Source organism: Mixophyes fleayi, chromosome 2, assembly GCF_038048845.1.
Source record: "Mixophyes fleayi isolate aMixFle1 chromosome 2, aMixFle1.hap1, whole genome shotgun sequence".
NCBI lineage: Eukaryota > Metazoa > Chordata > Amphibia > Anura > Limnodynastidae > Mixophyes > Mixophyes fleayi.
This window is the reverse complement of record NC_134403.1, coordinates 207,161,170-207,305,348: the sequence shown is the minus strand read 5'-3', so window position 1 is coordinate 207,305,348 and position 144,179 is coordinate 207,161,170. Positions and strand designations below refer to the sequence as shown.

The 144,179-nt window shown below is 41.3% G+C and overlaps 1 protein-coding gene across 1 annotated transcript; it reads left to right on the top strand.

The window, feature by feature from the left end:
- The first annotated feature begins 82,719 nt into the window (after positions 1 to 82,719).
- Positions 82,720 to 132,041, top strand: FHL3 (four and a half LIM domains 3). Its single transcript, XM_075195413.1, has 6 exons — positions 82,720 to 82,917; positions 118,666 to 118,834; positions 121,611 to 121,785; positions 127,068 to 127,237; positions 128,217 to 128,403; positions 129,300 to 132,041. Exons 2-6 carry the CDS (start codon positions 118,679 to 118,681, stop codon positions 129,449 to 129,451), a joined length of 840 nt encoding a protein of 279 aa, XP_075051514.1. The 5' UTR covers positions 82,720 to 82,917; positions 118,666 to 118,678; the 3' UTR covers positions 129,452 to 132,041.
- Positions 132,042 to 144,179: the final 12,138 nt, after the last annotated feature.

Genomic DNA, 144,179 nt, shown 5'->3' with positions numbered 1-144,179 from the left:
AGAACGGGTAAGGAGACAGGAAGGAAGAGGGCCCTGCTCATTCGAGCTTACATCCTTAGGGAGGGTTGACAGACCAGGCACAAAAGGAGCCGGTTGAGGCCATGGGAGAGAGGGGAGAATGAGCGGAGGAGATAAGGGTTAAGTGGATGGGTGGTAGGCTTTGAGAAAGAGGTGAGTTTTGAGTGCACGTTTGAAGGAGCACAGAGTGGGAGAGAGGCGGATTGAGCGAGGGAGGTCATTCCAGTGAAGGGGGGCTGCACGGGAAAAGTCCTGGATTCTGGAATGGGAAGAGGTGATCAGAGTGGAGGAGAGGCAACGGTCATTGGCCGAGCGCAGGGAGCGGGCAGGAGTGTGAATGGAGAGGAGGTTGGAGATATAAGGGGTAGTAGAGTGGGAGAGAGCCTTGTAAGTGGTGGTGAGGAGTTTAAAAAGAATTCTGTAGGGGAAGGGGAGCCAGTGAAGGGCAAGGCAGAGAGGGGCTGCAGAGGAGGAGCGGCGTGAGAGGTAGATGAGTCTTGCGGCCGCGTTGTGTATAGAGCGGAGGGTGGAGAGATGAGAGTGGGGGAGGCCGGTGAGGAGGAGGTTGCAGTAATCCAGGCGGGAGATGATGAGTGTGTGTATGATGGTTTTGGTGGCCTCCTGAGAGAGAAAGGGACAGATGCGGGCGATGTTGTGATATAATGCCACCTTATCCTCTCTGTGCTCTGATCTAAGTCCCACAATTTCTCTATCATGCCGGATCTTACAGGCCAGCGGCTCTATTGCTAATGCAAACAGGGCCGGAGACAACGGGCATCCCTGTCTAGTACCCGCTCTAATTGAAATTGTTGAGAAAGATGCCCATTGACACAGACCCGTGCCACTGGATGTGAATACAAAAGTTTAACCCATTTTATAAATTCCGGGCCCACTCCAAATCGGGACAGTACCTCCCACAGGTATGGCCACTCCACCGAGTCAAACGCCTTGGCTGCGTCCAAGGACACCACAACTTCGCTCTCAGAAGAAGGTGACCGCACCTGCAGGAGAGTATACAGCCTTCTAAGATTGATAGACGTGGACTTCCCGGTATAAATCCCGTCTGATCCGGATGAATTAATTGCAGCACCACTCTACTTAACCTTAAAGCCAGTAATTTTGCCAGAATCTTAACATCATTTGACAAAAGTGAAATCGAGCGGTAGGACTCAGGGTACAACAAATCTTTCCCTGACTTAGGCAGCACCACCACTATTTCCTCTGCCATTGAAGGGGAAAGAGCGCCAGTCTCACCCAGCTCGCTGAATGTATCCAACAACCTAGACACAAAAGAGGGCCGGTGTTTTTTATATAATTCAATTGGGATTCCATCTACTCCAGGGGCTTTACCATTAGGGAATGACATAATAGCTATATCAATCTCTTCAAGAGTAAAGGGTGAGTCCAAAAACTCCCTACTATCATCGGAGAGGACAGGAAGGGAGATACCATTCAAATACCGCTGTAACGTATCCATGTCATATCTGACCTGTGACTTATATGTATTAGTATAATATTTATGAAATACCTCAACAATATCAGGCATCAGATACCTCTTAACCCCACTGTCATCACAGATAACCGGTACTGCCGCATCCGCCCTCTCCGCCCTTGTCAGATAAGCCAGGAAGCTACCATTTCTATTGCCCTCTGCATATCGTACATGCTTAGAAAACAGAAATTTACATTTGGATTTCTCAAATACATACTCTACCCACTCTCTCTGGGCCAACTGCCATGTTCCCCTTGCAACCTCAGTTTTGACCGCAATGTATTGTGCTTCTAAGGATTTACACTTTTTCTCTAATATCTGTTCTTTTTGTCTGGACGACTTTTTAATTTCAGCAATGCCAGCAATTAATGTCCCCCTTAGGAAAGCCTTAAAAGCGTCCAAAACTATAGGAGGCCGTGGCAGTGGAGGAGCGAGCAAAGCGGTCCAATTTTCCCACTGCGGTGGACTGGTTATGTTTGCCCATAATTTCACAGGAAAGATGGGATGATATTTATCCTATAAGCTTGTATGCAACCCTGTAGCCTGTATAGCTTTAATTACATATAGGTGTACAGCTCAGATTGTATTGCCAGTAGTGCAGTGCAGCCAGTTATCTTCACAGAGAAAGGTATATCTCCTCCAACAACACTGATAATGATAATCAAATAAGTCCAGAGCCCAATTCAGTTACTCCTCACTTGTACAAGGATATAAATGTACCTGTATCAGATGGCTATCACAGGCTGTGTTCACCTGTACACAGGCCAGTATGTGGTATATACTTTTGTATGTGGTATTTGTACTTTTACATAGGAGAGCTTTACCACATGACGTACTGGGAACACTACCATCAGGACTGGTGCCAGCACCTGCTTGCTGATTCTGCTCATATGTGGACTGCTTTGAATCCATTTTAATGAGCCCAAAACACTAGTAGTGCAAAATATTGTATAGATAGATACTGCTAAATATGACTTTTGGCAGCCAGAAAAATTCTTGTATCACACTGGGGAATATGGGACACCCCAAAGCACTTGTAGTGCAAAATATTGAGAAAAAGCCTCCTCTATCCTCCCCTCTTCCTGCTCTAACAATTGCTAATAGAATTGGTAATAATAATAGAATTGAATAGATTAGAATTTAAATAATAATACAAAGATTAGGGTGTACAATTATAGCTCTGTCCCTGCTCTAATACAGCCTGTGACCTAACCCTGCTCTCTCCCTCTGTCAAATGGCGATGGATTGCTGTGTAGGCGGGTATTTATGCTTTTCAAATATCGTGAGAACCGAGCTCTGAGATCCAAGTACGTCATGACGACGTTTTGCCTCGATTTCGATTACAAACGGGCGGAAGAGTACCGAGGCTGCTCTGCTCGGTACTCGGATAGGTGAAGTTCGGGTAGGTTCGGTTCTTGGGGAACCGAGCCCGCCCATCTCTACTTTCTATAGGTATGATTGGCAAACACATCACTCTTACACTGCAGGGCAATGTTAATGTGACAGGAGGCATAATGCAACTTTCAAAAGCCCATCTTTTTTGTTGAAGAGGAGCAAAAATGATTTGCAATTCTTTTACGGTGGACAATGTATTTTAGAAATAAATTAGTGAGCCAAAATTAAAACATAAAATATATATATGTTTTTTTTTATTAATTGTTTTTTTTTACTATTTCATCACCAGTGGCCCAAAAATTATATTTGTATGATGTGCCAACCCTTATACACTTTTATTAATATTTCCAGATGAGGCTTACCATTTCATTACATTTTTGATGAACTTCAAGACGCTTCATTTTAATGGTGTATGCAGGCTAATAAGGACTATAAAAAGGGACCCAAATGTCTATTACTCTGAGGGTTCTTGGAAAAAAAAAATTGTTTGTTTTGTAGCAACATAATATTTTGGAGTCAGCACCGACAGGGAGAGAGGAACAACCACAACACCAAGCTCCTCCTAGGCTTCTTTTTTGGTGTTTTTTATGCGGTGCTGCAATTATCTACATGTATTTATGTTTAATTGTAAGTGATTTTGGATATAGGTGTCAACCCTGGTTTACGACACCTCTGTCATAGAGGAGTGATAGAACGTATCTTTGGCTTTTAGGAGTCCACATTCATGTGCCTTGGTACTTCTGGCAGTGTGCTTCTCTATGCCCCAGGTAAGGTGGCTGATATGGTGTTGCACTGTGTGCTGCATAATTTGGCTGTAAACCAAAGTAACATCTAACCTAACACTAGCATTACACAGTAACGAATCAGATGAGTTCATTCCAGCAGCTGATGTTCATAATACAGAGCGGGTGGAGCCAGGTAATAAAGGATCATCCATACTTATTCTTCAGGTGGTTTTAAAGTCAGTGTAATTATTGTGTAGTTACCAGTAACCTTGTTTTTAATTAGTACCTGTTATTGTCATACTAGCATCATTATGAACATCATACGCAACCACCATTAACCTTATTTTATGTGCATATGTGTAGGGATCTGCCCCAGAGCTCCGGATCCGGTGCCCGTGAAGAGGGCGATGATGGAAGCTGCTGCTGTGTCCCTGAAAGGACAGAAGATGGCCCTGGCTGCTGTGCCGATGAAGAGGGCGAAGAAAGAAGAGGGCATTTACTTACCGTTCCAGCGATCCAGCGTTGATATGTATTTTCTTCTTCCTGCAGGGATTGACAGCGGAGGGAGGATGAGCCAATCAGGGCTCGCCTTCCTCCGCTGGCCAATCAGCAGCCGGATAGGTGAGCCAATCACGGCTCAACTCCTGCCATTCAAAAGATTGGCGCCGCTGCGAGCCAATGAATGCTCGCGGCACCCAGTAAATGACATCGCGCCGGCGGTTATATAAGCCGGCAGGTGTCGCCAGAAGTTTGTCGGCGCAGTGAAGAGAGGATGTCGTGGGACGTCCGGAACGGCGGATCAAGAAAAAGAAAATGCCGGAAGTGGCAGGGTGCCCTTGTCAGGGCAAGGAGCTACCCTGCCACTGCTAATCACTGCCGGAGAAGTCGGCGGGGAGCCCTTGAGAGCTGCTGGAAGACCCGCGCCGAAGCAGAGAAGAGGCACCGCCGGCTGGAGGGTCTGGAAGACCCAGAAAAGAAGGCTGTGAGGCCAAGCTGAGTATCCTGTGCAGAGCAGGTAAGTATATTCAGTGTTAAGTTGAGCACAAGGCCCGTGGCCACAGTCGGGCGCTAGGCCCGTGGGCACTTTGTAGGGGCACAAGGCCCAGGGAATTGGGCACAAGTCCCTATAACTGAAGTTAGTGGGCTTAGAGCCCAAAGGTGCTTAAAGGGCACAAGGCCCTAGTTAGTTACTCAGGGGGCTATAAGCCCATTACAGTAAAAGGGCACAAGGCCCTTGTAGTTAGACAGTGGGCTAGTGCCCATAGTGAGGAAGGCCAGAAGGACTAATTAGACAGGGGCTAGTGCCCCTAGGTGACAGGGCATAAGTAGGAGGGCACAAGGCCCTAGTGAGTGGGCTCAGAGTCCAAGGTAGAGAGGGGGCTAAGGCCCATAATCACAGCACAAGGCTCTGTAGTCAGCTGGGCAGAGAGGCCCATGGTGTAGTCAGTGGCTTGCGAGCCCTGAGCAGAGTAGGGCGCGGTCCAGTGTGTGTGAGGTGAGTACACTAGGTGGAAGACAACAGTAGAGCAGAAGGCTCCTGTTAGTGCTGTAGTAACCGGGTGGTTAGCTAGCAGCTGTGTACTCATGTGGTTAGCGTGCCATATACTGTAACAGAGTTTTATTCCGTCTGTGCGGCGAATATTGCCTTGTATATTGTATTTTGGTGTGCTGTATATTTCTTTCCAGGTGCAAGACGTCAGGCCCCCATTACAGGTAGGCTCTTGTTTCCTGTTGTTTTCCTGCATTGACCTGTACTGTAGGGGCAAGGTTTAGTTACAAGCTTACACATAGCCAGGGAAGAACACACCGTAGTTTTCCCATCCCGTAGGTCCCTGTGGTTATGCTGGTTTCCAGAGGTGGTGATCGAGTACCTCACTGGCAGTGCGGCACTGCTCAATTGAGTTCCAGGGGAGGCGCGTGGTTCTAGTTGAGTGTACCAGTCCTCAGTTCTGTGCAGGTTCTCTGGAGGTTCCGGAGTGGGGTACCTGTTCCGCCTGAGTGGAGGCAGTCGCCGAGGTTCCGATGTTGAAGATCAGTGGTTCCGTGCGGCAGTCGACACTCCGGTAGGTGTGTTGTTCCAGTGAGCCTCTTTCGCCTTGTGCAGCTGTTCCTTAAGATTCCGTGGGTGACCTCATAGCAAGAAGACAATCTTCTTGGTACGACCTGGGTGAGGGTGTTAGGGAACAGCCCTCCGGAATAGACCGTGAACACCGGCTGGTGTTCCCCATAGAGTACAGTGAGTAGGTCCCGATAGTACACCACACCCAGTTAGAGTTCTTGTTACAAAGTTGAGTTGCATTACCGGCCATTAGTAGTTGTTAGGGTCGGGTTGCATGTTGTAGTTAAGTAGTTTTGTGGGTGTACATCTTAGCCTCACTGGTAGAGTAGAGGGAGGCTGTGTGTTATCTGCCTCCCACAGGTGTCAGGGAGGAGCAGGAGAACAGGACCGGAAGTGGGAGTGTCCCGGTGAGTATAGTGCTTGATTCCCCCTTTTGGTTAGGCCCTCACCGGGGGGGTACTTGAGGCGGGACTGTTCCTGGTCTCAAGTGCTCGTTGTCCCCCGTGCCTTGGCAAGAGAAAAACGAGGTGGCGGCAAGCGAGCTTGACTAGAGTGTCTTTGCTCATTGCCGTGGTCTCGGACAGCCCTTCCCTGGTAAGCACAGCCTTAATTCTTGTTTCTTCCGTAGAGGGAAGTGGTTGGTGGAGACAGAGGTTTTGGTTGCTGGTCTACTGGGATAGGACAGCGGCTGGGGTGCATCGGAAGCGGACGGGAGGTGACCATCGTTTGTAAGGTAAGTTTATCTGTGTGCATCTGTCCTGTTCCCCGTAGGCGTTACATATGTATGTATGTTGAAATAACTATTTAGGCATTATTGCATGATAAAAACGATATAATAAGTGTTTTCAGATTACCCAAGTAAACAACAACAATAGTGTGCATAAATGAAAAATGTATTAACTACCTAAATGTCAATCAACTTAAATAAGACAGCCTGTGTTTTTAAATAAAAAAAGGCACTTTGCCATAAACGCAAAACTATATTTTTTCTTATTGGATGCGGGCTCTTCAGCGGTGTGCTGGCTGGTGGAGGCCGCCCCTAATGATGGGCTTGGGGTACTGGTTTCAATGCTGGCAAGGAAAGATGATGGCACTGGTAGCCGTGTCAATAATTGCCCACACATTGAAACAAAATTGCCCGACAGTTCATTTATAGCCCCTGTAAAATTATTAAGTCCAGTGGATCAAAGTATTATTAATCCTTTCTAAGGACGTGCACATCCTTAGCTGATTGTCCTGCATATTTGTTAGACACCAAAAACTTTTAGTCAGCTGTCGCTAAATGCCTCTCAGTGAGTCCTGAAAAATTCCCCCAACTTCTGCTGTACCCTGCTAAATTGCAGAATAAAAAGCCGAATTGGGCACAAGAGCAGGTTCAGGTTGGCTGGGTGCCGAAGTCCAGGGACTTTTTGCAGTCCGCACAGGCTCTGCAACCACTGCTAATGTGTCGACGGGATCAAAGAATATGAATTCCTCTGACTCCACGTCTGCACTGTGTCTTTCTGTTGCTGGCTCCCTGGCACCTTGTGATGTTCCTTAGAAATTGTAAAAAAAAATAAAAATTAACCGCTGGCACTGGTGATGGTGCTGCTACTTGCGCTGGTGGTGTCTGCTTTTGGGCAGACTCTGTGTGTACAAAAATGTACAATGTTTGATTTTAATATTTTTTCTGGTTCAAAAAACATTCAGTATGAAAAAAAAACATATTTAAAAGTGTTTCGACTTTTGTTTACAATGTGTAGAAAAATCAAACATTTAATGCTGCAGGATAACTGTTTTAACATAAAAGATAAATATTTGTACCTTTATACAGTGCTCACCAATCTTTGGTTGAGACACTGGTCTGTCTGTGTCCTGAATGTTGATGCACTCGAGGAGCTCAATAGGAATTAACTGTTTGAATTCCTCCTCATAAGATGTGTAAGACATGACAAGAGTAGGCCCACCTCCAGTCCCTGCAGCTGCTCGCCTTTCCTAGGTCATCTTCTCCTTCACTCTTCTTTTAATATCACTAATACGCTTTCGGCAGTTGACAACACTTCTCTTAATGGGGCCCACCACACTCACAGTATCACAAAAAGGTGACCATAGCTGCTTCTTTGTTGTAAATGTGGTCTTTGCAATTGCAACAAGGCTCAACAAAATGCGCTGATACATTGGGACTAGACTGTGTATGAGGGCGCAATCCTCAGCAAAACTAAAGCGCACATTGCGCGCAGATTTTTTTTGCCCACTGAAGGGTCTGTCTCTTCCTCCTGCTTCTCCTCGCCTCCTAGCACCTCTCTCTCCACTCTCCCTAGCATCCTCACCTCTCTTGCCTCTCACCATGCTGACAGACAAAGAGCACACAGGGGAAATACAAAACAACAAATAGACTCAGAAACCAAGGACAAGGGAAAAACAGTAAACACCAAAAAAAACCACCAAAAAAGTAAATATTAATAAACACACAGACAATAAGACTAACAAGTGCAACTAAACAAAATGATATTGAAAAAAAACACAAACTTCTCTTTCCACACTCCTTAACATAAACTAATCTCCCTCCTAAACTTTCACCTGCTCTCTCTAGGCTCCTTAAACCGCTTTCAACTCAAATAAGGAAGTGGCTTTCTTTTTCTAATGTTAGTGAGGTCAAAATTGTGCGCGTTTTGCATGTTAAACTTTCAACCAATCAGAAATGAGTTTTGGTTTGAAACTGGCGATTTTGAGCTAAACACGCAGATCGCAAGAGATGAACAGCGATTTTGAAGATCAGACTAAAAATCGCTACTTAATACACATGGCAATTTTGAACTTCCAATCGCCAGTTATCTCCAGTGATTTGAGGGGATATTAAATCTGTGAAAAAAATGCAGCTTGATACATTTACACCCTGGTGTCACAAATTCACTTGGGAGCGTAGACATGTACCTGCTAGCAATTGACGCAACTGGACCAAGAGGTGCAGCATCTAACAGGCCCCCGGTACCCCCGCAAGGAGATTTGGTCTTAGTTGCATGGGACGCGCAGGTCGTAGCCCCCAATGACAGTCACTAGCGAGGTAGCTGGATTCACAAGTAGAGAGTAGTGGACAACCCAGGTCCGAAACCAGAATGGATAATGAAGTACAGAGGAGAAATCAGAAGAGTATTTTGGGTAGCCGAGGTCAGAACCAGAAGATCCAAGCAGAACAATCATGTGAAGCAGAAGATTCATCTGGAACAGGCCCAAGCCAGAACCAGTAGATCCAAAACAGAATCAATTCATCAAGCAGAACAATAGTCAAGAACATGCCAAAATCCGAACCAAGATACCAAAGCTGAATCAGAACTAAGGAGTAAGGAGCACAGGAACCAACAGCAGGTCACAGGGGATCTAATAGTCAAAACTATACACAGGAGGTCAAAAAGTGCTATAAAAGACGCTGATGATACTGCAGGTATTAAAGTGTTACCTGTGTGGGTGTGTCATAAGTCCATACATGGTGTATTGACTCCAGAGCCATATGACATAAATCTTCATCTCTCACCTTCACAAAAGTAGGAGTTACCATATCTAATGGATAGTAGAAGAAATAGGGGAAGGTTACCGTCATTGCTAAGTAAACTACTATATGTTACTAGTCTTGAAACCATCCTGTTTTCTGTGAAGTAACTCACAAAGCAAGGCAATGTTGTGACATATTAGGATGACAGCCTCATAATCACAAACAAGAGACACACTCTTACAAACGGAAATATGATTGCTGAATTGTAACACCTGAAGTACAAAGATGCAATGGACATTGCCAAGTAGACCAACATATACACTACATCCATATATGCGACACTGATGTCAAGAACATAGGAAACCTGAGCAACAAGAAAGCCAGAAAAAATAAGAAAAAAAACAGCTTGCTAATGGTATCAAGAGTAATCAATTACTAAACTTGATACATATAAGTGTGTGTGCACCAATGAGCATTGAGACTTCATTGAGATCCCAGGAAGGAAGAAAGGTTTTCTCATGTTCAGTGAGGATCATAAAGATACATACTAGTCTACCTGCTTAACTGCAAGAATAAAGTACTGGAATAATTGGAAGAGTATCTTGTTCAAGTAATCAAGAGGTTTGGCAGAAAGATACTACATGCAAAATATTAGATTGAACACATAAGTGATAAGACACAAGCCTCTGGATATCTGGTTGCATAGTCAAGCACCACTAGTATATATTGGTGCCCACGTGCAGATTTTTCCAGTGGCCCCACAAGGTCCATAGCTATCCGTTCAAAGGGAACTTGTACTATTGGTATCGGAATGAGAGGTGCCCTGTACATGGGTTTGGGACAGGTTCTCTGACAAATGGGACAGGACCGGCAATACTTTTTCACTGACATGTGTACACCGGGCCAGTAAAACCTAAGCAGAACTCGTTCCCATGTTTTATCCTCCCCTAGGTGTCCCCCACAGACATGTGCTGCTTTTAACACTAGGGTTACATGGACCTGAGGAACCATTAATTGTTCTACTTTATCCCCCTGTACAGTAGCAACTCTATACAGGAAATTATTTTTAACAATAAAATATGTTATACCTTCTGCAGGCTGGGCAGCTTTCGCTACCCCATTTACCTCAGTCACACTTTTAAAGGCATCTTCCAAAGTGGCATCATTAAGTTGGTCTCGAGCAAAGTCCTGCAGAGGAAACAAAATTGGTATTGCGGACCAGTCCGTATCCTCACTGACAGGCGGGGTGGGCTCATCTGCAACATCACCGACCAATGCTAGTTTGGACTGTCCATGTTTCCCCGCAGGTGGATGTTTTTGTGGAACTCCTGCTATGACTCCCAGGATGGCATTCCGGTTTGGCGGTTCCCAAAGATCGATGTCCAGATGCTGTGGATTCTTAGGCGGTTCCTTTAAGACCGGGCTTCCGACCGTTGCATCAGTTGCCGGCATGTCTGGCTGGATCCGCTCACCGAGGACATCATTAAACAGTGGGAAGTCTCGCCCCAAAATGAGTGGATATGGGAGTTTAGGTGCTATGGCAGCTACCACCATAACAGTTTTGTCTTTGAGTGTGACTGGTAGTATTGTTCTTTCATACTCCTCTGTCGTGCCATGTACGCAAAATTCTTCACTTTGGGCAACCGAGAAGTTATGGTTTCGGGTAAGGCAGAGCTGGAAACCAATGAGAGTTCACTCCCCGAGTCAACCAAGGCCAGAACAAGGTTTTGGTTGATTAGCACAGTCACCCGGAACAAACAAGGACTTCCTGATGTGGGACTCATCGTAAAACAGCTTGGAAACGCAGGCCCAATATGTGCGACGGAACAGTCCATGGGTTCCTGTAGTTTAGGACACTCTGCCTTAAAGTGGCCTGGCTCACCACATTCAAAACACTTCAGATTAGACAGCTTTACACCTGGCCCTCTGTCCATAGCAGTTTTGCCATTGGGCCCTGTGGCAAGGATTGTCAAACCTGGCTTTTGGCATGGCAGCGGCTTTGGCACAAATGCAGGTTCTTTAGTCATTTGCTGTAGCGCACAAAACATTTCTACCACGGTGGTAAGCTCTTCATAAGTTTGTGGGTCTGATTGCAGCACCCACCTTTGCAAATCGCGGTTCAGCCCCCGGATGCAGTGATCTATCGCCAGAACTTCAATAATCCGAAAAGGCGAATTTTCCTCAGGCTGCAGCCATTTCTTAAAAATTTTAGAAAGCTCAGCCACTTGCACTCTGACCGGTTTTTCTTTATTATAGCGCCATTGGTGATAGCGCTGGGCTCGGCCTGGCCCGGAAACTCCAATGCGAGCCAATATCTCAGACTTTAGGCAAAAAAAATCAGAGGCCCGTTCCTCATCTAGATCCATATAAGCTCGCTGAGCTTCACCAGTCAGATATGGCGCCAGTCTCTCAGCCCAATCTTTAGGAGGCCATTTTGCCCTTTTTGCAAGTCTCTCAAAGGAAATCAGATATGCTTCTATGTCATCACCTGGCGACATTTTCAGGAGAACAGGACCAGGTGGTTCATTTCTGTCATGCCTCACCTGGCTTAACTCTTCCCTTAAGAGCCTTGTGTTTTCCACCTGTGCCTCGGCAACTCGTAGCATCTGAGCTTGCTGCTGTTGCTGCGCAGCGGCCACATTCACGAGGGTTTTCAGTACTTCCTCCATGTTGACGTCTGCGCGGGTTGGGTAGCGGAAACTTGCTTCCCGTAGCATCCCACTCCTGACACCACTTGTGGCAAGAACCAGCTACTGCAAAAGCACACGCGAACAACAACTTTCTTTTTATGGTGCTTTATTGTCAGGATGGTAAATGTTTGACACCGTATACTTGTACAGCAATCATGGAGACCCTAAACACTAGCTATACATAGTCCAGCTCTCTCTCAGGACCAGCCAGCTCACCCAACATTGGTCTCTCTGAACAAATTAAACAAACAAGCTTTTATACATGATGCTCCTCCCCCAGCCTTAGCTTGATGGACAGATGACACACCCACCTTCTCTTTAAAAGAAAACACCCATCACTGCCTCTGTTTGCACAACCATACAAGCCCTGTCTGTTTGCTGAGAGGAAGGATTTCAGATCATGTAAGTTTAACCAAGTTTAAACTATTGCTTTTCATACATAAGTCTTCACTCTAGGTGCATTACTGCACAAATGTTTTACTCTTCTTTCCTGCTTTCTCTGTATATTGCCAGCTAAATGCCTCCTTTTGTTACAATATATATATATATATATATATATATATATATATATATATATATATATATATTGTAACAAATGGAGGCATTTAGCTGGCTTTATGCAGAGAAAGCAGGGAAGTAGAGTAAAACATTGGCACAGTTATGTACCTAGGTGGAGATTAAACCAGGTAAAAACATATGTGTAGTTTAAAATTGGTTTACTTACATGATTTAAAAGCTGCTTCCTCTCAGCAAACAGACAGGGTGGGTCTGATAGTCTAAACAGAGCCAGGGATGGGCGTTTCCTTTTAAAGAGAAGGTGGGTGTGTCACCTGTCCATCAAGCTAGGCCTGTGGGAGGAGTATCAGGTATTAAACCCTGCTTGTTTCATTGTTCAGTGAGATCAACGCTGGGCTAGCTGGCTGATCTGGACAGAGAGCTGGACTATGTATAGTAAGCGTTGAGGGTCTCCATAATTGCTGTGCAAGTATACGGTGCCAAAACATTATTACCATCCTGACAATAAAGAACCATAAAAAGGAAGAAGTTGTACGCGTGTGCTTCTGCAGTAGCGGGCTCTTGCCACAATATATATATATATATATATATATACATACATATATAAAATAACTATTCTAATGCAAGATGACCAATTATCAAGGTGTTCACACTTAAATCATTCATAAAACATAGGAGGAGAAGGGGAAGTTACAATCTTGGCAGCAAATGACAATATTACACATTTGTCCACTAGATGGAGACAACAGATCTCTCTTGGATATAAAGACTAAAGGAAACTTAAATGGTTCTATTTTTCCTTCACCCATTCCTACTTGATCAGAGAGGAAGCCTCTGAGCACGAAATGTGGTACTCCTTGCTGGGCCCTGTGCAGAGCAAGGTGGGACACCAATGAAATGGCATTGCCAGAGGTTCACAACAGAGTCTAATAAAAAGAAAAATTGTTAGCAGAAGGGCTCAACATCCCATATTCACATCCGATAAATAGAAACAAAGGGCCCGATTCATGAAGGCACGCACACTGAGCGCAATGTGCGTTTGTTTTAAAAACAAGTAAATAAGCTCCACCAAATTCAACAAGGAACAGAACAGAAGGTATGTGCGCTGATGAATTCGGGTGTGGGACTGCTCTACTCTATTACACAAGAAACTGCAGGATATGTCCATTATCTATGTGGAATATGCATTCTCAAAAAAAACGCACAGAAAAAAAAATCTATTCAATTAATGTCACCGGTTATTAATATAAGCATTAATGACAAAACAGTTTTAAAAAAAATATTTATTTTTCCAAGAAATACATTGATTGTGATGTTCTTAATGTCTACTAAACATAAAATACATTGTACACATACAAGACTGTCATTATTAGTACTCAAGAGTTAGACTAGCCCTGTAGCTGGAGCAAGATACGACAGAAAAACAAGTAATTTTGAGATGCCCAGAGCTTGATTTGACGTGGCAGGGTGGTTAGCATTATAATGTCCCTTTAAAGTCCTGCCTACAACAACTTTAAGATCCTCTCCTTAGTACATTTAATTTTTCTTCTAAAAAACTGCTCATTCAAGCAAAATTTATATGTTAAATTAATCGTGAAACTGAAGGGACATCAGTACAAGGGCTGAATACTTGATAATGCGAGTTATGACACCCTATTGCGCATTTAGGATTACTCATAGTAAGAGGTTTAAAATTGTATCAAATTTGGCCAGTTCGAAGGCCTTGAATTTGTTTGTAGCTGGTAGTTAAAACAAAATACATTATTATTATAATTATCACTTTATTATAAGGCATCACAATGGGTCCACAGCACTGTACAATGGAGGTAGAGAAAAATGACTACAAATGGCACAATGAACAAACAGCAACAAGTTGCATAGTATAGATGGCAGTTCAGAGGAGCGATGGGGAGAAAACAGGGAGCATACCAGCATGATGCAAGTCTGTGGCCAGGAGCATGGCTGCAACAATCATGACCAAAGACTTTGTAGGCAGAGACCAAGAGACCTGGCACCATGTGCGTGACTGGGTGGGCAGGTGGAGTGGACAGTGTAGGTAGGGAAACACAAGGAAAGAGATAAACACAAGAAATGAGTGCCCATGAGATCTTACAATCTAGACAGGAGGGACAGGCACAAGAGAGTGACAATTACTGGATGAGCAGGTGTGGGGGACAATAGGGGATAAGTTAGGAGGAGGACTGATAGACTTTGCTTAAAAGATGAGTTTTTAGGGTTAATTTGAAGCCTTGAAGACTAGTGGATAGGCTGATTGGGCTTGAGGAGTTTGAACTGGATACTCAAGGAGCCAGGGAGCCAGGATAGGGACTGGCAGAGCGGGGGGGCAGAAGCAGTGCAACAAGAGAAGAAAATAAGTTGAGCAGCGGCATTGAGGATAGATTGAAGTGGGGAAATGCAGGTGAGAGGGAGGCCAGAGAGGAAGAAGTTGCATTAGTCGAGAGGAAAGATAACAAGAGAGAGGATGAGAGTTTTGGATGTGTATAAGGTAAGAAAGGGTTATGGGCAGCACAGTCGCCTAGTGGTTAGCACTTCTGCCTCGCAGCACTGGGGTCATGAGTTCGATTCCCGACCATGGCCTTATCTGTGTGGAGTTTGTATGTTCTCCCTGTGTTTGCGTGGGTTTCCTCCGGGTGCTCCGGTTTCCTCCCACACTCCAAAAACATACTGGTAGGTTAATTGGCTGCTATCAAAATTGACCCTAGTCTGTCTATGTCTATGTGTGAGTGTGTGTCTATATTAGGGAATTTAGACTGTAAGCTCCAATGGGGCAGGGACTGATGTGAATGAGTTCTCTGTACAGCGCTGCGGAATTAGTGGCGCTATATAAATAAATGGTGATGATGATGGAGATGTGTTGCAAAAGTGGAAGCAGTAGAATTGGGAGAGGGATTGAATGTTGGGAATGTTGGACAGGGAGGAGTGGAGGATGACACCCAGGCAACTGACTTGAGAAACAGAGGAGACAATAGTGTTGTCAATGGAAAGGGACAGGAGGGGAGGTGCTTTGATCCTGGAGGAAGAGAAAATAATGAGTTCCATTTTAGACATGTTAAGCTTGAAAAAAAGCTGGGAGATCCAAGAGGAGATAGAAGATAGAGAACTGGAGACTTGAGAGGAAGTAAGAGTAAAGGACAGGGAAATAGATATATATTTGAAGGCAAATGGAGCTGGGAAGTTCACCAAGGAAGGAAGTGTACAAAGAGCAGAGAAGGGGGCTGAGAATAAATCTTGGGAGATGCCAACAGGTAGAGGAGGTTGAGAAGAGTTCATGTTGGATAGACCTGATTTTGGATGTAAAGTGGATGGTGGAGTCAAGAGTGGAGAGGAAGAAGGGGAGAGGAAGATAGGGTACAAAGAAGGGAGTTGAATGTGGAAAAGAGGAAATGGGGATTGAAGGACTGGGAGGAAATGAGGGATTTGAAGTAGGACTGAGAGATAGGACAGAACTGTAGGAGGAGAAAGTGAATTTGAAGCAGAGTGTCAGCACAAGAGTGTGATTTCCTCCAGTAGTGGTGCAAGAGCATTTTTGTGGATAGCTGCTTAGTTTGGAATGCCATAGGTGCCAAAGACTAATAGTTTCAGTCACAGAAGCAGAGACCAGGGCAGATATAATGGTGACATAGTAGAGGAAGACATGGGAAGAAAAAAGGAAACTCTGGAACAGGCGCAGAAGTGAGGAGGAGGAAGGCAGCTATGGGGCCTTAGTTATGACTCCAAACCTCTAATTTGGACAATGGAAGCAGGAACATTTTTTTATTTATTCTGTACACTTTTCTACTCCCCAAATATTGCTATAGTTTTAATAGTCTACCCCATGAGACTGACTGTCTCTTGATTTCAGTGGGAAGATCAACATGCGAGTAATGTTTGTCTTATATCCACCAAAATTGTCAAATCCATTTGAAATCACTACATGTGGCTACAAAATGATAAGATTATGCGATTATAAGATCATGTGATTATTACCATACATTGACATTGACAAATGTGACCAATTTGGGTAACGACATGTGTGACCAAATTGAAAACATGGCCTCTTTTAGTATAAACAGAAAGGCAATATGGGTGGTAAAATTAAAAAAATCTAGGAGCATCCGGCAAAAAGATGAAAGATCAAAAAAGTTAGTATGGTGGGAAGACTGTGGCTGACATAGAATTGCGTATCTTCACATTATCTTTGTGATTGGAAACATTTTGCATTAAGACATGCGTTACTAAATATAAGGCAGTTAAAAAGAGAAAATAGTTATAGCTGAAGGAAGGAATCAATTTATCTTGGTAACAGATTTAATGCCTTATGTTAACTCATAGAGACGAGAGCACTGGATGTAAACAGTGGCAGAATATAGTAATGGAATTTGAGGCAGACACCTAGGACCCAGGGCAATGAAGAAGCCTGTGGCTCTGGTCTCATCTGTCCTGAGGAACTACAACTACCTGTCTAATATATTTATTTTTTTATGTCTTGGGCCCAGCCGGCCCAAATCTGACGTGTTTTGTGTGGTGGGAAAGGGGGCTTTCAGACATGAGTCTACCCTCCTACACTGGAGAAACCAATATCTCTTACCTTGCTTTGGTATCTGGTGAGGGAGGAGTCAGAGTGCACAACAGACAGCAATGGTGAGACCTGGGGATAAATGTATCGAATACCAATTTTTGCAAATTGCCAATATCCGTTTTGCCCTTAAAGTCATTGCTGCTTTAAATTTACCATGCAAAGTCGCTGGATATTGGCAATTTGCAAAAGTCGCTATTTGATACATTTACCCCCTGGTGTGAAGAAGTCCAGAGTACTCCTTCACTGGACACAACAGCAGGTAGGTGTGGTTGTGGAGGAAGGGATTTGGAACATATGTAACAAGAGGAGCATGACCAGGGACCATATGTGACAAGGAGAGGGTGGGGGGCATATGTCTCATATGTCACATGGGTCAACGAATGTGACAAAGGGAGAAAATGTAACAAGCAGAGAGTAAGGGGTTCATATGTGACAAGGGGAACAAGTGTTTTGGGGTATAATGTGACAAAGGAAAGTGGGGAGCATAATATGACCCAGGACCAGGAGGGAGGTGTGTGCAGCAGGACCACATCAGCTTTGACTACATGTCAAATGTACATTATGCCAAGTGATCTACAATTCACATGTAGTGTTGTGTGGGGTAGGGAACCTTGGAGTATGTACAGACCATAACCCCAGATCATCTGAATCCACCATAGGGAGCAAATACATAGGCAAATATACTGAAACAAGCAACTATATTGAAACAAGCAACTAAGGTGAAAGTTCCTGAAAATTTGTCATGTCACTGAATAAATGGCTAAACTGTCAGGTTTGAAGAAAATGTCCAGGAGTATAAAGTATCCTCCGTGGTTCCGATAAGGGGTTCTTAATATTTTTTTAATATTTTAATAAAGAATTGTGTGTCCCATGGTTCAGTAGCAGTTTGTGGCTCAGCTATGCATTTACAGTTTGTCTTATATATTTCTTTTTTTTACTGTTCTTCACAATTAAAATTTACTACTGTTATACTATAATAAGAATTGAGAGATTAGGCACACAAATAAGGCTACCGTAGTGCTATAAATATTTTCTTACATCTTTCATAATAAATGCTAAAACCAAATGCTTGGCGACCCACTTTTGGGGGGCAACAACCAAGACGTTATTACTACCTAAACCTATATATTTGTTTTTATAGAAGAATCTCTAAAAACAGGTGCACTGTGTAACATTAGAATGCGTATATGTTAATGGGCAAATAATCAAAATTAGTTCTAAATCATAGCAACCAATAGGATAGTACTTTACTTAAGTATGTTATATCATACTTGCTTACTGTCCCATAATTTACGGGAGGCTCCCAAATTTCTGGGAATACTAGGCATCCTCCTGGAACGTTGTGGGGGCGGAGCTTAATGGCACACATTTGCCTCCTGCTAGACAATGGCATTAATTTGGCCATTTCCTAGCAGGGGGCATGTTGACGCAATGGCACGTCCTTAATACACCTGTCACTCGACCTGGATCTCCCGGAGGGAAAGTTTAAAAAATATGCATCATTTATCTTACTCTTATTGTCAGGATTCAGGAACCAAAAGGATGGAGGAAGATTGTATTTCAGTTGGCCATCTTCCCTTTACCGAGTAAAAAAACCTAGAATCGTTTGGCAAACATGTTTTTCCCTATTTCCAAACTCTGTCAAGAGGCTGGTTTTCTGGAGTAGGCTCATGTGAAATGAGGTGGTGGGGTGTAACTCCATTCCCTATCCTAGTTCACACTTTCCAGCTAAACTCCAGACAGAGTTGATCGTGATTCTTATCTGGCTATAAGAAGTCGGTTGTATGCAACCTTTCTCTGGTTTGTTGGCTCTAAACTGGGAACTGACCTCTACTAAAGTAGAAGTTGTACCTACAGAGCTCTTGGTGTTACAGTTTCAAGAGATTGCCATGAAAGGCTCTGTCGGAGATAGAGCTCTGTCTGAGTACAGCTGCAGGCTCAGTTATTTCTGTATTGTGTACTGTTTTCTTGTTTACCACAAACTTATGATCTAAATATGACCTAATTATTCTAAAAGGGACTTTTTATTTTATATGTTGTTTTTACAAGAAGCAACTTTTGTATAGCACATTGTTTATTTAAAAGGGACAGAACTAACGATCCCATCAGCTAGATTTCATATTATAGTGCTAGGTTCCTCTGTAATGTGCTATCAACTATAGAACTGTGTAGTATATCAGGAAGGCAGAAGAGCTGCATACAAACGTGGATCTGCAAACATATGTAATTGTTTTCATACAGGCACCTGATCACTATGCAGCACCATTTAATTGCCGCTGGAATTACTAGCCAGGTAAGTATAAATAAAAAGTCTGATTCAAAAGTGTAATGCAAGTGTAAGCATAATTTGCAATTAAAAAACACGCATACAAGTGTATGCATATGAACGCTGTATTCAGAGTTGAAGATGTATTCAGGTCTGAATGAGTAGCAGATGTGTACACTTGACAACAGACACACCCCTCAAACACTTTTATACAACAGGTACAAAAAACATTTACTTTACATGGTACAAATACAAAATTACTAGAAGGCATCATTTAAACTTAAATAACCTAGTTAATACAGCAGGAATAACTTCCCAGCATGCGTAAAAAATAAAAGATTATCTTTGCTACAATACACTAGGTAAACACTAATTTATGGTCAAGCGACTACTATAGTCTCAATAAGTGCCTGTGAATCATTTGCAAACCTCTAATTGCAAGCAGATCACTAATTCAGGTGTTTAGAATCATCTGCTGCTTACAACTGACCCTGACCACCTGAAAGTAAAATTGCCTATTTTAGCCGTATCTGCGCCTACGTCAAAGTCTGAATCCACATGCAGCCGCCATTACTGTCCATTGACTACTTTAGAACAATCCTTCCCTTCTCTTTAACACCTCTTCAGGCATGAGAAGTCGTAATTACTTCTATAAGTTGGGAGATGGGCGCAGCACACAAGTGTTATGGTGGGGGAAGGATAAAAGAACTGCAACATATATCTCACAACTATGTTGATGTTAATGAAGTATCTATTACAATCAGATTAAAGTGTTCCCCTTATTCAGGTCCGTGTCTCTTATAGCATTCATTAAATCCAAAATATATAGGTGATTAATTCTCTGACTTAATTCCAATTAAAGGTAGAGTAGCAAATGTCCCTGCCAAAAGTTATCTGTGGATTACAATTCAATTATACAATATAAAGATAGTCAAGCAATTTTTTATTTTGGATGTTTAGTCCTATTGTGGACACATGCAGCGCTTGACAGCATATATGTAGCAATTAGAGATGGTCACTGAACCCCGTGTTTTGGTTTTGGATTCGGTTTTGGATCTGGATTACCGTCGTGTTTTGGTTTTGGTTTTTCAAAACCGCCATTGCATGTTTTGGTTTTGGTTTTGGTTTTGTTTGGTTTTGTTTTGCTATTTTGTTGGAAAATCAATGTTTTTGGGCCTAAAATAACCCAATTTAGTGCTCCAACTGTTTCATAGATAAGTAATCTAATTGTAGAGGTAATAAATCATCCAAAAAACAGTTTAATTGCTGGTAGGTAGGCCTTCATTTATTCTACACACAAAACTGATTGTCTTCCTCTCCATCTATGCATATTAGCAATACAGCCATCGTCTTTGGATGTATATTACACCCTACACTTATACTTAAATATGTAAAGAAATGGAAAAAGGCAGTTTGCTTTCTGTCTTTAAAGGCCCCCCTCCACTTGTTTAAAAAACCAAAAAATTCAGCCGTTATAGACTGTACAATATTAATTGAAATGGACAAAGCCAGTTTGGTTTCTGTCTCCCTAGGCCCCTCTCCACTTGTCGACAAAACAAAAAAATTCAGCCGTTATAGACTGTACAATATTAATTGAAATGGACAAAGCCAGTTTGGTTTCTGGCTCTCTAGGCCCCCCTCCACTTGTCAAAAATACAAAAAAATTCAGCCGTTATAGACTGTACAATATTAATTGAAATGGACAAAGCCAGTTTGGTTTCTGGCTCTCTAGGCCCCCCTCCACTTGTCAAAAATACAAAAAAATTCAGCCGTTATAGACTGTACAATTTTAAGAGAAATGGACAAAGCCAGTTTGGGGTCACTCTGTCTATGACACCCTACCCTTAAGGATAAATTGCCCAAACAGCAGCCTTTCAAGACAGTACGTGATATGGAAATGCCACAAGTCCCTTTCCTCTTTGGGGGTAGATTGCACCCTACACTTACATAGAAAGTTTTAAAAAGATGTTATCGTCATCATCTTCAGCTTCATCCTCACCCTCATCAGTGTGTACGTCATCATCATCACAGACTATCAATTCATCGCCGCTTGAATCCGCCATTAGATAACAGTCAGTGCTTGGATGTCTTGGATGGTGAAGGCCTTCCTCATGATAGATGTAGTTCATTTTTATAAACATCATTTTCTCCACATTTTTGGGAAGTAACCTTCTACGGTGATCACTGACTAAGTTCCCTGCTGTGCTGAACACTCGTTGAGAGTACACACTGGAGGATGGGCAGCTTAAGTATTGCAAAGCAAGTTTGTACATGGGTTTCCAAATGGCCTGCTTTTCATCCCAGTAAGGAAAGGGACTGTCTGACATTTCCATATCAACTACCTCTTGAAAGTAATCCTCCACCATCCTTTGCATGTTTATACTCGTATTGGATGGAGTTATGGGCAAAGTGACACATTTTTTTGAAAAATCCTTGAACCCAGCCCAGATGTTAAATTGTTCTGGTCCGCCCCCTGCGTCTTCCCTGCTTCTTTTTGGGAAATTTAATTTTTTACGAGCAGCAGCAGCTTGAAGGAGGACACGTCATCAAGCCGAGGCCCAGTTCAGCGGCCAACTTGCTGAGCAATAGCTCCTTGCAAAAGTTCACATCTCGCTCATTTAAAAGTAAAGACTCAATGTAGGTCTTAAACCTTGGATCAAGCACAGTGGCCAAAACGTACTGATCCGAGTTCAAGATCTTAATAACTCGAGGATCATTGTGAAGTGAATTAAGTACTTGATCGACAAGGCCAACATACTTTGCTGAATTGCTTGCTTTCATCTCCTCCTTAATTTTCTCAAGCTGCTTTTCCAATAGTCTAATTAAAGGAATGACTTGGCTCAAACTAGCAGAGTCTGCACTCACCTCACACGTCACAACTTCAAATGGTTTCAGCGCCTTGCACAGCACTGAAAGGATTCCCCACTGTGCAAGGGTGAAATACATCCCCCCTTCTTTCCCAATGTCATGGCTTGTGCAATATGCTTGGATGGCTTTGCGCTGTTCCTCCATCCTCTGAAGCATGTACAGGGTGGAATTCCACCTAGTTACCACCTCTTGCTTAAGTTGGTGGCAGGGCAAGTTAAACTGCTCTTGGAGCTGCTGTAATCTCCTACATGCTGTGGCTGAATGCTTGAAATGGCCTAAACCTTTACAGGCCACCGAAAGCATCTCCTGCACCTCACGGGTATTTCGTAGGAAGCTCTGCACCACCAAGTTGATGGTGTGAGCAAAACAGGGAATGGGCTGGAAATCACCCAGCTGTAATGCTCGCACTATACTGTTGGCATTATCAGAAATGACATATCCTGGGCAGAGTCCAAGTGGTATAAGCCATGTATCAATCACATGTCTTAGTTTGCGTAACAAATTATCAGCTGTATGCCTGTTAGTGAAGCCGGTGATACAAAGAGTGGCCTGCCTGTGACAAATGTTACGTAGTGGTGTACATGCTGCTGCTGTTCCTGCTGGTGAAGGTGAATGACCAACCCAGTGGGCTGTCACAGTCATATAGTCTTTGGTTTGACCACTTCCACTTGTCCACATATCTGTGGTTAAGTGGACAGTGGGCAGAATGGCATTTTCAGCGCAATCTCTACATTTTTACACACTTTTTGGTATAGTTGTGGAATTGCTTTACGGGAGAAATGGTGTCGCGATGGAATTCTGTAACGCGGACATAAAACCTCAATTAAGTTTGAAAAACCAGCTGCGTTTATTGTGGAGATTGGACGCAGATCTAACACTAACATTGCAGCCATGGCGTCTGTGATTCGCTTGGCGACTGGGTGACTGCTGTCATATTTGCTTCCCCTCGCAAATGATTGTTTCACAGTTAATTGCTGAAATGTAGGACTGCTCATTTTCTTGACCTGCCTCTGGGATGGCGATTCACCCCCAGCAGCAGCAACAGCAGCCGCAGTGGGACTAACGCTTTCTTCAGAAGAACCAATAATAGTGCAGGAGTCATCCAGCCTTAAGTGGGATGCCGGGCTAACTCCGAGCGCTACTGAGGATATTGATTAGGATGGTGTGGTGGGTGTGTTTTGTAGCCTTCGGGATGTCGGTGACCGGAGGGTCTTAGCTGATGATGGAGTGCTTGTAATTTTTTTGGAAGAACTTTCAGCTTTTCCCAACACTTTGCCATGAACTCTCGTTAAATGGCGTAACATAGACGAGGTTCCAAGATGTTTAAGGTCCCTCCCTCGACTGACTGTGGCTTCACATACACTAGAAATGGCTATACAACTGTTGTCTGGAATTGGGTAGAAATAATTCCACACATAAGAAGTGGATTTTTTTGTTTTATGCCCAGGCATGACAATGGCCTTTTTCTTGTCACGTGCCAGAACTGCTGCCACTGGTGCAGGACTTACACAAACAACCTCATCAACATCCTCATTAGCGCCCTCGTCGCCTACAGAAATCTCCCCCTCATCCTCTTCTATTCCAAAGTGGCATCCTCAATTTGTGTATCACCGGCTACACTCGGGCTATTAAAGCACACATCAGCAGATTGCTCACGATTAGACATCCCACTGTTGGATGGACTCTCCACAGGGATTGGTGTCATTTGTGAATCAGAGCAAACATTATCCTCTAAGGCTTTACTGTTATCTTGCAGCTCGGCTTTGACGCGTAACAGTAGTCCTGCACCAATTGTAGGCTCGGTAACTTTTTGGGATCTGCCACTAATAGCCAAAGGTGAAGGCCTCATTCTCTCTTTGCCACTGCTTGTGTAGAATGGCATATTGGCAATTTTTTTTTTTATCGGCACTTAACTTTTGCTCAGTAACACTTTTTTTTCGCTTCAACACAGTAAAAGAAAAATTTTGTTTTTGCTTTTTGGACTGTTTTCGAAACACTGTGTAGTTTGACATCGCCTTGCCCAGATGACGTACTGGGAACCCTAACATCAGGACTGGTGACAGAACCCGGTTGCTCATTCTGCTCATTTGTGGACTGCTTTGAATCCATTCTCAGCCCAAAGCACTTGTAGTGCTAAAAAATTTTTGGTAAGATACTGCTGACAGATAGTAATTTTGACAGCCAGAAATATTTATGCACAATTATGGGGGACACCCCAAAAGCACTGGGGAGTGCTAAAAATTATTTGGTAGATACTGCTGACAGATAGTAATTTTGACAGCCAGAAAGATTTATGCACAATTATGGGGGACACCCCAAAAGCACTGGGGAGTGCTAAAAATTATTTGGTAGATACTACTGACAGATAGTCATTTTGACAGCCAGAAAGATTTATGCACAATTATGGGGGACACCCCAAAAGCACTGGGGAGTGCTAAAAAGTATTTGGTAGATACTGCTGACAGATAGTCATTTTGACAGCCAGAAAGATTTATGCACAATTATGGGGGACACCCCAAAAGCACTGGGGAGTGCCAAATATTGAAAAAAAAATCCTCTATCCTCCTCTCTTCTCTAGCGATTTTTGATAGCTCAATTGGAATAAGAATATTGTATTCTCTGCCCCTGCTCTAATCAGCCTGTGACTACACCCTGCTCTCTCCCTCTGTCAAATGGCGATGGATTGCTGTGGAGGCGTGTATTTATAATATTCAAGTATCGCGAGAACCAAGCCCCGAGATCCGCCGACGTCACAATGACGTTCGGCCTCGACTTGGATTCCGAGCGGGCGGGAGAGTACCGAGCCTACTCGGCTCGGTACTCAGATACCCAAAGTTCGGGTGGGTTCGGTTCTCGGGGAACCAGACCCGCCCATCTCTAGTAGTAATTCTTCACTCCATCTGCTGCATAGAAAAGAGAAGGCAGAGAATAGCATATAGTGAAGTATTGTTTTCACATTTTAATAAAACTCACAGTTAAAATGCACTCACATTTAAATAGATGTATAAAAGCTTATCAGTGTTTCATACACTCCTCGTGGTCTGTAAATTCCATCAGATCAGCTGCACAGAGAGCCCCTTTAAAAGATATAACTCTGTTTTCAACGTATTGCTCATTCTAATAGCAGATGATCTAAAGGTCAAAAGATTGCTGTTGATAAACTAAATTAAAATGAGCAGAGTGCTTAGAGAAAGTTTGCAGACATAAAGCATACTTTAGTAAACAGAATCCATTCTTAGGCAAGCAGGTCCCATGTCTACAGAATTACGACATACTCTTCAGGGATTTCCAGTGGGAAATGAACTTGTTTATAGGCCCTAATCCCAGTTTGTGGGAATTAATATTACGTAGTACTCCTTTCTTTTATTAACCTTTTAGTTCTCAGAACTAGAACTTACTTTTTGAAGTTAAAGTGGATGTGACCTAACTAAAAAATGTCAGAGCCATTATTGGCAGCACATAACACTAGCATCATCTGCTTCTTGTTTTACACTGATTTTGATGCAAAGAAGATTCTTGGGTGATACTTGAAGAACCCCCCTATTTTTTGTGCAAAAAAAATCATATTTCACAGAAGTGTGGAAATATTAGGAGATGGTGAGACAGGTCACTTTTAGTGCAGTCAGGGAAAGTGAATGATATCCTGCTGCCACTGTAGCATCATCACTGGCAGTGCTTACAGCTAATTAAAATTTCTAAATATATATAGAAAGTACACTTTAACATGTATCTTCTGTCCTAAACTTTTTCTAGCTTTATTAATCTTAGTCTGCCCCACTTAACAACTTGATTCAACTTCAGAAATAGCAGAGACATGGTGGTTCAGAACAGACATTGTTTTAGATGAATATTAGGCCATTTCCAGTTGGGATGGATACTGTTACACACAGAATAATGAGAACTTTGCTCATATAGTTTTAAAAAGTTTGATTATTTTGCTCATCTGATACTTTACTGGTGATTGTAATGTTGTTTTTGGGCAGATTCAATTATACTAAGGAAGATAACTACTTTCTGTGCTTCTTAAAATCTCAAGTATTCATCTAAAATTATGCTTCAGTGTATGAATCAGCCAAGCACTGCCAACCAAAGTATTTTTGTATCATTTGGAAATATTCTAAATTGCCGCCTTGCCTCAATTGTGGATGCATACTAAAGTTGTTTGGTTGTTACGCCTGTGGGGAAACAGAATAGATGCACATAGATGTCTCTTCCTTTGCCCCAAGTTTGCCAAGGGCCACCCTCTGGGTCCTGTAGGGGGGAATATACGTAGGAAAACAGACAGATGCACAAAAAATAACAACAGCAATGGGTTCATCATCATCGTCATCAGTTATTTATATTGCGCCACTAATTCCGCAACGCTGTACAAAGAACTCACTCACATCAGTACCTGTCCTTTTGGAGCTTACAGTCTAAATTCCCACAGAGACTATGGTAAATTTGATAGCAGCCAATTAACCTACTACAATGTTTTTGGAGTGTGGGAGGAAACCCAGGCAAACATTGGGAGAACATACAAACTCCCTACAGATAAGGCAATTGTCAGGAATTGAATTCATGACCCCAGTGCTATGAGGCAGAAGTGCTAACCACTAAACCACCGTGCTGCCTGTTAGGTATCTTACCTGTTGTGACCACCTCACAAACGACCACCGGTTTCCTCCTGCCCTTAACTGTGTCATCGGCCTCGGCCTGCGGCCTGGAACCTAGGCTTGTAAGCCTGACACTTTGGGGCCCAGGACGTTAAGAGCCCTTCCGGACCGGATAGAGGGGTCATATATGCCACTCTCACAACCTAATGACTACCCTCACAAGGGACCAAATATTCCCATACATCAGGGAAACTAGCTGTCCAGGGCCTAGCGCACTTCTACACTGACCAGGGCCTAGCATCCTCTTGATGCCCAACTAAACTATCTATTGGGCCTACTGCCCAACAACTACTATGGGCCCAGTCTAACTAATGGGCTTAGAGCTCAGTCTAACTAATGGGCCACAAGCCCAGCCTAACTAATGGGCCTTGTGCCCAATCTACCTAACTAACTCAACTCAACTAACTAACTTTGAGCTCAGAGCCTAGAAACTTATGGGGCTGTCGAAGTCAACAAATTGGATAAAGTCATTTCAATTAAAGTCTAGCAAACTTGGTTGTCTTTGTTTGAAAAGATGCGTACGGTACGCATCGACATACAAGGGCACACTACGGCGTGAAAGGGCGTACGCATCCACTACACGTGGCAGCAACAGTAATTGGTCTTTTACCATACATTCGCACAAACACGCATACTTATAAAATAGTACACATTAATGGTAGTTGCAACACATAGTCAGTTATGTCGAAATATAGTAGTATTTATATGTTATATCAGAGTTACATGCATATTAGTGAAATACACGGAACGGGTTAAAGGAATAACATCATGAGTGGTATCGTAATGAACCTTGTTACATATCCTACTGTTTGGTTCACTCTGCGAGGGAATTGTAGAGTGCATACGCAAGTTATGAATGATAGGGAATTATGAACTACTTAAGACTAAGGAATCCTGGCGGGAAGAGCAGAGCATACCCCCTGCAGAGATGACCCCCTCCTTTGGATTCCTTAGGATGAACCAGCCAATGATTGACGACCCCTTGGACATCCCTGAGACCTGGACCAATAGATGCAAGCTATACCATCTTCATTGTATTACTGTATTTGATTGTGTATATAAGCAGCAGCTTGTGATCCAGAGTGCAGACATCTTGTCCCCAGACTTCAGGATTGAATGACTGCACTGGATCCAGAGCGCCTGCGATAAGTAACGGCTGTATTTACAATTACTTCGTTTGAGCATATATATATTCTATTATTTGCGAATAAATCTCTGTGCTTTGGAAACACAACTCGAGGTTCGACAATCGTTATTGGTTAGCGACAATACGCACATAACAATTTGGGGGCTCGTGAGCTTTGGAGGTTTCGTTGCCGATGATACGCAAGACCAACGGATTTCGGTTCCTCAACAAAGGGTGGAGACGCGTCATAAACGGGTAAGAACGCATGGTGTTCAAAACCTGAATTTTACTCTGTGTTGCGAAACCGAATGTCCGTTTTGCATTATCTAGGGCACGCTAACTAGAACCTAGGGACAAAAGAGAAAACTGTTTCTTTTTTCTGTCATTGTGCGTTTTAACTGTATTGCATTGCTTAGCGTATGTGTATTTCCTGCTGTGCATACGCGAACTTCCGGTAGACTTGCCACGTGGTTAAACAATCGTTTTGATAGTTATTATACATGCATAGTATAATTACTTGTGAAAGCCTCTGAGACATTATTACTATTGTTGGGAACTTTTGATTTTCTGCGCAGAAAAGGTGTATAGTGTGTGATGTTGTAACGTAGATACACTGTTTTATTGTGGATTGTGCTCAGTTGCTGTCTGACGAGGCGGATTGCCCAACTGAAGGACGGTATACAGGGCAGGTATACCGAATGCGAAAACGTGTTTTTCGCAAAGCGCTACCAATAGATCGCAAGGTTTGCTAATAATTAGTATTGGTAGGCAGTGCGATCCGATCGCACCGTTAGTGCGAATTGGTGAAGCAGCTAGGAGGAATTATACTGGAAAGGCAGGTTAATTGTATTAACTTGCGCTCCCAGCGATAATAAACTCAGCAGATTTTTGTGGTTGAGCCAGGGTATCGAGGAGCTGATAGCGCTTGGGGCCCACAGTGATATTTCTGTATTAGGGATCCTCGCCTGGTGCGAGAAAAGCGAGTGAACGCGGCTAAAGGAAATACGTTCACCGAGCATTATAGATCTCTAGCGGTGAGTATAGCAACAGAGTTGAAATTATTAGGTGGAAAGAACAGAGCATTGCGGTGTGTCTGTATTTCACATTTGGCCGGAAGGAACAGAGCATTGCGGTGTGTCTGTGTTCCGGGTAGAAGGTATATTGTTCAACATGGGTGCTAAGTATACGCTAGAGATGGTCAGTGTACTGCCTAAGGAAGTCCCTATTGGTTCAGCGAGATTTCTCATGTGTAAGAAATATGGTGCATACGCAACTGTGTATTGTGACACGTGGGTCGAGATGACCAAAGCTTGTGATAGGCCTTTCCCAACAATAGGAAGTTTTAATGCAGAGGTACTAAATACTGTAAAAGATAAAGTATGGTTGATCAAGTCAACGAAAAAGAGAAATAGACATAATGATTGTTTAAAATTGTGGCAAATGGAAGGTAACACATGGCAGAGCAGCGAATGCAAACCGAAAGTAGGCGTGGCGAAAAGCGCGCGCAAGGCGGATGTAACCGTTGAGAAGCGTGGCGAACACAGCGCAAGCGCGCCCCCGCCACCTTATGTGGCGGGAGGGGTAAGTACAGCCGTTGTTAAAACTGAAAATAGAAAGATTGCTAAATTGTACCCTGTTTTAAGCCAGTTTCAATCAAGTGTATCTGAAAATGAAGATGAACCCACTGTGATTTCGGCCATTGCCCATGCTGTTAGTGTACTAGAGGCTCAGCGCAAGTATGAGAAAATGGCTGAGATAGGTGAGAGTAGCGTGATTACTAGGAGTGAAAGCGCTCTAAACCTAGGACCAGTAAATCCTGTAGTGTCCCCTGAAGTCAGTGTACCAGAGGGTGCGTTCCCAGTCCGCACAATATCAGTTCCCAATGGGAAACCGGATAAGGATGGTGTAGTTCCTTTAAGAAATGTTACAATGCATTGTCCCTGGACTAGATCAGAATTACGTTCCATTATGACTGAGTTCCCAGACCCTAGAAAGGAGTTAGCTAAATGTCAGAAATTTGTTAAAGCTTTAGGGAATGCTCACGAACCAACCAGTAAGGATTGGCGGGTAGTGTTGAGGGCGTGTCTTCCTCCCAATACTAACATACAAAAATTTATTGAAGATTGTTTGTTGGAGGAAGATGACACCTTGACTGATAAGATTAACCAACGGAATATAGAGCAAATTGTCAAACACTTAGCCATCTGTTTTCCAGTAGTAGTAAATTGGAGTAAGATTTTCACCATTAAACAAAAGGATAGTGAAACTGCCTCAGATTACTTTGCTAGAGCTATAACAGCGATCGCACGATTTACTGGGATATCCAACATAAGTGAGGATCCACATCACAGAGAGGTAGCTGTAGGAGTACTGATGGACGGCCTTAGAGAAAATTTAAAGACGAGGGTACAAACCACATTACCTAATTGGAGAGGCGTCACGGTAGACTCTCTTAGGGAGTCTGCTGTGGAGCATGACAAGAACCTTTTTAGAAAAAGGGAGGAGAAAAGTGATAAGGTAATGACGGTAAGTATACAGGCTCTAGAAGGGGTGCGTACACGACCACCAGCATACAACCCATATAACAGGAAACCTAAAGTGATCAGGTGTTTCAACTGTAACGAGGAAGGACATTACAGGAGAGATTGTAAAAAGGAAAGACTAAATACACATAGGGGTGGGTCACATAGATATCCTCCAAGGAGGGATTCACATACACTAGAAGACTCACATCTACCCGCGCATATTACGGCAGCAAATGCTGCGCGGGAAATCAATAGTCAGCGCTAGGGGTCAGGTCATAACTGTAGTCTACAGCCAGTGAGGTTAACTGAGAGTCAGAGTGAAGAACCAACAATGATAGTTGACATAGCTGGTAGGAAACAAACTTTTCTTGTAGATACAGGGGCGGCCCGATCTGTGATAACCTCTCCTTTCAATCTACAGGTGACCAGCAAAACTATTCCAGCTATGGGGGTAACGGGAAAAGTGTTACGTTATCCTCTAACTAAACCCGCTGAAGTTACTATCGGCCCTCTGCATACTAAGCATTCGTTTCTCTTAGCTACAGCGGCTCCTACTAACTTGCTAGGGAGAGACTTGTTATGTAAAATGGGATGTGTCATATACTGTACTTCAGATGGTGTGTTCCTAGATATACCCGAGAAGGTTGCACATGAGGTACAGGACATATTGGACACCCCTCAAAGGTTAATGTTACACTCTCCTGTTATAGAACAAAGTCCATATCAAGTAAAGGGGATATTGCTGGAAATACCAGGTTCCCTATGGACCAGAGATGGACAGGACACTGGACTGATGGCAAACGTAGCCCCTGTCATGGTCAATCTAAAAAGTGGTAGGATAGCTCCAGAAATCCCACAGTATCCATTAAAACCGGAGGTGGAACTAGGGGTATATCCTGTTATTGAGAGGCTGTTACAACAAGGGATTTTAATTCGTACAGCCAGTACAGCAAATAGTCCCATTTTCCCTGTGAAGAAGAATGGGGGGAGGGGCTATAGATTAGTCCAGGACTTTAGGGGAATTAACAAAGTTGTTGAGAGCCAATTCCCCGTAGTGCCGAATCCAGCTGTCATCCTCATGCAGATTCCACCGTCTGCCAGTCATTTTACTGTCATTGATCTATGTTCTGCTTTCTTCTCAGTCCCTCTTCACCCTGACTGCCAATACCTTTTTGCATTCTCCTACAGGGGAGTGCAATACACATGGACCAGACTACCCCAGGGGTTCATTGACAGCCCCAGTATTTTCTCTCAAGCCTTACAATGGGTCTGTTCTAATTCAATATGTGAACGATTTGTTGTTGTGCTCTGATTCTTTTATGTCATGTTTACATGATACTAAATTGTTGTTGCTTCATCTTTCACAAACAGGGCACAAGGTGGCAAAGGATAAATTACAGCCATGTCAGACTAAGGTCAAATACTTAGGACACTGCCTCACTAAGGGGCTAAGACACCTGACAACCGACAGAATTGAGGCCATACAACACATGACCCTGCCGCAGAGCCAGAAGCAGATTCGTACTTTCTTGGGGATGTGTGGATACTGTAGGTCCTGGATCCCAGGTTTTTCTATTCTGGCATTACCATTGCAGGAGCTAGTCTCTTCCTCAAAACCAGAACGTGTTGTACACACAGAAGAGTCAGAGCAAGCGTTCTTTAATCTTAAAGATAGTCTGACTAGAGCACCTGCATTGGGAATACCTGATTATGAAAAGCCTTTTGAGCTATTTTGTACAGAAGCTGATGGTTGTGCAGCAGGTGTCCTCGCACAGAAACATGGTGACGCTAGCAGACCGGTAGCATACTACAGTGCACAATTAGACAATGTGGCAAGATCACTCCCAACATGTCTCAGAAGTGTAGCAGCAACGGCTCTTCTGGTGAGTAAGAGCGAGGACGTAGTATTAGGACATAATTCAACTATCTATACACCCCATGCTGTATCAGCTCTGTTAAATTCAGCCCAAACCAGACATGTTTCTTCAGCTAGATTCACAAAGTGGGAACTAGCCCTGATGGCACCCTCAAACATCACCATCAAACGATGTAGCACCTTAAATCCAGCTACATACCTTCCGTATGTGTCTCTAGAGACACAAAGGGTGGGAGGTGAGGAGACCCTGGTTGATGATGAGTTAGGCAAGAATACTGACACGCATGACTGTATGGAACACCTGAATCAGACCTTTACTGCAAGGCCCGACATACGTGACACCCCCTTAGAAAATGTAGATTTTACGTTTTATACAGACGGAAGTTACCATAGACAGACAGAGACAGGAGAGCTATGTACTGGTTACGCTGTTGTAGGCGACCAGGATGTGGTAGAAGCTGAACCCCTTGGCCCACCTCACTCAGCCCAGGTGGCGGAACTAGTAGCACTAAGGAGAGCGTGTGAATTGGCAGAGGGTAAATCAGCCAATATGTATACTGACTCTAGGTACGCCTTCGGGGTAGTGCACGATTTTGGGGCCCTTTGGCGTCTTAGAAACTTTACGACAGCAGCAGGTACACCAGTAGCACACTCACAACACATAAAAGGACTTCTGACAGCGATACAGTTACCCAGAACAGTAGCCGTCATAAAGTGCAAAGCCCATACCTTTGAAGAAGACCCAGTGTCATTGGGCAACAACAGGGCAGACGAAGCTGCTAAATGGGCAGCAGGGCAACCTATGACTGTATCGACCGAGACTATGATGGTTTTTCAGACATTAGACACGCAGAAATTAATTGAAATGCAAGATTTGTGTTCCCTGCAGGAGAAGGCGGTCTGGAAGGCGAAGGGATGTGGTCAAGAGTCCTCAGGACTCTGGAGGGATGGACAAGGTAAGCCTGTAGCTCCCCGAACGTACTATCCAAGCCTGGCTGAAGCAGCACACGGCCTGACTCACCTGGGTAAAGAAGGTATGTGCAAACTGGTGAGAGCATACTGGTGTGCTCCCGGATTTTCCTCTCAAGCTGGTAAGAAAGCAATGTCATGTCTTACTTGTTTGAGTAAAAATGTTGGGAAAACTATTCCAACTGAGCCATCCCACATCCCTCCTACAGACGGACCTTTTCAGGTAATACAAATTGACTATATCCAATTACCACCGTGCAGGAATCTAAAGTATGTGTTAGTGTGTATTGATGTGTTTTCCGGTTGGGTAGAAGCATATCCGGCAGCCACTAATACTGCTGTGTTCAGTGCAAAGAAAATTGTACAAGACTTTGTGTGTAGGTTCGGTATCCCTAGAATCATTGAAAGTGATAGGGGTACCCATTTTACTGGTGATGTCTTCCAAAATATGTGTAAACTCATGGGAATCAGTAGCAGACTTCACACCCCTTACCGACCACAAGCCAGTGGTAAGGTGGAGAGAGTAAATGGTACTATAAAGAACAAACTGGGTAAGATAATGGCTGAAACTGGGTTGGCATGGCCTGAGGCTTTGCCGTTGGTCCTCCATAGCATTCGAACCACTCCTAGACCTCCTCTTAATCTGTCCCCCTTTGAGATACTGTTCGGACGACAACTTCATTTGATCGTGAGTCCACAAGACGACTTAAAGTGTAATAATGAAGTGACTGTACAATATCTTATAAGAATGAGTAGACAGCTGAAACAACAACAACAAAAACTAAAAATGCTGTCACCTGGTATGCCAGAGACGAACTGTCATGATGTTGAACCTGGAGACTATGTTGTGATCCGCAATTTCTTACGTTCAGGTTGTTTAACAGACCGTTGGGAAGGCCCATACCAAGTGCTGCTGACCAGTACTACATCACTGAAGGTTGCAGAGAGAGACACTTGGGTCCATTCCACCCACTGCAGGAGAGTCCATAATCCGGAGAAAGTGCAAGACAAAACTCAGACCGACGACATAGAGCTGTCACTTGTGAGCCTGTTCCGGGAGACCTAAAGCCTGCAGTTGAGACACCTGAACCAGAGACGTTGCCTCAGAACTATCTTTCCAGCGATGGAGTGGTGGTTTTTGTTTTTCTTTTGTTCCAGGATTTTCCTTGTTTTTACTTTTTCTAGGACATTCTATTTTTGTGAAGGAGGATGGAGGACGGAGGAGAGTTCTGGGAGTGATACGGATGAAATGGAGGCCGAAGAAATGTTAATAGGATACTCTGAACAGCCCATTATCAAACTTGGTCCAGGGGTTATGAAAAGGTCTGCTAGCTCAGGAACTCAGAGGCAGTGTGAGGGGCTATTGTCTGATGAGTATTGTATCTGCAAGTTCTGCGACTCCCTAGTTGAAGAGAGATGCATCCAACGATGCCAGTCCCCCAGTACTCTGAATATAGGCGGGCATCCTTTGGAGGATTATCACTCCCTGGTTGGTAAGGTGCTAAACCAAACCGAGTGTTGGGTGTGCTTTCACGTGCCTCAAGGGCAGGATAACATAGGACTAGTGCCATTCCCTCTAAACATATCCGAAGTACTCAAATTAAGGGGTGGGAGGCCCATAGAAGGGAGGTACAATAATACTAGGTCCCCTAGTCTGACGCTTCGACAATACTCCATAGGCAGATCTTTGCTGTGCCTAAACATATCTCATGCAAAGCGCCTGGAGAATTGGGAGGCTGACCTATCAGATCAGACAATGGCTCGCCACACTCATTTTAGAGGGAGACTAACAAGGTCACTACTAGGCAGGAATGTTGATGGAGGTCACAAATTAGGGCGTATAACCAAACATAAGAAGGTATCCATTGGAAAAGTCTCTACAGATAAATGTAAAAATGTCATTAATGCCGACACGTGTCTAGAGCAGATGGAGACACTAGGCATGGGTAGTTTTATCAAAACTCTGTGTGATATAATTCATGGGCATACTGTTCCTTATGTTCTCCCTGAGGATGTGTATTTTGTTTGTGGAAGAAAAGCTTATTCCTGGGTAACTCCGAGTTCCAAGGGCTTGTGTTTCCTAGCTAAACTGGTTCCTGAAATCATGACTATTACTCATGAAGAAATGATAGATATTCACAAGACTACATCACCACCATACATACACACACAGTATGAACACCGTGGCAAGAGAAATATGATTCCTGGTGAGGAACCCATAGCTACAAAATTGATTAGTGAAACTGCTGGTTTCCAAGTTATGGTTGCTCTAGATCTCACCAGGACCGCTCGGGGAACATTAAACTTTAAATATATCCAAGACCTAGCTAAATTAATAGATAATATCACCGAGATGTATGATGACACTTTCAGGTATACTGGAAGGGAGCTACAAGCGTACAAAAAGGAGTTGGTGCAACATAGACTGGTACTAAATTATCTCACCTCTATTACTGGTGGGTACTGTGTGACACTGGCCACCCAGTTCGGTGTCAAATGTTGCACATACATTACTAATAATACAGATGACCCTAAAGAGGTTATAGACCGGAAGATGGATGAAATTTTGCAGCTGAAATGGGAATTTCGAAAGAGCCATAATTCTTCGTTATATGAGGTCGGGGAAAAGGTGGCGGGTTGGTTCTCATGGTTGAACCCAGCAAAATGGTTCTCCGGTCTGGGGGAGTGGGTACAGGAAATGATTGCGAGTGTAGGTAAGCTCCTTCTCCTTATACTGGGTGTCATCTTAGCAATTGGTTTAGTTGTCAAATGTGTTCCTACTGTGTTGAAGTGTGGAAAATGGTCTCATAGGAGTGACACTGAGAAAGAGATTGAAAGGGTGGTACCAGATACCAAGATCATGGTCTGTGAAGAAGTATTGTATAATCCTGAACTTGAAACGGTGACTGGGTGATAGTTTATTACACTATCAAAGGGTGGAACTGTCGAAGTCAACAAATTGGATAAAGTCATTTCAATTAAAGTCTAGCAAACTTGGTTGTCTTTGTTTGAAAAGATGAGTACGGTACGCATCGACATACAAGGGCACACTACGGCGTGAAAGGGCGTACGCATCCACTACACGTGGCAGCAACAGTAATTGGTCTTTTACCATACATTCGCACAAACACGCATACTTATAAAATAGTACACATTAATGGTAGTTGCAACACATAGTCAGTTATGTTGAAATATAGTAGTATTTATATGTTATATCAATCAGAGTTACATGCATATTAGTGAAATACACGGAACGGGTTAAAGGAATAACATCATGAGTGGTATCGTAATGAACCTTGTTACATATCCTACTGTTTGGTTCACTCTGCGAGGGAATCGTAGAGTGCATACGCAAGTTATGAATGATAGGGAATTTTGAACTACTTAAGACTAAGGAATCCTGGCGGGAAGAGCAGAGCATACCCCCCTGCAGAGATGACCCCCTCCTTTGGATTCCTTAGGATGAACCAGCCAATGATTGACGACCCCTTGGACATTCCTGAGACCCGGACCAATAGATGCAAGCTATACCATCTTCATTGTATTACTGTATTTGATTGTGTATATAAGCAGCAGCTTGTGATCCAGAGTGCAGACATCTTGTCCCCAGACTTCAGGATTGAATGACTGCACTGGATCCAGAGCGCCTGCGATAAGTAACGGCTGTATTTACTATTACTTTGCTTGAGCATATATATATTCTATTATTTGCGAATAAATCTCTGTGCTTTGGAAACACAACTCGAGGTTCGACGATCGTTATTGGTTAGCGACAATACGCACATAACAGGGCCTATTGCCCAGATGAACTCTACCTATGTCCTAACTGTGCTGGACCTTGTTCCCCTCTACTCGCCCATGGGCCTAGTGCCTTCTAGTGAAAGGAGAGAGATGTGCGGGTGTGGGTCCGGAAAAAGGGGTGTCCACATTGACCGTACCTGGTTCGCGGGTCTTGCTCTCTGGAGCCATCCTCGATGCTCTGCCGCTGGATTCCCGAAGTCTTCTGTTCTTGATCTTGGTGATTCTTCAGGAGGCAGAGTAGTTCTAAGCCCTAACAAGGGCTCTCTGCCTCCACTGTCTCTCCGCCATCTTCTTACTTAAACTGCACTGACCGGATCCCGACATCTTTCTTCTTTCTTTTTCCGCTGAAGACTGACAAAAAGGCGGCATGCACACCGGCATAAATAGCCAGCGGCGCACCAACAAAATGTCCCAACGGTGGGGAGGTGATCCCTAATTGGCTCACTGCCCCGGCCAATAGCGGCGCACTGGCACCAGACTGGAGGGGTCAAGCGGACCTCCAGCCGCCTGGTAAGCCCCTCACATGGTCATCCATTTATCATTTTGGCCCTGATTTATCAAGGCATGTATCTGGCAATTTTGAGCATATATTGTTTGAAAAATCACTCTGCTCATGCCCAGAACAGGTAGATACAGCGTGAATGCAGCCCTGTCCATTGCATATCTCTACGCTAAGGACACTTACTACAACCTACAATTTCAGGGAGTGAACTGGAAGGGAAAGGGGCGTTTTGCCATAGACAAAGTACAGGAGCCACAGCCGAAATAAAGTTCACGCAGCCACGTCCAAATCCAGCTCTGAGCATCTAAAAGTTACTTGTTTCTTCTGCTGTATCTCTTATTCCAGCTAAGGGCTAGACTAAGTCCTGATCAGTAGTGTTGACAGTCCTGTATGCATGCTATAACATGTGTTTGCAATCACAAGCAACTCTAAAAATTGCTTTATGTTCAGTAGTCATTAGCAACATTCGAATAAATGTATTTCATGGAGAAAAAAAATTAACAAAAAAAACCCTACTTTTTAACTGTGTTATCATTAATGCCTTTATTATTAACAGGTTACATTTATTCAGTATTTCTTTAATTCTCCTGTGTGTTCTTTTGCAAATTTATAATTCACATAGATATTGCATGTATCCTGCAGTTTCTTGTGTAGAACAGCACAGCAGACCTACACCGGAATTCAACAGTGCACGTATCTAGAGATCCATGCCTTGATGAATTCGGGAGGGCGCAAAGCCTAAATATGTGCATCTAATGCTGACCGTGGGTTATGCTCAGAATACGTGCGTTGATGAATCAGGCCCTTTGTCTGTTTGGACATTCAGAAATGGATTAGAGAGAGTATGGAGCAATAGTGCCTTTGCCGTTCTCTTGGTTCTTTATTGCATAAGGAAAGGTGAGTGTTTCCATGCTGGACCTGTTCTTCTAAAGTTTCCTTGATCTCAGAAGAGAGATTTCCTCTGATAAGTGGACAGCGACCATTACAAAATCTTTGCAGAACTGGTGGTTACAGAGGTCACTGGTCTGATTCATTAAGGAAAGTTAAACAAGAAATTGAGTAAGTTTTCTTACTTAAGTTTTCTGGACAAAACCATTTTGCTATGCAAGGGGTGCAAATTAGTTTATTATTTTGCATATAAGGAAAATACTGGCTGTTTTTTCATGTAGCACACAAATACGTGACAGCTTATTTTTACATTGAAATTTAGTTGATCTAGGAAAAAAAGCCAGTATTTTCCTTATGTGCAAAATAATAAACTAATATGCACCCCTTGCATTGTAACATGGTTGTGTCCTGGAGAAATGTCTCTGAGGAAATCGCAATTCAGCAATGAAACGTATCGGGCTTTTTCTGTTTGAGACACATGTGGTGGTTTTTGGACTACTGTGTGGAGGCAAGTGTGGTCTATTAATATTGGATCCTTAAACATCACTCCAAGCCGAGCATTGCTGCAGAGCATATTACCATCGATACAGAGCTTTAATCTCAAGAAGAGGCAGGAACCATTCTGGGCGATTCAGTTTGCCGGGGAAGCCAGTTACCTACTACACCTCCCGAATATATGGAGGATAATTATGCAAGTGAGTTGTTTTACATTCTAGACCCCAGCGGGAAACTATCCAGGAAATTGGTACAATAAGAACTGCAATTAAACTCCAAACAGTGGACATTATTACTACTATATATTCTCTGATTTGGTGCTCTCTGGAGCACAATTGTCTGTTATATTGTGAAGAGCTAACTACACTTGAAAATACCACCCTACATAGTGTGCTGGGCTGAAACATTGGTTCTATCTAGAGATGCTCAGGCTCGGTTACCCGAGAACCAAACATACCCGAACTTACCAGATCTGAGTACCGAGTCGGCTCAGTACTTTTGCGATTTTTCGGAATTGAAATCAAGGCAAAATGTCATTGTTACATCCTTGGATCTCGCAAGTTTTGGATTCTATAAGTACCGCCCTCCGCAGCAATCCAGCGCTATTTCACAGAGGGACACAGAATGGGTAGCACAGTCTGTAGAGCAGTTGGGTAGCAACATAGGTAGAATAGAAAGAGGAGGTAGCAGTGTTCTTCAAAGTCTACAGTGACATTCAGGAGAGCTTCATTGCTCCATTGCTAATTGTCAATGCTGAAATAGAATTAATAGGGCAGGCTTGGTCTTCTAAATCTGCAGTCCCATAATGTGCTGTGTTATGTTGGTAACACACAAAGAGAAGAGCTCCATTGCTCCATTGCTAATTGACATTGCTGAAATACAAATACTAGGGCTGGCAGGCTTTTATTCTGACTTTGCAGTCAATTTGTACAGTGTTATATAGGCTACACACAAAGAAGAGAGCACAATTGCTCCATTGCTAATTGTCATTGCTGAAATACAAATACTAGGGTTGGCAGGTGTTCCTTCTGACTTTGCAGTCAAATTGTACTGTGTTATATAGGTTACACACAAAGAGGAGAGCTCCATTGCTCCATTGCTAATTGTCATTGCTGAAATACAAATACTAGGGCTGGCAGGCTTTTCTTCTGAATTTGCAGTCAAAGTGTACGGTGTTATCAAAATGCATTCACAGCAGTACACAGAAGAGCAGGAGCACCAAGCAACTGCTGCCACCAGTCATGATGATAGTAATCCCTCTACGTCATCTGGTAAAGCCTATGTAAAAGTGCATAGTGTTTTTAAGTCAGGGAAACAAAAATGTAAAACAACATCATTATACCTTGGTCAAGAAAAAAAGACCTATAATCCAGGCAAACTTATCTGCAGAAAAAGATAAGATTGCCAACATCCCATTCTACACACGCAGTGGCAAAGAAAGAATGAGGTCTTCGCCTTTCTCTACGACACCAATATTGTGAGAGCATTACAGCTGGGTGAATTCCATCACATTCCCTGTTTTGCTCACACAATAAAGTTGGTGGTGCAGAGCATTTTAAATCATGACAGGGACGTGCAGGAGATTCTGTCTGTGGCCCGTAAAATATCTGGACATTTCCAGCATTCGGTAACAGTGTGTAGGAGATTGCAGCAGCTGCAAGAGCAATTTAATTTGCCCTGCCACCAGCTGAAGCAAGAGGTGGTGACAAGGTGGAATTCTACCCTGCATATGCTTCGGCGGATGGAGGAACAGCGAAAAGCCATCCACGCTTACTCCACAAGACATGACATTGGGAAAGGAGGGGGATGTATTTTAGTCAAGCACAGTGGTGAATACTTTTCCATGTTGTGCAAGGTGCTGAAATCATTTGAAGTAGTAAACTGCGAAGTGAGTTCAGGCACTGCTAGCTTGAGTCAAGTGATTCCCTTAATTAGACTTTTGGAAAAGCAGCTTGAGAAACTGAAGGAGGAAATTAAACAAAGCAATTGCGCTAAGTATGTTGGACTTCTAGATCAAGTACATTATTTGCTTTACCAGGATCCAAGAGTTATCAAAATCTTGAAATCGGATCATTACATTTTAGCGCCTGTGCTTGATCCTCGGTTTAAGAGCTATGTCTTCTCTTTGTTTCCAACTGACCAAGATCTGAAGAGATGCAAGGAGCTCCTGGTGAGCAAGATGACAGCTTAAGTGTTACATGACAGGACGGCGTCTCCTCCTTCAGTTTCTCACTCAACTGCTGCTAGGAAAAAACTTTGCTTTCCCAAGACATCCAGGGATGATGCAGATGACTCTCCCCAAATTTTGACATCTGGTCTGGTCTAAAAGAATTGACCAAAAAACGTGACACCTCTGCCATAACTCTACCTGATCCTACTAGCAGCATCCAAAGGATGGTGGAGGATTATTTTCACGACAGCATAGAAATAGACACATCAGACAGTCCCTTTACATACTGGGAGGAAAAAAAGGACATTTGGAGACCCATGTACCAACTCGCTTTGCATTGCTTAAGCTGCCCACCCTCCAGTGTGTACTCGGAAAGAGTTTTCAGCACAGCCGGGAACCTTGTCAGCGATCGGCGTAGGAGGCTACTTCCTCAAAATGTGGAAAAGATGATGTTCATAAAAATGAACTTCAAGTTCCACGAGGAAGGCCTTTCCTGGCAATTACTTCAAAATACTGAGACTTCTGTAATGCTGGATTCCAGCGGTGATGAATTTATAATGTGTGAGGATGATGTACACACTGATGAGGGTGAGGATGAGGCTGAGGATGATGACAAGAACATCTTGCCACAGTAGAGTTAATTAACAGCACTGTTACCTTAGGTGGCTTAAGGCCATTGTTACCTTGTTTTGTGGGGGCCCAAACAAACCAAGCACTTCAGCCACAAGGAGTGGCACTTTTGTGGCTGAAGTGCTTGGTTTGTTAAAGTGTGCATGTCCTTTTTAAGATCCAACATAAGGGTGGGTGGGAGGGCCCAAGGACAATTCCATCTTGCACCACTTTTCTTTTCTGCCACTGCTGTGTACCAATGTGTCCTAGATGGGCTAGGAACTGCCGTGTGTTTGAGTCATTGCTCTGTCACTTAGCTTCCAGCCAGGTCACTGCAGTATTTGTCCGAAAGTGTTTGAAAATAATAATGTGACCTGTGAGGTGGTCAAATTTGACTGCAAATGACTTGAAATTAGTGTTAGTGAGGTTAATAATGATGTAGGATCAAAAAAAGAGCAAAATTATGTGATTTTAGCATATTTTAGCAATTTTTCTAAAAAAATACAGATCCGAAACCAAAACCAAAACACACAATGGTGGTTTTACCAAAACCAAAACCAAAACACGAAGCTAATCAAGATCCAAAACAAAAACCAAAACCACTTCACGTGGTTCAGCGAGCATCTCTAGTATTCTTATCTGCACAAAGATTGTGCCCTCTCTGTAATACCAGGCTACTCGTGTATTCTTTGTACTGCTCTGTTATGTCCAGTTGCACTATTTACTCCTCTGTGCTACAACTAAGCCAGATTTAAAAGATCTAGAAATGTCACTACTTCTTAGAGATGCATAACCTAGTTTGGAAGCAAAAACATTTTTGACTAATCAGCTAAAAAATCTAATTTACATGATCTTTCACTATGTTTCAACATGACTTGTTGCTTTGTGCATATCAGATTGTAAGAAGCATAATTACATGATAGGAAAGACAATAAATATTGGTGAGTCAGTCATCAGGCATTTCATTCAGCTTGTCTACAGAAACAGCACTGAAAGCTAAAGTCAGATCTTGACCCTGTTAAGCATCATAACATAGACAGAATTTTCAAGTAAAACAGTGTACTATATTTGGCAGTACATAATGAAATAATAATATTAACCAGCTATTCCCATGTCAACTAGGGATGTGCATCGGCCACTTTTCGCATTTTGGGTTTTGGGTTCTGATTACCTTCAGCTAATGGGTTTTGCCAAAACACCCCCTTCAAGGTTTTGGGTTTTGGGTTTTGATTTTTTTTTTAAAAAAAGCATAAAAACTGCTAAAATCCAGATTTTTGGATTTTTTTTCACTCCTACGCTATTATTAACCTCAATGACATTCATTTCCACTCATTTCCAGTCTATTCTGAATACCTCACACCTCACAATATTGTTTGGCGAAAATGGCATATTGGCAAGTTTACGTTTCTCCTCAGATGATTTTAATTTCTTTTTTTTGATCATTTTAGTGAACTTTGGCTTTTTGGATTTTACATGCCCTCTACTATGACATTGGGCATCGGCCTTGGCAGACGACGTTGATGGTATTTCATCGTCTATGTCATGACTAGTGGCAGCAGCTTCAGCATTAGGAGGAAGTGGTTCTTGATCTTTCCCTACTTTATCCTCCAAATTTTTGTTCTCCGTTATATGCAGCACAAGAGAGCGTACCCCTAAACCTCACACACTCGGCAAAGCCTTTAAAATTTATATGCGGCACAGGAAAGTACCACTGGACTGGAGTTATACGGCTGTACCACTGGACTTATACGGCAGGATCAGTGGACTTATACAGCAGTACCACTGGACTTATATGGCAGGATCAGTGGACTTATACGGCAGTACCACTGGACTTATACGGCAGTACCACTGGACTGGACTTAAGCAGCACAGGACAGAACCACTGGACTTATGCAGTACAGGACACCACCACTGGACTTTTGCAGCACAGGACAGCACCATTGGATTTATATGGCTGTACCACTGGACTGGACTTATATGGCAGTGCCACTGGACTGGACTTAAGCAGCACATGACAGCACTACTGGATTTAAATGGCTGTACCACTGGGCTGGACACAGGACAGCACCACTGGACTGGACTTATATGGCAGTGCCACTGGACTGGACTTAAGCAGCACAGGACAACACAGGACAGCACCACTGGAATTATGGCAGCACCACCACTGGACTGAGCAGGACAGAGCACAGGACAGCACCACTGGACTGAGCAGGACAGCACCACTGGACTGAACAGGACAGAGCACAGGACAGCACCACTGGACTGAGCAGGACAGAGCACCGGACAGCACCACTGGACTGAGCAGGACAGAGGACACCACCACACACCCTCCCTCTTCCCTCTCCAATGTCCGAGTGAAGATGGCGTCGGGAAGCGGGGAATAATATGAATCTGGATCTCGCGAGATCCGACGGCGGGATGATGAAGTTTTGCCTCGTTCTGAGTTTTGCGTCGGGCGGGAATCCCCGAACAGTGCTCGGATCCGGGCTCGGATCGGCACTGTTCGGGAGTGTTCGGATTTCAAAAATCCGAACCCACTCACCCCTAATGTCAACTGAGCCAAATTAAGGAGGGGGTACCGAGGGCATGTGCCTTTGTCAGGGGGACCCCCAGACCAGGAACTCTAAGAGGGTGCTAGCATGGGAGCACTATAGTTCATGGTGGCTGGTTCCTTCTCCGGGACAAGCCACCTACCTTAATGTGCCCGCGGATCTATTGATCCATACCTCCCTCCTCCCCCAGTGTGGCTGCCTCCCCGTACTGTCAGAGGTCACATGGAAAGCGCACCACGTGACAAGTGCTGTCCTATGTGTGCGTGGGGAAAGAGGCAGAGAGAGGAGTCTCCTGCACAGTGCTGCAGTAACAAGGTAAGTGTGAGGAGTCTGCTATAATGTGTGAGGAAAGAGGTGTATGCTGCTATAATGTGTGAGGAAATGGGGTGTATGCTGCTATAATGTGTCAGGAAAGAGGTGTATGCTGCTATAATGTGTGAGGGCAGCACGGTGGTGTAGTGGTTAGCACTTCTGCCTCACAGCACTGGGGTCATGAGTTCAATTCCCATCCATGACCTTATCTGTGTGGAGTTTGTATGTTCTCCCCGTGTTTGCATGGGTTTCCTCCGGGTTCTCCGGTTTCCTCCCACAATCCAAAAACATACAAGTAGGTTAATTGGCTGCTATCAAAATTGACCCTAGTCTGTGTGTGTTAGGGAATTTAGACTGTAAGCTCCAATGGGGCAGGGACTGATGTGAGTGAGTTCTCTGTACAGCGCTGTGGAATCAGTGGCGCTATATAAATAAATGGTGATGATGATGATGATGATGATGATGAGGAAAGGGGTGTATGCTGCCATAATGTGTGAGGAAAGAGGTGTATGCTGCTATAATGTGTCAGGAAAGGGGTGTATGCTGCTATAACGTGTGAGGAAAGGGGTGTATGCTGCTATAATGTGTGAGGAAAGAGGTGTATGTTGCTATAATGTGTGAGGAAAGGGGTGTATGCTGCTATAATGTGTGAGGAAAGAAGTGTATGCTGCTATAATGTGTCAGGAAAGGGGTGTATGCTGCTATAATGTGTCAGGAAAGGGGTGTATGCTGCTATAATGTGTCAGGAAAGGGGGTTATGTTGCTATAGTGTGTGAGGGAAAAGGGGGGTATGTTGCAATAATGTGTAAGGGAAAGGGGGTCTTGATATATTGTTTGATAGGAGGAAAGGGAGGAGGGCTATCCTAATAGTACATGGGTGGGAGGTAGGCTATTAATTTAATGGTGGAGTTCAGGTAGGGGGTTATTATTTAGTGGGTGCTATTTTATTTGTGGGGTGATGGTGGGGCTATTTAATTTAAAACTGGGCCTATTAAATTGAGAAGGGGTGAAGAGACCGTTAATTTAATGCTGGGTGGTTTGGGGCTATTAATTAGAGATGCTCACTGACCCCCGTGTTTTGGTTTTGGTTTTGGATCTGGATTACCGTCGTGTTTTGGTTTTGGTTTTGTTTGGTTTTGTTTTGCTATTTTGTTTAAAAATCAATGTTTTTGGGCCTAAAATAAGCAAATTTAGTGCTTCACCTGTTTCTTGGATAATATCCAAAAAACAGTTTAATTCCTGGTAGGCCTTCATTAATTCGACACACAAACCAGATTGTCTTCCTCTCCATCTATGAATATTGGCAATGCAGCCATCGTCTTTGGATGTATATTACACCCTACACATATACTTAAATATGTAAAGAAATGGAGAAAGCCAGTTCGGTTTCTGTCTCTCTAGGCCCCCCTCCACTTGTATAAAATACCAAAAAATTCAGCCGTTATAGGCTGTACAATATTGATTGAAATGGAGAAAGCCAGTTTGGTTTCTGTCTCTCTAGGCCCCCCTCCACTTGTATAAAATACCAAAAAATTCAGCCGTTATAGACTGTACAATATTAATTGAAACGGAGAAAGCCAGTTTGGTTTCTGTCTCTCTAGGCCCCCCTCCACTTGTATAAAATACCCAAAAATTCAACCGTTATAGACTGTACAATATTAAGAGAAATGGACAAAGACAGTTTGGGGTCACTCTGTGTATAACACCCTACCCTTAAGGAGAAATTGCCCAAACAGCAGCCATTCAAGACGGTAAGTGATATGGAAATGCCCCAAGTCCCTTTCCTCTTTGGGGGTAGATTGCACGCTACACTTACATAGAAACATGGGTTTCCAAATTGCCTGCTTTTCCTCCCAGTAAGGAAAGGGACTGTCTGACATTTCCATTTCAATTACCTCTTGAAAATAATCCTCCACCATCCTTTGCATGTTAATACTCATATTGGATGGAGTTATGGGCAAGGTCACACATTTTTTAGAAAAATCCTTCAAACCAGCCCAGATGTTAAATTGTTCTGGTCTGTCCTCTGCGTCTTCCCTGCTTCTTTTTGGAAAATTCTATTTTTTACGAGCAGCAGCTGATTGAGAAACTGAAGGAGGACACATCGGCAAGCCAAGGCCCAGTTCAGTGGACAACTTGCTGAGCAATAGCTCCTTGCAAAAGTTCACATCTCGTTCATTTTGAAGCAAAGACTCAATGTAGGTCTTAAACCTTGGATCAAGCACTGTGGCCAAAACGTACTGATCCGAGTTCAAGATCTTAATAACTCGAGGATCATTGTGAAGCGAATTAAGTACTTGATCGACAAGGCCAACATACTTTGTGGAATTGCTTGCTTTCATCTCCTCCTTCAGTTTCTCAAGCTGTTTTTCCAATAGTCTAATTAAAGGAATGACTTGGCTCAAACTAGCAGAATCTGCACACACTTCACACGTCACAACTTCAAATGGTTTCAGCACCTTGCACAGCACTGATAGGATTCCCCACTGTGCAAGAGTGAAATACATGCCCCCTCCTTTCCCAATGTCATGGCTTGTGCAATACGCTTGGATGGCTTTGCACTGTTCCTCCATCCTCTGCAGCATGTACAGGGTGGAATTCCACCGAGTTACCACCTCCTGCTTAAGTTGGTGGCAGGGCAAGTTAAACTGCTCTTGTAGCTGCTGCAATCTCCTACATGCTGTGGCCGAATGCCTGAAATGGCCTGAAATCTTACGGGCCACTGAAAGCATCTCCTGCACCTCACGGTTATTTCATAGGAAGCTCTGCACCACCAAGTTGATGGTGTGAGCAAAACAGGGAATGTGCTGGTAATCACCAAGCTGTAATGCTCGCACTATACTGTTGGCGTTATCTGAAATGACATATCCTGGGGAGAGTCCAAGTGGTATAAGCCATGTATCAATCACATCTCTTAGTTTGCGTAACAAATTATTAGCTATATGCCTGTTAGTGAAGCCGGTGATACAAAGAGTGTCCTGCCTGTGACAAATGTTATGTAGTGGTGTACATGCTGCTGCTGTTCCTGCTGGTGAAGGTGAATGACCAACCCAGTGGGCTGTCACAGTCATATAGTCTTTGGTTTGACCACTTCCACTTGTCCACATATCTGTGGATAAGTGGACAGTGGGCAGAATGGCATTTTTCAGCGCAATCTCTACCTTTGTACACACTTTTTGGTATAGTTGTGGAATAGCTTTACGGGAAAAATGGTGTTGCGATGGAAATCTGTAACGCGGACACAAAACCTCAATTAACTGTGAAAAACCAGCTGCGTTTATTGTGGATATTGGATGCAGATCTAACACTAACATGGCAGCCATGGCGTCTGTGACTCGCTTGGCGACTGGGTGACTGCTGTCATATTTGCTTCCCCTCACAAATGATTGTTTCACAGTTAATTGTTGAAATGTAGGACTGCTCTTTTTCTTGGCCTTCCTCTGGGCTGACGATTCACCCCCAGCAGCAGCAACAGCAGCAGCAGTGGGACTAACGCTTTCTTCAGAGGAATCAATAATAGTGTAGGAGTCATCCAGCCTTAATAAGTGGGATGCCGGGCTAACACCGAGCGCTACTGAGAATATTGATGAGGATGGTGTGGTGGGTGTATTTTGTAGCCGTCGGGATGTCGGTGAGCGGAGGGTCCTAGCTGATGATGGAGTGCTTTTAATTTTTTTGAAAGAACTTTCAGCTTTTCCCAACACTTTGCCATGAACTCTCGTCAAATGGCGTAACATAGACGAGGTTCCAAGATGGTTAAGGTCCCTCCCTCGACTCACTGTGGCTTGACATCCACTACAAATGGCTATACAGTTGTTGTCTGGATTGGGGTAGAAATAATTCCACACATAAGAAGTGGATTTTTTTGTTTTATGCCCAGGCATGACAATGGCCTTTTTCTTGTCATGTGCCAGAACTGCTGTCACTGGTGCAGTACTTACACAAACAATCTCATCCTCATCAACATCCTCATTTGCGCCCTCGTCGCCTACACAAATCTCCCCCTCATCCTCTTCTAATTCCAAAGTGGCATCCTCAATTTGTGTATCACCGGCTACACTCGGGCTGTTCAGGCACACATCAGCAGAACTGCTGAAAGGGTCCCTCTTTATTGGTACACTAACAGAATGCTCACGATTAGATATCCCACTGTTGGATGGACTCACCACAGGGATTGGTGTCATTTGTGATTCAGAGCAAACATTATCCTCTAATGCCTTACTGTTATCTTGCTGCTCAGCTTTGACGCGTAACAGTAGTTGTGCACCACTTGTAGGCTCAGTAACATTTTTTTTATCTGCCACTAATAGACAAAGGTAAAGGCCTCATTCTCTCTCTGCCACTGCGTGTATAGAATGGCATGTTGGCAATTTTTTTGGTGTGTTTTTTTTTGACTGATTTCAAAAGACTGTGTAGTTTGACATCGCCTTTCCCAGATGACGTACTGGGAACACTACCATCAGGACTGGTGATAGAACCTGGTTGCTGATTCTGCTCATATGTGGACTGCTTAGAATCCATTATGAGCCCAAAGCACTTGTAGTGGTACAAATTGTTTTAGATACTGCTGACAAACAGGACTTTTGACAGCCAGAAATACTAATGCAAAAGAATGGGGGACACCCTAAAAGCACTTGGGAGTGCTAAAAATTATTTTTCAGACTGCTGCCAAACAGGACTTTTGACAGCCAGAAATATTAATGCAAAAGAATGGGGGACACCCCAAAAGCACTTGGGAGTGCAAAATATTATTTTTTGAGACTGCTGAAAAATAGTACTTTTGACAGCCAGAAATATTAATGCAAAAGAATGGGGGACACCCCAAAAGCACTTGGGAGTGCAAAATATTATTTTTTGAGACTGCTGAAAAATAGTACTTTTGACAGCCAGAAATATTAATGCAAAAGAATGGGGGACACCCCAAAGCACTTGTAGTGCCAAATGTTGAAAAAAAAGACTCCTCTATCCTCTATCAATTGTTATCAGAATTGTAATTAGAATTGTTATCAGAATTGTATTCTCTGTCCCTTCTCTAATCAGCCAGTGACTACACCCTGCTCTCTCCCTCTGTCACATGGCGATGGATTGCTGTGGAGGCGTGTATTTATAATTTTCAAATATCGCGAGAACCGAGCCCCGAGATCCGACGACTTCACGATGACGTTCGGCCTCGATTTGGAATCCGAGTAGACGGGAGAGTACCGAGCCTGCTCGGCTCGGTACTCGGATAGGCAAAGTTTGGGCGGGTTTGGTTCTCGGGGAACCGAGCCCGCCCATCTCTACTATTAATTGACTGTGGGGCTGAGTTTGGGGAAGAGGGCTGTTTATTAAATATGAATATTAATTATTTAATGTTGGGGATGGTTGTGGGAAATGTTTTTATTAATTTTAAATGCTATTAACTTGTAGCTGGGGCTGCTTGGAGTGAGGGTTTATTTTTATAAATGGGAATACTATTACTTTAATATTGGGGTTGGTTGGAGGGAAATAGATCTATTTATTAAATGTATATACCATTAATTTAATGTCAGGGCTGGTTGGAGGGAAACAGATCTATTTGTCAAATGTGAGTACTATTATTTTAATGTTGGAGCCGGAGGGAAGCCTAAATATTAAACGTGGGTGCTACTGATTAACACTGTACTCAGGGCTTGATCAGCCAATAGGCTGATCAGGCTGCAGCCTGGGGCACTGAGACCTGGGGGGTGCAACGCCAACAGCAGTTAAAAAGGATTTTACTTTTTTTTTTTTTTTTTTACTATTGATTATGTTCACCCAGAGGTGTCCCTCGCCCCTCCTCGACACTGTCGCTCTCTCATCTTCTCTCCTCCATCCACTCTCCCCTCTCCTCCCCAGGGAGAAAGTGAAGCTGCTCAGAGTGGGCGTGTCTGGTTTGATCAGCTTATCTTCAGCATCAGAGCTCCTTCCCTCTGTCTTCAAACAGTACCGAGACTATCACATACCTCTGAGTTTGTCTGTGAGGGACCTTACTTGCCAGAGATAGGAAGGGCTGTGCAGTGATCCAGACGCTGCAAAGTCACAGCTACCATAGACTCAAGATGTGTGGTTGTGTGTGCAATAAGTCCAGGAAGAGGAAGGATTTGTTTGGTTGAATGTCGTGATAAATAATATATATTTACTTTGTTTGCAGGCAAGTTACCACTCTGTGCTGATATTAACCAATTGCATCTGTCACATCCCAGAGGTTCCCAGCTTCAAACTGATATGACATCACAGGGGTGGGTGGCATTGTCACTGTGTAGCTTCCTAGCTCTGGTGGATAACTCTTTAGCTAACTCATTCTTTAGACTTTTCCAAAGACCATTACATTGAAACATAGAGTATTGCACCAAATCATGTGCAATGTCCCAAATTTGAACCTTTTGCATGCATTTCAGAGTAATTGATTTCTTGTGACACTATTAACCCATTTATAACATATACATTTATATGTTTATATATTTACAGTTTATACATATATAATGTAAAGGGTTACGATTTATGCTTGGATTATGTTAGGTTTCAGGATAATGCTTGGAGCAGGTGCAAACTCCAGATTCTGGAATTGGGCTAAATTAATGGCAGGTCTATGTGAGCGTAATGATAAAGTATTTAAAGGTTAAACTCAATGCAGAATTTTGCTTTCAATCTTTACATCTCATTCCCTTACTACTAAAACCACATAGTCACATACTTGGTGCCATGTGTCGGGAACATAGAGAGCTTGCAGTTATTTATAAGGGATATATCATAACTGCAGTGTAAATATGTTATATCAAATCAATCCATTGATAAGTTAAAGTGTAAAATGTAAAGACAGAGGGGCATATTCAATTGTTGGCGTTACACGGAAAAGTAACGTGGTGTGCGCACTATTACCATCATTACAGTAATAGTGCGCGTAATTACCATTATTACGGTACCTTTCACGCTGGATTTCAGCTCGCAGCTCTAGGATCTGCGAGTCGAAATCCGGTTTAGTGTTACCGTAATAACGGTAATACTTATAACGCTGCGGGAAACTGCAACAATTGAATATGCCCCAGAGAGTCTGATGTAAATGTATTTGCTGGGTTTGCACATTTCAGTGCGAAAAGATAAGTGTTCACCTGTGACAGCTTCAAATGGTTCCTACTGTAAGACAGCCTGGCCTGGGAGGGAGTTTTGGACACTTGAATAGACTGTGTGGGGCCAATCACAGCTGGAGATCCTTGTAGGCAGCATGTGAAAGCCTATACAGGTATATAGAAATATGACCTTCAAAGGAAAATGTTTCATAGTTCATATTTTGTGGAATTCGGGTGCTACTACACTGAGGAGCAGAAATCACACCAGGGTTGTGAATGACAGGTACCGGGGGTATCCGTGAACAGCTAAAATAACATATCTTTGGAAAAGGTATGTCACATTGTCAAATTGACGCGACACATAAATTTGTCAGACTTTTTGGGAAATTAATTCACATTGATAAGCTGTCCATCTTCCAAGCCAAATTTCCCATTGGCCAGAATGCAATTAATGTAAGTGCAAATCTGAATGTAACCCCTTTTATTTTAAACTGCTTTGCTTGTTATGTCAATCTATTAATTGTTATTCATTATTTTTTTTTATCTGTATGTCCTGTATTTTTGTATATTAAATCCATAATTTAATGAGTTGCGTCCTTGATACTCCAATGAATCCATTAGTCTGTGAAGAAGAGAGCTCGACAAAGTTAACCCTTGGAATGCCAGTGTGTGATTTGTTGATACAATTGATTAACAAGCTATGTGTGCTTGCATTTACATTTGTGTAACAGTCTGGAGGTGTGAAGAGGTAACCCTTTGCTTGCTGGTGTGGGTCTTGCTAGTCTGTGGATAACTAGAAGCCTGTGTGCCGGTGTGGGACAATATATTGGGGTCCTATTGCCCGTATTTAATAGGTGGTGGCAAACCTGAAGTGTCTGGGGGTGTGAGAGCGCTGTGTTGTGGGCGATTCCGTAGGTCTATAACCTGTGTGATAGGTGAGAGAGACTGCGGGCTGAAATCGTGTGGGACCCTTATACAGCGAACACCCCAATGTCATGGCAGCTGGGAGCGTGTTCGTGACACCGTGTAATGAATAATTGTTCTGGCATGAATTATTTAGAACTTTGAATCCAAATTGGGCTGGTCAGATCGAACCTGAGTGGACAGACATATGGCGTGTCTAACGAGTTTCTCAGAAAATCCAGCACAGTGCAATTGATGTGAAAAATTCTACAGGTTTCCATACCCAAATAATTGTCTATTAGAGCTGTTACTTTATTTAAAAAAAAATTGTATGACAGGTACACTTTAAGATTGAGGTTAGTATTTTATTTATGTCTTTTACTCTAGTTTTTTTTTTTTTTTTAAGCAAATCACTTGAAATCGCGTACTTTTCCCATTGTTTCTCATCTTACTGGAACCCTCTTAATACCCCTTAAATAGAATAACCCTGACTACAAAGAAGGTCAGGTTTTGAATGTTATTCCTAATAAAGTACTATGAAAGTATAAGGTCATTTAACCTGTATGTGACATTTTGTCTTTATATGATTAGTGTGTTCTAAGGGGGAAAGAGTGTAAGGCGGACAGTGTGTGCAGAAAGGGGGACAGTGTACGTTTTGAGGGGGATAGTGTGTGTTTTGAAGGGGATAGAGTGTAATGTGCAAGCTGTGCAAGAAAGAGCTCAAACTGTGTGCCGCCATTATGATAGATTTGGATTCATCAAAGTAGCATCTTTGAGAGGCCATAGAGTTTTAGGATTAGAAAGTCCCTTAACAGGCTGCAATAACATTCCTGCATCCGTGAAAAAGCTGGAAAACTGACATCACTTGTATAGAACAGATATTAGATAGATTGTAAGCTTGCGAGCAGGGTTCTCTTACCTCTGTCTGTATGTATTACCCAGTATTGTTTTATTAATGTTTGTTCCCCATTGTAAAGCGCTACGGAATTTGCTGGTGCTATATAAATAAATGTTGTTGATGATGATGATGATGATTAGGTCACTTGTCTCTATTCCCCCCTTTGTAGAACTGCAAGAACACCAGCACAGCCGCTAACAGGGATTTACTAATTCTAAATGTATGTCCCCACTTGTCAGAGTTTTCTGTTTCAAGTTTCACGAGGATGCTCATGAGGATGCTCTCTAAATAGCCTAATCATTGAGGGTTTGTAATGTTTGCACATTTTCAAAACAGGACCCCAACTTTCCAGAAGACAGCTAAACAACAACAAAGCTGCAAGAAAGAACAGCAGAACAGGTAAGAGAATCTATCTAAATTTGTTTGCTGGAGAATACACCTGAATTTTCCGTTATTGGTTTGAAGGGGGGGGTGCGCCGCGCTATGAGTGTATTAGCCTAGGGCGGCCAGAACCCTTAATCAGGCCCTGACTGTACTGTTGTGAAGGCAGAGCTGCGTGCACCTTATAGTAATGCACATAATATTGCCTGTATGTAGTGTCAGCGGACAGAATGGCATGTGCACTAATGTCAGGGATTGATAAAGCTCTGCTCCCAGTGACATCACAGAGACCAAGGGTGTATGCATTATTAATAAATATTTTAATTAAAAAATAAGACTAGTCACAATAAATTCTATTCTCAGTCTACTTATACCCCAACTAGCATAGCAATATCCCTGGGATGAGCACAGTTTTCTCAGCAATGTCAAAGCTTAGGGTACTTGCAGAAAGAGCAGTCAAGAGATTTGCTATCCAGATACAGTGATCATGTATCACTCAGTGAACTTTCATTTCAGATGACCAAAAATACTTGATAAAATAATTTGGGTACTTTACATTAACCGATAAAATTAATTTGGGAAACACCAACATAAAATATATATCAATGACAGTCAATACCATTCATGCTAACCTCCACATTCGGTGCCAGGACAGCGTCACTGCCGGGACGGTCCCCCTTCTTGACAAATAGGATAGCAGAAGCGGACCGCTCCTGATCACCTTTCGCCCACCACCATCCCCCTGCACCGCCGAGAGGCTAAAAAAAAAAAATGCTCAGAAAGAAAAAAAAATGGGGCGGCCTCATTAGGCCAACGGCCTATCGGGAAAGGCCAATGGCCAATCCGCCCCTGGCTTGAGGTAGCTAGACCCTGCCCCCGGGACTAGCCACTTTGCAGCTTGCGTGCAGATCGTTTCTTTGTCTCCCACTGCCTGCATGTATAATGTGTGCAGCAGGAGGACACAAGACACCAGAGCCGTAACTTAGAATTCTAGCGCCTGGGGCGAGAAAGACAAATGCCGCCCCCTTAGCCCTCAATTTTAACCAAATTAACCTAACATATTCATAAATTGCGCCCCCCTTCAGCGTTGCGCCCTGGGCGGTCGCCCCTGTCGCACAGCCCTAGTTACGGCCCTGCAAGACACAGCACTAGATGAAGAGGGTGAGAGTGTGAATGTGAGAGTATGTGAGTGTGTGTATGCCCCTGGAAATACCACAGGTCACAATACACTTTACATAGACACCCAGCTGATCTACGGGAAATGGGGTGCTACATGTGTATTTGTCTAAAACTTGTCTAAAATGACAATCATATTACATCATAAGGGCCCCCCATCTTAAGTAGTCAGGGGCCCCCAGAACCTTAATCCAGCTCTGCATGTCAATGTCTTCTAACATTCTTGGTGGCTGTATAACATAGTGTCACTGTCATATTTTAAACTTTTGACAGCTGCCGGACCTCCGGCTGTATAGACAGTCAGTGTAACAGTGATGTGTTTACTAATCTCGCAGCTAGGAAACACAGGAAAGTTTGCTAAACACGGGAGTGTTTGAAATCACAGCAAATCACCAGAGAGGACCAGCGATTTGGAAGGTCAGAGTAAAAATCGCAGCTTAATACATGGCCGACTTGGGAAATAAAATCGCGGGTTATCACTCGCGATTTGCTGCAATTTTAAAGTATGGCTTTATAATGCAGACTTTATAAAGCAAAGCCTCCCCCTCAATCATTCTATGTAAATATCTGTAATAATAAAAAGAAATCAGCGCCAAGATCGCTGGTGGCATTATAATGCAGAGCCCCCTCACCATCCAATCTCTGGTGAAGTAAAAATGAGACCTTAGATCTGTCACGGGCACTAGGAGTCTTTACCCAGGGATCACCAGGTGGTAAGCTTACCAGAGCAATGTAGATGGTAATAGTGTACTCTGGTAGCAGGGTGATCACGGAACAGGCAATAGTAGATGATGAGATGCTCAGGAAAGTCTATGACTAGCAGCACTGGTAATATGGAGGTAATAATACACGAGGAACTGTATGGACAAAGGCAAGTGGAGGTAGTCAGTGGTCTGCGTTAGCAAGTTGTACCACTGCTATAGTGAGGAGGAATGTCCAACAGAAACGAGGAGGTGATGAGAGTCAGTGGTCTGCGGATAGCAAGTGGTACCGCTGTCTGAGTGAAGGAATGGAATCCAAGTGGAGGTATCCGGGAAGTCAGTGGTCTGCGGTAGCAAGTTGTACCACTGCTATGTGAGAGGAATGGAACAGGTGATACCGGAACAGGAATCAGTGGTCTGCCTTCAGCAAGTTGTACCACTGAAAATATATGTGAGGAGGTGTACGGGGAGAGACTGCAACACAGGATGTACACGGGCACATTAAACACGATCCACAGTAATATGCACAATATATATAAATGACTGAACAGGTCTGCAAATGTAGGAAGTCTCTGAAGTAATCCAGCACAAGGTAACACAGTCAATGATGGCAAAAGACTCAGCGGATTGCAGACTCCAGAGGAGAACCAACACAGTCCAGCAAGATATGCAATACACCAGCACAGTCAATGAGAAGTATGCATACCGTGGTTCAGAAGGCAGTCAGATAGGAGTGCAGTGATACCTGGGCGGCAGGAGGCCGACAGGATGAGAAGTCCCTGGATGTAAGAGGCAGGAGTCTAGTAGGTGCAGCGCACAGGTAAGTAGACCAACAGGGACACGAATCCACAGGAATCAGTAAAACATGGAACTGGACTCATGGAGGACCCAGGAGAATGGAGATGATCTAGCAGAGGAGTAGCTAATGAGATACGAATCCAATGCTGACAGGAGGGTAGCGACCAGGGGAAACAGGAAGGCGTGGAGAGCGGATCAGCAGTAGATGGACGATAGGACTGGCAGCGGCAGCAGGACTCTGCGAACCCACGGGAGAGATGAGATGAGGCTGACGTGCACAGGAGCAGCGGATAGGAATCAGCTAGCAGTCACGATGATGAACACAGGCGAGTTGCCAGCTGGAGGCTGTAGTGCACGGAGGCAGCGGACAGGAATCATCTCACAGTCACGATGATGAACACAGGCGAGTTGCCAGCTGGAGGCTGTAGTGCACGGAGGCAGCGGATAGGAATCAGCTCACAGTCACGATGATGAACACAGGCGAGTTGCAAGCTGGAGACTGCAGTGCACGGAGGCAGCGGCTAGGAATCAGCTCACAGACTTGATGATGAACAGGTGAGTGGATAAGGAGAGAAGGCTGTAGTGCACGGAGGCAGCGGATAGGAATCAGCAAACAGTCACAATGAAATATAATAGCGTTGAAGTGGTATAGGAGACGGTAGTGCACGGAGGCAGCGGATAGGAATCAGAAAACAGTCACAATGGAATATAATAGCGTTGAAGTGGTATAGGAGACTGTAGTGCACGGAGGCAGCGGATAGGAATCAGCTCACAGTCACGATGATACAGTTGATGGTAGAAGTGGTATGGGAACCACAGTAGTAGAAGTGGTTTGGAAACCACAGAGGTAGAAGTGGTTTGGAAACCACAGAAATCAGCAGCGCTGAATACACGAGGAAACACAGGAACACCTTCAGAGGCTCATGGGGAATGAGACTCCAAGATCAGGCCACGTGGTGTTGACCACAGGTGCTTAATATAGGGAGTGTTGCCTGATCTGCCAATTGAGTTAAAGGGACATACACTGAAGTATAGGAAAGGGCTGCGCATGCGCAGACCCTCAGGATGGAGGACGGCCACGGTTCCTAAATGTCCGGGAAGAGGCACTCACGGTCCGGTGAGTGACAGTACCCCCCCTTTTAAAGGTGGGCACAGAACGCCTGGAACCGGGCTTGTCCGGATTTTTGGAATAAAACTTCTTCAAAAGGGCAGGAGCATTAAGATCTTCAGCTTTGATCCAAGAGCGCTCCTCAGGACCAAAGCCCTTCCAATGAACGAGGAAACGGAGGACTCCTCGCGAAATTTTTGCGTCTAGTACCTCAGTAATTTCAAAATCCTCCTCCTGATGAACTTGAACTGGCTGCGGAGCTGAGGGAGGTTTTGAAAAACGGTTGATAATAAGAGGCTTGAGTAAGGACACATGGAAGGCATTAGAAATCCGAAGATTCTTAGGAAGAAGAAGTTTCACACATACAGGATTGATTACTTGAATGATCCTATATGGACCAATAAAACGAGGGGCGAATTTCATAGATGGGACCTTCAAACGAATGTTTTTAGTAGATAACCAGACACGATCTCCAATTTTTAGTGGTGGAATAGCCCGCCTCTTCTTATCTGCGAAAGATTTATATTTGATAGATGTTTTCTTCAAACAGGTTTTGACCTGAGACCAGATATTTTTAAAGGTCTGACAGGCCGTCTCCACCGCTGGAACTTGGGTGGGCGGGAGGGCAGGAAATTCCGGAAAAGACGGATGGTGACCGTAGACCACAAAAAATGGAGTTTTGGATGATGACTCATGGTACATGTTGTTATGGGCGAATTCGGCCCAAGGAAGCAACTCTACCCAGTTGTCTTGATTGGCTGAAGAGAACATCCTTATAAAAGTCTCAAGATCTTGATTGACACGCTCAGTCTGTCCGTTGGATTGCGGATGGTAAGAAGATGAGAGTGCTAATCGTATGCCCAAGGATTTACAAAGGGCTCGCCAGAATCTGGAAACGAATTGTACTCCTCTATCTGACACAATCTCAGACGGACATCCATGGATGCGGAAGATCTCTTTAATGAAATGTTCAGCCAGGATAGACGAGGAAGGCAAACCAGACAGAGGGACGAAATGAGCCATCTTCGAAAATCTGTCCACCACCACCCAAATAGTGTTATGATTCTTACTAGGTGGTAAGTCAGTAACGAAATCCATACTAATATGGGTCCACGGCTTGGACGGAATGGGTAGTGGTCGCAGCAACCCTGCTGGAGTTCTGCGGGAAGATTTGAATTGGGAACATAATTCACAGGAAGCAATGAACTCTTTGACGTCTCTCCTCATTGAAGGCCACCAGTAACTTCGAGAGAGCATCTCAAAGGTCTTGTGTTCACCGGCGTGTCCAGAAAAATGAGAGGCATGGAACCACGAAAGGATTTTCCTCCTTAAAGTAGGAGGCACGAGAGTCTTCCCAAATGGTAGCGTTTTGGTGGATGAAGCAGCCAGTGAGATACATTTGGGGTCTAGAATGGTATGGTTGGAAACCTCTTCTATATCAGAGGACGTCACAAAAGCTCTAGATAAAGCGTCAGCTTTTTTGTTCTTGGCAGCTGGTTTGAAGGTTATTATTAATTCGAAACGGGAAAAGAAAAGAGACCATCTTGCTTGGCGAGGGTTCAAGCATTGGGCAGACTGAAGATATGACAAGTTCTTATGATCCGTGAAGATCGTCACCGGATGGCGAGCTCCTTCCAATAGGTATCTCCACTCCTCTAATGCAGCTTTGATAGCCAGTAACTCCTTGTCCCCGATAGTATAATTCTTCTCTGCGGGCAGAAGACCCCGAGAATAGAAGGCACAAGGATGGAATTTTTGCTGTTCAGAGCGTTGGGAGAGAATAGCTCCCAAGCCCACATTAGAGGCATCTACTTCTAGAAAGAAGGGGAGTGTCACATCAGGCTGTCGAAGGATTGGAGCCGAAGAGAAGGACTCTTTGAGTGTTTGAAAGGCTTGAAGAGCCTCAGGCGACCATTGCTTAGGATTAGCCCCTTTTCGAGTCAGGGCCACAATAGGAGATGCAATGGAAGAAAAGTCTTGAATGAAGCGTCTATAGTAATTGGCAAAACCTAAAAAACACTGAATAGCACGAAGAGTAGTTGGCTGGGGCCAATGTAGTACAGCATTCACCTTGTCTGGATCCATCTTCAGGCCAACTCCGGAAACTATATACCCCAAGAATGGAATCTGGGGCAATTCGAATGAACATTTTTCTAATTTACAGAACAATGAATTCTTCCATAGCCTGGAGAGGACTTCTGCCACATGTTGGTGGTGAGAAGGCAGGTCCTGGGAAAAGATCAATATGTCGTCCAGGTAGACGACGACACATACATATAATAAGTCCCGAAAGATCTCATTGATGAATCCTTGAAAAACAGCGGGGGCATTACACAGCCCGAAAGGCATTACCAGATATTCGTAATGCCCGTCTCTGGTGTTAAACGCTGTCTTCCATTCGTCACCGGAACGGATTCTGATTAAATTGTAGGCACCACGAAGATCCAACTTAGTAAAAATACGGGCTCCCTTGATGCGATCGAATAGCTCAGTGATCAGCGGAATGGGATACCGATTCTTGATAGTAATGGCATTGAGTCCACGAAAATCTATGCAAGGGCGTAATGATCCATCCTTCTTTTTGACGAAGAAGAACCCAGCTCCAGCGGGAGAGGTGGAAGGTCGAATAAACCCACGCTGGAGGTTCTCCTGTATATACTCAGATGTAGCTTGAGTCTCAGGTAACGAGAGTGGATAGACCCGGCCCCTGGGGGGAGTCTTGCCAGGTAGAAGGTCGATCGGACAATCCCAAGAACGATGAGGAGGAAGGCGTTCAGACTGAGCTTTATCAAACACATCGGTATATGAAGCATATTGAGGAGGGAGTCCCGGTGAGGTAGATGAGATGGAAGATTGCTGTACTTTGAGAGGAATAACTTGGGAAAGGCAACGATGGTGACATTCAGGCCCCCAAGACGTGACTTGAGGGGTGCGCCAGTCAATCTGGGGAGAGTGACACTGAAGCCATGGAAGGCCTAAGACAATCGGACTTGTCGTAACAGGAAGGATTAAAAACGATATTACTTCATGATGCAGGGCACCAATCTGAAGTGTTACTGGAGACGTACTCTGAGTGATGAGACCGTTGATGAGACGTGATCCATCTATAGCCGTCACAGTAATGGGTGTTTTTAAGGTAATCACTGGTAGAGACCATTGATTTACTAATGATTTGGAAATAAAATTTCCTGCTGCTCCGGAATCAATTAATGCCTGTGACTCAAAGGTTTTGGTAGCAGAGGAAATCGTAACATCAAAAGCGCAGACTTTAGATTTCATGGACGATGGAGAGGACTCCAGGGACCCTAACTTCACCTCTCCAGAACTAGTTAGGGCCTGGCATTTCCCGATCTCTTAGGGCAGGAGCTGAGAATATGAGTGGAATCAGCACAATAGATACAGAGTCTATTCTTTACTCTTCGTTTTCTCTCCTCGGAAGATAATTTGGAACGTCCTATCTCCATGGGAATCACAGAGGGTGAAACTGGACGAAATTGAGGGTTAGAACGAAGAGGTGCTTTAGCAGAAGTTGTTTTCTCAGCCTCCCTTTCACGAAATCTCATATCAACACGATGGCAAAGAGAGATCAAATCTTCAAATGACGAAGGAAGCTCTTGAGTAGTCAGTGCATCTTTAATTTTATCGGAGAGCCCCTGCCAGAAGGCGGCAACTAGGGCTTCAGTGTTCCACTGAAGTTCAGAGGCTAAGATCCTAAATTGAATGACGTACTGGCCTACTGTATGAGGTCCTTGTCGTAGGCGGAGGATGCTGGAAGCAGCGGAGGTCACACGACCTGGTTCATCGAACACACTTCGAAATGTAGAAATGAATTTGGCACTATCTTGCAATATAGGATCATTTCTCTCCCACAGAGGGGAGGCCCAAGCCAGGGCTTGTCCTGAAACCAAAGAGATAAGATAGGCCACTCTGGAACGATGGGTAGAAAAATTTTGAGGTTGGAGCTCAAAATGGACTGAACATTGGTTAAGGAAACCCCTACAAGTTTTGGGGTCTCCATCGTACTTTGACGGAGTAGGCAGGTGAAGCGTGGAAGCCGTAGACACCTGGGATGGCACTGGGGAAACGGAGGAAAGCACAGAAGCCTCAGGAGTAGCTGTCACAGTCTGTCCAGATGTTCCTTGGGAGGTTAATGACTGATAACACTGAAGTAACAGCTGTTGGCGGGCATCCTGTTGCTCCACACGGCTGACCAGATGCTGCAGCATCTCTTTGGCGGTAGGTTCCGTATCTGGGTCTGTCATGGCCTGATCTTACTGTCACGGGCACTAGGAGTCTTTACCCAGGGATCACCAGGTGGTAAGCTTACCAGAGCAATGTAGATGGTAATAGTGTACTCTGGTAGCAGGGTGATCACGGAACAGGCAATAGTAGATGATGAGATGCTCAGGAAAGTCTATGACTAGCAGCACTGGTAATATGGAGGTAATAATACACGAGGAACTGTATGGACAAAGGCAAGTGGAGGTAGTCAGTGGTCTGCGTTAGCAAGTTGTACCACTGCTATAGTGAGGAGGAATGTCCAACAGAAACGAGGAGGTGATGAGAGTCAGAGGTCTGCGGATAGCAAGTGGTACCGCTGTCTGAGTGAAGGAATGGAATCCAAGTGGAGGTATCCGGGAAGTCAGTGGTCTGCGGTAGCAAGTTGTACCACTGCTATGTGAGAGGAATGGAACAGGTGATACCGGAACAGGAATCAGTGGTCTGCCTTCAGCAAGTTGTACCACTGAAAATATATGTGAGGAGGTGTACGGGGAGAGACTGCAACACAGGATGTACACAGGCACATTAAACACGATCCACAGTAATATGCACAATATATATAAATGACTGAACAGGTCTGCAAATGTAGGAAGTCTCTGAAGTAATCCAGCACAAGGTAACACAGTCAATGATGGCAAAAGACTCAGCGGATTGCAGACTCCAGAGGAGAACCAACACAGTCCAGCAAGATATGCAATACACCAGCACAGTCAATGAGAAGTATGCATACCGTGGTTCAGAAGGCAGTCAGATAGGAGTGCAGTGATACCTGGGCGGCAGGAGGCCGACAGGATGAGAAGTCCCTGGATGTAAGAGGCAGGAGTCTAGTAGGTGCAGCGCACAGGTAAGTAGACCAACAGGGACACGAATCCACAGGAATCAGTAAAACATGGAACTGGACTCATGGAGGACCCAGGAGAATGGAGATGATCTAGCAGAGGAGTAGCTGATGAGATACGAATCCAATGCTGACAGGAGGGTAGCGACCAGGGGAAACAGGAAGGCGTGGAGAGCGGATCAGCAGTAGATGGACGATAGGACTGGCAGCGGCAGCAGGACTCTGCGAACCCACGGGAGAGATGAGATGAGGCTGACGTGCACAGGAGCAGCGGATAGGAATCAGCTAGCAGTCACGATGATGAACACAGGCGAGTTGCCAGCTGGAGGCTGTAGTGCACGGAGGCAGCGGACAGGAATCATCTCACAGTCACGATGATGAACACAGGCGAGTTGCCAGCTGGAGGCTGTAGTGCATGGAGGCAGCGGATAGGAATCAGCTCACAGTCACGATGATGAACACAGGCGAGTTGCAAGCTGGAGACTGCAGTGCACGGAGGCAGCGGCTAGGAATCAGCTCACAGACTTGATGATGAACAGGTGAGTGGATAAGGAGAGAAGGCTGTAGTGCACGGAGGCAGCGGATAGGAATCAGCAAACAGTCACAATGAAATATAATAGCGTTGAAGTGGTATAGGAGACGGTAGTGCACGGAGGCAGCGGATAGGAATCAGAAAACAGTCACAATGGAATATAATAACGTTGAAGTGGTATAGGAGACTGTAGTGCACGGAGGCAGCGGATAGGAATCAGCAAACAGTCACGATGATACAGTTGATGGTAGAAGTGGTATGGGAACCACAGTAGTAGAAGTGGTTTGGAAACCACAGAGGTAGAAGTGGTTTGGAAACCACAGGAATCAGCAGCGCTGAATACACGAGGAAACACAGGAACACCTTCAGAGGCTCATGGGGAATGAGACTCCAAGATCAGGCCACGTGGTGTTGACCACAGGTGCTTAATATAGGGAGTGTTGCCTGATCTGCCAATTGAGTTAAAGGGACATACACTGAAGTATAGGAAAGGGCTGCGCATGCGCAGACCCTCAGGATGGAGGACGGCCACGGTTCCTAAATGTCCGGGAAGAGGCACTCACGGTCCGGTGAGTGACAAGATCTCAGGGAGTGACTAAATCCATGTGCGAGCAGCCATCGACTGGATATGACATTTTCATACCCAGTAACTGTTCAGCCACACAATTTGGTTGATATACAGGAAGAGGATTTTAAAGAAACCACTATGATTGTGTTCAAAAAGCAATCAAGGGCGCATACTCTTTTTGCATCTCAACTGCCAGGCACATGTATTTAGTGTATAGCCATAGGCAGCCATCTGACTTCAAAACATTAAAATTGCACCAGCCACACGTCCCCCTGTCCTCGTCCCTACCCGCCCCTGTACGCAAACCGCTTTTTCCTGCCCCCCCATAAAAGAAACTGATTTCTCCAGGGAGTCAGAGGTGCCAGAAAAAGACACATTTTGCACCTTACATTCAAACAAAAGTGCCACATGGAATAAAGACAGTCCTGGTGTCCTCTCACTCTCATGGTTAATTTGAGAAATAAATAAGACTAAATTTAAGCAGTATTTTAAGAGAAAATTTAAATAAAAAAGAGTTTACAAGAATAAAGGTAATGGCCATAAAGTGTTAGTAGCTTGGACAATTTTAGGTTGGTTTGTCAACCCACAAAATTAGGTGCAGATTGATTTTCTGTTGACAGCTCTGAGGACCAGGAAATGAGCGTGCACTTGATGAGCAAGTAGATACAACTACGTAACTAAAGACAGTAAATATTTGCAATTTGGAAAATACGTTTTGTGTCCTGGATTACATCTTAATACTGAGTTAAAACAATTACCCCATTCTTATTTCATCAAAATGTATTTCCTCTTTGTGAACTTTATGTCTTTCATCTAGTTGTCATACTTGTATTAATATTATCTTGTAAAGTAGTTATATACAATTGATGACTTGGCCCTAAAATATAACACCCCGTTTAAACTGCTGAATGTTTTTGCTGCTACTGCCAGCGGATGCATCAAGTTATGGACCATCCAACAGTTAAAGGTTTCAGCTTGACCGGTTCTGACGGGATAACACAAACTTTACCTCCTCTCACAAAGGCCAGTGACAGGAGCAGTTGAGTGATTTTTCTAAGTTTAATGGAGCATAGACAGCAGCTGAGTCATAGCCCACTAAGAAAGATTCTCACACTTTTTATAAAAAATAATCCATTAAAGGAACAATGCTCATACATTATAATTGTCTGTGTGGGTTTCATCAGCAGGCTCCCACAGTTCAAGAACATACCATTAGGTTAATGTTAGTATTTGGGTGTATATGATTTAGACTGTAAGTTCCACTGGGGCAGGGAGTTATGTAAATGATAAGAATTCTGGGAAATTAATAATTGCACCTATTGTACCTATAAATAATTGAACTTATGCTGTGCTACCACCATGATCCACACAATTCTATATGTCCTGTAAGTTGCGAGGTGTGGCCTCCATGGCTCAGACTTGTTTTTTCAGCTCATCCCAGAGATGCTCGATCAGATTGACATATGGGGAATTTGGAGGCCAAGTCAACACCTTGAACTCTTTGCTATGTTCCTTAAACCATTCCTGAACAATGTTTGCAGTGTGGCAGGGCACATTATTCTGCTGAAAGAGCCCGCTGCCTTCAGAGTATACTGTTGCCATGAAAGAGTGTGCATGGTCTGGAATGATGTTTAGGTAGGTAGTACATATTAAAGTAACATTCACATGAATGCCTGGGCCCAAGTTTTCCCAGCAGAACAATGCCCAGAGCATTACACTTCCTCCATCAGCTTGCCTTCTTCTCCTAGTGCTTCCTAGTGCCATCTCTTCCCAGGTAAATGACGCACATGCACTCGGCCGTCCACATGATGTAAAATCAAAGGTGGTTCATCAGATAAGGCCACCTTCTTCCATTGCTCCATGGTCCAGGTCTGGTGCTCACTTGCCCATTGTAGGCACTTTCATCGATGGTCAAGGGTCAGCATGGGCACTCTGATCGGTCTGCAGTCACACAGCCCCATATGCTTCAAGCTGTGATCCACTGTGTGTTCTGACACCTTTCTATGATAACTAGCATTAACTTTTTCAGCAATTTCTGGTACAGTAGCACAAACTGCTAGTTTGTCTGGGATTGGGCCAGACGGACTTGCCTTCGCTCCTAACGTGCATGAAAAAGCCTTGGGCGCCCATGACCCTCTCACCAGTTCATCAGTTGTCCTTCCTTGGACCACTTGTGGTAGATACAAACCACTGCATACCAGGAACACACCACAAGACCTGCCTTTTTGGCAGAGCTGGATTAACAATGGGCCTGATAGGGCTGCAGCCCCAGGCCTCTCCATAGATATAGGCCTATGTTTTGTTCTTGGTTTTTTTGTGAGGGAATCTGGTGCAAGGAGGGTGGGGGCGTCTGGTGCGATGAGTGGAGTGGTGATCCAGATTGCCCCGCTTTTGGTTTCCCTGGTTGCCAGGGAGAGCAACAGGCAGCTAATCACAAGGCTGTCTGTTGCTGAGTGGGGTGGGGGCTGCAGCTACAGAGGTTGTGTGTGACTTGTGCTGTGTGACTTGTGCTGTACCAACTTCCACCCAGACCAAGACGGAGGTCAGCTACGTTCAACACAACAGGTAGGAACAATTTATTTTTACAGGGATATGTGACAACAGGGGATATGTGACAACAGGGCATATGGGACAACAGGGGATATGTGACAACAGGCCCAACAGGGCATATGTGACAACAGACCCAACAGGAGGTATGTGATAACAAGAACAACAGGGCATATGTGACAATAGGGGATATGTGACAACAGGCCCAACAAGGGTATGTGACAACAGACCCAACAGGGGATATGTGATATGTGACAACAGGGGATATGTGACAACAGGCCCAACAAGGATATGTGACAACAGGGGATATGTGACAACAGGCCCAACAAGGGTATGTGACAACAGGCCCAACAGGGGATATGTGATATATGTGACAACAGGTCCAACAGGAGATATATGACAACATATGGGACAACTGGGAATAGCTATATATAGCTATATATAACAAATCTTATACATTCCCCTTTGGCCATTTCAGGTGTCAGGAGGTATAAAAATAACCAACAGCTGACAATCACATTCTCAGATATTAACTGCACAGTTAGTTTGTATCAATTAAAATAATATTTTGCTCTCTGTATTCGGTGCAGTCTCATGGCTGTCCTGTGTTTTGTGTGCAATGACAAGGGTGCTATGTATTGTGTGGTGGTCCCAACGGTGCTATTTATTGTGTGTCAGTCACAAGTGTTGTGTATTGTGTTGGAGTCATAAAGGTGCTGTGTATTGTATGTCATTCACAAAGGTTTTGTGTAGTCTTCTGCTGCTGTAGCACATCCACTTCAAGGTTGGATGTGCTGTGTATTCAGAGATGCTCTTCTGCATACCACCCATGGTTAACTTGGTTACTGTCGTCTTCCTGTCAGCTGGAACCAGGCTGGGCATACTCTTCTAACCTCTCTCATTAACAAGGCGTTTCCACCCACAGATCTGCCTCTCACTGAATGTTTTTGGTTTTGGTTTTGACAACCGTTTTCTGTAAACTCTAGAGACTGTTGTGTGTAAAAATCCCAAGAGATCATCAACAACCCGTATGGCACTAAAAATCATTCCACAGTAAAAGTCACTTAGATCCCATTTCTCTTCTATTCTGGTGTTTGGTATGAACAACAATTGCAATTTTTGGCCATGTCTGCATGCTTTTATGCATTGAGTTCCTACCACATGAATGGATGATTAGATATTTGCATTGACTAGCAAGTGTTCAGGTATACCCAATAAACTGGACAATAAACGTGTGTGTGTGTGTGTGTGTATATATTTAAATATATATATATATATATATATATATATATATATATATATATATATATGTGTGTGTGTGTGCGCATATATATATATATATATATATATATATATATATATATATGTGGCTTTAAAAACCCACCTTTTTCTTAAAGCCTTTCAGTCTCCCACTTAACTCCCTACCTTTTCTGCTGCCTCTCCTCCTTCTTTCCCCTTCCCCGCCCCTGTCCCCCTTTTCTCCCTCTCTCCCCTGCGTCTCTCTGTCTGTCCACCCCTTCCCTTAGATTGTACGCTCCTCTGAGCAGGGCCATCTCTCCTCCTGTTTCCACCACTTCTAACTCTGCTCTCCAGCTACTTTGCCCTCCTCCTCGAGGACCCTCCTCCCCCCGTCCCCTCTGGGGGTCTCCCTGTCTTCCGCGCCCTCCTTCTTGGGCTCCGTTGTTTGCCGATCCTCCCTCCCCCTTTCCCCGCCCTCTCTAGCTGTGCATTGAGCCTACTGAGTTACTGTGCTTACTGTTTACTGTACTGTACTGTCTCACCTTGTATTATAATTCGTTTTGTCCCTGTACGGCGCCACGGACACCTTGTGGCGCCCTATAAATAAAAATTAATAATAATAATAATATATATATATATATATATATATATATATATATATATATATATATATATATAATCATACTTACCTACTTTCGCGAAGCTTTTTCCGAGACTGGAGGGCGCAGCGAAATGCGTCATTTTGGCCCTGCCCCCGCGATGGAAATGCCGTTTTTTTTCGGGATTCACCGCAAATCGCGTCATTTAGTGGTGGCAGTAGCGGGATGCGGGAGATTTGCCAGCTCTCCGGGAGTCTGTGAGACCCATTCGAATTTCGGGAGTCATTTACCAGTATTTTTCTTTTTTACAGATAAACTTTTTATTGAAAATGAACAACAAGATGCTTGCACTGTGTCATGTAAAATATTTCTTTGCATTGTCTATAAAGTTGTTCATTTTAGGACAACTGTTATTGTTGAGTGTAAACCTATATTTAACCAGCATAAGATTACTTCCAATGAAAACATCATGAATTTTTCTAACCACATGTATCATATAAGCTGCAAGGATGTCAAACATATGTCAGTTGTCAGAATGTCTGTTTATTATACTTGCAAAGACATTATGAACACCTTACACAATATAAATAATGATAATGAAATGTATGCATATTCAATGTGCATTAAACTTGACTATTTTTTTGGGGAGGGGGGTTGCTTTTCAAATTTTTATTTGCATAATCCTCAAATATGACATCATTCCTCTGTTCATTGTGTTCATGTTTAAGGTCCTGTGATCCTATATTTATATTTGACTAATTTGAGTGGAGGCAGCAATTAAGGTGCAGTGAGAGCATTGACAGGACAAATGTAAGCTTCTTTTGGATTCATCCCACAGAGCATTAAGCCAGTTCAGGCTACCACCTCATGTCATTCTGGACACTCTGAAAGTTGTGCTAAGTGACTTTCATTGACATCTGTAAAGCAATACCACTGCTGACAAATTGTTGAATGTGTTGCATTTGTGGTGTAGGTCATACATGTATTTTTGCCACACCACAAGCAATCTATTTATTTGCCATTGGGTGATGACTCCTGTTTTCAGTCAAAACTGCAATTTTACAACATTGCTGTTTCTGCTTTCATCCACTGGTATTAAATGAATTCGTATTTCATAAGCATTTTCATTCAATAAACATGCAGGCTATATGTGATGCATCTTTTCCCATCCGTAACCTGGTCCCAACAGGGAGGCTTCTTCCTGTTTGTTGCATTGCAATAGGCTGTGCAAGGTTTGCTCCTAATGTAGCAATCTGATAGGCCAAGATTAATTTAAAGGGCTGGGAGCTGTCTGTTTTGACCTTTGTCTTTGTTACTGGATCTCCTCGCTCACTGTCCTCCCTGACCTTTGGTTTGTCTCTGGTTATTCTTGTTTGCTGCTTATCTGGACCATTTGCTTCCTCTCTGGTTAGTCTCTTGTGAACCATCATCTGTACTGCTTCACAGTCTGCCAGTATACTGCCAGGCTCTATACCCCTTCACTCCCTGGCACATAAGATAAGTTGGACATTCGATGGACCATTCTGGAAGCTTGAATCAGTCATTGAGGTGTGGTTTGACTGGTGACTCGTGGATCTTCACTGCTCCTCAGCATATGACTGTTTTACATGACCCACCTTCTTTCATCCATTGGCTTGGCAGCAGAGGCAGACTATGCCATAGGAGTAGACCAAGATACAGTACTACTTCTTCATTTTATATTGTATTTTTGAATGGAGGTTCTTCAAAATTGAATTAGGTGATCCAGCTATTAAAGAAGGAGAGTGAGAGAGAGAGAGAACGAGAGAGAGAGAGAGAGAGAGAGAGAGAGAGAGAGAGAATAGTACCAACTCTACCTTTAAAATGGAACAAAAGCATTCCATCCTATATTACATTGCCTGAGCCAGTTATGGAATGCAAACACTGCCCATCCATGAGAAGCAGAAGTGAATTTAGGACATATGCCCACTGTCCTAAATGAGCGCATTTTCTTAGCGGTGGTTAACAAGCACTTGTACTATTATACAGGGAGGTCAAGAGTCAACACTTCATTAATGTCAGTACGTTCAATTTGCAGTGAAAAATGGAGCAGGCAGCTTCCAACTCTACCAAACACATGTATGATTGAGAGTGACTATGGTAACATTTTAAACAATTATGGCAACTGTCAAGATGAGAGCATAAATCTGATATGATGAAATAAAATATTAAATGCCAGGGCCCAAATAAAATATTGCATAGAAACATAAATGAACCTGATTTTCAAAACAGAGAAATGTTTGACCAAATGTTTTTAAAAAGGAAACAATTAGCCCAGTAGGAGGTAAGTAGGTTGAGCAAAACCTTTTGTGAGGAGACCTGCTTAAGATATGCAGATCACAGACATCCATTGTTATTGATCATTTATTCCGCTTCCTAATTTACTTCCTTTCAATAGGTAGTGTAAACACAAAGAACCATTAGATGTAAATGAGAGCGCCATATGCCTAGGTGAGAATCTTGGAGTCAAAGGCCACATTTGAAAATATCTTCATAGTTCATATTTTGGGAAATCTGTGTGCCACTCCTAAATGAGGAGCAGAAATCACACCAGGGTTGTGAATGACAGGTACTGGCGGTATCCAGAACAGCTATAATAACATATCTTTGGAAAAGGTATGTCACATTGTCATAATTTCATCTTGTTTGGTATTTAAATATGCGGGAGATTATGACCAGTTTATTGAAGGGGGAGCTATGTCTCTGGGATATATCTGTGAAGAATTACCCAAAGGTCTAAACTTTGGGAATATTTGTGAGAAAACTATAGTGACACGCAAGGGACATCCCTTCCCCCCTATTAGCATTAATAGGGGGGCAGGGAAAAAACCTGTGTTGGGAAGGGACAAGTTGTCAGTTTTTCTGCCTACCCCCAGGCATACAGATTATAAGAAATTATGCTCTGTACTTTCATCCCATTTGTTTTTAGAACTGTTTGCATTAATTTACTTGTATGTCAAATCTTTATCTAACTGTTTTTGTATTCTCTGTAAGCATTGTACTTTTTGTACATTAAATCTAACAATTTATTAGTTCTGTCCATATTGCTCTAAAACAAATTCATTGCCTGTTTAGAAGAGACAAATTGCTTGACTGGATTAACTCTTTAGAAACCAGTGTGTGAAGGGTTAACAGTTTAGCTACCAGAACACAAAGTTTGCGCAATTGGGTGATTAAGTCATAGGCTTGCTACGGGCCTTATTCGTAGCTGGTGGCAGTTGCTGAGTGGTGTGAAGCATGTGTCTGTGTTGGGAAGGGACCAGTGAAATCTGTAGCCTTAGAGGAAGAGGTCAGTGTGAGATTTGGGATGGAATCCTGTGTGTTCCCTTACAATAAGCTTTCAAGTCACAAGTGCGCAGAGGGCGGTTTGTGACCAATAAAGGGGTTCAGGAGCTGTTTCCTGACAAAATAGAGGTGATATATTGTGTGACTGTTGGAATATATGATAAGATATCTAATCAGGGAGCACCTAGAGGGGCTTATCCCTGACAGAGACAAATACCATAATGCATGTGTTTTATAGTTTTAACTTGATAAGAAAGTTTGAAAACAAATATAGAACACAGGAGACAGCAAACTGACAGTTGGTGAGATGTGTTGTGTATTGATGCTGTGTAAGAATCAGCTAGTAAATTTTTCCCTAAAATTTATTTAACTTGAAACACACCTGGATATTGTACTAAATTATCTGCTGCTAACAACAATCCTGGAAATATGTGTCAGAGAGGCTGTAAACTCCTTTTCTAAGGCTATAGATATGATTCTTGCGGATTCTTTATATCCAATGCATTGCAAATGCCCTGATTAGCCAATGAGCGTTAAATATTCTCTGAATTTTGGTTTGTGAATTAATTCGAAGATTTGGCCAAATTGATTCACCGACAACAACATTAAAAATGACATAGACTGTAATGTGGCCATGTTCACGTTTGCTAATGAGATTTTGCAAAACACATACCAAAGCTTGTTTTTTGGCATTAAGATGGTTAGGGGCTACTCCTGCATGTACCATACCCTACTGACATTTTTTTGGTGCCAAACTCCATAAGCCACATAGCAGTAACACTTGGAATAACATTGATCCTTCTGGAACTTAAAAAGCCCAAGGGTGTATGATCCTTACTACTGTGCCTTTCAAGATGAGTGGCCTGTAAATTAGTGTAAGAAATTTTTACTAAAAAAAATCCTTTGTTTTGCATGGAACATAATTATTTTCAATGCAGCCAATCATAATGGAGCTCTCAATAAATTAAGCTTTCAACTTTTTCATTTCCAGGTTGCACAGCTGAAAGGAAGCATTCATTCTCAGCAGCGACTTCTGAGGTAACTCTTATTAGAAATGCTGGCCTACCTAGAGACACATCACTACTACTTGCCTTCCTCCTTCCTCTGCTCCTTATCTATCCCGATTTGGTGAATTTATATATAGTTCCAGTTTCTTATTTCAGGAAGTTAACTATGAAAATGCAGCTATTTAAGTGGTGACAGTGCACAACTACAGAGTGTAGTCCAGACATAAGAACAGAATGACTGCTACATCCTTGTTGGTTTAATGAGGGAGCCACACATTGGAGGCCATTTACTAGAGGGAAAAATAGCTGTGTCCTTGCCTCTCTGAGGAAGGGGTATCATTCTTGACTTCCATCCAACATGCAGATAACGGTTGGTTAGGCCACATGTCTCTGCTTCCTGATAAACTGAGGGTTATCTATGACTTCTCCAGGAGGAAACATCTATCTGGGTCTCCTGTCAAAATGAAGGATAGAATGTTTTATCATTTATATTGGATTTTGTGAGCTTCTCCCAGACCTTATCCTGGTTCACCTTGTAGAGAAGTTTTCCAAACTCAGTCCTCAGGGACCCCTAACAGTGCAGGCTTTCCAGGTGTCAAGGGAAATAATTATACCACCTGTGGATCTTTTAAAATGTGTCAGTCAGTAATAAATACACCTGTGCAGAGAAGTGTGGAAATCATGCACTGTTAGGTGTCTCTGAGGAATTCTATCATGATAACCTATAGGTGTTCCAGTGGTGGTGTACTACTGCTATATATACTAAAAGTAGGTTCCCATTACCCCTTCTGTGTATTGTATACAGGGCCTGATCAACCAATAGTATGAGCAATGCAAAAAGATTTCCCTTGGCGCCAGATTGTTGTATGTCAGGATAATAACAACAGGCAGCTGATAATGTACAAAGGTTATATATTAAACCAAAACATATTAAATCAGTGCACTGATATAGCAAGTCTTTATCAACAAAAAGGGTAAATACCTAATATATTAATCTGCAAAACCCAATCTTTCAATCGATACAGGGCTAGAGATAACTCACAATAATGATGAATAGTTCTTAATCACTATAAAGTTCACAATGTAGTTGTACCTCACCAGCTCCAATAGATATATCGTACAGTCTACAAAGAGCGATATCCTGTATCAGGGTGGTGACAAGTATAGTGACCAATAAGTCTATAATCGAGCAATATCGCTCTTAGTAGACTGTACAATATATCTATTGGAGCTAGTGGACATATGAAACTCTGGTGCCAAGGTAAAACTTTTTGTATTGCTTTATCTAGGAGGGTTGGAGCCCACCCCTTCACTACTACATCCCTTAGAGGCAGCCAAGCACTCACTTCTAAAGGAAGCGCAGATACCGTACTTTTTGTACAATAGTCTGAGCAGGCTGCAGCCGAAGGCGCTGGGACCTGCGGGGCACAGTGGCAGCAGCATTTAAGATTTTTTTTTACATTTTTTTCTTTAATGATTGATCTTGCACACCCGGATCCACCTCTCCCCCGTTCTCCACGCTGTCGCTCCTTCCTCCTCCTCCATATTGCTGCTCCCTTTCCCTTTCCCTCTCCTTCCCTTTGCTCCTCACCCTCCTCACTTGCTGTCGACCGTGATATCATCATCAGGTCCCGACGGTGTCAGTGAGAAGCTGTGGTGAGAGGAACTCACTGCCGACAGAAGAAAAGAAGCCAGGTAAGTAAAGATTTGTGGTTACGCAGCGACATAGTTGCTCTGGAGGGGGAGAGTGTAATGAGGAGAAGTGTGTGCTAAAGGGGAACATTGTGTACTGAAGGGGGACTTTTTGTGCTGAGAGGGGACATTGTGTGCTGAAGGGAGGGTAGTGTGTGCTGAGGGGGGATATTGTGTGCTGAAGGGAGGGCAGTGTGTGTTGAGGGGGGATATTGTGTGCTGAGGGGGGACATTGTGTGCTGAAGAGGGGTGGTATTCTGTGCTGAAGGGGGTTAGTGTGTGCTAAAGAGGACATAGTGTAGTAAGGGGGACAGTGTGTGCTGAAGGGGGAAAGGGTGTGCAGAAGGGGGGCAGAGTGTAATAAAGGGCACAGTGTATTGAGAGGTGCAGTTTGATAATGGGTACACTGATCTAATAGCAGGGAGAAAGAACAAGTGGAAGGTATGTACGGGGAACTAAGGTGGCTGATGAATTGTCTGGTGGTACGGGGTAGGTGATGAAATCACTTGGGAAGAGGGTGATGAAATTGCCAAGGGAGTCATGAAGGTCGCTGGTGGTTGAGGAAATGTTTGTTGGGGGGGCATGATCTCTGTATTGTGTGGCATTTATGAGGATGCTCTCAAAAGTTCCCAACCATTGAGGGTTTGTAATGTTTGCACATTTTCAAAACAGAACCCCATTTTTCCAGAAGACAGCTAAATGACAACAAAGATGTAAGAACAAGCAAGAAAGAACAGCAAGAACAGGTAAGAGAATCTGTCTAAATTTGTTTGCTGGAAAATACTCCTGAATTATCCTTTAATGATTGGGGGGTGCACTACGGGTGTATTAGCCTAGGGCGGCCAGAACCCTTAACCAGGTCCTGATTGTATAGTAAGTTAAAGGCAATAGATCAATTCTGTTTATTGTGATTAAGTAATAGACTGGAAGATTCCTGAGGTTGCAGGATTTCAAATAAATATGAATAAATATACAAAAATCTTTTACATGAGAATTGGAAACACAAGTAACATTGAATGAATAAAATAAATTATACAAGTTAAGATAATCTGTACACTGCTTACACACAACAGAATGTATTAGCAAAACAATAAAAAGGTGTTCTGTCCTGGAGAAAGAGTTAAAACAAAGAGGAAATTATAACTGTCTGAGTCACTTATTGGAAATGTGGTGAAGGTCCAAATGAAATAAAACATTGCCTGCTGACCTCATTCGCTTCGCTCTGTTTTTATAGCTCTCAGATACATGATTCAGATAGATGGGAATCCTTAATGTGACAGATAAATGTGAAATGACAAAATACAAATATACTTTGTAGAATTTGCACATAAGACTAAAATGCGTGGTGTAGCTTGGCTGTAGTTTGCTTAAACATTTTTTTAGTATGCTTACATCCATGGTATCTGATATAGATGAACTAAAATCAAGTATTGGAAAAAGTTAGTAAAGCTCATTTACTAGATATGAGAGAAATTTTCAATACAGTTTTGTGAAATATTCATCTTGCTTGACACAGGCAGAATCATTTTGCGCAACTCACTGTGGAATTTGTTATTGTGTGCCTAGTCCTGCCCCAACCACACCACAGTGAAATGAACGCTGCCATCAAAGCTCTTTTTGTAAACTACATTTCACGAAATGCAAATTTACAAATACGATACATAGGGGCATTCCATTAAATAAATGTTTTTGCAGCATACACGTTCAGAATAGATCCTATAAAAACCCTATCCTGTATACAACTGTTTGCAGGATACACTCTCTAACAATTGCTTTTCCTGATGACACTGGATTCATGACACATCAGTGGGGGGCCAGGCGTAGACAGAGGACTGCATTAGCTTATTTCACCAAAGACAAAGAAACTGCAGGAAATGTAAGTGATAGATACACTCTACTTGAGTGCATATCTGGCAAATATTTAGAGATAGGATAGTGGTGATATAGGGGTACATTTGGAATATACCGGCGCTACAGACACTAGTACAGGCGCCCTATAAATAAAAATTATTATTAATAATAATAATAATAATAATAATAATAATAATAATAATAATAATATAGACTCTTTGATTCTATTTTGCATATTGTGTACAATATGAGACAAATTCTTGCACATAGCCTGCACTTAGTAAAGTCACTCTGCTCAATCAGAAACAAAAAAGCGGTAATTCTTATTTTGACGCAATAATCAATAAATTCCCACAAAAATAAGTGCATAATGTCACAAAAGTGCAATTTTGCTCCTTTGCAATTGACTGTTACTTCAGTATGTAATTTCAGAATACAGTAAAAGCAATATTGAAACATGGATTAAAGGTGTATCATTCACACATTTAATCCATGATATTCAGAATTTCATCATCATCATCATCATCATCACCATTTATTTAAATAGCTCCACTGATTCCGCAGCGCTGTACAGAGAACTCACTCACATCAGTCCCTGCCCCATTGGAGCTTACAGTCTATATTCCCTAACATACACACACAGACAGAAGCACAGACTAGGGTCAATTTTGATAGCAGCCAATTAACCTACCAGTATGTTTTTGGAGTGTGGGAGGAAACCGGAGCACCCGGAGGAAACCCACGTAAACACGGGGAGAACATACAAACTCAACACAGAATTTGAATATAATTTTAAGGCACTCTTGTAGAGCAGTTGTATCTAAGCACATTACATGTGCTACACTTTAGTACAGTGATGGGCAACCTAATATAGTCACACACGGCCTTCCAACCTGCTAAACAGCTGCACATTACACTTAATATACAGAATAAAAAAAAACAGCCCCAATATAGCCACACAGAATTGTCACTAGCCCCAAAACAGAACCACATGCACTAACCCAACTTTTCCCAAAATGTACAAATTGCGTGATCTGCTCCTCTGTCAGGGGGTACCCCGGGCACTACCAGAGCCCTCTTAACAACATTATGGGCTCCCGGGCAAAGCAGTGCACCGGGGCCCATATATATATATATATATATATATATTATAAAAGCCTAGCGGCGTGTGTTAGTCTGTGTGTGGAAAAAACTACCGGGTGACAGAGTGCTCAAGCTGCAGCGCCACCTGCTGGGCAGAGTTATATACTACACTGACCTACTAAATTCTTAGCATTATCTAATATATAAAAGTAAAAGCCTAGCGGCGTGTGTGTGTGTGTGTAAAAAACTATTTTCTCAAAAAGGGCTCATCCAATTGACCTGAAATTTGGTATACTGACACTATTTGACAAAAAAATTAGAATAGTGAAGTCAGTTAACTTCCATCATCCCCCCTTCCCCCCGTGGGAGGGGTAGTAAAGGCTAAATTTACGAGTTGAGGGGTCAAACTCATTTTCGTGAGGTAATTTTACCTCATGAACACACATTAAAAAGGGCGCTTGCGTCGGGAAGTAACGCTCTTCCCCTGAGGAGGCCTGGGCTAGACCCAAATGCATGACAAGAACCTTTTTAAGACCTTAAGTAGCTTGATTTGACTAGAATGCATGAGTATCATGCACGGGTTAACTTGTGTATATAATATATATATATATATATATAATCACTTTCTTTCAGCCGTCAGCGTCCCTTTACAATAAAAAAAAAAAACTTAACTTACCTTTTAATCGGCTTATTCTCCTCTTCACTTTTCTTCAGTCACTGCTGCTGCCTGCTGAATGCTGTTTTTGTGCGGGGGACTCCTTCGTGCTGTGCTCCGCAATGGATGTCGGGCGTGATGACGCCACGCCCGACAAGCACTGCGAGCGCCGCACGGAGGAGGAGACCAAGGAGGGAGCCGGATCGCCAGCTGACCGCAAGGTAAGTATTGGCCAGGATTATTTTTTTCAGCGCTGCCTCGACGAGCCCCCTGGGCTGCAGGGCCCCCGGGCACCTGCCTATTGTGCCCAATGGGAGAGATGGCCCTGGGCACTACCACGTCAATATTAAAATGTTTATTCTATACCGTTTTAATACTGACGTGGTAGTGCCCGGGGTGCCCCCTTGATAGAGAAGCAGATGACGCAATTTGTGACAGGGACTGTGTTAGTATTTAATTTCTTATAAATTTAGCCAGAATAAAAGCTACAGAAATGCCACAAATGTTCTAATCCTATTGAGCAGAGGTAGGCGACAGCAGTTTTGTCACTACAAGTCCCAGCAGGGCAGGGTGGAACAGCTGAAGGATCACAGGCTTAAATATAAATTACAGATATTATTTAAAGCATTCTCCCAGTACCACACCGCTCTCTCCTGATACCAGGGTATAACAAGACACACATCATTCGCAGTAACAAGGTAACACATTTTTCCCAGGCATACCAGAAGGGGTTAGTTTTATGGGGTACCTCTCTAGTCAGGATGTCATAATTCAGTCTAATATACCTCTCTTTTTTAATTTGTTTGATCTATTGTTTGTCTTTTATTTGCAATACTTCTTTATTTTCTCCTCCAAATTGACACTTTTATCTTTCCTTTTGTAGTCCGGGTCCCTATCCACCTTCTTTTACGCGATTTCCATGCAATTAGCTCTGTGTACACAACATAATATCATGTTTTCACATAACAAACATTCATTTTAAACTTTTTATTTAAATATCTCAGTGCAGATGTGGAATGTTTACAATGGGTATTTTTAGTGTTTAGCATATGATTATTGCAGTAATTTAACTGGATGTGCATACACACCGCACCTACCTGCATGGTATTTGATATGACAGGCCTGCACTTCTTGTTTTCATGCCCTTAAAAATAGGGCACAACAGTGTATGAGAGAGCTATAAACACTGTATGGAAACATTGGTCTGTAGGACTCTCAAATTGTATTCATGCAACCAGCTGAGCAGAGCAGTAGGCAGTGTCTGAACTCTGCTTGAACAGTGCTGAAATGAATGCTTTACTACATAATACTGCTCTATGATGCCACATTCTCCTGCGACACTGAAAGTTTTCTTTTATTACAATGTGTATTTTTTTCAATACACAGTACCTTTTCTCGATAACAAATTAGAGGATAATTGTGATATTTGTGTAGGTACTCCATATAAGGGAGTAGGGGTCTATACATACGGAGGTATTCCATACTGCCACTTCTCCTACTGTCTTCATTGTAAAACCATAAAATTTCATTCACCTACATTCCCATTAAATTGTTCAGTTTTAAATTTACAGTTCGACCACTGAGTATTACACTGAGAAAATATCAAATTGGCAGATATGTGCTAGACATTGTAGTAAAATGAGCTATATAACATTAAGGTATACATGTTAATTCATAGCAACTGTGTGTTATGTTGCAAGGGGTAGCTAGAGTTGCAACATAGTGTAATGTTTGCACTGGGCAGCAAAATGCATAACACCAGCTCAGTAAAGCATATGGTAACCAGGGGCGGGCTGGCCCGGGGGGGCAGGGGGGCAATCGCCCCCCGGGCCGCTGGGTCAGACGGCTATTAGGGCCGGATAAAATGCATTTGGGGCCCATAAATGCATATGGGCCACAAATTTGATAGTAGGAATCAGCAAAGGGGGGTCAGTTACACACAAATGACTTGTCTTTGCCTTGCTCTTCACCATTTTGGACATGAAATCAGGTGACAAAGTGGGCACGGATAACATTTTGATCATTTTGAATAAGCAGCTAGAGTTTTGCAAGGGTTAAATGCCATAGGGCAACAAGTTTGATAGTGAGAATCATTACAGGGTGATCAGCTTTCCCCCTACTTTTGTGGTAGCTTAGATGGTGCCCCTGGTGGACATAGCTCCAATTATATGCAGTACATTTTGCCCAGGCTAGCTGGTGGTTATGGGCAACCAATACCAGAGGACCACCCCTGAATATGTAGCGGATGCAAAGGGAGACACAAAATGCAATCCCCTTCTCGTCACCCGATCCGGAGGGACCACTATGCGACACACCATCAATTCTCTTCCATGAACAGGAACCACCCCTCACGCCTGCTCATACATCCTAGACCACCCGCGTCCGCTGGAACTCAGCTGCTCCACTGAAACCCGGCTGTTAAACCCGCCTTGTCTTGGGTCTCAGGACTTTATTTGCCCTTCATGACAAATAAGGGGCTTTATATGCCACTCTTCCCTTCTTAAATACACAGGAGCTAACACCCTACTATTCTACCCAGAGCCTAGTGCCCTGCTATTTACTATAAGGGCCTACAGACCTACTAACCAACAGGACCTAATGCCCATCCTAAACAACTGAAGCGTAAGACCCCCTCAACAAAAAAACTGTGCGGCAGTGCCCCAACATCGTGTGGTGTTGATATGACGCCGCGCAGTGACGCAGCAAGCCCTGATTGGTTCGCCGTGGCTCCAAACATTGAAACGGCCAAGAAGGGAGCAGCGCCACGGGGTCAGGTGGACTCATCGGACCCCCAACCCACAGGTACGCCCCTCACAAATACACAGGTGTTTAACAGTCATGATGTGGAGTGGATACTAGTGTGTGCGTGGTGCAGTGCCAATTAAATTTGGGCGCCAGGCCATCTTGATTCAAAACAAAGAAAACCTTTGTTTTCTGCTGAACGTGAACATCTCTCTCCATTTAAGGGAGTGCTTGGTGTATGTAAACTGACAGAACTGTTTTATTGCTGCTAATTGTGTGCTGGAGGAGTTATCAGACAAAATTTATTTTGCTTTTGTACTGGAGGAGAAGGCAGAGTGTACTAGAGTTTTGAATTAAGATGGCCTGGTGCCCAAATTTCATTTACACTGCACCACGCACACAGTAGTGTCCACTCCACATCATAACTGTGCTAATCACCTGTGTATTCAGGGGGGGTGGTGGGTATTGGTTGCCCATGCCCACCAACTAGCCAGGGAAGAAAGTACTGCATGCAATTGCACCTATAGCCACCATGGGCACCCTTTACACTACCACAAAAGTAAGGGGAAAGCGAGCATGCAGTACCCTGCTAATCTAGTAACCAGCTGCAGGGCTAGACATTCTATGCTGTTTTCAACTAGAATAGGTAAACCCACAGCATGGGGTCCTACTATTCAATTTAAAAACAAACTCCAGTCTGCTCAGTACAGGCTTGTTGTATCTTTAGAGGGAGGGGAACCCCCAAAATAGTCATGCCCCTTTCCTATAAAGAGCATCCAGAGTGACTCTTCCCAGCACTGCTGCGCTGTGAGTGCCAGGGTAATAAGTAATGTTGGAACTCAGGAGTGACAACTCTGGTACCCCTTCAGTCCTAGCACCCTGTCCATTATACTAAATAAAATTTTAAATTAAAAAAAATACAAAATACCTGTAAAAAAAACATAGATTGTAATCTTGCAAGTAGGGCCCTCTTACCTCTCTGTATGTATGTATTACCCAGTATTGTTTTATTACTGTTTGTTCCCAATTTTAAAGCGCTACGGAATCTACTGGAGCTATATAAATAAATGTTGATGATGATGATGATGATGAAAAACACTTTATTTAAATACAGACAAAACAAGACCAGCCAATAAACCTTTTATTGAAAATGAAATATACAAACCTTAATTAATTTCTTACATTCTGAAGGAATCCACGCTGTAAATGAAAAAGAATGCCAAGTCCTTTTGTAATCCATAGATATTTGCAAAAAAAAAAACTAATAATCCACAGGGAAAATAGGGAGAAATAAAATCCAAATAAAATCTTGATGATCCGCATGGTCCAGGCTGTATGATAATAGTGTGATACATGTACGTGTGTGTACGTGTGTGTGTGTGTGTGTGTGTGTGTGTGTGTGTGTGTGTGTGTGTGTGTGTGTGTGTGTGTGTGTGTGTGGAGCAGGGGAGATGTTAGCACTGTCTTGTCAACATGTTTATTAGCATATTAAAATATCATTATCAAACCCTCATTACCTTGTTAAATAAAGGTGATTTGTATGTAACTGACCACCCTATTTCCCATTATCAAACTTGTGGCCTAACAACATTTAACCCGTGCAAAACTACAGCTACTTATTCAAAATGATCAAAATGCTATCTGTGCCCACATTGTCACCTGATTTCGTGCCTTAAACGTTGTTGGGCCAGGCAATAGACAAGTGGTTTGTATGTAACCGACCACCGCATTGATTCCCACTATCAAATTTGTGACCCAACAGGATGTAACCCTTGCAATGCTACTGCTACTTATTCAAAATGATAAAATATGGTGACTGTGTCCACTCTGCCACTTGATATCATGCCCAAACTCGTGTTAGGCCATGCTAAATACTATTGTTATTTATGTAAGGGACAACCTTTTGTGTTAATCTAATGTGAATTCAGTCATCTAACTTCATTGAATTCTTCAATAATACAGTTTGATGAATAATAATCTGGAGCTTGAATAAGAAGCGAACTTCAGCTTCTTGCAGACATACTGTCCCATCTGTGTTGTTGTGCAACAGGCTCTTCCTCCCACCCCTGGCAATGAATTGGTTACTGGTGCAGAGATTTGTGAGCCAGGTACCAGTCTGGTCATTGTCACTCCCCACGGCCCGCCCCTGTCACATAGCACACACTGGGTGGGTTGTGGCCTGGCTATGCTGATAACCGCACCTTAGGAATTAGGGCTAGTCCTCTGGTTTTAGTCATTTCCTCTGTGAGTAACTGATCAGATCTCTACAGTAGTAGACTGTGCACGCGTGTCTCTTAGGAGGACACTCACGTCCATCTAATCTGTTTCACACCCAGGAGAGGCTACTGTGTGTTCACAAACCCTCAGGATCAGAGCCAGGCGGTGACAAAAGTAAGTCTCTATTGTGCTAATCCCTGTATAGAAAAAGAATGTGCATTGTTCTCTTTGTTACACAAATGTTTCTTATTTCACTGCTAGATTCCAGGCAAAACACACAGACTACTCCGTGCAGACTCTTCTGTTCCCTCAGCTGCACTGGAAACAATCATTTTCCTTTTTTTTTTCGCAATGCAAACCACGTAATGATTCTATTAGGCAAAATATATTTTATAGGATATGCTGCATTTGAACATGTACATTTGTGTAGTTTAATGTGAACGGAGCATTAATTGGGGAAGGAGGGGAGTTGCAGTACATAAACAAATATAAATATAAATAAATAAATATATAAATATATTCAATATATGTTGTGTGGTTGGTACACTTAGCAGTGATCTGTCTAGGGAGAAGAGCTTAGAATCATAGGTGTGTAAATATTTTCTTCTGTAATATAAAGTTTTTTTAGGCAGTCTGTTTCTCTTGTGAAATTTAGATTTTACTGTATGTAAATAATTAGTGTATGGTGACCAGGTGTAACTTTAATAAAGAGGGCATGTCTTATTGATTCATTGCAGACTCCCATAACTAATTTATAATTTTGTTATAAAGGATATTAAGAGCGGATTAGGTACAGTTAGGAAAGGCTTGGAGCGGTGTATGGCTATGTGAACATCATTTATTCACTAAATGCTAAAGTGACAAGGAGTTAAAATAAACTCCACGCCACCTATAAATCCATGAATAGTCTGTGTAGTGTAGCAATTAGTGTGGGGCAAACATATCACATACAGTCCAAGGGAAACAATGGTTGGGTGACAGTAACAGTTTTAGATGTTTCTTTGACAAATACAACATCTAATTACTTTTGAGCAAAAATATTTTCACTAACTTTTTATTGCTATCAGTAGCTTTGATTAAACATGAGATTGAAAAGACTAAGGGGTATATTTACTACGGAACTGTTGATTCCTGGCGGTTTGAAGTCATTTTTGATGGGCTTAATAAAAGTGTTGTTTTATAAAATTATTTCAAAGCGCCTGGAATCGGCAGTTCTATGAAACCTCTGCATAGTAAATATACCCCTAAGAATTTATTGATATGGACACATGATTCCTTCAACAAATTTGGAAAAAAAGGACTGCCAAATCTAATGCCTGATGGTGGTAGATATCTGGAACAATACAGTAATAAAATAGTCTGCTCAATAAAAAGCAACTATGTCTTTCAGCTCTCAGTCAGTAATGGAGATGTTAATACATTAACACAAAACTTGTAAAGAGACAAAAGTAGGTAGTAATAACATTTATCTCAGGGTACACACTTGTCCCTAGTCTCATAGTTAAGCCACCACAGAGTATCAGATGCCAGTAAACTTTAGAGTGTGAATGGAAATTTTGGATTCCTGTTATAACACTATACATATGGGATGTCCATAGGGGGAGCTCTAATCATCCTTAAGTAGTTGAAATGAATAGATAAACTCACCGTGCATACTTGCAAAATACTAACTTTGATGATTTATTTTCTTTTGCTTCATTGTCGCTACTGACAAGTATAAACTTATCTGAATTGGATGACTAAGTTAATTTCACAAAATGATCATCTTAAACACACATTAGCTATCAATGCTTAATATCCACCTGTCCATCAGTTCTACTATCTGGGACTTTTCCCTTAAAAAACCTGCCTTAGTTACTTTCTAACATACGGTGACATTTGGACGTTTTTATGTATATTTATGAAAAACTTAATATACAGGGAAGATTCCATTCAAATTTACTTTAAATACACTTTTATGTTACTGTTGCCCCCTCTTTTTATGTCTTTTTTTTACAGCTGTTTTGCCTTATTTCAGAATTCATGAAAAATGTATTTTGTGTGTAATGTATTTTAGAAATAGTTTGAAGGAATTACAAATAAAAACTATAGTTACTATGTGTCGGACCAAAGCCAGCCCAATGTCTGGTGGCAGCCAACGATGATGCCAGGAAACTCCAAATGAAGAATTGCAGGGCAGAATTTAGTTTACTTTGTGACCTTTGTAAAATAGATTTGTGTGTATTTGCAGTATAAATGATTCATTATGACATATCAACTTTCTAGCACTCAGACACATAGGACCTCATTTAGAGTCGGACGCAAAGTCCGTTTTAGGCGCATGGAACAAAAAAACACTACCATGTATGTGCAGAAAGCACCAAATCCAGCTGCATCTTGGACGCAATTAACACTTGCGACAGCTTGCGGCTCACTACGAGAGAATGGGAGGAATGCGGAATTGTGAAGGCGTGATCATGTAAGTAAATCCTAGTCGCAGTGAGGCGCAGACGCAACACACGTCAAAAAAGGGCTAAAGCTATGCACAGGAATTAGGTGGCGCAAGCAGTTAGCTAGCTGCAAGAACTGCTGCAGCTCGATAGGGTATTACGAGTGGAACGCGACTGGGGTTGCTTGCCACTCGTAATACCCTACCAAGCTGCGGCACACTCCCACTCCTTAAATGGACCTTGCGTCCTACTCTAAATGAGGTCCAAAATGTTTTAAACTCTGGGGTATATTTACTAAACTGCAATTTGAAAAAATGGAGATGTTGCCTATAGCAACCAATCAGATTCTTGTTATCATTTATTTAGTACATTCTACTAAATGACAGCTAGAATCCGATTGATTGCTATAGACAACATCTCCACTTTTTCAAACCCGCAGTTTAGTCAATATACCCATGTATGTATGCAAATAACTCTTTATGATTTGCATGTGAACACTCAATTTGTTATGTATTTCTATGTTATAGGCAGCACGGTGGCGTAGTGGTTAGCACTTCTGCCTCACAGCACTGGGGTCATGAGTTCAATTCCTGACCATGGCCTTATCTGTGTGGAGTTTGTATGTTCTCCCTGTGTTTGCGTGGGTTTCCTCTGGGTGCTCCGGTTTCCTCCCACACTCCAAAAACATACTAGTAGGTTAATTAGCTACTATCAAAATTGACCCTAGTCTCTACCTGTCTGAGTGTCTATATTAGGGAATTTAAACTGTGAGCTCCAGTGGGGCAGTGACAGATGTGAATGAGTTCTCTGTACAGCGCTGCGGAATCAGTGGCGCTATATAAATAAATGGTGATGATGATGTTTTACAATAAGTTGCCAAATATATAGAATTTAAATAATTAGTTTCAGGAACAGAGCTGAAGCAATAGTGTGTCTTTGTCTTTTTTTTAACCCCCTGTATATTGTCTCTCCTGTGTATACCCTGAGGGCTACATAGTTGGTATGGACAGGAAATTAGCTGTTACAGGAAGTGTATGTGGCACTGTCTGTAGTGTTTATCTCCAAGCATAAGTGCAAGACTTGCAGAGTGCAATGCATTTCACTGGAAGGGCTGCCTACACTAAAATAACAATTGAAGACATTGGGCCTGATTTTCAGTAAGGTGCAAAGAAAAGAAGCAACTTTGCACCTGGACAAACCATGTTACAATGCAAGGGGTACAAATGTACTTATTTTTTTGCATGCAAGAAATATACATGCTGTTTTTTCATGTAGCACACAAATACTTGATAGCTTTATTTTTACATTTAAATTTTAGTTGATCTATGACATGCCCTACCCCTACTAGAAATCTGCCCCTACATTTAAATTTACCTCCCCCTCCAATGCATCATGGTTTTGCCCAGGTGCAAAGTTACTCCTTTTCATTGCTTTGCTCCTAACTCAAAATCAGGTCCATTGTGTTCTGTGGACCTTTGTCCAATCTCACATGTATAGGCAAATGCAGATATACACCTTTAATTTTTATACCTTGACCGACTACTTTAATCTGAAATAAATAAACTAGGGTAGTTAATTTTGCTTCTAATGTACTAAAGGAATCATTTTTAGATTTTGGTCAACATGCAATTTGATGCACCGCACTGCTAAGGTTCATGTATTGCCGTTTTAAATCTAGTGATATATGTCGACATTTAAAATTATCGCAGATTACCTTAGGTGTTTTGTGGGTACGGTAGATGCAGCTAGGCAGCCTATCAGTGTACAGATGGTCTTATATCTTCTGTGCTCGCTGAACTGCAGAATGCACTATTTATAGTACCGCATGGGGTGTCAGATACAGCTAACTGCACTGGAGGGAATGCATCTTTTACCATGTGTGTATGAGGCCTAAGCGAGTATTCCATTTTGCAGCTTGGCCATCTGTTCCATATTTTTATTGTAAAGTATGCAGTTTCTCCTGTAACTTTTCTGTTTTTTAGTATTTCTGTCTTCTGTTTCCTGCAATCATTCAATAATGATAATTGCCCTTCCTCAGTACCTATACCCATTGTATAGGCATTGGTTTGTGAACAGCTGTGCTGTCAGTCCTGACCTTGAGATCTTAAATACGACCTGTTTCATGTGGACTTGTTTTTCTTGATATGTTGGTAAAGATAACCATACAGTGAGGAAGTGGATTATAGCTGACAAGAGACTTGCATGAAGGAAGGCTTCATGACTTTATTTGCATTGTCCCATTTCCTTCTCAGTCAGTACTAATGTTTGTGCAGTAATGTCCTGTGCTGGACTCAGCACTTCCATACATAGCCCACGTGTGTCTTCAGCCCCCCCATTTACATATAGAACAGAAGGAATGGCTTTACCAAATACAGACAGCAGCAGTACATTGTCCACTATATGTATATGGGCTCTTGGTGCCTTCCTATACATTCTCACTAAGGCATTACATTTATTTACTTTAGTATATTCAGGAACAGGTATAGCCACCTAAATGTAGCCAGCGTATGCCTTTGTCACCAGCACTTATATGTTACTACAGATAGTAATCTCTTTAGTTGATTAAGGACCTCATTTAGAGTCGGACGCAAAGTCCGTTTTAGGCGCATCCAGCAAAAAAACACTACCACGCATGTGCAGAAAACACCAAATCCGCCTGCATCTTGGACGCAATTAACACTTGCGACAGCTACGAGAGAATGGGAGGAACACGGATTTGTGAAGGCGTGACCATGTAAATAAATCCTAGTCGCAGTGAGGCGCAGACGCAACACACGTCAAAACAGGGCTAAAGCTGTGCGGCAGGAATTAGGTGGCGCAAGCAGTTAGCTGCAGGAACTGCTCCCAGCTCGATAGGGTATTAAGAGTGGGAGGCAACTGGCGTTGCTTGCCACTCGTAATACCCTACCAAGCTGTGGCACACTCCCACTCCTACACTTCTTAAATGGACTTTGCGTCCGACTCTAAATGAGGTCCAATATATCTATTTGGTTTCACAATGTTATACAATGGGATGGATAACTGTCATCACTGGTGAAAAAAAAGTACATATGAATACATGTTTTATAGAAACTTAAAACTTCTTTGTGTAATATTTTTCCTCACATCTACTTGTAGCCTATATAAAATATTACTGACAAATACTCAACATAACTATATGGTGTTTCTATCTGAAGGGCAGTAAAAACTTTACTCCCCACATCATTAAAAAAATTTACCTGCTCAGCAGATCAATTCTTGATTTGGTCAGAACATATAGATCAATGAAACTCTAAGGCATAAATGAGTATACCACAGCTAATCAGGAATAATATTAACAGAGAAATGCTGCGTTCAAATCATCATAATCATCTATTTATATAGCGCCTCTTATACACTTCTTAAATGGACTTTGCGTCTGACTCTAAATGAGGTCCTAAATGTATTGTTTTAACTTATTACTGAGATTAAGGGTAATGTGTGTCTCCTGAAGTGTACAGGTTGCCTATCACTGATATAGATATTAAGATGGTACAGACCATTACCTTTGGCAAAACCATCATGTTGTATTCCCATGTTTTTAAACATTATAATCCTATACTTTTTGCACAAATTTATATACTTGCTGTGCTGTCTTCACACAGTTGGGCACAGTCCACTTGTACTTCTTGTTCCCAGTAGTCGGGCAGAGATGTGGCTGCCACAGGAAAACTGGAATTACAATCACAGTTTGAATTCATTTAATGGAACACTCCTATGACGACAGCTTAGAAAACGCAGTGCAAGCCACAGTCAAATGTGGTTTACACTCAGGCTAGTGCTATGCATCCTCTTAGGAACCAGGAGAAAAACAACATTAGGTGGAACATTTCTTTAACATCTTGTATACTTTCAAACAAGATACAGAAATGGAAATTTGTAGCTACATTTATATCTCAACAAGAAGGGAAAATTATTAGTATACATAATCCATGGAAAAGGTATCATGGGCAACAGTGACTATTACATAAAAGTTAAACATATTCTAGTATCATGTGAGATACATTGTCTTGCTGTTCCTGCTAACAGCTCTGTTCAAACAGGACATAATCTATAAGTCCTACCCTCCTGCTATCTAAATCAGGCAAGGGGGCCCCATAGGCAGGGCTCTTAAGTAAATTAAATAATCCTGCAAAAAAAATTCCTGCAAATATATCTATCTATATATATATATATATATATTATACACACACACACAGGGTGGTTCAAAAGTCGCAGTACACTCTTTTATTTAAAAAACTCTACAGGAATTGGGCCGATTTCAAGATGGCGCCCATGTTTGGTACATAGCGTAAAAGATGGACCACGTCACCCATACCTAACTGGAGTATTCAGGTTTCCCAATTTCCAGTAGAGTTTTTGAAATAAAAGGGTGTACCGCGACTTTTGAATCACCCTGTATTATATATATATATATATATATATATATATATATATATATATATATATATATATATATATATATATATATATATATATATGGGCCCCGTGGCACTGCTTTGCCCGGGGGCCCATAATGTTGTTAAGATGGCCCTGATCTGAATGGTGCCATACGTTTCAAATAGCACACTTAATTGGATTGTATAAATTACTCAAATTTCACCTTTAGTCTGTATTGTAGCATCACGTAGATTGAGATTCTTTACTGTCTGACTCAATCAGTCAATCTGAGCTTTACTAATGATTTGATAAATGATAAAAGGCTTGTCGTAATCAGATACGTAACAGAGCCCAGTGTAATTCATTCAGAAAGACAGTGATAAACTCGGGAACAAAGAAATGATTCCCAAATAAAATGGGGCATGTTGACATAATTAAAGAAAGAATCTCTACAGCCACACCTGAAGAATACGTGGTATATAGGGGAGTATGGGGTCAATTTATGACCCATGTATTTACTTCACGTTAATTATTATTTCTTATCGCAGTGATAATAAATGATTTAACTTGCCTATTAAAATTGTTCAGGTGGGTACCGTTAGGAACCTGTCCTAGTGAATAGACTATAATAAAGTAAATCGCAGTCACTTTACTTACAGGTTCTGCAATAGGAAGGAGGATAAGGCAGAATGACTAACATCATCTTCAGAAGATCCTCTAATAATAAATAAGGATACAATAAGGACACAATACATGTGTTAATCCTCCGTAAACTACAATTTTGCGGGGATTTACAGGATAAAAACCTGTTTGGAGTCCTTTACTTAGACGTGCACCCTGGTGACCACACCTTATCCCCTTGTATGCACCCTTCTTCCCCTATGCACTGAAAGCGAGCTGTGAATGACCAACCTCTGCAGTGCACTTGTCCTTAGGACATTCTCTTCCCTAATTCTCTTCCCTAATATACCTCTAAAGCATAGTATTATAACACTGACATTTGTTTAGACCTGTGCTCTGTTGGAGGGACCAATGTGATTTTTGTAATGGAGAGAGGGTGCTTCAGTAAACAGGTGAACCTTATTGGAATTCTCATTTAATTTATAGTTTGAAAAGTCACATGACCAGACAGAATTTGGGTTCCTTAGAAAATACTTTAGAGAACCCGGGCCTGATTCATTAAGGATCTTAACTTGAGAAACTTCTTATTTAAGTCTCCTGGACAAAACCATGTTACAATGCAAGGGGTGCAAATTAGTATTCTGTTTTGCACATAAGTTAAATACTGACTGTTTTTTCATGTAGCACACAAATACTTGATAGCTTATTTGTACACTGAAATTTAAAGTTGATATTTGTGTGCTACATGAAACAACAGTCAGTATTTAACTTATGTGCAAAACAGAAAACTAATTTGCACCCCTTGCATTGTAACATGGTTTTGACCAGGAGACTTAAATAAGAAGTTTCTTAAGTTAAGATCCTTAATGAATCAGGCCCCCATGTCTAATTCAGTGTCTAATTCAAGTAACCATTTTCAGGTCCCTTATTTTTTCACATGTTGTGCTTCTTATAGATAGGAGTCTCTTTTTTTTATTAAGTACAATATGAAAGAATGCACAGTACTGATGCAATTTGTTTACAAACCTTCTCTTTTTTTTTTGTTAATTTTCAACCTTCATAACCACATTTGACCTTCGTTAATAACACTGTTAAAATGCTAGATATGATGCATGATACAGGGCAAGTATAGCCTCACATCTATCATTGTAATCATGAGGATCCCAAACCCGTAAATGGAATACACACAAGGTGTAATAGATATAACTATATATATATATATATATATATATATATATATTATTGATATTTAACACCACATAGTTACTAAATAATGAGTTTTGTTTATCTTCAGTTTTCTTCCTAATGAAAGTTACATTCTGGTGGCGGTGTACAGAATTCACGTATCCTAAGCTAATGTTTAATCCATGAGTGGTTGACATGTGAATGCAGCATGGTAGACCAAGCATGCAGGTGCTTTGCCACTGGGTTGTAAGAAACCATTCATATCATTGTTATATGGCCTCTGTGACCCAGTTGTTCCTTTGTAAATGAGTGGAGATTACACATCTAGTTAGCCTTGAGGTAAACCATGTTGCCCATCACTTTGCTAAAACAAATAAGTGGTGAATGATGATGTATTGAAACTCTTGATGTGTGATTATCTTGTTCCTAATCACAAATCAAGAGACTTTTGAGGATGTCTGAAGGGTGTTTCATACCTGGAAGGCAGAAGTAAGATAAGCTTGGGCAGAGGCCAGTCCTGAATACAACATCTTCCCAGAAGGGATAGAAACGGGGATGACATTTACTGAGTTGTCATAATACCTTTTACTACTTTAGTATTTGCTTTCCATTGTGTTCTAATGCTGTAGCAATTATTGTGTTCAGATAAATCCTTGTTCACTTGAAACCAGACTACTAATTGTCGGAGGTGACTGTGGGTTTATATACACCTCTGGGGGTAAATGTATTAACCTCCGGATTGTTGAACTTCCGCGAGTTCGGCGTCTTCAGCGCTTAAATTTAAAGCGGCGCTGCCTTGTAAAGGGAAACTTCCCTTTACAAGGCAGCGGCGCTTTAAATTTAAGCGATGAAGACACCGAACTCGCGGGAGTTCAACACTCCGGAGGTTAATACATTTACCCCCTGATATGTAAATATATTGCTAATTTAGTTACACGTCAATATTTTCAGTACCAGTTTATTTATCACACATGGTCAGACAAAAGATGGAGTCTTCCAAATACAATAGCACAAGACAACCCATTAGCAGCTGATGAGAAGAAGATGGAGAATTGCTGTATTCCATAGTGCTGACAAAATAAACTGAAGACAAAATGAAAATCACTGAGCATGGAACAGCGCAGTGTGAGCAGTGCACTACCCAGGAGAGCTTTTTAGTACAGTGCTGTTTAAGTATTTGTATCTTTCATGCTCACAGATGGAGACTATTAAATAAAATTGTGCTTTGCCTTACTTGGGATCTCTGAAAGCCACATAAAGCAGTACTGGATAACAAGTAGGTATACCCTGTTCTACAGCGTTTACAGAACATACAATTAGATAGAAGGTAAACTGATTTCCAGAAACAATTTCAGATTTTGTGGATTTGTCATTGAAAATGTTTTTTTCTTTTTCCTGAAATGTCCCAGTTTTTTAGATAGAACTGTTTTTGTTCAGGCTACTGAATGCAGTTCAGCATCTGTTCTTAGACTAAAGCTTGCAAGGATTATTTAACAATCAACACAATTTCATAAATTTAGTAACTTGTTTTAGCTTGTTTCTATACGATTATGTAATAAGTTATTTATGACACTGCAACATAGTCTTCCCTTTCTGTCCTGCTTTGTAATGTATACAGTGAATCTTAATGGTCCTAAACATATCTGATCGGTTGTTTTCGTTGAGCACAGCATGGGGATGTCACATTTCATACATTTCTACTATGTTAATATAGATGTTTAACTTTCCTGTTTAAATTCCAGAAGTTCATAGTGTCTGTTAATCTTTCAGGATGTTCTGCCGTTTTATGCCCAGTCAAGATTCGTTTACATGAGATTTATTTTTCAATCCACTTTTAGTTTAACTAATAGGTTCTGAACTCTCTCCAGACCCCCATGTTTCTCTTTGGAGTCAGATAATTTGGCAGAGGATATCGTGGTCCCCTACAAAGCCAAACCCAGTGCAAGGTCTCCCAAATCAAGAACTATTATTAGCAGTAATGTCAGGGAAACACATTCCTCACTGTCAATATTAGAGATGCCTTTTCTAACCTCTGAAAGAAGAAACAGCCTCCAGAGCTACTTTTCTACCACAAATAATAGAAATATCATATAAAGCCTTCTCCACCACTCTTTATTTTATGTGCTTATATATGTATACAAATATATGTGTGCATGTAATCTACTTAACTGACCTATATATTTAGTGTAGTAGAAGAAATACTTTACCATTACAACATTTATACTTTGAGAACAAACACAGAACATGAACGTGTGAAGCTGGCCACACACTGTGTGATCATTGGCAACCAGGACTTACTGCCCAGCTGTACCAAAATTCTGTCAGATCCAATTGCATTGCGCTTGGCTGGGCATTTTGGGCCAATTTAGTCTAAAATAATAACTGTCCTACTAAACTGTTAAGTGTGCCCTTAATTTAAAGCAGCAAACCCATGAAAACATGAGGGTTTTTTATTAACACTGTGACAGGCTACTATGGCAGCCACATATGGCACATAATGTAGTGAGCGGAGAGGCTTTCAAACATCCTTCTGACTCTGTCTGCTATGTGTACTGTAAAATCCTCCCCCTTCTGCCCTCACATGATATGCTGAGAGCTGTGAGCCTGTGTCTGTATGACTGGCAGCCATATTTTGTGACCTCCAGAGCAATTTTGAAAAAGAGATGGTTTGTAGAAGGACAGCTAAGAAAAATGAGATGTGTGCTTAAAAGGTACTTAAGGCGCTATCTATAGGAAAAAAATAAACCTTCAATGTGGGATTGCTGTTTCAATGCAAGATTTCAACTATTCATGTCTGCACCCAATCGCTATAATCTCTATCCTTAAGAACAAAAAGAAAAATATAGTTATTACAATGAAACACAGCAAATGTCACCTGTGGCCGCATTTCCTAAATTATAGCTTCCCATCGGGCTTTCCGTTACAGCCATCTCTTCAAGTTTAAGATTGAGAAATCCGTTGCATCAATTGTATAACATAATTTATTTTAATTAAATATGTATTTTTGCCATAAAGAGCAAGTAATAAAAATAATAAATACCCAGCCCTAGCAGTATTTTACTTATACATAAATATAATATACTAAGCAAATGATTGCCTACATATTTGTTTTGTTTGGTCCTCTGCTGAAATCCAACCCATCTTGGGACATCGGTGATATACAAACCTTGAATTTGTCAACAAGATCTTATGTTCAGTTTCCTTTACAGTTAGGGACGCTGACAATTCAACTCAATGAACATCCAGCAACACTTTCTGTTGCCAACATAGCGCCCATTGTTACCCCGTGCAATGTTCTATGTGATTTGTCTAACAAAAACGACAATTATAGTGCCAGTTACAGCATAGTCTGCATAACATCTCAACATTTTTAAAATAACTTTAATATTTGTTGAAAAACTCCTGCACAATGTTTCAAACAACTGTTCATTAGACAACAACCTTTTGCTTTTTGTGTTTAAGTACTTTTTCCAAGTCCTGTTATATCCATGGTTATTTCATTAATTCTCCTTTTTGTAGATACATGCAGAATAGAGTGAAATAGATATTTATAAATATACAGATCATTAGTAAACAAGATATACACCAGGCTAAGAACATTTCACAACCCTAATACATAACATATTTTGAGATGAAAGATATTTCTTCAGAAATTATTTTCTTGCATTCACAGTAAAACTTATCATAGTATACAGATTTAATAAAGCAAATCTAGGTTTGATTGCTGGCAAAAATAGAGTGGTTACAAGTTAAAGATGTCTGGCGTTGATGGCTTCAAACAGATGGCTTTCTCCTGTCTAGTGTCCACAAAAATAAATGAGTAATGGAGGAGTCATGGTAGGGGTTACACAAGGGCAGATGGTCTTTGTTTGTAGACTATACAATTACACAGTAACTGTGTCATGTCTTAATATGGCAAACTTGCTCAGTTACTGTTCCACATTGCTGCAGGGTTACACCTTTGATACTCTTTCCTTGCAATAAAACAAAATGGATTTTGCATCATTCAACACTGGAAAAACATTGCTCATGTGAATAATAACTGAATAGATTATACCAAATTATACTTTACTTTAGGATACAATACAGTGTGGTGTGTTTTAGTCAATTTAGTCTATTCGTATTAGAGGCAGGACTTTTGGGGGTAAAGTAGAGGGCAACTAATGGCCTGCAGGTCTCAAAGCCCTATATCAGTCCACATTTGTAGTACTTGTTTGTGTTTTGCTTTTATTTTGTAAGTGATAACATATAGCACAGCATAGATTAAAATATTTTGACAGACTCAGGCCTATTTTTGCCCTTCAATAGATGATAATACTGAATCTCCATTAAGTCCCCATTACTTTGGGAGAAGTTAGTTTTATATTCTAACTATCCTGGTATACATGTCATTGTTTTCTATGTGTAGGTTATATAACATTTTGGTGAGCATTGTATGATATCACACTGAATAAGTGACAGGGAAATGGCTATAATTCTGTGCTGACAATGGCTCTATGTCACGGGCACTAGGAGTCTTTACCCAGGTATCACCAGATGATGGACTTACCAGAGCAGTATAGGTGGTAATATGGTACTCTGGTAGCGGGGTGATCACGGAACAGGAGACAGCAGATGGTAAGAGAATGCTCGTGGAAAGTCTATGACTAGCAGCACTGGTAATATATAGATAACTGTACACGAGGAACAGGATGGACAAGGAAACGTGAGGGTAGTCAGTGGTCTGCGGGTAGCAAGTTGTACCACTGCTATAGTGAGGAGGAATGTCCAGAAGTAACAAGGAGGTGATGAGAGTCAGCGGTCTGCATATAGCAAGTTGTACCGCTGTCTAGGTGAGGGAATGGAATCCAGGTGAAGGTATCCGGGAAGTCAGTGGTCTGCCTCTAGCAAGTTGTACCACTGAGATATATATGTGAGGAGGAGCACGGGGAGATAAATGCAATGCAGAGTATACACGGGCACACTGAACTTGATCCCACGATGATATGCACAAAATAGTAATAACTGAGCAGCACTGCACAAATATACAAAGTCACAAGAACTATCCAGGCTAAAGGTAACACAGTCAAATGATGGCAATAGTCTCAGTGGATAGGAAACTCCAGAGGAGAACAACTCAGTCCAGCTAGATATGCAATACACCAGCACAGTCAATGAGAAGTATGCATACCGTGGTTCAGGAGAGCAGGCTGTCAGAAAGGAGAGCAGGGATACCTGAACGGCTGGAGGCCAGCAGGATACGAAGTCCCAGGAGGGTGGAAGCGGTAACCGAGTAGGTGCAGCGCACAGTAGGTAGACCAGCAAGGATATAAACAATACTCAGGAAGCAGTAGTATATAGAACTGGACACCCGGAAAGCACAGGAGAGTAGAGGCGGTCTAGCCGAGATGAAAGCAGCGGAGCATTGATCCGATGCAGACAGGCGAGTTGACACAAGCGGGAACACTGTAGAAGCACGGAACAGCGGATCGGCTGGCTGCAGATACGAGGAGTACTGGAGGGTTGCGATGAGCAGGACACTGCAGATACACGGAGGCAGCGGATAGGAATCAGCTGGTGCAGTCACGATGAAACACGGGAGAGTTGAGATAAGCATGATACTGTAGATACACGGAGGCAGCGGATAGGAATCAGCTGGTGTCACGATGAAACACAGGAGAGTTGAAGTGGACTGGAAACTGTAGAAGCACGGAGGCAGCGGATAGGAATCAGCTGGTGCAGTCACGATGAAACACAGGAGAGTTGAAGTGGTCTGGAAACCATAAACGAACAACAGGAATCAGCAGGAGCTGAATACACGAGGAAACACAGGAACACCTTCAGAGGCTCATGGGGAATGAGACTTCAAGATCAGGCAACAAGGTATTCAACACAGGTGCTATAAATAGGGAGTGTTGCCTGATCAGCCAATTAACTAAAAGGAACATGTACTGAAGGATTGAAAGGGCTGCACATGCGCAGACCCTCAGGATGGTGGACGGCCACGGTTCCTAAACACACGAGAAGTAGCACTCACAGTCCGGTGAGTGACACTCTACTGGGGATTTTGTGCCAGCCTTTATTCCCAGCAGACAGTGACTACACGACACAGCAATCATCCACAATGTTTAAAATCTGGTGCACCTTAACATTATAATATCATTATCACCAATTTATATAGCGCCACTAATTCCGCAGCGCTGTACAGAGAACTCACTCCTACCAGTCCCTGCCCCATTGGAGCTTACAGTCTAAATTCTTTAACATACACACAGACCGAGAGAGACTAAGGTCAATTTAATAACAGCCAATTAACCTACCAGTATGTTTTTGGATTGTGGGAGGAAACAGGAAAACCCAGAGGAAACCCAGGGAGAACATATAGACTCCACATAGATGAGGCCATTGTGAGACATGTTTAATTTTCAGTTCTAGAGCATTTAGACTCATTTAATAAAATAATGCAGGATTATACTTGTTGCCATCTATCTATACAAGCTTTTTATATACAACAAAGGTGTGTTTCATTCTATGTGTCTGAATATGACAGTGCATCAGGTTACACCTATTATTCAATTATGAAAACACTTGTCTGCACAACTTATGCCTTCATATGTCTTATGCAACCCATCTATTGTGGTATTTTTATAGCCATAAACCTTTTTTTGAGGGTGTGTTGTACAATTAGTTTTTAGTCTAAATATTAGAATATATGTCATAATAACTTTCTCGCTGTTTGTGGCACCATCGTGAGGGTTGAATCTTCAGGTCCTTATGCAGTCATTTTTCTTTACCGGACAATGTGATAAGCTTGAAGTAAATGTGCAGTGACTTCCATTTGTAACTGAAACACTCTAGACAAAAACACGTAATTATTGTGGTATAAGTTTATAGACACTAATATTTCCATGTAGGTCATGTGGTTCTCCAGGTTACGTCTGAATCCGGTTATTTGCAGTTGTTATCAAGCTACCCAAACAAATGCAGGTTTTGGCTGCTAATTTGGTAGTTATTGGTTTATTTGGCAATTTCTGTGCCCCAAAATAATTGTCATATCATGTTATTTCATAAAAATCCTATTAGAATTGATCAATCTGGACAAAAAATCCTGTATACCAGTGAATACACTGACCTGTGCATGGCCAATAGGTAACAAGATCTGTTTGTCTGGCGTTCCCATGAAGGATGAGCCTACACAGTTTGTCTGTAACAAGTGTGAATTAGGTAGAGATCCACTCTTGTTGCAATCCAACTAAATAAACAGGTATAAACACCTGTCACCGTAAATAGCTAGCTTTACAATACAGTTAACTTTCCCCACATCATATAAGAAATGTATTTGAATTAATTTATCTACAAAATCTTTGCTTTTGACATTTTTAAGGATGTTGTTTTGATCGTAATTGATTCACAAAACCAATAAAATGTCAGCCAATCAGACCACCAATATAATAAAAATTATATAAGCTGGATAGTTTGTTATGTGTATGTTTTATGAAGACATATACACCACTTTCATTTAATTTAATGCATTCTACAAAAGTGGTTGATATATTCAAAACCCTTGAATGGTATTTATGGGATGGAGCCCACTCACTTTCTTTAAGCTTGTCCTGCTAGATTAACTTGACTAACCAGTTAAAGACTGCCTCTGCCAGTACACTATCTCTAGTTTCAGCTAATCATTGATTTGCTTTCATAGTTTTTTTTTTTATTAATTTAGGAGTTTAATTATATATTAAAATTCAGTGATATTGTTGGATATGCTTAATATCTACTTGTCAAATTCAGAGACTTAATAATCTTCATTGGCAGCGGTTTGTGGTATTGTTTTACCAGCCAACAGGAATTTTTTAAAAAAATGAGTAGTAATTTAAGTGATATCCCAGTGGATTCAAAGCTGCTGCTTGTGCAATACACCTGGGCACTTGATTTGAGTGAAGTGTACAGGTGTATCCTGTTTGCAACAGCCAAAGGAATAATATCAGCATGTCTGTAGACTAGGACTTCCTAAAATAACATGAGACAGCAGGTGGAAGGGACTATTATTGCTACAAGCACAATGACCTCAGGAAATCCCTGGCTCCTATCTCTGGTGTCTGCATCATAATAATATTCTCTTATATATGGAACTGCAGCATGCAACAATTGTTTCAATACCCTTCGTGTGGTTCTAATAATCTAATTTTGGGACAGAGTTAAAAGAAAGCAATGGAATAGAACCTAATCTGACAATGAAGCCACATTCACTACGATCACTCCCGTGTATGCATTGATTGTTTTAGCTATACTTTTAGAGTTTTAATCAGTTATACAATCAAGTGTGTTAACCAACTTCGACTCCTTGTGTATTTAAAACGACTTGTCCTAGTACACACAAAAGAAAAAGGGAATTATTTTTTTGTCTGGAGGGAACTGGTAAACTATTTTCATATTCCCTTACTAATTAATATATTATATGGTAATACTGAGTAACACAGCCTCAAAACAAATACTATGCCATTTTATAAGATGCATTATTTAGTGGATACTTTAACAGTTAAGTACTTGTGTTTTACAGCAGCTAACACCCATTAGTCAGACAGATTTAGAGATGAGGTTAAAAAGTTTTTTAATGAATTATTAAATCTTTAACTGACAGGTTAATACTAGCTAATGCTCCTGACTTTTTTATATCATGGGAAATTATCATTATGCTTAGGAACATTAAATTCAACCTTAGTTCTTTTGACGAAAGTTAGAAATGCTGAGGATAAATATTTTATATATGTTCTGTTAAGAGTTGGGTAAGGCTGTAGAGCTTTAATAATTTAATTATTATAATTATTATAATAGTGCTGTTATTTAACATTTCTCATACTTTACATGTCTGAAAATGATAGAGATCCCTATGTCAGTGTCAGTCTTAGGGCTAGATTTATTAAACTGCGGATTTGAAACAGTGGAGATATTGCCTATAGTAACCAATCGGATTCTAGCTGTCAGTTTGCAGAATGTAGTAAACGAATGATAATTAGAATCTGATTGGTTGCTATAGGCAACATCCCCACTTTTTCAAACCCGCAGTTTAGTAAATCTAGCCCAAAGTGTCATTCCTCTGCATATTTATCATCTTAAAATGACCAGCATATTGAAAATGTAATTATTTTAAACACATGATAGAGCGAACATTTTTTGAAACTTAAAAAAAAAAAAAAGGATTTCTTTCACTTTCTAAAGGGAAACATTGACAACTAGAATCTGGCAATATGTTTTGAGTAAAACACAAGTTATGCACATGTTTTAGGGGCGCTTTGTTTATGAATTAGTGGCTTGAAAGTGTTACAGCAGTTTACACAATAATGTCACCTAAAAATATATAATTAGCATTCCACACAGGGCCGCCGAGAGGGGGGGGGAGCGGGTACATTTTACCCGGGCCCGGCCATGCCAGGGGGCCCGGGCCGGGCCCTTGCTGCTATTTTTTGTCATTTTTTTTTTTTATTTTATTTTTTTGTATTTTGCGTATTTTTATTTTTTTTAAAAAAAAATTCCCGCGGGGTAGGGGGAGAGGGTGGGGGGGGGTTTAGTTGGTGGGGGGAGCTATAAGAAATAAAAAAAAAAAAAAAAAATCAATACTCACGTGACCGCGGCGCCGCGTCCCTCCTCTCCTGTCTTCTCCATTCACACTGACTGTCGGGCGTGACGTCATCAAGTCACGCCCGGCAGTCAGTCAGTGAGGAGCGCCGCAGCCTGACAAGACCAAAGAAGAAGAAAGAAGAGAAGACAGAAGAGAAGAGAAGAAAAGAAAGAAGCTGACAAAAGGTAAGGAAAGAAACTGAGAGGCACAGAGGAGGAAAAGAGAGGCACAGAGGAGGAAAAGAGAGGCACAGAGGAGGAAAAGAGAGGCACAGAGGAGGAAAAGAGAGGCACAGGGGAGGAAAAGAGAGGCACAGGGGAGGAAAAGAGAGGCACAGGGGAGGAAAAGAGAGGCACAGAGGAGGAAAAGAGAGGCACAGAGGAGGAAAAGAGGGGCACAGAGGAGGAAAAGAGGGGCACAGAGGAGGAAAAGAGAGGCACAGAGGAGGAAAAGAGAGGCACAGAGGAGGAAAAGGGGGCACAGAGGAGGAAAAGAGAGGCACAGAGGAGGAAAAGAGAGGCACAGAGGAGGAAAAGAGAGGCACAGAGGAGGAAAAGAGAGGCACAGAGGAGGAAAAGAGGGGCACAGAGGAGGAAAAGAGGGGCACAGAGGAGGAAAAGAGGGGCACAGAGGAGGAAAAGAGGGGCACAGAGGAGGAAAAGAGGGGCACAGAGGAGGAAAAGAGGGGCACAGAGGAGGAAAAGAGAGGCACAGAGGAGGAAAAGAGGGGCAGAGAGGCACAGAGGAGGAAAAGAGGGGCAGAGAGGCACAGAGGAGGAAAAGAGGGGCAGAGAGGCACAGAGGAGGAAAAGAGGGGCAGAGAGGCACAGAGGAGGAAAAGAGGGGCAGAGAGGCACAGAGGAGGAAAAGAGGGGCAGAGAGGCACAGAGGAGGAAAAGAGGGGCAGAGAGGCACAGAGGAGGAAAACAGGGGCAGAGAGGCACAGAGGAGGAAAACAGCGGCAGAGAGGCACAGAGTTATAAAAAAAAGGGGCAAAGAGGCACAGAGTGAATAAAAAGGGGGGAAAGCAGCATGGAGGGCGCAGTGTAGTTGTGATGGGGCTTGTTGCAATGTAGTGTGTGTGCGGTAGGTGGTGTCTAATTAATGGGCGCTATTTTGTTTGTAGGGTGATGGTGAGGCAATTTAATAGTGGGGATTATTAATTTAAGATGGGGTGATTTGGGGCCTATTGAATGTGGAGGTGAGTTTGGGGAGGATGAGGTCTATTTATTAAATGTGACTATGAATTATTTAATGGCAGTGATGGTTGCGGGAAATAGGTATTGCTAGGCTGTTTGCATGACGGGAAATAGGTTTATTTATTACATGTGAATTCTATTATTTTAATGTTGGGGCTGGAGGAAGGCCTAATTATTAATCGTGGGTGCTATTGATTTAACGCTGCGTCTGACTGAAATTTTCTAAATGTAGCCATTTTTTTCCCAAATAGGTCCTTCTACATTCCAAGATCCAGGCAAGCCACAACTAAAGAAACCAGCAGCCTCGGGTGGAGAAAGTGAGAAGAACAGGTAGGACAGAGCAGCATAGTGTGTGAAATGTTGTGATTCTAGTAGGGACAATGCCAATGTTTGGTGAGCCCAGTGGGCGCAGGCCAAGACTGAACTGTTTGTGTACACACTGCATTCTTTGTATACTACACTGTGGTGCTGGATGTCTTAAAAGTCAGGAGTGCTTGGACATATGTGACGCTGTGGTGAATTCAGGACCTAGTGATTTTGATGTGCTAGCTATGCGCCCAACGGTGCATTGCCACGGCCCCAAATGTATGACCACATTCCCGAAAATTTTTGCACCGTCGTTAGGCTAGCCACGCCCCAATGGCGCATTGACACGCCCCTGAATGTATGACCAAACCCGCGTCGTGTTTTTTGCGCCGCCGTTAGGCGTCGCAAAAAATTTTTAGGGCTTACTCAACTATGGGGGGGCCCCATGAGTTTGTTGTACCCGGGCCCTGAATTCCTCTTGGCAGCCCTGATTCCACACTTATATAACATATGGAGTTTGGCCAACTTCAATTTTCTGCGATGTATAACTCGACATGCTTTTTGCCTCACCTGCAGTGAAATAAATTAAGTGATCTTGTAGTCAATTATTTGCTAAATAGCACAAAAAAAGTCTCATGACAGTATTACAGTCTATTTATATTCTGTATCCTTTCTGAAAATAATATACGCATTTCCTTGCCTATATGTCTTTATCTCTGTAGGGATTTCTACTTCCTTCAGCGTCTCCCTTTCTTCCTCCACTTGGAGGGGAATTCTTTTACTACGATGCGGAATATGCTTCGCTTTAATTGAAACCAAATGTACAGCAGTGCTAAATTTAGACTGCTTAGTGATTGATCATTTAGTTTAAAGTATTGAAGAAACAAACCATTGTTTGGTATATTTTCTTGTATGCAAGCACCTCAGAACGGAGCAAACGTCCATTTCCCTGTGTTGTAACTTGTAATGCCAGATGAGAGTAAGTGAGAGGTACGCAACAAGTTTTTAAGCTGTGGTTGAGTTAAAACTTTAAGCATGCAGTCCCAATTAATGTTAAAACTATTGGTTTCAATTACAAGAATCACCTCTTTTTCAAATCTTTGTTTTAGATTGCAAAACTTCACCCAGCACCTGTGGTTTTTCATCTAGACACAGTTGTTAAAAACTTGCATGTTTCCGACAGGACCCTCCATCGGGAGAACTGCCTCACATTTCATGTGTGGTGGAAGGTTGCAATGCTGATACATTACCTCACCATGCAAAAATGCTTTGCTTTAGAGAAAGTGGAAACAGTCTGAGGTTCGTGGTTTGAGTAGAGTGGCTGGCGTGGTTTGTGCTTCATAAGAGCAGAGCTATGGCGGCAACATTATACATAAAGAGTGAGAGAGAAACAGGGACATATTTCATCTCCAACAAACCAATCCACCGGATCTGAAATGCATTTATAGATATCCTTTTGTTTTATCTGACACCTGATTAATTAGTAACCATTAACAATGCTTACAATACTTAATCTATAAGTAGTTGTTGTTGGCACTCTATATGCATCAATTGTGGACATTTCATTTACTGTATGAAGTTGGAAATGCAATAAGTAAGCAATTCAAATGTTGGATATTTTTTAGAAAGGTCTGGACAGCGAATGATTTAAAAGTCTAGTAGGTGAAAAGAAGGTAAACAAGGTATTCCTGCTTTCAAAAATGGCAGTGTTTTAATTAAACTTATTTAAAAATGTTGCAGCCAACGTCAGAAGCAGCATTTAGGGTTGTGCCAAACAGGCTCTTTAAATGCTAGCACTTTTCTAACAGGAAAAAAGGCATTCACAGCCCTTAAAATGCTCTCTGCTGATACATTGTCATAAATGGGGAACACAGGGGAGATTACTCTCAGAGAATTCTGTATACTCTGGGGTGGAAAAGTGCCAGAGTTGATTGTGCCTGTGTAATGGCAAAGTTTGTTATATCAGGAATCATTGCACAACATATAAGGCAGTGATTAACAGATAATTTATTTTACTCTTTTGACTATACAGCTTGTTGGAAAGCAGGAAAAAAGTATAAAGTAAGTCTAAAACTGTACATACTCACATAGTTTAGTAATTTTGTACAAATATTTCTCTGACAAGGAGTTGAAGGGTTGTACCAAATCTAATAGCTAATGCAGTCAAAATACAATTTGGACAGATTGTATTTTTAGCAGATTGGCCATTTCCACACACAGACGGCCTGATTCATCTTCAGACACAAGTCCATTTGCTTGCCGTATCTTGCAGCATGCGGCACAACAGGACTTATGCCAATTAACTCAATTGCACGCAATTCATATCCGAATGCAAATGACACAAGGACCTACAACTTGAAGGAACGGGTGGGCGAACGTAAGGCAATGTGCATAAAGAGGCGACAAGAGTAAGCCTAAGCAAACAAAGCAGATTCATGTTCAGGGCATCTCTTAAGTACATGTGTTTTTTAGGCGTATCATTTGCACCAGCTACAGGGCAGATGTAAGTGCCGGCTGATGGTGATGAGTATACATATGCCTGCCAGAACATGTGTTGCAAGCAAGAAAATCTATAAAAATGCATTTTATTTACAAAACGCATTAACAACATCCCAATTTATATATATAAGGTATAAAAGGTATTCTAAAAACACACTTTTATTAATGATGAGTATTAAGAAAAATAAAAAAATTTAGAACATTTTTTTTTTTTTTTTTGCATGCGCTCTGATGCACATTCTGTTGCACACATGCATATGTGTGTATCCTACAGTCTGTTCTGTTCCAGTACTAATAACTGATGACAACGGTATTGTCGTAAAAACAAAAGGTATAAGGTGTGTACTGTAACAAACCACATGACATTATAGGCATGAGCATTACCAGTGTTACATAAATATTTAACTGATTATCCCCTGACAAGCCCTATTGATTTTATCAATATATTTTGCATTTTAGTTGTGTGTTTTAACAGAGTGTATTTATACTCAGATTCAAAGGGAATCTTGAGATCTGCTTGTATTTGAATACGGGTGTAGGGGCATACAAGTAACATGCAGGCGGTTTAAAATGTAAGTTGCGTTAATATTGCATTCAAAGATGAATCAGGCCCTGTGTGTGCGGTTATCACCACGCTGCTTGGCACACTAGGTATGTTGCCTTATTGGACAGAGATCCAGCAGTTCAGCAAATAGACCAAATTACCAGATTTGCCATTTTGTAGGATAAGATGTCTTTACTTAAGTACATGTAGAGCATCCCTGCCATTATGACTAATGTTCTGTTTTAAAAAAAATACATTTCATTTGGACTAGTAAGGTCTGTAATTAGGTGAATCTCTTGGCTGTGAGAGGGTGTCTGGACTTTGTCTGATTATAGACTTGTGGAACGTAAAACAGTAGCGTAGAGAACGTATTTAGTCTGGCTTCATTTTGTGGTCAGTGATGTCATTTGGTTCATCCTGACACAGCTGAAACTGCAACTAAACTTTTCTTGGTTTTCTTTCTCAAGGAATTTTATTAACTCATTTGCTGCTGGTTAAATGGTTTGAGAATATTGTACCTTGTAAATGTTCCTGTACAACTTCAAGTTCGTGACCATTTTCTGCATCAAAGCTTGTTTGTTTTCCAACTATTGTAGTGCACACAGTCTCACATTCTCCCTAGACTTTCTAATGGTACAGGTTAATAAGGGGATAGATGGAGCTGAAGGTAACAGACCACTAGGCCCTGCCAGATTTGTTTGTTTGTGGGCTTGTAAGGCAAGAGGGACAGTGGGTTTTTATACGATGATTAAATGCATTAATTGATTATTGAATATAGAGTATGCATTGAGAACACAAGCAGTTTTTGGGAAGTTCATCTATTGATAAAATGGGAGATTGAAAGTGTTATTTCAGAACTGCATTTATTTGTACAATGTTTGAAGCATCATTGCTTTCAATAATCTGTTTCCACCCATTGCAATCAAGGTACCTTTAGATTATATGATCTTGAGCAGGGATCTCATTCCTTTTGTGGTTCCATGCTGCATAAATGTTAAAATGATGTCATTCTTATAATTCCTATTATATTTAATACTTACTGTGCAAAGCTCAGCAGGAGATATTTGTAGTTTAAAATAGCAATCATCTCAACCAGAAAATCACACCAGTCAGACTAGTGTCACCTCTGTCTTTTATGTCTCATTCCTTTTCTCCATGGAGGTCTGCAAGACCTGCTTGTAACTGGTCAAAAACTCTAACCAGTCAGTGTATTACCACATTACTCTCCTCTAAGCTGACCTCTTCCAGCTGCACAGCTGTGCTGTCAATGTGGCATTTACAAGGGGGGTGGGGAGGTAGAACTAACCCCACCTGCCATAAATAAACTTGACAAGTGATTCATCCAGAGTTAGCATGCAACCCCTCTTAAGAAGCACTTTTATGTCCTGTTCCCTTTTCTTTTCCATTTCTTATGCACATTTTGTTACCAATGATTTCATGCCAGAGAAATTAATTTACAGTATTACATGCTCTATGTTTTTGGCTAATCTTTTTCTGTGTGCACATCATTAACTCTTGTTGCTAACATGACTCTGATGAGGTGTGGTCTTTAGTCTGCAAAACTAAGGTGCCAGAAACATTTGTTACACATTATGTAATCTGCTAAGCACAACAGAAGCAGACACATTTGCTTGACATGATATGTGCTTGGATTCACTTATGCACATCGCATCTTTCTACTATAATGTGCATGGGTCTGGGCCTGAGTAATTAAGGCATGCTTACTGAGCAAATTGGGCCTGAGTCATTAAGGAGAGCAAGGCAAAAAAAGGCATAAATGTGATCCTCGACAAACCATGTTACAATGCAAGGGGTGCAAATTAGTTTATTATTTTGCACTTAAGTTAAGTACTGGCTGTTTTGTCATGTAGCACATAAATACTTGATAGCTTTATTTTTACACTGAAATTTAAAGTTGATCTAGGATATGTCCTATCCCCAGGGCCGGTGCTAGGGTCCATGGCGCCCTAGGCACTTTGTCAAAATTGGCGCCCCCTCCCCCGCCCGCCGCAGGAACACTTTGAAAATCGTCTCCCTCCTCCCTCCCCCCCACGTCTTTCTTTACCTTGCCTCAACACCGCCGCCTCTCTGCTCCATCTGCTCCCCTCCACTCACTGACACTGTCGGGGCCGTGATGATGATGTCACGGCCCGACAGTCAGTGAGTGGCGGGGAGGAGACAGAGCAGAGAGGCGGCGGTGGAGAGCAATAGCCTCTTCCCCCCTCCCCGTGGATGTATCTGAATGCTGTGCGGCGGCCGTGAAAGGTATGGTCAGCGGTCGCCGCACAGTTTTAAAGTAATTTTCATTCTGTGGCGCCCTCCAGAGCCCGGCGCCCTATGCAACTGCCTAACCTTGCCTAATGGGAGCGCCGGGCCTGCCTATCCCAACTATAAATCTGTCCCCACATTTTAAATTTAAACTCCCCTCCAATGCAACATGCTTTTGCCCAGGTGCAAAGTTACTCTTTTTTTTATGCTTTGCTCTCCTTAATGACTCTTGCCCATTGTGCCTTTGTTTAAAACTGCAATTAAATCGGCTGTGCTACACTCAAACTCAACAAGAAACAGATCTCAAGATATGCATGGAGATGACTATGGATGTAGGTTTATGCTAGGTACACATTGGAGAATTTTCTGACCAACGTCTTATCTCAAACGATTGTACCTACAACTGAAGGTCAGTCTGACGATTCATGCATACACACTGACACGAACGGTGACTTAGTGGTTAGCACTTCTGCCTCACAGCACTGGGTTATGCATTCGATTCCAGACCATGGCCTTATCTATGTGGAGTTTGTATGTTCTCCCTGTGTTTGCGTGGGTTTCCGCCGGGTGCTCCGGTTTCCTCCCACACCCTAAAAACCTACCAGTAGGTTAATTAGCTGCTATTAAATTGCCCTTAGTTTCTCTCAGTCTGTGTTTATGTATGTTAATGAATTTAGACTGCAAGCTCCAATGGGGCAGGGACTGATGTGAGTGACTTCTCTGTACAGCGCTGCGGAATTAGTGGCACTATGTAAATAGATGATGATAATGATGACACGACTTACCCTAAGATCTGTGCTTTTCATCCGGTCCTTCATCTAGTCCTCTAGTCTTCAAAGAATTACAGCACAATATTCATTCATTCTTGTCACATTGACACTGATTAAAACGCCTTGTTATAGCTATACACATTTCCTAACAAATTTCATTAGCTTTTGTGATATTGAAATAAAACATTCTGTGGTATATTTACTAAACTGCGGGTCTGAAAAGTGGAGATGTTGCCTATAGCAACCAATCAGATTCTAGCTATCATTTATTTAGTACATTCTACAAAATGACAGCTAGAAACCGATTGGTTGCTATAGGCAACATCTCAACTTTTTCAAACCCGCAATTTAGTAAATCTAGCCCTCTGTCTCAGAACGAACAAATTAATTATTCCTTGTACAGCACTTTCTAGGTTTATTCAACAGGACATTCATCGCTAGCATCGGCTGAAAAAAACCTGACTATGTAAACTGTATGGGGATCGTGAGCATGAGTGCATACCAACTACATGATCATTAGGAGATTGGTCGGAAAAAAATAAACATTACGACCTACCAAATGAGCCTACAATCGACACTTTGGAACGACTTTCAACTATCATGTCACTATGAACACTAACCCGACTTTCGACCGAACAGTCGTATGTCTGCTGATTTGCCCAATTATTGGACGAAAACGCTCCAGTGTGTACCTAGCCTTACTCTTCTCTACTAGACCAGACACTGCAGGCTACATGCATTGCCTATGTGGAGTATCAAATCTCAAAAGAACATACAGAAATAAATATATATATTCAATTAATGTTACCTGTCAATATTATAGTCATATATAATTATACATGGATTTATTTTTTATTTTTTTCAGGGTGTTCTTAATGTCTACTGTACATAACAGTCATTTTCACAGTTGTTTCTGATTACAAACACATGTTTTAGCATACATGCTCAGCAGTCAGCAATAGTAATTGGCACATAGACTAGACCTATAGCTGGAGCAAGAGACAGATTTTTGTTTTAGTTATAAAAAGAAAAAAGTTTCCCCCTGCAAATCTAGGCTTTCTTCTAGTTTGGGGAGGTGTCAATGTAGAGCAGAAAGTAGGTGCGCTACTTGAGAGTTTTGTGGTGAGCAACCAATACAATTAGTAAATGAAGTCAACTGCTGGATGCAGTAACATTTCTTACAGCCACTGGAGCTCACAACTGGAACATATTCAACCAGCAGTAGAGTTCCTGCACTTATTATCAGTTGGCAACAGAGGGGACAGTAGTGCAGTGGTACAGAAGAAAGATTGCAGCTGTAGAGGGAAATCATGGGGTCAGGTTTTGAATCGTATAGTACACTAGCCACTAGAACTTGTATACAAGCTACTAGATATGTACAGTTTATTTTTTTACACTATGCTCCAGGAATGAGAGTGGGGTATTAATCTTTGAAATGTACACCAGCTGCCAGGATTATGGACTGCTTTATATATTAGCCACCAGGGATTGGTTGCAGGTTTGTCCTCCAGTCCCCAGTGATGGATGGTCTACTTTGTACACTGGTCATTAATATGCAGTCAGCAGCGATGGGCATCCAAAAACTTACTGGGGTATGCTTTGCACACTAGCCACAAGGAATGGGGAAAGTTTTGTACACTATCTAGCCATCAGGATTGGAGTATATTTTTTTACACCAGCTACAAGAGATCTATGGGAGAATTGTCAGCTCTTTCTGGAAGATCTCTCCCTCATATGGGACATTCCCAGGAGAGTAGGCAACTAAAATAGGGGGGAAGAAAGTAACAAGGCGTATTTTCACAAGTATTCTAATATTGGAATTTTAATTGAAACAAAATCAAATACTGTGGTAAATATAAGCATTATGTTTAGTATTAGTTAAAGAATCACTAAACTGAAATGCTTACCAGTACTGAAAATATTTGAATAAAGGTGTGAGCGAGAAATATTGGTCGAAGTGGGCTGACATATGTTGGTATGCCATACCGCCACTTCCCTTACTGCTTTGATAGTGAAACTATTAAATTCACTTATATTTTCCATACCATTACTTCTAAATTTCCACTTCGCCCACTGGTGTGAAGGATATATTTAACTACAGACAGCACACTTCCTGTCAGTAATCCCATTGAAGCTACTTTTTGCTACATTAGTAGTAAATTGCTGATAACAGAAACAAACAGATACCAATGCTTGCAATCAGCAGCACAGCAAATGTTATGGTGTGATTAGTAGTTGTTATTAGTAGCTCTTTAATATAAGTCAAAGAGTGTGTTTATGTTTAGTGGCCCTTTACGTATTTTCAGTTTGTTAAGCTGCCATAAGCTTTTATATAGTGTATTGAGAGTCCCTCTGGCTATAGAGGTGTTAGTTTTTATTTTGTGGAAGTTATCTGTGCAGAGGATCTGTTTTTTTGTCTTCAGGCCAGTTTCAGAGTTTCAGGCAGTTGTTAGGAATTCTTGAGCGGCTGTAGAAATGCCTGATCTAATACAGACTGGGAAGTTCCTTACCTGATTATTCTGTTTTCTCACCTTTGTTTTAGTAAGCAGATGAATGATTTCACCTTTGTGTTCCTGTGTTACAGAGACATCTGCCACTCATACTTGACCTGAGGAAAGTTAGCATAAACCTACATACCTCACTGATTACTGTACACTTGGCTGACTAATTGCTCCTTTGCTGTAAATGATGGAAGCTATGGTTACACTAATACCTTTTTTCAATGAAATATTCATTTTCTAAAGGGTCCTAGTAGAACAGAAAGCTATTGGAACACCTCAGCCAACCAATGTAATATTGTATATTTCTATATCCTCCTTTGGGGGACACAGGGGACATTGGGATATAGAGTAGGGACAGGGCGAACTGGCAATTTAAACTTCTGTTTAACTAAGCCCTAGCTCCTCTCCTTCTATACCCCACTCCCTGCTAGCCTCAGTTTATGTTTAATCAAGCCCACAGAACGCGGATATAGAGAGAAAACAAGAAAAGAGAATTAAAAAAAAAGGAAACAACAACATTCTCTTAACAACAAGACAACATGTCAAACAGTAGGAGAAACCAGAGCGTTAAGGGTGGGCGCCCGGTGTCCCCAATGGAGTAAGAGAAACGGATTTTACGTAAGTACAAAAATCCCATTTTCTCTATCCTACTTTGGGAGACACCAGGGACATTGGGGACATCCCAAAGCTCAGAAGATACGGCACGAAGCACCTTCTTTCCAAAACTTTCATACTTGGATGCAAACACATTAAACTTGCAAAACCTAGCGAATGTGTATACAGACGACCACGTTGCCTGGTACACAGCCCTAGTTACGGCCCTGCACGTAGGTGTACCAGGCACTCTGCAGCCAATCCGGCGCTGCTAGAAGGACTGGAACTCTCTCTCTTTTTACCTTTTTTAACACCTGTGGGAGCCTGGCTACCAGTGGAAAAAGGTACACTAAGCAGTACCTCCAAAAGACAGACATGGCGTCTACTGCGACAGCCATAGGATCTCTAGCGCGGGAGCAGAAAACGAGCTGACGAAACACCTCCGGAAAGAGGGACCATTCACCCGGATGCAGAGTCTGCATGCTTAGAAAATCTGCTTCCCAATTTTTTATTCCGGGAATAAAGATGGCCATGAGCGCCGGAACGTGAGCTTCGGCCCACTGGAAAATTTTGTGTGTTTCTCACTTGGCCAAGGGACTCTTGATGCCGTCCTGATGATTGAGGTATGCCACTGCCATGGCATTGTCTGACTGAATCTTCACTGGTCTTCCCTGCAGAAAGCGAAGCGCTCATAAGAGCATGAAACACTGCTCAATAACCCAATGTCCCCAGTATCCCCCAATGGATAAGAGAAACGAGTTTTACGAAAATGCCATTTTTTACCGTTTTAATATTCACATTTTATATCAGGTAGCATTTATTTTCATGCTGTACTAGTTAATGTGTATCTCGATCCTTGGTGGTGTACTTTACAGATGAAACATTCTACAATTTGGTCTGGTTACAATAAGATCCATTTCTGCCTGCTACACACTTGGAATATTCTCTTGCTGTTGTCAAACTACAGCTCTTACATGGTCATAAGGTAATGTGGTAGATTATAATATATATATATATATATATAAGTTAACCCGTGCATGATACTCATGCATTCTAGTCAAATCAAGCTACTTAAGGTGTTAAAAAGGCTCTTGTTATGCATTTGGGCTATAGCCCAGGCCTCCTCAGTGGAAGAGCGTTACTTCCCGACGTAAGCGCCCTTTTTTAACGTGGTTTTGTCCACATGTCACCACCTCATCATTCTTCTCCATCACCTCATCCTTCATTTTCATCACCACATCTATCCAGATGTCTATCCAGACACAGGGATCTCTCTCAGCGGTCCTGAGTATCACACTCCTCTCACTCTGTCACCCCCGGCAACCACCAACCACTCCCAACTGTCACTTCTCCTTCAAGAAATATATATATATTTTTTTAAAATCTTTACAAACACTTTTAACAATTAACAAATTAAATTAACAAATTAAAAACATCTTAGTATACCAAATTTCAGCCCTTTCTGAATTTTTTTTTGCCACACACACTAAGAATTTAGTAGGTCAGTGTATAACTCCGCCCAGCAGGTGGCGCTGCAGCTTGGTTTTATTTTTTCCACACACAGACAGACTAACACACACCACTAGACATTTATATTATAGATATATACATATATGTGTGTGTGTGTGTGTGTGTGTGTGTGTGTGTGTGTGTATATATATATATATATATATATATATATATATATATATATATATATATATATATATATATATTTATATATATATATATATATATATATATATATATATTTACCTCAAAGTGGAAATTTAGAAGTGGTGGTATGGAAAAATTTAATTGGAAAGTAAGTGAATGGAATTTGATAGTTTTACAATGAAGGTAGTAGAAGAAGTGTTGGTGCGGCATACGACCGTATACACCTCCACTTCATCTATATACTTAAATATAAAAATTAGGGCTTTTGCTCTCGTCAGTTTATTGTAAACAAATGACACCAGTTGATTGCCTGTGGGTATATATACCTAATGTCCTTTATGTGGAGGGAGTGGAGGACAAGAACGAGTGGAAGAAATAATTCTACTAGTAACTGTTAGGTTTGGTCTTAGGTTTTGGTTAGATTTTAAGGACAACATTTGTAAAAATTGTATGCATAGGATCACAAAACCATATTCATTCCATTGTGTCCCTCATCCTCTACACCCAGATACAATTGTGTGCAAAGTCAACTGACTGACGTAACACTGACCTGGTCCTGTAGTATTGTAGTGATGATGACTGCTCACCACCAACCATCAAACAGGTCCAACAGTGCTTCTGTCCCTCCATGTTTAAGCTCAGCTGAAGAAAGGGTTGTGCTTAGGTGGCATACACACAGAGACAGACACAAAGGGGGGAATTCAATTGTTAGCGAGACCGCTAAAATACTCGCGCTCCAAAAATATTACCGTTAATACGGTAATTTACTCGCTGGATTTCAGCTCGCAGCTCAGGGAGCTGCGAGCTGAAATCCAGTGAGTAAATTACCGTATTTACGCGCAATATTACTGTATTAACGGTAATATTTTTGGAGCGCAAGTATTTTAGCGGTCTCGCTAACAATTGAATACCCCCCAAAGACTAGGGTCAATTTTGTTAGCAGCCAATTAACCTACATGTATGTTTTTTGGAGTGTGGGAGGAAACCCACTCAAACACAAGGCAGAAGTGCTAACCACTTAGCCACCGTGCTGCCCGAGAGATGGCATCTTTTGTATTACCCTCTCTCCATCCACCCACCTTCCAATATGTAGTTGTCTTTTCTGGCCACCTTTACTCTGAGTGACCCAGATTCTGCTTTCATCTGCACTTGCTTACCTAGAACTGCCATTTGTGCACGCTGTAGTGATCTACACAGTGAAATTTGGTTTGTAGATGGCAAGCATACATCATGATTGTGATCTCAGCATTTTCCACCCTCTGTTGCTGGTATACTTCATGGGCCTGAGTCATTAAGGAGAGAAAACCAACAAAAAGGGAGTAATTTTGCACCTTGGCAACCCATGTTGCATTGGAGGTGAGAGGGATTCAAAATGTGGGAACATATTTATAGTTGGGGTAGGGCATGTCCTAGATCAACTAAACTTCAGTGTTAAAATAAAGCTATCACATATTTGTGTGCTAAATGAATGGGCAGCCAGTATTTTTAACATGGTTTGTCCAGGATCAAATTGACTCTTTTTTTGCCTTGCTTTACTTAATGACTCAGGCCCCTTATGTCTTTACTCCATCTCCCTCTTCAAATTGGCAACTATGCTTTCTTAAAAGAGACTTGTAAAGTTTAATAATTGTTCATAGAAAATTGTAATATTCAACACTTTAATGTTTGTCCTACAGAAACTTAAATCCCATAAGACCGATGTATTGAACTGAAAAGAGGAATGACTTACCAAGCAGGGTTATTCTTTCTGTTTGGTCCAGAAGTGTCCGTAAGCTAAGTTTATTTTATAACACTGTCATCTGTTGATTGACGTTTCACATAGATTAATGACCACTTAATGAGAGGGTGAGCAGAGCCTATACATGACTTTGTAGAAGCACATGGGCTGCAAACAGGAAGAGTGGCTACTGCACCATCCAGCATTATTCCATTAGGCACATTTTATCCATGTTGTAGATTGGCACACAAGTATGCCCACAACTAAAGCAGACACACTTAGTTGCCTTCCATGACCCTCACAGTGTGCTAGTAGTGAGAGAGAATAAAGAGACAATATACACATTTTCAGCAGGCGTCTTCTGACACATTAATGGACCTGACTGATCATGTTGTGTGTATGAGCTCATTGTTTGTTTCAGAAGTAAAAAAGGACTTTATGTTTTTTTATCTCTTCCTGCAAAAGTTAAAATTCCCATTAATCTTACAGCAATAGGCTCATCTGTTTTTACATGTCTAGAATACTTAATTGAATTTGAATTACCACATGTTGATGTCATGCTTTAGTGCAGTCTGTTGTACAGTTTTTAAAACCCATGTATCCAGAGTCTTTTTTGTATTTGTTAAAACTGCAGAGTGCAGAGAAACATTAGTCATACTAGTCTATTGATCACTATTTTGCCAAACACTGAACTTGACAGCACAGAGTAGCGCAGACTGTAAACCACCTTTGGGTATGTGCTTAACGGACATCCTTCTCTTTGGCAGGAGTACCAGATAATGCATTTTCCGCTATCAACTCATTACTATAGTATTCACACCGTTAAATTAAAGAAACAGATTTTCATTGTGGAAGTGTCTCAAACTATATACAACTTAACCCAACAGTGCTCAATATAGAATCAAGAAAATGATTGCCAAGAAGGAAACAAGCCTTTGGCTAACATGTCTTAGCTTGTGTGCCATATGATAGGTTGATCATTCTACAAATCAAAATTAAGTAACCAATTATGGTAGCAGTGCATTAAATGTAGGTCTCCCTGGCGATCTCCTCTAGTTTGTTTCAGAATTTGTAGCTTATTCTAGAATTGAATTAATTTCTCCAGCATAGTATGAATGCATTGGGAAACAATTAGACACTTTAGTGAGATATCATTTTTTTTATCCCGCCAGATATCTGGGGGTAAATGTATTAACCTCCGGTTTCTTCAACTCCCGCGAGTTCGGCGTCTTTGGCGCTTAAATTTAAAGCGGCGCTACCTTGTAAAGGGAAGTTTCCCTTTACAAGGCAGCGCCGCTTTAAATTTAAGTGCTGAAGACGCCGAACTCGCGGGAGTTGAAGAAACCGGAGGTTAATACATTTACCCCCTGGTCTGAAACAGTGTTTATTGATTAGGCAGTTGTATTGTCAGTATCTAGAGTCATGCCAATTACTAAGCGGAGGTCACATGTTCAATGGTAAAGCTTTATTCTGATTTTACACATCATACACAGTATGCAGAGTATGTGTACGCCAGTGTGACAGGAACAAAAAAATCACATTGTCTACTATATGCAGATATATGTATTGATGTATAGGGTAACTCTAGCTAAAATGTAATTTGTATCTAATTAACTGAGTGGAGTTCCATGGCAAGGACATTTAGTTGTGTGCAGAGACAGTTTTCTATGGATATTCCCTATTACTGTACATTGTAATACCCAAATTTAAGACCTAACAGTGTAAGTGAGTTTCATCTTGTTATAACTGTAACACAGATCTAGCAGGTCCTGACTCGTAACTGTTGGTTTCTTGGTTTGTTGCTGTGACTCTGCATTCGTGTTATGACTTATTAAGCAATAAAGTGTCTAGCCTATAGAACTAGTATTGGCTCTCTGCTTTTCTTAGCTGAAGTCTAAAAAAAACAGTCCAATCTAGTTAATCATATTCTTTCAGCTTTGATATAGAAGGGAGTTTGTTGACTTAAATGGGAAAGGGTGAGATTGGAAGTCTCCCAGCATTGTGCCTGGTTATGTGCTTTAATAAGGCTATGTTTTGTTTGCACAACCGTATGCAGGGCTGATATATTTCTCTGGATTAGTTTCCTAGCCTTTTAAATAAATAACAACCAACACAGATAAAGTACCAATGAATCCAATCTGTTGCTGAATGCTGCCTAGTTCAAGTGGAGGAACAAAGGTTCTTTGAGTAAGGTGGGGAGATTGTGTTCACAAGCAGGAAGTATTTGAACAATATTACTGTTAGTGTATCCTCCCTTAACAAGGAAACATTTCCTGACTGCAGTATAAATGGAAACTCTACGATATTCTTACCAGAGATTTAGAGTTTCATAGTGTAAGCATTTGCACTAATTGGTTGCTCTCTGGCCTTAAAAATTGCATGCTGCCCTCAACCCTTAAAATCATTTGAAGACTTTACAGTACAAAGCTGAATTCTGTTGCTCTTGAGTACAACCACAGTCACACCAGTGTACCTATCTGGTAAATAAATTAGTAAATTAGCATGTTTGATCAAAGATGCCATTCTGAGATTATGTAGATTTGCACAAGTATATGAAGCACTTGAGCAATTAATGTCTCGCACTGTTTACCTATGTTCTGCTTGATCACCCTTTTTAAAGTCCATTACCCCTATCAGTCACACAGCTCATTTTACCTAGAGTCTTTTATTAAACATGTTGGGGAAGTATCGAGATTGGGTTAATGTACTTTGCTTTAATGCTTTGATTTGTATCTTTCTTTTCTTTGTTTTCCCTTCACATCTGCACACTTAGAAGTCCTTGGGCTATATTTACTAAACTGCTTGTCTGAAAAAGTGGAGATGTTGCTTATAGCAACCAATCAGAATATAGTTATCATTTATTTAGTACATTCTACAAAATGACAGCTAGAATCTGTTTGGTTGCTATAGGCAACATCTCTACTTTTTCAAATATGCAGTTTAGTAAATATACCCCCTTGACTGCAGGTTCTACTTTACTACTAAAGTATTAAACCAGTCAACTTAGTAACCGCCATATCATGTTTGGTACAGCTTAGTTATTGACACAAATACAACTGCAGCCAATTTCAGCATAGTTACATAAAGTGGGTCTGTAATTCATGCAAACTGTTGCAGTTAAGAGTGGAATAAAATATCTAGGAAGTGTAGATAGTATTCTACAACATAACCACAGACCAGAAACCACCACCCCTCCTAAAAAATGTCATGTTGATATCAAACAAACAAAGATGTTTAGTTGTTCATTATAATCTTATCCAATGTTGTGTATTTTTCCCATCTATATAAAGTTCATCCACACATTTTAAATGCTTTATCTAACTAGACCGTTTTCTCTTTAACTAGTTTCCTTAATGCTAATAAAAGCTTTTTTCCCTTTCAAAAGCACCTCCTATTAAATGAAATGGCTCTAAAGGAATGCGGTACATCTGTTTTGTTCCTTTTTGTCTTATTACAGTTGTGAAACCCCAGGAATGTAGGAAGTGCTATCTTCATGTGTTTTACAAAAAAGATAGCAGCAGGTTTTGGACTTTACTATTTCAAAACATGATATTGTATGAAGAATAATGATGACTTCTTTATCAAAGCTTATGGATGGTTATTTTAAACTTGTTTATTTTGTCATTCTCCTTTCTAGAATCTATATAAAAATGAGTGAGCCATTTGACTGTGATAGCTGCAAGGAGTCCCTATATGGAAGGAAGTATATCCAGATGGAAGAAGGCCCTTACTGCATACCATGCTACGACAGCCTGTTTGCCAACACATGTAATGAATGTAAAGAGCTGATTAGCCATGATTCAAGGGTGAGTGTTTCTCAAGAAATCAGTTACCTTCTCCATCCAAACTGTCCCCTAAGCAGTATGAGTAGTTTTTTTTGTCATATTATAGTACAGATAAGCTAACATGTAATATGGCACAACTCCATTCAAGCAATGGACATTGACACTTTAAAGGAGCACATCACCTTGTGTTTTCCAAAGCGTGATATTGAAGTGCCCTGTAATACATATTGCTGGCACTAGATGGCACCTTCACAGGACTGTACTACGCGTGTAAAATAACTGAAAATGCATATTGTGCTTTGTGCATCAAATTACTATGTTTGCATACTGACTTAAACTATTAATATACCAGCAGCATATGTGGTTTGAGTAGAAACATGCAAAAAAGCATGTGGCTGAATATGGGAGAATTGACAGTGATTGACTGTTACCTCCACTCAGACCACAGATGCCACACTGTGTAATAAAAAATGAATAAATGGTCAGCATGCACTCTCCCTAATTCATCAGCCAGCACTACACAGCTAGGCTGATTTCAACTATAACAGGGAGACAATCAGCTATGGTAAAAACAAGTTTCGGGGTGGTCATCACAGGACTGGTGCCTCTTTGGGGAGGAGGGGAGTGCTTTTAAATACTCCTGTGCATAATACTTGGGTGGCAAAATGACACTCCAATCTTGTTTGCTATCCCGCTCCCACAGCTTAGGGGACTCTAGAAGAGCCCAAGGGGTAAATGTATTAAGCTTCGGGTTCTTCAACACCCGCGAGTTCGGCGTCTTCGGCGTTTAAATTTAAAACGGTGCTGCCTTGTAAAGGCTTCCCTTTACAAGGCAGCGCCGTTTTAAATTTAAACGCCGAAGACGCCGAACTCGCTGGTGTTGAAGAACCCGGAGCTTAATACATTTACCCCCAAGTGCTTTTCATGGCAGGGCTGTTAGCCTCTGCGATGGGGAAAAGATCCTGGGGCTGGTTTTAACTATAGCGTGTGGTATTCCTGTTATAGTCAACACCAGACTGGGAACTTCTACAACATGACTGTAACATCCTTTTGCAGAGTTCACAAATGCATCTGAAAAATCCCACAATTCTGCACTATGTATACTTCTGTTCCTCCACAAAAGGAGGCATATTCCTCTGCAAACATATGCCCCTGATGGTAACTAGGCACACAGCTTTGCCCTTTGTAAATGCCTTGAGTGTCTTCATAAAGTCTAACACAATGCCTCAGTTCACACACTGGTCTGTAAGGTAAGGTAGATGTGGAAGAACAAGTTTATTGCCTCAGGGAGTTAACATATATTAATCTTTTATTAATATTATATATTTCTCACTAATGAGTTATAATTGGTGGATAATCTTAACCAAGAGACTGAGATCTTCATTTTGTTTTAAATTTCCCACTATTAAATATGCAGCACTTACAGTATGTACATTAGTTTTAAACTGTTTATGGCTAGATGTGCTGCATGGCTGCCAAAGATATTAGCAGACTATGCATAATAAATATCAATAAATAAACAAATGTAATAACCAACTAACTGGCCCCAATTGATCACAATCAACAGTAAAGGTAGCACATTCAACTTCTGCATTAAAGGGACACTAACACCAAAGTAACGACGGAGCATAACTTTTAGTAATTAACACACATATAACTATTGCTTTGCTATACATGAATGTCCTTTTAAAGAAAAATGTCTATATTGATGTGTTGACACATTGAAAATACCTTTACATGTGATAGGCAAACATAACTAGCTATCTTAATACCCACTATTTCATTCTTGTTTCCTTAAGCAAACTCTCACATCAGAGCTTTAATAAAACAGTTAGAATAAGATCATCCAGTTATTTACATTAGATTATAGCTATTCTGGAGCTGTCAGTGGGAATCAAAATACAATTTATAGGAATGAAGTAAAAATCAGTAGTTACATATTGACTCAAAATACCTTTATTTGCCACACATGCAGTCAATAATAAGATGTTATTGCAACAGGTTTCACCATAATAAAATCTGATTGACGTGGCTCAAATTATTATTAAGCATGTTGGAGAATGCAGTCTGAAGATGTCTATTGGCCTACAGCCATCTTCCTACCATACTAACAGGCCACAGTCATGCTGGATCTTGTCTATTTTTGTGTCCAGATTGGTTCTGTTGCCCATTGCTTTTGCCATGATGGTCTATGGGTGGCCATGAAAATAGTAAATTTGTGGATGTTCAGCTGCTAAGAGCCTGTAAGCCCTAGAAGTGTTCATTATACATTGTGTGTGGGTGCATCATTTTTTTCAGGGGACTTTTTTCAGGTTCTTTTTGTAAATTTGGACTACGTCTGATCAAGAAAGAAGAAAATATTTTATTTCATATTGAACAAAGCGGTGAAGGTGAACCGTTTATTCAATTCAAATTTAGTATAAAATCATATGTGTGTTTTTTACTCTGAGTATACTATGGACTATTTTTTTTATTCTTTTCTGCCAAGTTGTATGTTTTTGTGTCTAGATTTAGAACTATATATTAATGGCCTGAGCTTTAGTTAACAAAGTGTAATTTTTTTTCTAATAAATTTTAAATACTTCAGTATTTTCTGTTTTAAACATAGATTTGTGTATGGAACCATATTATGTATGTGTATCAGAATATATGCATTCAAATGTGCTTTCATTTATTTCTTTAAATGCAATTAAAATGTTCCAGGCTCTAGTTACTGGAAACCAGATTGCTCCAGTATATGTAGATTTATAGTCTCTTGAACTGTCATAAAATCATACATACTGTTTGCCTCTTATAGGAGCTATATTATGAGGATCGTCATTACCATGAGAATTGCTTCCGCTGCTTCCGTTGTGAACGCTCACTAGCTGATGAGCCCTTTACATGTCAAGATGCAGAACTATTGTGTAATGATTGCTACTGCAGTGAATTCTCCTCCAAGTGCATCAGTTGTGAAAAAACAGTCATGCCAGGTACTCCATAATAAGAAGACATATAACTTTCCAGAACACTGTTGTCCCTTTGATAGTATCTCAATATTTTATTTATAATTTCTACTGGATCAAGATAGTGATTTTGTAATTAAAGCCATCATCATTTTCAGTATGATATTTTATATTTACAACAGAATTGCATGGTTATATGTAGAAGAAAGTATAGTTCAGCAAGCATTAAAGTGCACTTTAGAGCATTATTACTTGTTGATGTATAAAAAGGCTCCCAAATCCCAGTAATAGCTGGTTTGAATTATATTATATGCAGTGGTCGAAGTGGAAATTTAGAAGTGGCAGGGCCGTCTTTCCGACTGGGCACGATGAGCAGGTGTCCGGGGGCCCAAGGGGAAAGGGGTCCCACAGCAATGGAAAAAAAAATCCTGTAGAAAACAAATAAATAAAAAATAATTACCTTGTGCAGTCACCTGGCCATTCAGGTCAGGTGGCGATCCGGCTACCTCCCTGGTCCCCTCTTCCGTGCTGTGCTCGCAGTGAATGTTGGGTGTGATGCCACGTCCGATATTCACTGCAAGCACAGCACGGAGGAGCGCAGCCAGCACGGAGGACTGAAGAAATAAGAAGAGAAGGGGATCGGCAATTGAAAGGTAAGTTAAAGGGGCCCATATATATATATATATAGAGGCCGGTGCACTGCTTTGCCCGGGGCCCATAATTTTGTTAAGATGGCCCTGAGAAGTGGTGGTATGAAAAATTTTATGGGAATGTACTGTATGTGAATGGCATTTGATAGATTTACAATGAAGACAGTTGTAGAAGTGCGGTACAGCATACCACCATATACACCTCCACTTTGACCACTGATTATATGGAGCCATTTGTGATCTACCTTTTTAGCTTGTTGTATTACTGCACTTTTGCTACGTCATGCTTAGAAGGTGGATGAATATTGAATCACTACATGTAACTAAATGTGTTATTTTGACTCACGTGAGCATTTGTGAAGGACATTGGACATGCATTGCAAAAGCTGATAAGTGCTGTTCCTAAAATCATTGTGGCTGTTTTATGTGTTCGTGACCATTTATGCTTTAGAACATTTTTTTTGCTGTACAACTAGCGTAGTTAGTATGTTTAGTGTGTTGCAAACAGATATAGCATAGATGGGAAAATATTAAAGAAGGGAAGTTGAGTGGTAACACTTAGAGGCATTCTCTTCAAGTGAAAGTTGCAATAGGGTACAAACTTTGTCATTTTTATGCCTTGTCTGGTAGTTGTGTTAATGGTAAGCTCTTTTTAAGTAATAGGATTGATTTGCGCACAAAAGAAGTAATAGGTTATATTTTGCACAAAGACTGTTATTGGCACATTGGTTGGCTATTGAACGGCACAGTGGTTGGCAATTATGTTTACACTATAGGAAGTTTATTAAATAATATGGTTTGTATTTTAAAACAGTCTACAGGGCTGCCTTTTGTATTTAATGGCTTTTACTACGTCATTACATTACTGTTGAGAAGAAAACTACATGACATCTGTCTTAAGCACAATCCTTTTCATGGGCCAAGGGAAATTCACAAAAAAGTAAATAAATCAGTGTTCAGATATCCTTGGCTTTTGTTACAGTAATAGTGTGCCAGCCAAACTGCTAGCAAGTGTTTGACAGAGTGTCAGGACACTGCATATAATCTCTTACGGTATGCCCTGGAATTTATTCCTGTTTGATTGTTTCAATTAAAGTTTAATGAAAGATTCTATAAAAACATGACATTTAAGAGTAAATTCCAATGAAAGCTTGTTTTTGTATCCCTGAAACTTTGTCGTTCTTGGATTGCCTACTAACAAACTTGGTAACTTACCCTTCATCTATGGAGATGTATCAGTGACAGTTTATTTATCTGCTAATATCTTCGTATTACTATTATAGGTATACAATCTATTATCATCATCATTATCATCACTTATTTATATAGCGCCAACATATTCCGTAGCGCTTTACAATTGGGGACAAACATGGTAAACTAAGAAACAAACTGGGTAAAACAAACAAAGAGGTGAGAAGGCCCTGCTCGCAAGCTTACAATCTATGGGATCTGGAGTCCTTGGGACATACAGCTTTCAATATGAAGGACCTAATTTAGCATAAGATGCAATTTTCCGGCCTGAATGACAGTGTAAACCTACGACCGTAAAAATCTCAATACAGAGTGTATAGATGTAAATATACGGCAAGCTGATGATGATGAGTGATGTACCTGTAATGTTTAGCAAAAAATAAACAAACTAATGTCTTCACACACATCCAAAAAATGAGTAACTTCTCACCGGCATAAACACGTATCTTTACACCTTGGTTTCAGGACCCGCAGTAGATGCACCTCCTAAGAGACATATCTGGAGATGAGCCCTAGGGGTAAATGTATCAAGCTGAGAGTTTTCCGGCGGTTTTGAAAAGTGGAGATGTTGCCTATAGCAACCAATCAGATTCTAGCTTTCATTTTGTAGAATGTACTAAATAAATGATAGCTAGAATCTGATTGGTTTTTCAAACCCGCCGGAAAACTCTCAGCTTGATACATTTACCCCCTAGTCTTTCTAGATTGCATCTCCAACTAGCATGCTACACTTACATGTGCACGCCCTTATTGTACGTCACTTGAACACCCCCAGTCTGCCTCTGCCTCTCCAGGCGTAAAAGTGCTTACATCTCTAAATATGGCCACATTTTACTGCCAAGTGCAGCAAAACGTATTATTGGAGGCCACATATGCACTTAGTTTAACTCTTAAAAGCACAAGTGTTTTTCCAGAATTTGGTGCTTTACCCCTAAGTTTCTCCTACTCCTGGCAGTGTGACTGCAGGAGCTGTCATGTGTAGAAATCTCTTCCTGGAAATTCTATTGGAGGGTTAAAAGTATTTTGTTTAAAATACAGCATTTATAATTTCATGATAAAGTGGTCATGTCAGCTAGGGGGTGTCATATACCCTTATGTACTCATTGCAGTATTTGATAGCTATAGATCTTTTGTCCCAGCAGCAAATTGTCTTTGGAAAGTGCATTCAAATGATGTCAACCTTATATCTGCCACTACCTAGGTGTGTGCTTGTCTGCTACTATGTTGCCTTTTTGTGCTTTGTTTTTCTATTTTTTGCGTTTTTTTTAATAACTTCAAATAATTACTAAAATGGACACTAACATGATATATGTAATGTACCATTTTATTAAGCAGGTTAATGTATAACTCAAGCAATGCAGCACGTTGTAATGTGCACAATGATCTGTGTGTCTGTATAACATATTCTAACATGAAAGTGCTATATACAATGTTTAGTCACATAGTTAAATCTCAAATCTGAGCGATTGATACTCTATTTTCTTTATTTTTGGTTTAAATATAGCGCAGTTCTGTTTCTGTCTTGGCTCTTGGGCTGAATTGAATTGTCTAGGTCTTCTGGGGACTATTGTAATTGGATTAAAGGCTTCTTCAAGCTATAAATATTTAAAATATCCTAATCCCATGTGGGATTTTCCTAGAAAACATATGATTGCTTCCCCCTGACTAGAGAGTTCACAGGAGAAGAAAAATCAAAGCTGAGTTGAGAAATATAGAACAATAAACCAAATCTTTGCCTCTCAGATTCCATAAGTGCAGGATGAGTATTACTACTAGTGATCATAACACAGAATACGCTATGTAAAAGTTGCTGCATTATACTACCAAAATATTTTGCTGCAAAGAGTCCACAATCATATAGTTTATGTACAGAAGATAAGTGAAAGAAGATCAGTATAAAGTCATTGTGTTAATTAATTTGTATTTTGTATACTGTATTTATTAACAGATAATTATATAGCATTTACATATTACGCTGAACTTTTACAAACAGTATTTAATCATTCACACTAGTCTCTGCCCCACTGGAGGTTACAATCTATGGAGCATATTCAATTAGCGATCAACATTGCGGCTATGCATTATGTTAATATGGTACCACAACATCGCAGATTACCCTTCGCAAACCCATAGGGTTCCGCAATGAATCCACGATGTTGTGGTAACGCAGAGTGTCCGCTAATTGATTATTCCCTTATATTCCACGCAGACACAGACATGCACAATAGGGTTCTTTTCGTCAGAAGTCAGTTAACCCACCAGTATGTTTTTGGGAGTGTACTAAGAAGCAGAAGCACTCGTAGGAAACCCCCACAAACAAGGAGAATATACAAACTCCATACAGATAGGGCCATGGTTGGAATCAAACTCATGACCTCAGTCCTGTGAGGCAGCAATGCTAATCACTGTGCTGCCACTATATATAATACAAATTACCTCAAAAGATCATTAATAAAGTAGATACACAACTTTTGTGAAATATCACAAATATATAGATCATTGTGTGTTTGCAAACATATGTTAACTGTTAATTTCCTCCCAAAATTACCTGCAGCTACTAGGAAATCCCTGTTCACAATAATTTATTCTGGGTAAAATACTCAGTACTCCAAATTACATTTAAATGTCAGACTAACTTCACTCCAAGGGGTAAATTTATCAAGCTTCAGTTTGGAAAAAGTGGAGATGTTGCCTATAGCAACCAATCAGATTCTAGTTATCATTTATTTAGTACATTCTACAAAATGACAGCTAGAATCTGATTGGTTGCTATAGGCAACATCTCCACTTTTTCAAACCTGCATTTCAAACCAGATTTATTCCCAAATCTAAATTGACATGTCTAGCTTAATGTATAGTGCTTCCCTATAGTGCTTGACTGCCTACCAACATATACATGGAATCCTCCTTCTTTTTTTGAAACACATTTCTAATTGATAATATGATATTATTGGTTAGCTGCTTTCCATAGTAAAGTATTTACTTCAACAAAGTAAAATGTAATGCAAAGAGAGTTATAAACACTGGATGAATCATGCACTTGCATTAGTGGCTGTTAATAACATTTAAATAATAATAAAAAAAGTTAGCTAAACTAAGACTGCATCTTTTGTTCCCTTTTGTTGTTTTGGGGCCGTTTGTCTGGTTGTCATAGAGCTTGTGTAGGTAAATTATTTTAAAATTACTTTACTATGTCTTTCTTTCCACATAATTGGAGATGAATCAAAACATAAAATGGTGGCATTCCCGTTTACCCTTATGTTGAATGTTTATTTTTTTTTATTTTTTATTGTTTCTGTTGATATTAAGTTGCATATACTGTTGCAGTAAATAAGCCATTGCAAGGTTACTCAGATATTTGGTGCAAGTTCTATTGATCCTGAAAGTGATGTATGTTCTTTCCTGTAGGCTCCCGCAAATTGGAATACAACGGACAGACCTGGCATGAACATTGCTTCATTTGTAATAGCTGCAAGCAACCCATTGGATCCCGTTCATTTATCCCTGATAACCAGGCCCATTATTGCATCCCGTGCTATGAGAGCAAGTTAGCTCCACGCTGTACACATTGCAAAAAGGTAGGAGAAGTCAACCAATGCAGTTTGATTTATTTATGTTTATGTATATCTTAAGGAACAGGCATACTTCCTATCTGTTCATCTTTTGCTTATGCCATCAGTTTGAATATTTGTCACTTTCTTTTGTGCTACAAATCACAGAGCTTTACACAGCAGAGGGGAATCGACGACATAGTGCTCAGAGGGGAATTTCCACCTTTTTTGTGTGCCCCAGAATGGCAATTGTAAGGCACCCTGATGTCAGTGGTCATAACAGTGAGCTAATAAGCTCACTGCTGCACCAGGACATCACAGTGCTTTTCTTTGAACACTATCACATATCGTTTGGGGAGAATCGAGTGGAAAGTTCTTCTCATGAGTTTTTCATTTGCAACATCACTGATTATTTTAGTAAAGCCAGAACACTATATAACAACCAGTTCTGTGCATGTAAAGAGCTTGCAACATAACATTAGTGCCTTACTTAATACCTGAAGCAATGCTCAAATAAGAGGTGTTACTTAGGGTAGCTGAACTGCATAGAGCATAGTTACTTATTAAAGTAACCTTAGATTTTATAAGGTAACCCATTGTTACCATATAACATCTCTAACTTAAGTAAGGTGCCCCAAAACGCCCTTAACTATTGGACTTTAGAGCATCTGGGTCATGTACTGTGACTATGTATAGGGGCAAAACATACTTAAATTGTGATCTGTTAATGTCCCCCTATGTTCTCTATAGATATTTTGGCTCAATGTGTAGAATTTTCTTGCAGTGATTTGATAAAGGTGTATCAGTCTTAATCACACATAACTAGCAATCTTTTTATAGAATAACTTTCAAGCAAATCTTTGTTTTTAAGTATAATATTTATATTCTGTTCAATCAAGGTCATTGTTAAGACCATAAAATGGTTTATTATAATGTGCTTGGAACTTGTCGAATACTATGTACATTTCAGACCCCTGTAACTCATAGTTTTCTTTGTACTTTCCAGTCGCTGACCAAAGGAGGGGTGACTTACCGGGATGAGCCATGGCACAAGGAATGTTTTGTCTGCACTGGGTGTAAGATCCAGCTTGCTGGGCAACAGTTTACTTCTCAGGATGAAAAGCCGTATTGCATCAAGTGCTTTGGAAATCTTTATGCCAAGAAATGCTCTGAGTGTACTAAACCTATCACAGGTATTTAACTCTCTGGAACCTTATTACCGTCACAATCTTCTCCTGCTGTAACAACATGTTAGTTCTCTTCTATTACACACTGATGGCTTTGTGACAATAAATAAACACAGGAACTATTGCGCAAGAATTTTTTTTCCTTTAATAATTTGTCTCTTAGTTGGCAGCAAAAAATAATACGGAGAGTATTCAGAAAGTTTCCACATTCTATTGCCAACTGTTTATCCAAGTGCCAAATAGCAAATGTTGATCTATGTCCTAGTTAGCAACTGCTGAAGGTAGATGTTCCCTTTTTCTTTGGTGGTTTGCACCCACTTTTCCAGCTGGCTGTCACTCACATCCCTATGATAAATGTATCTGTTGCGTGCAGTTTTATTTGGTTTATGGCAGTTAGACCAGCACGCACAACTTTCTAATATAGAATCATGGGTGCAGGTACCAGATTATCTCTTTTGCTAAATATAGTGACATAATCTATAGCACCCCCCTCCTTCCTAGTGTGGAGAGGCTCTTACTGTGCCCCTAGAGTACATCTTACAGAATACCAATTATTTTAAATAAAAGAAAAATATTTATTGAAATATGCTAACAAAATAAAGTCCTATCTCCCCCCCCCCCTTTAAAAAAAAAACAAGAAAAAAACGGTATTAAATAAGATTTACTTTGATAGTCTAAGAAATGAAAATGATGTTCCCAGACACTTTGCAATAATGCACTAGCTTTTTCTTTATTTTACTTATGTGTCTGGCTCAAGACTTCTTTTTAAAATAGTATAATCCTCTGCTTCTATACTCCACTAATCAATTCCACTCTCTTCAAAAGCTCAGGGAATAGTGACACTATATGGTATGGTATACTAATCTACATTATAACCCATTCACTGTTGTGTTTCCTTTTAGGTTTTGGAGGAGGTAAGTATTTCTCCTTTGAAGACCGACACTGGCATCAAAGCTGCTTCAACTGCTCCCGCTGCTCATGTTCCCTGATAGGGAAGGGATTTATTCCAGACAATAAGGACCTTCTGTGCCGTGATTGTAACAGTGACCTATAAACTCTCAGAGTTGGCACCATTTATCTGCGCCAGGGTCTATCTCTTCATTTGTCAGGAATCTGCATAACCACATGGAGCAATGCGGTCTAGATTTTCCCAGCAGAAAAGTCTTTCTATACCAGGCTTTTAGACTTTGCACAGAGATTTAATTAACTTTTTGATGGCTTTTGACACTCCAGCTATATATGTCTAACACCTATTTTATTAATGGCTGGAGGTCATGGAAAAATCGGTCTGTATCTTGCAATATATGATGCTGTTATTGCTCAGTAGTCACTAAACATGTGCTTTGTAATTTAAATATTCATAAATATTACATAAACATTTTGCAGCCTATTATGTTAATGGAGGCTAAAGTAAATGAATAGAAAACTAGATAAATACAACAAGCATTTTATAACACTCACAAAGATACTTTCATGGTTATACACCATGAATTAGTGATGCCACTAAGTCTAGGTGAATCAATATGCTGTATTCTCAAGAATATTTGTACAGCCAAAAAATGGCTGCCTCCACTGTGTATAGATGACAGATGCACTTTAAAATATTTTTTATATCTTAAATTGCATAGTCTATTTTAGATGTGTCAAAAATATTATCTACAGTTTTGTATGCATTATGAAGAGTCTTGTAAAATTTGGAGCCACTTTGTTTTAGTATTCCCTTAAGCACATTAAAATTATGTATCGACTGTGATCAATACTGTACAAATGGCATGTTACATTTATTAGATTTCCTCTTACCAGACAGGCTATCACTGATAGTAAAGTGCAGCATAGCCGTTGTTCATGATAATGTAGCCGATCAATTCTGACAGCACTGAGGTGCAAAGTGCCTTAATTTTGTAACTTTGTTCTTGTGAGTTGATAGTCTGCATTCTCACGAATATTAAGCCAATAGTGAATGAAATGAATGAATGAATTTATTTATTTATAGAGTGCCATCAATTATGCATTCTCTGTTGTGTTTAAGTAGTGGGTGCACTTTACTGATGAAAAACAAGTTCTTGGTTGCAAGCCACTGGCTATCAATAAAGTTATTACACTGCTTACTTAGTAAATCATTTAGATTAAGCACCAGTTTAGCTGAATTGATTTTTATTTAAACTATCCTTAAGTATCTTCCCTTTAGTGATAAAACTCATTAAATACCATTACTGTGCATTTGTTATTTGCTCCGTATTGGAATTAGTTACAGTGATGAAACCTATCACGTTTAGGATATTGTGATAACTCGATGTTTACATAGTGTCTATGGCACTTTGCTAGTGTGTTGAAAAAAATAGCATAGTAAAATATTGCAGACTGTATGGCTATCTTGGGACTGTGCTAAAGAGTCTGCCTCCTTTCAGTTTCTGTGTAAGTATTGTGCAGAATGTGGGCTGATTCTCAACCTGTCTCCCAAATTTGATAGGTTAGGAGTACTGCAATTCTCCTATTCTGCCAGGCATATGACATCCAGCAGAGTAGGCTCTTCAGAGTCTGATTAAGATGGTTAAGTCTGATGACCTGCCCTCTACACACTGGCTATGCTTTCTCTTCCAAGACCTCTGTATACGGACTACGCACTCTCCACTTGCATACGGCCACAAAAATTTCAATTTAGTACTGGAGCAGAGGCACTGTATGTGCCTAATCTAGGCTCCATAGCTCCTTGCTGCACCATTGTATCATGATGGTTAAGCTCTCCATTTAAAACGATAAATGAAAAGGCTTCTTAAGTGTAAAGTACTTTTTAGCCTGAGTGGGTTCCTGCAGGTATTATAAATATTTCTACTTTATTGATCTATATCTTCTTTTATAATTTATATATCTATATATATTTATATATATCCTTCACTTAGTTTTAATATTTTAGAATCCCACACATCTGTACCAGAAACAATCATTTTAGAAAGGCATGGCAAATTCTCAAAGAGCAGCACTTTTGTTATTTTTCTGTATCAAGTACTAACATATACTACATATATTTACTATGATGAAAAGAAGTTCAAGGATGTTTCTAGTAACCAAATTGCAATTATGTGTGTCATATTTGAGAAGAGTACGTTTAGAATGTACAATGTTATAATGTTATACTGTTTCATTTCAGAAGTAAATCTTTTTGTTTTACTAGAGATATAGTGCAGCATGTTTACTGTTCCTGAAATATTTCCTTCATATAATCCATGATCACTATGCTCAGTTTGGAAGAATATTATTAAAACTGTAACCACTGCAGATTACTTTTTCGGTAACTACACTCATTGTTTTGGAGCGCTATATCTGCATACTTCCTGTGCAGTGATTCATTTTATCAATACAAGTGTAAAACATGCAGTATTGCAGAGCAATGCTTTAATGGGCTCTTTGCAGTAAGGGCATTAATGACCCTATACTTAATACTATGCATGTTTATTATTTTTTTTATAGCATATTGTATTTTTGTAATAGACTTTGATGCGGGCATATCAGAGTTTTGAGAAAACCAATTAGCAAAGTTTTTGTGGGTTTTTTTGTTTCCCTTGTATAATGTTTTCATCAAATCATGTTAATGTTGTTTAAACCATGTATAATAAAATTATTTTAGCAGAGTGTGGCAAAATTAATACGCAGTGATCTTTTCCTGAGCTCAGCAAATGTGATTTTTATTGTCCCTTGTTACCCACAGTGATATTAGCATTGCATACCTTAAGGAAAGCACATCTGGGTATTCACAAAATAAGTGTTTATTTAGAACACTGGATTTATAAAATAACTATATAAAATCATACATTACATTCTAGTAAGGCACTCAACAAAATATTGAATACAAAAGGATTTTGAAAAATATTAAATGATTCTAGTTTCCAATACTATGGTGGTTGACAGTTGAGGTATAATTAACATGGTTCAGTAACATAGTATAAGATATACTGTTGAATACTTACATTTGGTAAAGTATAATCAAAAATGGAAAACTTCTTAAAATGCTCATTCATTTTCTAGTTGTGCCTAGTATATTACTTAACTATGCTTAGTTTACATTTAATCCTTATCAGAGGCTGTCTTTGCTATTTGAGTCTGTGGATTAAACTTCAAATAAAGCACATTGTCCCTTTCTAAAGTAAGATACCATTGAGTTTGCAAGTAGGGACTAGTACAACCTCCATTCAGAAATAAACTGATGGAAAGGTGGAGGGGTATCTACATAGAAGATTATCATTTACACACATACAAGAGTAACTTAGTTCAGTGCAAATGAGGAGTTGGTGGAACTTTAGAACAAGACTCCTCTGTTATACTGTATATACCAAACTGATTCTGGCCATACGTCATGGACCTGTCTCGTGCTTGTTAGGATGCACAGCACCAACTGTGAAATGAGTAAATTATTTAATACAATAGTTCACTTTACTTGCAAGCTGGGAAATGCAGTTTTCTCATCTTTGTAGATAGGGCAATGATCATTTTAATTGCAATAAACACATTGAATACGGATTCCTAGATGTTTTAGTGATGGTCTGAATAATGCCTATTTTTTACTAACAATGGGCTTCATTTAAAGCAATGAGCCAATCAAGCTAAAGGGTACAAATTTGTACTTTGACAACCCATTTTGCGATGCACGTGCATTTTTTTTGCATGTCATTTTCACATTATTTACTAGAGTAGAGCTGGGATGTGCCGCTCTCTAAACTCTAAATCTGTCTGCACATTCTACCCAATGCATCATGGTTGCACCTTCAGGTATATAGAAAGGGACTCAGTTTACAAATCTAATTGATGTATAACTAAAAAAAAAAAGAAAGCCATTAGAAATATCATTTTCCTATCACAATATTTTGTAAAGCAGCTGGGAATGGGTTAAATTACTGTTAGTTACTGTGCAGGGCTTAGTAATAACAGACTACAGGGTGCTCCTGAAATGGATTGGGAGCTCAGTGATTTTAGCCAAAAAAGGAAATGAGAAAAGGATTTGTGAAGGGCTGAGTTTGTGGGCGGAGGGAGTTGGGACACATCTGGATTTTATCCTTGTCATGGGTATTCACAGCACCATGTCTCCTATGTGGAAGCAGTCCCAGCAGCATTCTTGGACACACATTAAGGAGGAAAACAGTGTCAATCTCTTGCTGCCTACAGATACAGAACAATAGAATCTGCAATGCCTGAAACATGTGTTATTGTATTATTTGCAATATTGTTTCTGTATTTTGTTTTATTTATATTCTATTGTTATTATAGTCATCCGTTTCTTTTTCTGTGTTAGATAGAATGTATCATATCCTGTTTAAAAACCAAAACAACTAAATTTGTATAAAAAGCAATGTTACATGAGCGGTTTAGAACACAGTGGTTTTTCAAACAGGAACCACAGCATACTAAAGTGTTCCCACATTATTCCATTAAAATGAAAAGGCCACTGTTCCCCTGGTACACCTTATGCAGAGTTTCATCAACACTGGTGTGAGAAGGGAATCCATTTAGTGTTTGATGACTTCAGAGCACCACAGTTTTCCTTGTGGGAAAAGCAAAGGATTTTAAAACATCCACGTGTCATTACGCTTAGTATGCAAGATAAATGCTCCAATCACTTTCTTATAGTCTTATAGTGCACTATCATTTTTCATACAAAATTTTCCACCAAACAATGGAAGCTAACATACCTCTAAAGAATGAACATTTAGAAACTACATGGGAGAAAAATATTAAGGAAATTGTCATAGTATGCACCTCTGCCCAACACTTATGGACTGTAGACCAAAGTCATTTGTTATCAATCCATATAAAGAATTCCCAATTTGGACAAGGGCTGCCTAAGGTCACAAGAAGAATGAAATAGTGTCATTTTTTATGGTTGCAGTATGTAAGAACAAAGCTGAAACGAAAACAGCATCTGCAAGAAATTGCGCAAGCAATTGACGACAATTTTTTCTGTTCCATACATTGCTAGTAAACCAAAATCAATGCAATAGATGTGATGTCATTCTGAGCTAAACCATATGAGTCTGTAGATCAGGGGACGGCAACCCCGGGCACACGTGCCAGATGTGGCACGCCGACGATTTCTGTCTGGCACACCGGCACTGTAACTGTCAGACTAAAGAAGCTGAAGATACCTGAAACAGAGAAGTAGCTACTGTGAATGAAGATACGGACTCCAGAAGCATAGGAGGAACTGGGGGCACAACTATGAGGCATAGGAGGAACTGTGTGCACAACTATGAGCATAAGAGGACCTGGGGGCACAACTGTGAGGCATAGGAGGAATTGGGGGCACAACTATGAAGCATAGGAGGAACTAGGGGCACAACTATGAGGCATAGAAGGAACTTCAAGCACAACTATGAGCATAAGAGGACCTGGGGGCACAACTATGAGGTATAGGAGGAACTGGGGGCACAACTATGAAGCATAGGAGGAACTAGGGGCACAACAATGAAGTATAGGAGGAACTGGGGCACAATTATGTGGCATAGGAGGAACTGAGGGCACAACTATGAGGAACTGGGGGTACAACTATGAAGCTTAACATGAATTGGGGGCACAACTATGTGGAATAAAACTGGTGGGGCACAGGTTTGTGACATAATATGATCTGGGAAACAACTATGTGGCATAATATGAACGGGGATACTATTGTGTTGCATAACATGAACATTAATTTGTAGGTCCCATTACTATTAATATTATAATGATATTAGCATGGTAAAATAAGAAATAATTAAATGATATATAAATACACAGTGTTCAAAGAGTATATTTAGTAATTTTTAAGATCAAAACAGTAAAACAAGTGGCGTATGGCATACCACCATATACGAGCAAACTGAGACCACTATATATATATATATATATATATATATATATATATATATATATATATATATATATATAGTGGCCACACAGGGGGTTTCTGGCTGCCTAGAAACCCCCTAAACAGATTACAAATGGGCAATAGCATGCAGAGCATAGAGGAGCCTGGACAGAGAAAAGAAGCAGGAAGAAGACAGAGAGAAGAAGATGACAACAAACCCAGGAGCAGACAGAGCAAGAAGATTACAGAGCAAGGAGAAAATAGAACAAGATGACGCAGAATGCAAAGAAAAGAGGAGCCCTAAGGTAAGTATATTGCTGAGGGGGGGGCTGTAAAAATGATAGTATGGGGAGAGGGGGGCTGTTGGAGCTGCTTTAAAAGAAGCGGGGGAGGTGGGGGCTATAAAAAAAACGGGGAGAGGGTTGTAAATAACGTGGGGAAAGAGTAGGCTGTATATAATGGGGGATGAGTGAGGAGACTGTAAAAAATAATGGTAGGGGAGAGGGGGCTTTAAATAAAATGGGTGGCGAGAGAAGGGATTGTAAAAAAACAGAAAAAACAGGCGGGGGAGAAAGGGGGCTGAAAAGAACAGGGTGGGAAGAGGGGGATCTGGAGAGACGGGTATTCTTTGGGCTTCATAAATATATAGTACTTTAATATAATAAATAATTAATTATAAAAAATAAATAAGGACTATGTTTAAGAAGGCGGTTATGTGTTTATTAGCAATAATAATCTCTGTTAAGTGTGGTGGAAATTTGTAAGCCATTAATTTGATTGTGGGGCTGGTGGGGGGGAATAGGCCTTTGTATTGAATGGCAATGCTATTAATGCCGGAGCTGGTGAGGGGTGAAATTATTTGGCTTATTAAATGTGAATGTTATTAAATTTAATGTCAGGATTGGTGAGGAGGGATATGTCTGTTAAATGGGTAATGCTATTATTTTAATGTTGGGGATGGTGAGGGCTGTTAAATAAATGGAAATGCTATTCATTTAATTTTGGGACTGGTTTGGGAGAAATCTGTCAGTTTATTTAATGTGAATGCTTTTAATTTAATGGGGCTGGTTTGTGGTAAGGAGGCTTATTTATTTAATGTAAACACTAACGTTGGGCTGGTAAGGGGGAAGTTGACCTAATTATTAAATGCAGGTGCTATTTGGTTTCATGTTGGGGCTATATGGGGAAAAATAAGCATAGTCATTAAATGTGAATATTATTAATTAAATTCTGGGACTGACTGGGTACAAGGAGACCTGTTTATTGAACATAAAAAGCTAATGATTTAATGTCGAACTGGTTGGGGTTAGGGTGGCCTAGTGTTTAGTCATTGCTCGACTTTCCAAGAAGTGAGTGAATAATAACTATCTCTTTTCCAAACAGGGCCCCAACACCCGACCAAGGAGAAACTGCGTTTAAGACATCGGCAGCAGCACCAGGTAGGAATGTCCCCTCTGGCTGTGCGTTCCCACATGTGTGGGGGAAGCAGCCGGGATGCCAGTGCTATGTCTTGCCCAGGACACTAAAATGTTTAGTTATGACACTGAAAGCATGTATTAACATGCCAAACATAGGCCTGATGTACAACACCGCGGTTGTTAATCCAACAGCGTCGCGGCTGCTGTATATTCTAACATAGCTGAAATGGAGTTACTGACCGTTCTGCTGCTGAACAGTGGTGAGTCCAAAAGAGATATGAGGGTATATACATATACATATAGCATGGTTCGGCAAACTTTTTCTACCAGTGCGCTGGTAAAAAATCTTTTCAATTCCAGAAGTGGCAGTTGTACACACACACACGCAAACACACACACACACATATATATATATATATATATATATATATATATATATATATATATATATATATACATACAGGGGCAAACGCAGGACTTTTAAATGGGGTTTTCTATATTATTCCAAAAATTATGAGGTAGCCTTCACTGGACTATGCATGCGTGTGTGTATGTGTATATATATATGTATATATGTGTTTGCCCCTGTATGTATATATATATATATATATATATATATATATATATATATATATATATATATATGTGTGTGTGTTTGCGTGTGTGTGTGTGTACAACTGCCATTTCTGGACTTGAAAAGATTTTTGCCAGTGCACTGGTAGATAAAGGTTGCCGAACTCTGCTCTAGATTGTAAACTCTTCTGCGTAGGGTTCTCGTTTCTATGTTGTCTCCAAGTTGTGTAATATCTAAACCTAATGCTCATAGTAGACTATATGCTTATTCTGTGCAGCCCTGTGGGGATGTTGGTTTTTAGAAATAAATGATAGTAAAGCATTACATACATTAATAGTAGTCAAACACAATCTGTATTGTTAACTAAAGGTTCGTGGCCTGTCCATGTCATAGATTCAAGTTCCACGATAGCTTTGGGAAAGGTTAGTGTATCTCCACTTGTTCTAGGGATCAAACTTACAGGTGCGCAGTGTTGTATACTTGCACACTAGACTTTTATCCATCTCTAGATCTAAATCTGGATTTTGCTGCTAAGTACTGACTGGTGGGTATAGGTTGGCTAGCGGGCCATTAAATGTGACCCAGAGCTAAAAACAGGTTGTTTTGGCTGTAGTGCATGATGCAACATACTTAAAGTGCCTACTCTTTTGTTGCTTTATACAGGATATTTTTCCACATTGCCTAGTAGAAAGAGATGGGAGATAGTATTAGTAATTTCAAACATTCATGCTGACTGCTTGCATTTAGGACAGTGGGCAGTGTCTTATCTTTGTCTTTGATGCCATACATAATGCAAATGAGCCCAGCAAACTGATTTGACGTGTGTAATCAAATGTGTCACAAGATCTAAGAGTTATGACGAGGAATCCAAATCTTGATTCATTGAATTATTCATGCTTGGTCCTAAAGTTGAAAAGATTTGTGATGCTTATATAAAGTGTCTCAACAAGCACAGCATATGATATCTGGTATACGTCAGCTAGTCTTTCTCAATAAGGACATTCCAGACAGACAAGGTCAATGTAGCTCAACTTTCTGCAACTCCACCGATAGCAAGGGCTGTGTTTGTATAACCTAAGGATTAAAGTTCTTTATCTAAAATTACAGCCTAATGTTCGAGGTCACAACTTTTCATGAGTCTGCAACAGACTATTTTCCATACCCTGGTGATGCGCACCACAATATTGTAGTTGGCTACTGTAAGTGTAACTGCATTTTGTTTTCTTTTCTGTTCTTTGTTACCTGATCTGGATCTTATTTTATATGTGCCAAGCATTCATTAGTCTTGTATAAATTGGCATAAAGACAATTAGGACAAAAAACACAGTCATAAGACATAGATATACACTGAAACACATACAAACTGGCACAGAGGAAAGTAGCTAGAAACAGATGGGAGAGGCTACATAACATCATACCAATGTAGATTTTGGCTATAAATGCAGACATTACTTTTAATTATGCTGGGGAATTTCAAGTAGCTGCTATGTTCTATTGATTAAATTGATCTTGCTAGTGTATAATCATGGGATTTAGCCCATTATGTTCATCTTCAGAGACACAAGTACATATTCTGCCAAAAATGTCTAGTACTACCTAGTACTAGACATACTAGTACTTCAAGTAAGTATTTGTCACTTTGTCCATCTCTAAATGCTACAGCTATACATAGGCGCTACACTTTGAAGTGGTGTACACCTGAATATCACTTTGATTTATTTATTTATACATGGCAACCTGGAACAGGCATGTTTTTATATAATTAGGCAGAGTTTAATATTTTCATAACCGTGGCACATACAACATCTCTGCTGTGCTTTCTTTTTATCTTTTTAGTATATAATTTTATGTGTATAAATTGTGGCTTAGTGGTTAGTCTCACAGCGCTGGGGTCATGAGTTTGATTTCCGTCCACGGCTTTATCTGTGTGCAGTTTGTATGTTCTCCCCGTGTTTGTGTGGGTGTCCTCTGGACGCTCCAGTTTAATCCCACAATCCAAAAACATACTAGTAGGTTAATTGGCTGCTATCAAATTCACCCTAGTCTGTCTGTGTGTGTGTGTTAAGGAATATAGACTGTAAACTCTAGTGGGGCAGGGACTGATGTGAGTGCATTTTCTGTACAGCACTGCGGAATTAGTGGCGCTAAATAAATAAATAAATGATGTTGATGATGTAAAGTCATGGCCAAAGAACGCAGAAGGAAAAAGTAATGTATTTAGTGAAAATTCAAGATGACATGAACGGGGCAATATATACACCCTTTAGGTGTATAACCAGAAGAAAATGTGTACTACTACTAGTTTCGGGATGAGTTTGTTTCATTCCAGATTAGTCTCACGCATTTTTCCATGCTAATCTGATTGCAGAGCATCAGGCAGACTTTTCAGTGTGATAAGCAGCAGAATGCTGCTTAAGACCACAATACTAAAACTAGATGAATGTTCCAGAATAGCAGGCACATGAACCACCATTCTAGTATATCAGTCAAATATGCTCAGAGAGAAAGTGTGTTAATGTTCCCTCATTTCCTCTCTGAGCAGCATAGAAGCAAGGTGCACTGCGGAGCGGCAGCAGAGCAGCTTGTTAGTTGGGAAGAGGGCGGTAGGATAGCTGTTAGAGGGGCAATGCAAGAGAGATGAGGAGGCAATGGAAGAGAGAGATAATTCGGAAATGGAAGAGAGATATGGGAGTAATGGGAGAGATGAGGATGGCAATAATAAACAGATGACAGTGGGGCAATGTATATGTGTGTGTATATCTATCTATGTATGTATGTATGTATGTATGTATCTATCTATCTATCTATCTATCTATCGATCTATATATATATAGATCTTTTTTGGAACTCCTGCTGTGACCCCCAGGATAGCATTCCGGTTTGGCAGTTTCCAAAGATTGAGATCCAGATGTTATGGAGTCTTAGGCAGATCCTTTAAGACCAGGCTTCAGACCATTGCGTCAGGAACCATCACGAGGACCTATTTAACATGGGGAAGTCTCGCCCCAGAATAAGTGGATATGGGAGTTAAGGCGCTATGGCAGCCACCACCATAACTGTTTGGTTTGTAGGTGTGACTGGCAGAAGTGTTCTCTCATACTCCACAGTCGTCCCATGTACGCACAGGACCTTCTCCTCGGGGAACCGAGTAGTTATGGTTTCGGGCAAGGCAGAGCTGTAAACCATTGTAAGTTCACTCCCAGCGTCAACCAATGCCAAGACAAGGTTTTTGGTTGATAAGCACCGGAACAAACAAGGATTCCTGTTGTGGGACTTTGGTAAAACAGCTTGGAAAACAGGTCCAACATGGGCAACAGAACAGTCCATGGGTTCCAGTAGTGTAGGACACTCGGCCCTCAAGTGGCCTGGCTCACCACTTTCAAAACACTTCAGATTAGACACCTTTGTAACCAGCCCCCTGTCTGTAGCAGTTTTACCATTGGGTCCTGTAGCAAGGCTTGTCAAACCTTGTTTTTGACGTAGCATCGGCTTTGGCATGAACACAGGTTCTTTGGTCATTTCCTGTAGCGCACAAAACCTCTCTACCACTGTGGCAAGCTCTTCATAACTTTGTGGGTCTGATTGCAGCACCCACTTTGCAGACCGTGGTCCAGCCCCTGGATGCAGTGATCTATCGCTAGAACTTCAATAATCCGGGTAGGTGAAGTCTCCTCAGGCTGCAGCCGTTTTCTATTTTCATATAAACTTGCTGAGTCTCGTCAGTCAGATATGGCGCCTGCCTCTCGGCCCAAATTCAGGAGGCCATTTTGCCCTTTTTGTAGCTCTCTCAAAGGACACCTGATATGCCTCTATGTCATCAGCTGGTGATATATATATATATATATATCTGTGTGTAGTATTTCATAGTGTCAAAGGGGGCAAACACACTCGTGCTTATTTCTAATTTGGACTGACTGTACAGAAGGCAAAATTATGTTACATTCTGTTAATAAACATTACAAACTATTCTAGAGCACAGATTAACTTTGACAAACTTAAAGTAAAACTACTCAGTACAAAGTTTAGTGGAGTATGCAGAGTGAGGTACCATGCGCCTAGCCCCTACAAGGCCCCCTTTAACTGAACGTGATGATGACAGATTATTACATGTACCATATTGTTGCCTGAATTTTTTTATTTATTTTTTATGTTTCTGTAGTCATTGTACAATCTATCCCGGCCATCCAAGTGGAGCAACAATAGTTCACTACAATAATAAATAAATCCATGCCTACTTACCCTACCTATATCATGACACTGACTACACCCTCTCTGGTAACTGCAACCTGATTCCTAGCACATAATAAATTCTTCACTCTACATCCGGGAAATATTTTTGTGCCTAAAGGGAGTACATACTGCCCTCTAGCTCAGGTAGCAAATAGCTGACTGAAAAAGGGAGAAGTTAAATTCATGTTTTAATTATTGATGATCTGGGAATGGTAAGCGCTCCCTGAGTATGTTTAAAATGCAGTTTCTCTTAATATAGATAGATAGATAGATAGATAGATAGATAGATAGATAGATAGATTCAATATGCAAAAAGTGAGGGGGTAAGGAGAGCAGCCAAATACCACTACTGCACTTCTCACACCATCTCTTCTTGCATGTTTTGATTATTAACCTGCCCAAACTGTAGGAGTTATAATGGTAGACCTGCAGCCACAATAGTCCCTTAAATATAGAACTGCTGCAATAGTAGTATCTTGGTAGTTGACCTTAGAAGAAGAGTACTGTTTATCTAGGGTACAGTCAGGGCCGCCGAGAGGGGGGGGGGAGCGGGTACAGTTTACCCGGGACCGGCCATGCCAGGGGGCCCGGGCCGGGCCCTCGCTGCTAATTAAATTAATTTATTTTATTTCTCTCTCTTGCGCTTTTTTTTTTTTTAACTTTTTTTATTTTTTTTCCCGCGGGGGGGGGGGAGGGTGGTCTTGGGTTTCTTGGGAGCTGTAAGAAAAAATTAATTAAAAAAAAAAAAAATACTCACGTGATCGCGCGGCGCCGTGTCCCTCCTCTCCTCCATTCACACTGACTGCCGGGCGTGACGTCATCAAGTCACGCCTGTCAGTCAGTGAGGAGCGCCGCAGCCAGCATGAAGAAAGAAGACAGAAGAGGAGACAGAAGAGCAGAAAAGAAAAGAAAGAAGTTGACAAAAGGTAAGTAAAGAAACGGAGAGGCTAGGGGAGGAAAACAGGGAGGGACAGTACTATAAAGAAAGGGGACAGAGAAACAGAGGAGGAAAAAAAGGAGAGAGCCACAGAGTAATAAAAAAAAAGTGGGAGAGAGGAACAGAGGAGGAAAAAAAGGAGAGAGCCACAGGGGAATAAAAAAAAAGTGGGAGAGAGGAACAGAGGAGGAAAAAAAGGAGGGAGCCACAGGGGAATAAAAAAAAAGTGGGAGAGAGGAACAGAGGAGGAAAAAAAGGAGAGAGCCACAGGGGAATAAAAAAAAATTGGGGAGAGAGGAACAGAGGAGGGAAAAAAAGTGGGAGAGAGGAACAGAGGAGGAAAAAAAGGAGAGAGCCACAGAGGAATAAAAAAAAATTGGGGAGAGAGGAACAGAGGAGGGAAAAAAAGTGGGAGAGAGGAACAGAGGAGGAAAAAAAAAGTGGGAGAGAGGAACAGAGGAGGAAAAAAAAGTGGGAGAGAGGAACAGAGGAGGAAAAAAAGTGGGAGAGAGGAACAGAGGAATAAAAAAAGTGGGAGAGAGGCACAAAGTAAAAAAGAAGGGGGAAAAGCAGCATGGAGGTCGCAGTGTGAGCATAAGGGGGTACAGTGTAGTTGTGATGAAGGGGCACAGTAATGTGTGTGATGGCACAGGGGGCTTGTTGCAATGTAGTGTGTGTGAGGTAGGTGGCGGCTGATTAATGGGCGCTATTTTGTTTGTAGCGTGATGGTGAGGCAATTTAATAGTAGGGACTATTAATTTAAGATGGGGTGGTTTGGGGGCTATTGAATCTTGGGATGAGTTTAGGGAGAATGAGGTCTATTTATTAAATGTGACTATGAATTATTTAATGGCAGTGATGGTTGCGGGAAATAGGTATTGCTGGGGCTGTTTGCAGGAAGTGAAATAGGTTTATTTATTAAATGTGAATACTATTATTTTAATGTTGGGGCTGGAGGAAGGCCTAATTATTAATCGTGAGTGCTATTGATTTAAGGCCGGGGCTGGCTGTAATTTTCTAAATGTAGCCATTTTTTTTTCAAAATAGGTCCTTCAACATTCCTGGATCCGGACAAGCCACAACTAAAGAAACCAGCAGCCACAGGTGGAGAAAGTGAGAAGAACAGGTAGGAGAGAGCAGCACAGTGTGTGAAATGTTGTGATTCTAGTAGGGACAATACCAATTTTTGGTGAATGTTGTGCCCAATGTAAGGTGTAGGCCAAGACTGAACTGTGTTGTGTACACACTGCATTGTTTGTATACTACACTGTGGTGGTAGATGTCCTGAAAGTCAGGAGTGCTTGAACATATGTGACGCTCCGGCGAATTGAGAGCCTAGTGGTTTTTATGTTAGCCACGCCCCAATGGCACGTTTGCCACGCCCCCAAATGCATGACCACACCTCCCAAAATTTTTGCACCGCCGTTTGGCTAGCCACGCCCCTGAATGTATGACCATACACCTAAATTGTTTTGCGCCGCCGTAAGGTGGCGCAAAAAATTTTTGGGGCTTACTTGAATATGAGGGGGGCCCCATGAATTTGTTGTACCCGGGCCCTGAATTCTTCTTGGCAGCCCTGGGTACAGTTCCCTCTTTATTTGTATGTAAAATACAACAAAAGAATAAATGGATGAATAATTACATACATACACACACATACATACATACATACATACATACATACATACATACATGATTAAATTAGCAATTGCATGTTTATGTAGCAATGAAAAGATTTAAACACTGACGTTTTTAGAACTCACAATTGTGTTTTTGATTATCTTACAAATC

What these genes read in the sequence shown, in the direction of transcription:
- FHL3 (XM_075195413.1), top strand. Translation starts at nt 118,679, where the DNA reads ATGAGTGAGCCATTTGACTGTGATAGCTGCAAGGAGTCCCTATATGGA. An exon ending in TGATTAGCCATGATTCAAGG is followed by an intron (nt 118,835 to 121,610) that starts GTGAGTGTTTCT and finishes TGCCTCTTATAG; the next exon opens with GAGCTATATTATGAGGATCG. An exon ending in GTGTACTAAACCTATCACAG is followed by an intron (nt 128,404 to 129,299) that starts GTATTTAACTCT and finishes GTTTCCTTTTAG; the next exon opens with GTTTTGGAGGAGGTAAGTAT.